The sequence below is a fragment of the Crinia signifera genome, chromosome 2 (assembly GCF_055691185.1).
Source record: "Crinia signifera chromosome 2, ASM5569118v1, whole genome shotgun sequence".
Classification (NCBI taxonomy): Eukaryota; Metazoa; Chordata; class Amphibia; order Anura; family Myobatrachidae; genus Crinia; species Crinia signifera.
This window is the reverse complement of record NC_139218.1, coordinates 324561827-324686920: the sequence shown is the minus strand read 5'-3', so window position 1 is coordinate 324686920 and position 125094 is coordinate 324561827. Positions and strand designations below refer to the sequence as shown.

The following is a 125094-nucleotide window of genomic DNA, read 5'->3' as shown; positions in this document are numbered from 1 at the left end:
AAGCTTGGAGAAGAGATAAACTGGAGATAAAGTGGAGAAAAGGTAAGAGGAGATAAAGCACCAGCCAATCAATTACCAACTGTCTTTTTCAAACACAACTGATTGGCTGGTGCGTTATCTTCTTTTACCTTTTCTCCGCTTTATCTCCAGTTTATCTCTTCTCCAAGCTTAATAAATCTGCCCCAATCAGAATGTTGTACTATGTTTCTGATGATGCGCTCTTCTGCATCAGCAACATCCTCCATCACCTGTACATGCAGGACAATGGAAGATACAGCTTGCGAGAGCCAAGCTGCAGAATTCACCATGGCCCATGCTTCCCCCACCCCCCTTCCCATCGTCGCTTGTTGCAGCCGGCATTGGCAAGTGCACACTTGCTGATGCCAGCACCGTGCCAGGTCTCGTCGTGCAAGACATACTGTGTACCCAAGAGCTACTGTAGATGTTGATGGATAGAGACTGATGTTTTTCAGGGCTTGTTCATGTATGGTGTTTTACAAGAGATTCCATATAAGTGACCATAGGAAACTCATTTAACGTTTTTTTTAAATGAGGATGCTACCATAGGGATCACTGTGCCTTATAACCAATGCAGGTAGATGGCACTGATATTCCCATTTTGATTGAATAGATCTCTGACTTTTTATTTCCTCCAAGAATATGACAACTACATAATAAGGTAACGGGCAATCAGGGAAATTGTTAGACTGTCCAGGAAGTCAGGGAGATTGGTGATATTTCAGGGAGTCTATTTCAGGGAGTCTATCTGACATTCAGGGAGAGTTGGCAAGTACAGTATGGTTCTATTGTATGTGCTGGGCTGGTGCTCCTGTGAAATCCTTTTCCAAATTCCATCTCTACGCAAAAGCTTTCTAAATGGCAAACAGCATTGCTTTAATCACCTGTGATATACATTGCAGGATATATATATATATATATATATATATATATATATATATATATGAATGGTGATTGGGAAGTGAGAACATATTGCAAAGACCCTGGCTACAAAGTCACCTTCTCTTTGTCAGCAGTCCTCTTTTGGCTAAACAACAGAAGCATGCTGTCAGGATCCACCCTTTACAGATCCATCAACTAGTCAGCTGACAAAGGATCAGACACCCAGGAGCAATAACTGAAGTACTGTAACTCGATGATCTGGACTGGAAACTGAATTACTATCAGTGACTCATTGGACTTGGATACTAGACCAGGGTGGAAGGAACTGGATAGTGGGCCATCATTTAATTGGACATGGACTGGACCAGACCGTAACTGGACTTTGATCATACTAGAGTCAGATACTTGAACTGGACTGGACTGGAGTCCGATATGGATGATACTGCGCTGGTATGCACTTGACACTCACTAGCACTGAAGAGTCAGGATTGCAGAATTTAAACAGAACAAGGTGAAACGCTGTACTGTTTATAGGTCAAAGTTCAACCGCACTAAAATGTGTAAGCTGCTCTGGGTTAGTTTGAGATTTGTAGGTAATTAGAGCGCTTTGGTTATGTTTGCAAAGATGGAAACCTAAATTAGAAAAAAGGATAAATAAATACAAATAAAAAATTAAGAAATAAAACATAAAATAACAGGCACTTCATGTCACAGCTCTCTCATTAGATTTTATTGGGGAGCCTGTGCGGGTCCATACAGGATTGAACCTGATCTGTCCCGACCTCTATAGACTATAGTGGAGATTAATGTGTTACCATAGGTAGGTTTTCAGGTGCTATAAGAGGTGCTATAAGAGGTGCTTGTCTTAGTGGAGCTGCTTGGGGAGGGGATTAAGGGCCTGATTCTGGTTCACTCACAAAAGCAAATTCGCTCTCTAATGGACAAAACCATGTGCACTGCAGGTGAGGCAGATGTAACATGCAGAGAGAGTTAGATTTTGGGGGGGCGTGGCCTAATCGTTGTAGGTGGCCATGCCTCCCATGATTAGGTAACTCCCCCAAGATTTTACCAGGGCCCGGCGTACCTCTCGGCGGCCCTGGTTATGGCTTCAGTTATGCTGGTCATGGTTTGATGTAATGTCCTAAACTCTGATCGTAGAAGCCTCAGTGGATCTGGTCAAAGAGGGAAAACCTTGGAATGGGCCCCTAACTCGCTGGTAGGACAGAAAAGTGCAGCTTAGCAGTCAAATAATCAGCACTAAAGAGTCATGAATTTGGGATTGGCTGCAGATTAAGTTCTATGATAAATTAGCTGCTATTTGTTCTATAAAGTTATAGGGACTGTGGCAGATACAGCATATTTCCACATGAAAGTAATGTGGAAGGTCCAGACCAGGTTTTAGATCAGCAGCAGCAGGAAGATTAGATCCAGTCCAGGTTTCCTAATTTATGTGATTTGGGTTGAGCTGATTAAGCAGCATCTGTGTTCTCCTGATATAAGGGTTTCCAGGGCAGAAGGTCATGGCTCTTGATGGTGGAATAGCTGCCCAAGTGATAGGCCGGGGTGTGGGCTATGGTAGGGACCATTGGAGCTTCCTGAAGTATTTGTACTATGCTGTGACCTGGATGCTGCAACCATTCTTGCTGTGCTGATTTACCTGGTATGCTGTTCACCTGCTACAAAAATAAAGACCAAGCCTTCATCTGATCCAGTGTATGTGCTTCCTTGTCACAGGACCTATTTATTAATGGTATTTTCTAGGAACTCTTCTTGATTCGGGTGTTTCCTGAAAAATTTAATATCTGCAGAATATGCTGTAGGAAGGGAGATACAGTGTTCAGCATATGTTTCTCATATTTGCTGGGGTCGGTCAAATTTCATAGGCTATAGGTTCATAAGGGCTTATAAATAATGAAATATGCCAAACTCTGGGAAGCTGTGTCATTGGTCCAGATACCTATTGCCATCTTTCATGTATGGGCTATAGTTATGTAGGTCTTTCAGAAAAAGGATCTGACAAAGGCAAGTTGCTAAGTAACCAGGCTATCTGTAAAATAAAAGATTATCACAGCTAGAGAGTAATGGGGCCTACACATGAAGCAATTAAGGGCTCAATAGTTCGCTTAGAAAATGCCCCTACATTGTTCCGTGTATAGGGGCATTATGATCATAGGCGTGCACAGCACATTTTATTAGGGGGTGCACCACCTTTTGTGCATGTCTAACAACACCCATTGGGTGTGTCTAACACCACCAATCAGGCGTGTCTACCATCATCTATTGGCACTCACTACAATATAAAAGTCTCTCAGCCACAACATAATCTCCTGCCTATTTCAGTCAGTTTTTAATCTGTTACAGTTCATGCAAATAAAGTCAAAAACATATATGGATGACGGAGGTATGTAGTGATATGACAATGGTCTAGTACTAATAACAATGCAAAACACACATAATTGAATGATGGGCTCTTCTTTTAATAGAATACAGTTCTAAAAGGCAAAAGTCTTTGGTAAAAGGTAATGCTGGTTGCTAGCAGCAGGGAGGTGTTTATAAGGGCGGGCACAGCATTAGGGGGTGCCTGTGCACCCCTAACACTCTATGTGCGCACGCCTATGATTATGATAGCCATGAGAACACTTGCCCTGACCCCGGCGATTAACTAGATATATCCAGATGCTGAATATTAATCCCAGGAGGGGTAATAGAGATGCGTGTGGCTGTGCATCGCTATTGATGTTGCCCTACGGCAGGAACGATGTACTGTAGGGGCATTTTCTTGGGAGATCCTTTAGTAAACTCTCACACTAATGGTGCATCACACAAGTCTTAGGGCAAATTTGGGTTCATATAGCTTCTTCATTTCTTTATCATATCATATTCATAGCATGTGTAGCGTTTTGCTGAAAAGTGTTACCAGATTCATGTACACACTATAAACTCTATTTTCTATTAGAAACAGGGGGTAGCATTGCCTAACTTTACATTTGAAGACATTACTACTTCTACTGATCAAACAATAAATACATAGCTTATTGTCCATGAGAAAGAACAGGTAGCCGCATTCCAATAGATACAATACAACATTTGTATATCTAATCTTTGCACCTGCTAGGCTCATGGGTGACTACGCCCAGCGTGTATGGATAGCAATGATGTGCATACACACTGAGCGGCTTTCCCCCTGTCCGGCGCCGACGGAGGGGGGAGGATGGCATTGCATAGCGCATCGCTATGCAAAGCCGTCTTCAAGCAGATGAACGGCTTTCTCGGTGATGATGCGGGAGCGCGCAGCAGCGCTCATTGCTGGGGCATACACACTGAGCGGCTTTGAGCTGAAAGCCGCTCAAACAGGCTTTTTTGAGCGGCTTTCAGCTCAAAGTTGCCCAGTGTGTATGGGCCTTTATATGTGAGAATATGAACCTTAAAGACATGTCTGCATAAATTTGAACAAACCACTTAACTCTATCAAATCCAATGACCGCATGTGCAGTAGTATTCCCTTTTATATAGTTATAGTTAATCCTTAGAATAGCAAAGGTAACTCTGTATTGTTTTTGTAATTATCTGTTTTACTTTTAACAGATAGTATCAGAGAACTTTGAACTAGCACTGGCTTTACAGCTGTTCTCCTGCAAGGTTTCTACACTGACATTGGTTTATTATGAACTGAAGCTGGTGTATTGCCAGTACATTGCCTATGTGTGTATTTCTCTCCTGTTCTTTTTAAGTTATAAAGTCCAGTGCTCATAAACACAGCCAATACCAGATGTCCTTTTGTGTGTAGTATATTCCCTGCTTGCTGGAAGTACTGTATGTACTGTAGCGTCATATCCATTCCTTCCTGTGATTGTCTATTGAGAGGTATAGTAACAATCATCTAATCTTTCTCTGTATTTCTTTCTTAAACTTTTTTCATAGTGTGTGTGTGTGTGTATTGTTTGGTGCATAAACTAAATCTAGATCAGTTGCTGTGCTCTTTGTTTTGTGATGCTTTTAGAACATTATCAGTGACTACAACAGCTACGTATTTAATGCTCTTAGCACATTTTTAGCTTTTAACACTAAAGCTGTGTACACAAGCTTCGTCTTGCTTTAGAATCAATGTAAAGGGGCATAAACACATAGAGATCTGTGCTAAGCAATTTTTCTGGTGTCAAGATCTTCCATGGAGAGCACATACACACGCAGAGATTTGTGCTAAGCAATGTTGCTTAAGCAAAAAAAGGCTGGGTAGTTGTTCAGAATGAGAGATTGTGATCAGTATCTCTCATTCTGTACACACAGACAGATATGCAGTCATTTGCTAAGCAATTTGACTAGATTGTGACTGCATGCACTGACTTAGTTAGCATACACACAGAGAGATCTGTGCTTACTTTCTAAGCAATCTAGTCAGATTGCTTAGAAAATAGCACAAATTTGCTCCGTGTATACACCCCTTTAGATTCGATTTTCTATTAGATATATTATTAGATCTTCCCATTCAATTTAGCATTAGATCTGTACTTTTGCATTAGATATCGATTTCGATATCAAATTCGATTTACATTCATGGTACAGTGTACACATTCGATTTACTGGATCGAATTCGATATTTCCTTGGCTGCACAGTAGATTTTTCGGTACTTGTTTCCTAGCATGGCCACAATCTTTGGGATCGTGTACCTTTAAGTTAAGGTACACGATCCCCACGATGGACCCGATTTCCTTTGAAATCAGGTCCATTTTGCCGGCAAAGGAAAAATCGGGGGCATCGCGTCGGTCGGGACCATTAACATTGGTCCCGACGCGACCGACGCGATGCCCCCGATTTTGCCATAGGCTTCAATGTTAAAATATTTTTAACATTGAAATCGGGAGCATCGCGTCGGTCTTGTGCCATTATAATGGCACAAGATGAGATGGACTTGATTAAGTCCATCTCACATAGGAAAAAAATTGAAAAATGTGAAATGGGCCAATATGACCCATTTCACATATATATATATATATATGGCCCCGCCGTCACCCCACTATAGACGCCAACCTGAAGCGTGGCGAGCGCAGCGAGCCCGCGAGGGGCGGCGGTGCGCGTTCTCCGACCTTTTCATTCCCCTACTATCCACGTCGGCATGGAGTGTAGAATATATAGTGTGGCGAGCGGACGCGTATACCTGTGAAGTTATACGCGTCCCCTCGCGGGGCTCGCTACGCTCGACACGCTTTGGGTTTAGTGGCTCGCTACGCTCGCCACGCTTTGGGCTCAGTGGCTCGCTGCGCTCGCCACACTATATATTCTCAACTCCACGCCGACGTGGATAGTAGGGGAATGAAAAGGTCGGAGGACGCGCCCCGCTGCCCCTCGCGGGCTCGCTGCGCTCGCCACGCTTCGGGTTGGCGTCCATCGTGGGGTGGGGTTCACGGGGTTAAATTTGGGGGTCTAGGGAATATTTTACATTGAATCCAATGTAAAATCGGGTCCCAGGGACCCTATTCACATTTGATTCAATTAAAAAATCGGGTCGGTCGCGTCGATCGCATCGCATTCGACCAAATCGCATGCGATGCGATCGACGCGATTTTTCCGACACGACCACCCCGATGGAAATCGGTGTGGCCGTGCTAGGAAACAAGTACCAATTTTTCTTTTCGATTTTGAGAAAACGGGAGCGCGCATCGAATCGAATGCAGATCGAAAGTGTCCTAAAATCCATTTGATGTGGATTCGATTTTGCATCTATAAGCAAAATCGAAACAAAAACAGGGAAAAATCGAAGCATGTGTACACAGCATTAGGGTGAGATTTAATAGGATGAGAGATTCAGAAAGTGAGAGATTTGGTAAGAAATCTCCAGTTTTTTAAAGCGGCAAGCATTAACACTGCAAAGCCAGTTTGATTTGGAAGTGTAAATGATTGCCGCTTTAAATAAACTGAAGATTTCTCACCAAATCTCTCACTTTCTGAATCTCTCATCCTATTAAATCTCACCCATACTGTATTTGGTCTGAGCCCTTTTACCTTGTTACAAATTAATTTGGAAATTAACTTTTATGTATTTATTTAGTCTTTCAGTAATGTTGTTATATTTTTATGTACCTTTTTTAGTAATCATTTCAACCAGTGGCGTCACTAGGCTGGTGCGGGGGGTGCGGCCCGCACCGGGTGTGACAGTTAGTGAGGTGACACCCAGTGCTGCAGGTTAGGCTGTACGGGGGGTGCCGGTACCCTGTACCGCTATATCAAAGTCCCCCGAATCGTATTGTGCATGCGCGCATACGTAAGCGGTGGGGGGCGTGGCCTGTACAGGTCCGCCGCCCCCAGCCGCAGCAGATTCCCTATGGAGGGGAGGGTACACAATACATTCATGGTACAGACCACGCCCCCTTCTGATAGGCCACACCCCCAATTTTTCGGCTCGCCTCCGACGCGCACAAGCATCCACTCTCCATCTTCCAGAAAGTTGGCGGGGGGGAGGGGTGACACCATGAGTTCCTACACCGGGTGACACCAACCCTAGTGACGCCACTGATTTCAACAACTATTCTTAACAACCATTCCAAACAAGGGGCCTTCATGGACTAACAGAGATTATTTTGTTCAGTGACCCACAAAATATTTAAAACAACTTTTTTACAATTAAATTGTTAAGCCAGCAAAATATTAGAAAATGTAAAAAATAATGAAATTGTGTAAAGCAAAATGATGGTCCGGATATGAGATAGTGACACACATGGGCAGTGTCCATATCTGTTATTTATTGTCCACAATCTCTTTATTATGTTTAGAGAGGTTGCTATAGCTGTCAGTTAGTGTGGTAGCAAGCATATGGGAGAGAATTCATCGGTCGTGTGTGTGTGATATATATATATATATACACACACACACACACAGTGCCAGATTAAGCCTTTGGGGGGCCTGGAGCACTTTAGACAGGGGGCCCCCTTGCACTTGTCATTACTGGCCACAAACTGCATTAGAGAATATTACACTGCCAACACACAGAGTAAAGGCAGTATAAACTGGGTAACTGCAGGGGGGAGATATATACACCACATTAAAATCCTGTGTTTATCCCTGTAGGAGTCCTCACTGGCTCAGTGCTGCCTCTGATTAAAAACCCTCCCATGACTAGACTGCTGCTGTTGTCCTCCATGGGCCTGAGAAGCATGTAATGAGCTCCAGCAATCAGAGCTCAGCACAAACCTCTCAGCCTCTGCCTTCTTGTATAAGGTGTCATGGGACTTAGTCAACTCCCAGTAATGCACTGCACACTTGTACAGTCAGTGTGCCTTGTCACCTGATGCTCAACACAATTAATCATTGCCACATTGGCAGATAGGTGAAGATGCAGCACTACCCCACTCCCATGCACAAAACTTTTAGCTAAAAAAAAAACATGCCAATCACAGGGGGGCCCTAGCTAGAGGGGGGCCCAGGGGTACTGACCCCCCTTTCCCCCCCCCCCCCCTTTAATCCAGCCATGTACACACTGCATAAACTTTAAGTAAAGGTATTTTATTACCTGTGCCAATGAATACAAAGTTTATGTCGGATCTACAAAACAGAGGTACCAGTGCAGGGCACTTGTGTGAGTTCCTGCCATAACGAACTTTGGAGGGTGATCCAATCACACATTTAGGAATTAAAGCTTGCTAGATACAATTTGGCCACCATATGACTTAGTGCTAAATATATTATTTAAATTTTTTCACATTTTTATGGTGCCAATGTCGACATCTGAGAGTGTGGAACACCCAAATTACTGTACTCTGTCACCTCACTTCATGCGCCGTGCTTTGGGTCCTTTTATCATTTCCAATCGGAAATCCACATGGATGTTAAAGTATGAAAAATATCAAAATATAAAAAAAATGTGAAAAACCCATGTCAATCTTCTCACTTGTCAAACATTGCTACTGTATGTTGACATATTGCCTGTGTAGACATTTTGGCCATGTCCACTATATATGTTGGCCTATTGACTGTTGACCTAGACATTGTCTGTCAGCCATCCAGATGGTCCTCATTTATGACGGCCATGGTGTTGCCGCATGGTCATTGCTCCCCCCACCATCGCTCCCTTCCCCGCCGGCGCCGCCAATATCGGTGTCGGTGGGGAGTCGACTAGTGTGTAGCGGGCTTTACTATCAAAGCTCTAGTTCAAAGGTTCCCATCTCATGGTCCTCGAGGTGTTGAGGATGGCCATACTGAGCACAGGTGGCTTAATTACTAAAACCTGGACTATTAATGTGCCTTGAGGACTGACGTTGGGAACATTGCTTTAGTTATCACAAGATATGAATAATATTTGATACTTTAAAAAAAAAATCTTTTTTTCCCGACTTTGCATTACAGGGTACCTGTCATGTGGGTTGTTCTTCTTCTTGTGCTCTTAACAGTGATCTACCTGTTCAGGTGGAACCGAAGCAAACAGATTTTACCAAATCTCATAGAAAAATACGTGCTGATCACAGGATGTGACTCTGGTTTTGGAAAGCTAGCAGCTAAGCAATTGGACAGGCGTGGTTTGCATGTTCTTGCAGCATGTCTGACACAGAGTGGTGCTGAAACCCTGAAGAAGGAGACCTCTAACAGGCTGAAGACTGTGATCCTTGATGTTACGGACAGCCAGAGTGTAAGCTCTGCAGCAAAATGGGTTGATGGTATTGTAGGTGATAAAGGTCAGAGTTGATTTGATTCCATAAGTTGTACACAATAAAAATGTAACTACCGGTAATCTGCATTATCAGAGGCGTACCTAGATATTTGTAGGCCCCATAGTTTGTAAGGGCCCCCTATTTAGCATCTGAGGGTTATATATATATATGTAAAACATATTACTTACACTGGTGAACAAGCCCACACACAGGCGAAACGCGCGTCCAGCAGGGTGGACTGACGGCCACTGAGGAGACCCCTATGCTATATAGCACTGAAAACTCACATTAAGGATGGATAAGTACTTGGGAAGTTGGGATTAAATGTATGGACAATTGTGTCAGTTACCTTTCCGTTGTACTTAAAGGGAACACTGCCCTTCATTTCCCTTATCCATATCCTTGTGCTTACACTGTTGCACGTGAATTACCTAAATGAAATACATTGTTCTGTTACTTTTATTGAGACCCTTAAAATTAGAACTGTATCTATGATAGAGAATTGGAAACAGTTGCCATTTATAAATGCATATGTTTAAAGAGAATTGAGGATTTGCTTATACATGTGTACTTTAGAAAGACTTATATTATTATAGGCTAGTGTATCCTATAACCGAATTGTGGCAACACAGTGTATCGGTGTCTGTTATCTGCAATTGATGAGTCTATGTGCAGTTGTGAGCCCGGATATTGTGACATAATTGTACGTTTGGAATAATATACTTACTACGGCTCATATAATTCTTTGATACCTGTCATTGTCACAGAATTTCTCTATTTTTCCTATTAAGGGACTCTCATTGCGGCCTGCCAGTGAGTGACCTCCTGCGCTGGTTCTCCAACAGGGGTGATCCATAGGTTAGGCCCCAAAAGCAGATCCTGGTATCTTTCTTCAATTGCCCCACCCATTAGTGGCCCCTTAACCTGTACACCGCTTAACCCGTTCACTGCCAATAGGCACACGGGCAAGCAAGGAACAGGTGGGTCCCTAAGGGAGCAAACTATCCCCACTATTTCTCTTCACTATACAGTACTCAATAAATTATGCAGTATATGTAACAGAAACAGGGTTTTCTGTCAGTGGCCTAAACCATCTAATAGTTACATCATCGCCATTGTTTTAATACTTTGTTTTATGAATTTCTTTCACGATAATATATTTTGGTGCACATAGCACATGTATCACTGAGCATATAAAAAAAACAAAAAAATCAGAAAAATTCAGCATGAACTTTCAACTACCCCTGTGGTTCTATGAAACACAGCATATGGATAAACTGACCTATTAACAAGCTGATACAAATATTCATTTTTTCATTTTTCATTTTTCATTATCAGCTTTACTTTATTCAGTTACCTTATTCACACCTCAAATTTACTCACAATTTGATATATTTGAATCTTGTGTATAGAGTGGCAGCATATGGCCTAGGTGATACCCTCCAGATATTCTGGGAGCTATTGAGCCAATTTAGGCCAGCATATTCAGACATATTTCAACTTACCACATGAAAATACATCCTCTAAAAATTACACACACTTGGTTCTCTCTCTTCTACGTTCTATTTCAGTGTCCCCCCATAGACCCATTAGTCCAAGGTTCCACCCCATATATTGCTGTTCGGTCTCTTGTAGTACCCCCCCCCCCCCCCCTCACTCTATCAGTACATGTATAACTAATCTTTTTTGATTAATACTAAAAGCAGTGCCCCCAAAAAAAGAGTTATCTTTTTTTCTTCCCACAAACATATTACTTAGACAGAAATGATGGGCCCCCTGCAGCTCTGGGCCCCATAGCAGCTGCACTCCTTGCATCTATGGTAGTTACGCCCTTGTGCATTATAAATAATTTGCCTTTGGCAGAACAGGGAATTGGATTTCAGCATCAGCTGTGGAGCCACGTGATTTTAGTCCTGTAACAAGATTTGTACCACCGCCTAGGCCACAGGGTCTGAAGGCAGCAAAGTCTCAACCCCAATTTACAGATGGAGCCTCTCTCGTTCAGTGCTGGCACTCACCAGCACCTCCCCTCTGGCGAGCGCTGGCGGAGAGGTACTCCATTAAAACTGGTCCCAGTGTTCGACGGCGGGGCAGCGCCATCCAGCCCATCTCTGCTTCAAGGAGACAGGCAGGGTTAGGGGGGGGGGGGGGTCAGGGCGGCACAGGGGAACGACGGCGGGGACCCAGGGCAAGCTCCATTGCCACGGGGTGCGTGAGCCCCCTGCGGGAGCCGGCGGCTGGTTGGGGCTGGCAAAAATATCGCCAGCCCTTGCAAAGATGAAGCTGGCTTCATCGGTATATATATATATATATAGGTGTTGCGGCCCGGCACTCTCCTTAAAAAATCAACTGCCCCGGTGCCCTTCCTGGAGGGATGCAATACTGGAAAGAAAAGGCTGGTACTCCGAGGACTTTGTGAAAAAAGCTTTAGTGCAAGGTTTAAACAACCAACGTTTCGGGGCTGCGCCTCTTTGTCAAGGTGTAGGTGAGAACGTTCTCACCTAGACTTGACAAAGGGGCGCAGCCCCGAAACGTTGGTTGTTTAAACCTTGCACTAAAGCTTTTTTCACAAAGTCCTCGGAGTGCCAGCCTTTTCTTTCCAGTACATATATATATATATATATATATATATATATAAGTAGACAGTTCCAATGAAGATCATTAGAGAGGGCACTCACCACTAGTTGCAAATAAAATCTGTGTTTAATTGACAGAAGTCAGCATAAGTTTGTCGACGTTTCAACCCCGGAGGGCCGTTTTCAAGACAGAGTCAGCACTGAGATGTGTCATCAAAGAAAGTCAGGCAGTGCCCTCTCTAATGATCTTCATTGGAACTGTCTACTTATATCTGAAATTGCGATTTCTTGGGGAGCACCCCCTGCTGATTTCTTCTGGATGGGAGTGCGGATCCCACAACCAATATATATATATATATATATATATATATATATATATATATATATATACCTACACACACATACAAAACATACAGTATGGGCTCTAATTCAGGTTGGATCGGCAAGCAGCGAACATTGCTGTTTACCGAGCGCCTGAGACACCACCCGGCCAAATACAGCCCCTCCACCGAATCCCCACGGTACCATGCGGGGGGATGTGTACAAGAACACATTCCCTCCCAAGCCTCCGCTAGCAGGGGAAATCATTCAATGGTCACGACCATCGAATGATCTCTCCTGTTTTCGCAAATAAAAGTCAGTCTCAACTGACTTATTTTTGAGTGCTAGGACGAAGACGCGGCAGGACATCAGCGGCCCACCCCTGGCAGGCATCAGCCTGCCCAAGTACCCATGGGAATGCCCAGGGTTTTCTGGGGAATGCCAATAAAACACTGGGCATTCCCATGGGTGGGCCCCGTTTTCACCCTCTGCCCTCTCTCCCCACAGCGAATGGTCCGGCAAGTGTGTAACTCACCAAAAGCGTTCGCTGTTGTGGTTTCCATATGTGAAGAAATGCGCATGTACAAACCCCGACCATGGGGGCTGAGGCCGAATTCGGATCACTACGGGCGATCCTGAATCAGCCCCATGGTAACGATGTATGTATCAATAACGTATGAGTCATTTTATTTCTTGGTTACATACTGTATTGCGTATATAACACGTAGAATGAGAGCTGGTGAAATGTAATACAAGACATGCATTCTGTTTTCATTCCTCTATGTTTGTCTGCAGGTCTGTGGGGTGTGGTGAACAATGCTGGCGTCTCTGTCCCAACTGCCCCTAATGAATGGCTGAACAAGGAGGATTTTTCAAAAATCATAAATGTTAACCTATTGGGCGTTATTGATGTCACCCTTAAGATGTTGCCTCTGATCCAGAGAGCCCGGGGACGTATAGTAAATGTAGCAAGCATTGCTGGCAGAATAACTATCTGTGGTGGAGGATACTGCATTTCCAAATATGGGGTGGAATCGTTCTCTGATAGTCTCCGGTAAGCAATATGTACCTGTCCTATATTCAGACTATACTTTGTGGTCTTCATATCTGTTCATCCTCAAGATGGCCATAAAGTGATTTAGCATATAATAAAAAATAGGGTAGAAATTGTTTTAAGTGTAGATCCCCCCCCTCCCTAGTAGCAAATGACTAGACAGCACATTTGTTCAATCTTCGGCTGTTGCCACATACAGTACTGACGTCAAATGCGGATGAGAATTGGTAATGTTTATTCAGAGTGGAGTTGCACACACACACATGCTGGGGACTAGGGCCCTTATTCAGATTTACACTCCCCCGTCACAACTTTGCTCGGAGACCGTATTTGTGCCTACTGTGCATGTGTACCGTACACATGGTACGCATGTGCAAGGGTTGGCCACCGCGCTCGCACGGGACGCAGCGAACACAAATTCCGCTCTGAGTATGGTCGGCCAGAGTGGGCTTTATGTGGGCGTATTGAAGGGCGTGGTTACAAAAGTGGGCAAAACTGGGCAGCAGCATGGGTGGTGTCCAAAAGTGCTGGACGGTGGCCTCACTCCACTGAGAGAGCGTTCGGACTGCTACGCCTCACAAACATTCGGCAAAAAAAATGGGTATTATGCCTCGCAGCCCAGCCAGCTCTGCATTCGCTCGGATAATCTGCACTCCACCATAGCGAAAATACTTTCACTGTATGCAATACTAACCCATGCAATGCTCAATTTTCTCTCATTAAACAATTAAGCAACTGCAAGCCACACACACCTTAACCCAGGCATGTCCAAACTATGGCCCTCCAGCTCTTGTGAAACTACATATTCCAGCATGCTTTGCAACCATTTTAGCATTCCCTAATAGCAAAACTGTGGCATGGCATGATGGGACTTGTAGTTTCACAACAGCTGGAGGGCCATAGTTTGGACATGCTTGCCTTAACCACACATTTCCTAATCAATTTTACACACTTGTTGGCATTGTTAGCTGTTAATGTTTTAATTGTTTTGGTGTCCAAATACAGCAACATTCATAACTGCTAATGATGTTCCAGTTCTAAATCTACAACCTGTTTGGACGGATGTACGTTCAGACGACCGCCGGTCCGCTCTCTCAGCCAAAGAAACGGATAAGCCCGGTAGCGTACGTGCATTGGCACGTCACTCCCCTTTTTGTGTCGTTCTGAACGCACGCCACCGTTGGCCATGTAGGCGTAGCTTCGCTCCCCATGTGCGATTCGTTCACTTGGATACATGCGAATGTGTATCCGTACGAGTCAACCAGAATAACCCCCTAGGTCAGAGAAGTTTGGTTGTTACTTTGCACAGCTAACCTCTAAATGGATTGGTAGAATTGTTTGAGTGTGTTTATCAACATGCAAAAGACTGGCCTCGACAAAGGTCAACACAAGCAAACAGTCCACCTGAAAAGTTTGACATGAGTTTTATAAATTTGGGGGCTCAATGCTGGCACCTGAGCATGTGAACCCCAATCAGTGTGACCGTGACTAAGATCAACACAAGGAAAAGGTTCGACATATGAAAAGTGTCTCACTGCGAATACAGGCTTCTGCACAGCTTTATCTGCTCCTAGGTAGTGAAATTAATTCTAATTTTAACTTTTTTGGTCTGAGAAAACCTAATTTCCTGTTTTATCACAGTTTACCTTGTGACGTGTGTCTTGTCTGACCACTCAAACTGGTGGATTTCAGCTCGCCATCCCTGAGGTGTGCAAGCTGAAATGCCAGAACTGGCAGCAGCACATGCCCAAATGCTCTGATGTAATGTTTACCTTATATAGGAAATATATATTTTTATAAGTAAGTTGTAGTAATGAGCACATTAACATATATCTTTACTGGATTTTATAGCCGTGAGTTGGCCCGCTTTGGTGTGAAGGTCTGCATCATAGAACCAGGCTTCTTCAAAACGCACGTGACAGACGCCAAACTACTGAAGGAGAGCGCAAGAAATGCCTGGACACGACTCCCAGAGGAAACCCGCAGGAACTATGGACTACAATATTATGAGAAGTGTGAGTGTATTCAAAATCTAGTTCACTTTAGTGTCTGAAATGACGAAGCTTTAGCTATTTTGTTACAGAAAATACAAGTATTCGGATTAATGGCATTTTGAGGTTAAGAACTTTTATGCCATTTTATTTGTCATTATAGAGTCCTTTTTAGTGTGTAAAATACACACACACTCAATTTATTGGTAAAACATAGGTGCTGCAAAAGGGGGGCAAGGGGGTGAATTGCCCTACCCCCAAAAAATTTGAGGCACCAGAAAGGCTGACAAAATGTGGTAAGTGAAGAATGCGTTACCTAATCCAGTAGTCACCATCCCCACTCTGCTGGCCTTGGTTATGGTAAAGTGGATCGACTAGATCCACAATCACATGGTCGACCACTAATGGTCACACAATTTTGTTCTCCCTCTATGTCAATTGGGATTGTAAAGTACGAACAAGTTGTTTAAAGCAAAAAAAATCCTGAAAAACTTGTGTCAACCTTGTCACGGTCAACCAAGTTCCTGTCAATCTTTTGCTTGCGTCAGTCTTACTGTTAATCGAGGCGCTTTCGGCTATGTTTAGGCATCTAAGTAGTCGCGTTCAACCATCTGTGATCAACCAACTGTCACAAACCTGACTTGGTTTACATTTGTTTTCTGATTTCCAATGTTACCAGGCTTGTCTGTGTCCATGATACAGCTGCTCTGCATTCCTCTTTGAGTAATCACCTGTGAGGCTCCCTGTCTTCAGCACTGGTCAAATGATCCAGGAGTATTCAAGTAATCCCACTTCCTGGTTGTGACCTAATTGCTGCACTGGTCAGTAGCCAATCCCCAGCTACCTAGGGGGATATAAGGACTCACTTGAGAACAGCACAGGGTCTTGAACAACTTTGATTTCTTTGTGTATCCAGTCCTCAGCGTTCCAAGGCTCCAGGTTCCTATCCAGAGTCCCTGTGGTTTTCTGTGCAATCTGCTGCTGCTACCTGCTGTTACCAAAGCTCCCTGGCTCTCTCCACCTGCCAGGTTACCTTCCTCGCTGTTACCATCTCCAACTCCCAAGGGAAGAGGATAGAGCACTCCAGCATCTCCCAGCAGAGTTTGCTACTGGTCTTAAAGGGCCATCACCATCTACGACTCCCTAGTCGAGACAGGCGCCAACTCTAAACCTCACTCATCATTCTCCTGAGAATTTCCCTTAAACTGACTCCAAGGCTCTTGAGTACCTGCTACAGGGAACCTCATCCTGTTGGTCCAGGTCGATTCTGCAACCATCCCCAGCTCCCTGGCTGAAGAATACACTATCAGTTCCCTGACTGACAGTGTCCTCCATTGGCTCCCAGGCCAACGTAACCTCCTGGCTCCTAAGCCAGATGGACTCTCCAGCGGCTCTCAGGCCATCAACTGCCTATGTTGGCTCCCAGGCTATCAATTGCCGTGTCGGCGCCCAGGTCAACACCCCTTTGGCTTTCAGGCCGTCTACAGTCCATGTTGACTCCCAGGTCGTCAACACCCCTTTGGCTTCCAGGCCGTCTACAGTCTGTATTGACTCCCAGGTCATCAACACTCCTCCGGCTCCAAGGCCATCAAGACTCCGTGTCATCTCTCCGGCCTCCCAGGCCAATGCAGACCAGGTTCCAAGTTCCTCAGTTCCAAGCTCACTTCCACTAGTCACCATCCATCTCCTGTGGCCAGTTAGCTGTGGGGAACTCAGGTCAGAGGGCCGCGACCTCACCACCGAATGCAGCGGAGTCCAAAACTCCTTGCGGGGGTCCCTGGTGTAAACAGTCGGTGGTGTTAGACTCCGCGCCTCTGACCAGAGTCTCATCAACTCCCCCACCTACCTGTGCTCACAGTGACAGTTATCTTATATGTCCTTGCTTCTAACCCTCAGTTCTCAGTTCCAGTTCCCAGCGTCCACCACTGGCCCACTGCTGCCACAGCCGGGAACACCAGAGACCCGAGTCCTGACACCACGTGTTTGTCGATGTAGACATTGTTGATCCATTGCCTGGATATGCTGGCTTCTTGCTACTTAGCAATTATTTCTGAAGCTAGCTATTAGTCACACTGCTGCCTCCAGACAAGGGTGTGGTGTGGTAAGAGCCACCAGCACTGACTGGGAGTTGGATGAAAAAATGTAAAAATAAAGATCAGACCACTGTGGCTGCCAATAAGAGAGCTGCAGCTGGAGAAAGGGGCCTGTGTCGGTGGCACATTAATGAGACAAAAGAGGACTCCCTTCTCCAATCACATCATCTAACACTGGCTCTTCCCGGTTGCCAATGCCTTGCTTCCTTCACAAGCAGTCCTCCTAATCTTGGTGCTGGGACCCATGAATCTGACATCATCGCAAGAAAGTCTAGGCTTGATGATCCTGACTCATATTACATTTACCCCACCTGCAGTGTACATGGTTTTGTCCATTAGAGATAAAAGTTACTTTGTGATCCAGTCTGAATTAGGCATTAGGAAAGGGAAGATGAAAAGATTTAGGGAAGATTTACTATGGATATGACACACTGTGAAGGAAACACAAACTATTCCCATAAATATACCAATATACTGTAGTTTAGGCTCAATTACATTATGGGCCTACTTCAGACCTGATAGCAGGACAAATTTGTTCTCAAAATGGGCAAAACCATGCTTGACTGCAAGTGGGGCAGATGTACAGATGTAGCGGGATTCATCTTTGCAGGGGATGGCGATGGCGTCGCCATCGCCATCCCCTGCCCCGCCGCCATCTGTATGCCGGAAAGGGACGCGCGTGCACGAGGTGCGTGCGCGTCCCCTTCCGACGGTGCTGCCCTCGGTAGCACCGGGCGACCGCACCCCCCCACAGTGGCCAGAGGTCCCCTCCAGCCCCCTCGAGCGGGAGGCGAACAGTATTGCGTCCGCCTCGCCGCCCCGCCGCCCGGATACTGAGACGCGCGTGCGTGGGGGACGCACGCGCCTCTCAGTCAGATAGAGGCGCCGTGTTGCTGGCGGATTGCTAGCAGCATGCTGCTGGCGGATCACCAGCAACAATAAGGCCCGATACATCTGTATCATGAGCAGAAAGAGTTAGATTTGGGTGGGCTGTGTCCAAATCTCTTTTTTATATTCTTTATTCAATTTTGTTTATAAAAAGACATTACATAGACAACAATACTCAAAACATACATATACATGTACACAATAAACTCACATTTAAACAATATACAGTTACAGGTCCTTATTTTACAATATATATCCTCCTACTGATGTTTGTTCTTATCTCATTTCTTTATTTTCCGCTATTCCCTCGCTACCTAATGTTCCTATTTGCTTTATTGGGCAACAGTCCATACAGCTTTTCACTGATGATTCAGCTTTTGTCATCATACGTGTCGTCTTGTATTACAGTGCTTTTTTCCATAGTGTTTTTTTTTTTTTTATTATTAAATGTATATTCATATGTGCTGCTTGTTATTAGATTATATATATTTAGTGATTTTAGGGTCATTTTTTTTTTTTCCCCCAGTTATACACATTTTCAATTTATGTAATTTGTGCTGGATTCTTTCATAACATTTTTGTGAATTAATGCATTATTTTCTTTTATTTCTTTCTATTTATATAATTTGTGTCTAATAATTTTTTTTTATGCAATTCTTGTGGGTCAGTGCGTTCTTTATTTATTTAATTCTGTCCTCTTCCCTATCCCCCTCCCCCCCCCCCCCCCCCGCTTTTCTTTCTCTAATATTTGTGCTAAATGGACTGTTGCCCTTCGTTCAACCATTCTTCCTCCTCTTCATTTATTTTATATAAGCGAGTATTACACCATCTATCCCATTTTCCGTGAAACTTAACTAGCATATTTTTTGTATAGTACTGTACATATGTTTCTCATGTCTGATCAAATCTTTCACAAGTGCTCTCCATTTAGTTATTTCTGGTTGGTTTGCCGCACACCATGTGCGTGCTATGATCACCTTTGCTAGAGTGATCAGGCTGAGAATATACTGATATAATTGTGTTTCGTTATTTCCCCCCAGATCCAACCCAAATAAGCATGCCCTAGGACCAAACTGTACAATATTAGGGACGGTTAGACTGACATCGTTCCACACCTCCTCCCAGAATGTTTGTACTCAGGGGCATGCCCATACTAGATGCCAGAACCCTGCTCCCTCCTCCATACATTTTGGGCATTTAGTATTGTCCCTTATACCAGCTTTATGCAGTATTAACGGGGTCCGATATACCCTATGAAGGACAAAAAAGTGTACCTGCTGATATCTAATACAGGGCGTTGCATATCTTATTGAACACAATATGTTTCTCCAATTTTCAATTGACAATTGACCAATATCCAATTCCCATTTATTTTTTAACTGATCTAGTAGTTCAGGGTATTGGTTTGTGTTAATATTAGTATATAATTTTGATACTTGCCCCCTTCTATTCATAGTTTGTAGCATTCTTTTGATAGGGGATATAGAGATCTCCAACCTATATCCACCAAATTGTTTATTTATGGCGTGTCTCAGCTGAAAATATCTATATAACTGATTGTTTGGTATATCAAATTCATTACTTATTTGACTGAATGATTTAAATTGGCCCTCCTCCTATAGATGTCGTATCTCCTCTATACTTTTTTTTTGCCATATATTGTCTATTGATAATTTTTCCAGTTCATTATATTTCTTATTGAACCAGATTGGGCATTGAGCATCTATTCCCGTCCAATCCCAGATGTCATGTGCCTGTCTCCAAACTAATGCTAGTTGTCGAAACATTGGGTTAATCCCACTCAAGGAGTATCCTGCTAGCAAAAAAAGTACTGGGGATTCCCATTGGCCCATCTGTTTTTTAAAAAGGGCATGGGTTGTTCGATCTAATTTATTATTAACCCATTCTTGTGCATATGCCAGTTGCGAGGCCATATAGTAGTTCCTAAGGTTCGGGAGAGCTAAGCCTCCTTTTTCTTTTGGTTTATACAAAGTTTTTATTGCCACCCGTGCTTGTTTATCTTTCCAAATAAAGGAAAGTATTGTTTTCTCTATACACGTGAATACTGCTTTGGGAATATATGCAGGTGAATTTTGGCAGACATAGAAAATATTTCGGCTGCACTGCCATCTTAAAAAGATTGATGCGTCCTGTGACGGTAATTGGAAGTTTTTTCCATAAATGTATTTTCCCCTTGAACCAGGTTGTAATTGGTTCCACGTTTAACTCAATAAACTTGTGCATGTTTGGGGTTATCCAGATACCCAGGTATTTGAATTCAAGGGTCCATTTTAATTGATGCCAGCCACATTGCCCCTCGGGTATCTTCCCTGAAATTGGGAGCATACTGGATTTATCCCAATTGATCCGTAATCCTGATATGTTCCCAAAACCATTCACTAGATTTAACATAGTTTGGAGAGGTTTCCCTGAATCTTGCAGAAAAATTAACATGTCATCCGCATAAAGTGCTATAACATCTACCTCTTTACCTATTGGGATTCCTTTAATATCAGGATCTGAACGTATTTTACATGCCAGTGGCTCAATTGCCATGGCAAATAAAGCAGGGGATAATGGACACCCCTGCCGGGTTCCTCTCTCTAGTTCAAGGGGTTCTGAAATATATCTGTTCACTGATACTCTTGCATGTGGTGAGGCATATAATATCTGGATCCATTTAATAAATCGGGGCCCAAAGCCTAGCTTCTGCAGTACAGTCCATAAGTAATCCCAATTCACAGTATCGAAGGCCTTGGCCGCGTCCAGGGACACGACCAGGGCCTCCGATTCCTGGTTCCGATCCGCCTGTAGATGACAAAACAGGCGTCTCAGATTTTGGGTTGTTGTTCTGCCGGGCATAAATCCAGCCTGGTCTGTATGCACTATGGATTCAATTACATTATTCAGTCTTACTGCTATCATTTTGGCCAAGATTTTTACATCCGTGTTCAGTAGAGAAATGGGTCTATATGAATCCGGAGAGAGGGGGTCCTTTTCCTTCTTTAATATCAAGATAATTACTGCTTCCAGCATCGTGGGAGGGAGGGAGCCCAAGTCTAGAAGTGAATTTAATAAGTCTGTTAAATAGGGCACAAAAAAGTCACCATATTTTTTATATACTTCTGTGGGTATTCCATCCCTCCCAGGTGCCTTTGCAGAAGGAAGAGAGGAAATAGCCGCTGCTACTTCTTCTTTGGTGTATGGATTTTCCAGCTTATTTGCATCTTCTATTGTTAAAGACGGCATTGAGATGAGCTTCAGATATTCCTGTAATTCCATTTGCGTACTTTTCTCTCCGAACCCATATAGATTAGCATAATACTGGCAAAATGCCTCTGCTATATCTTTACCTGTATAGCATATCTTGCCCTGTTGGTTTTTAATGCTGGGGATTGTATTAGAGTTGTCTCCATTTTTTGGAAAAAAAGCCAGTTGACTGCCTCCCATTTCAGATTGATAGGACTGACGATGCCTGCTAAATTGTATCTTCCTTTTAGATTTATTAAACAGGTATTCTACCCATTCCTCTCTTGCGTTTGTCATCTCTATCTTAATACTGGGGAACCTGGAAGTGATATATTCTTCTTCTAGCTGATGTAATTTATTTTCTAACTCACTCTCCCTCCTTCTGCTGTTTATTTTAACTTCTGCTACTTTCTTTATAAAGGTTCCTCTTAGTACTGCTTTTAGGGCATTGTGTCGAATTTCCAAGTTTTGATACATCTTGTTGTCCTCTAGGTAATTTTTCCATTCTGACTGCATTTCATTGTCTTTATCTATTATCTCTAACCAATAGGGATTTAATTTCCATACTGTTTTGCCACGGTCCTGATTAAGATCAATGCTTAGGTATATCGGAGAATGGTCCAAAATTCCTTTCGGCAGATGTTCTACGTCGATAATTGCCGAAGCGAGTGAGGGAGATATCAAAAATAGGTCTATTCTGGAGAAAGTATTGTGCGTAGGAGAATAACATGAAAACTCAAGGGTCTCTGGGTTCCTAGCCCTCCAGATGTCCATTAGGACCATTTCTTGTGTCAATTTAGAGAATGCGGTTAATTGGGTTCTATCTGGGAGTTTCATTTGATTCCTATTTGCTTTCCATCTGTCATATTCATTACACATTACGTTATTGTAGTCCCCCATGCATATTACTGGTATTTCTGGGGATCCTGCCATAAAAGTCATTGCCTTCCGCATTACCTCATTATTATATGGGGGGGATGTACATCGCTAATATATATAAGGGTTTATAATTTCTAACACTTTTAAAAAAAACAAATCTTCCATAAGGGTCAACATTGCTAGACTCTATTTGACATTTTATAGACTTTTTTAAATGTTAAATGTAGAGTGGAATACTGAGCCCACCCATGGTTTTTTCAATGTCTTTGTTTTTTCCCCACATAAATGCGTCTCTAAAAGGCAGACGATATCGGCTTTATATTTCCTGAGCTGGGACATCACCAAGGATCTTTTTATTTTATTATTAAGTCCCCGGACATTCCAGCTCAGGAAACCTATCCCTTTCAGCTGATCAGTCATATTCCTCCCTCTGTATGATCCAACCAGAATATTCCATATTCATTACATTGTTCCCTAAATATTATACACATGGCTGAACTTATAGTGATTATATATTACTTTGTTTCATATTGATTGCATTCTGCAATAAACAAGCTATTTCTTTCTGTTGACCTGTTTTACATATACATTGTTCATTGAATATATTATACACATGGCTAGGGATATAACTTTGTTTCATATCGATTACATTCTGCATTGAGTGAACTATTTCTTTCTGTTGACCTGTTTTACATATAGACACACTAACAAACATATATAATACATAAAACACACCCCCCCTCCCTAACCCACCCTGTATAACCTCATCCCTTAAGGTATACCTCGCTCCCATTGTAATGTACATAGCTAAACTATTTTTCCCACCGTGGGTAAAGGAACCTACAAGTTCCCATGGCTATATTAGCCCATGGAGGCTCCCACTTTTTTTTTTCACCTTCTTTATTCACCCCCTTTAACCTGTTTTTCCCCCACTATTTATCATGGAGATCGAAGAAGAGAAAAAAATAATAATAATAATAACAAAAGGGGAAAGAGGGGGAGGGAAAAAGTGGGGGTAGCAGGAATATAGGGAATATCTAACTCCTTATACCTATATTTCATAACTCACAATCTGATCTTATTAATTCACTTAATATTTACTTCCTATATGCCATTAAATCAGAGATATATATATATATATAAAAAAAAAAATATTAAAAAGGGGAGAAATTTCTTCTTTTCTTCCACTTCTCTCTCCCTTTTTCTTTCCTTTTTTCTTCCTAGGGGAAAATACATTTTCTCTTTCCTTTCCCCTTCATTCCCCCTAACAGTTCTTTATTGCAGTATCAGACTCGCTTATTTTTCTCCAACCAGTCTTCGGCTTCTTTAGGGTTTGTAAAGAAGTGAGTGTCATTGTCATATATAACACGTAGACGTGCAGGAAATATCATTGAATATTTTATGTTCAAATCACGTAAGCGTCTTTTGATTTGTATGAAGCTTGCTCTATTTCTTTGCACTTCTGTGGCAAAATCTGGGTAGAATGCCACTTTTTGGTTGTCATACATGATTACTCCTTTTTCCCGGGCCAGTCTCATGATGGTATCTCTGTCTTTATAATGTAGTAGCTTGGCTATTAAAGTTCTTTCTGGGGCTCCCGGGGGTAATGGTCTTGCTGGTATCCTGTGAGCTCTTGCTGAGTAAATGCTTCTTTTGGGAATATTTGCATAAGCCATTTTTCAATGAATTTTTCTGCATCTGCCCCGTCTACCCTTTCTGGCAGTCCAACTACAGTATACGGATGTTATTTCGCCTGGCTCTCCCTTCCATGTCCAGCAGTTTGGACTGGATATTTACAATTTGTTGGGAGAGACTCTCCACTTTTTTTGTTAAAGGGGCAGCCGTATCTTCTAGTTGAGAAATACGGAGTTCTGTTTCTTGCACCCTTTCCCTGATGCTCTGCATATCTTGTCTCAGTAGGGACACATCTGCTTGGACTTGGCCGATTTTTTCTGTTACCCTTTGCTCAGATGCGTTAATTGCCTGCAGAATTTGCTGGGTTGATTGCACTGTCTCAGTAATAGAGGTTTCCATCTCTGTACGGGAGGAGGGGGAGCTAGGTACACTCTGTGATGCCATTTTGGAAGTCTGAGTATTACGTGCGAATTTTTCTAGTTTTGCTGCTGTTGCTGTTGCGGAAGTTTTCCCCATAATTAAGGGAATAATAGGTTGATTTGAATATCCGATGAGGATGAGATAAATTAGGTCAGAAGGGTGCTACCTGGCTTATCTTTTAGCAATCATATACCAGAGGGTGATCCACTCTCCTGAAATGTCCCCGGATCTCCCCTTTTATACCACATGAATTTCACAATCAAGTAAATATATATCTCACCTCCTGCAATCTTGGTTTAAATCATTGACCATAAATATTACTCACAGTGTGAACAGGTGCCAGGATTACCCACTCAGATGGAGAGAGCTTCTCTGTAGTCAGGGCCTTACACACCCGAAATCACCACCACGGCCTGGACTCTTGCCTTGAGTCAGTGGTCATAGAATTTACTCACGATATGTGCAGGTACCAAAATTGCTCACTCAAGTAGAGGGGGCCTCTCCGCAGCCAGGGAAAGCCTCCTTGCTGACCCAAAAGAAAATAAAACTGCAACCACAACCGAGGGCATCAACAGCAGCCAAGACCGGATCCAGGAGGCAGCACTCTATCACCCCCTGAGGCTTTTAACTGGCATCAACAGCATGAGTACAGTTGCTGGGGAAGAGAGGCACTTATATAATATGTGCGAGTCCAACAGAAAGCACTCCTCCCTTCTGTCACCGCTTAGGGCTTCCTCCAGGGTCAACAGCGTAGAAACATATGCACCCGTAGTTTATATCAGGTATCTGAGCTTGCAGGCTCGGGGAGAGGCACAGCCTGTACCCAAAAAGAAGATGTTCTTTGCGCTGTGCGGTTACAGCCTCAATTGGATGTATGGAGAGCAGGTGCTGCTTAATTCAAGGAGCAGTTATCACACCTGGTATTTACGGGACTTAAAGCCTGGGGAGCAGCAGGGCTCAGGAGGGCAGCAGCCACATGCAGTATTCACCGCTCAGCGCTATCCCAGCACTGATCCAATGTATCCTCCTCCAACCCGATCCCCCAGTGTCAGGTTCTGCCGCATGCTGCGTCTCCCTCTCTCACCTTGGCCGTCCAGCAAGTGCAGGGCTGACTCAGCGGTTAGCGCGGTTAGCGCAGTCAGTCTCTAGGTATAGGAGAGACTTCTCCCCTGCTTCTCCGTCTCCTCTGCCTCCCCGCGCGTCCATCTGGCCGGAAATGTAGCCGCCACGTCAGCGGGGGATCGGGTCCATCTCTGAACTTATTCCCCGCACGCCGGGAAAGGATAGTAGGTTCCTGGTCTCGCTCACCGTCCTGGTCACCATCCAATGCAGGCTCAACCACCAGGCGACTGTCTCCACAGGTATCCGTTTTTTTGTTGCTATTTATTAGGGGAAAGGAAGAACTCTTTCTCAGGGAGTCAGGATGGAAGTTTTAGGATATTAAGTGGGAGCTACATGCAACGTGTAGCTGCTACTCCATACTCCTCCAAGCCACGCCCCGCCGGGCTGTGTCCAAATCTAACTCTCTCTTTACACGTTACATCAGCCCCACCTCCAGTGCAACATGGTTTTGTCCATTTGCAGACAAAATTTTTCCTGCAATTAGGCCCTATAACTGCAGATTAATTTGAGGCATCAATTATTCTCAAAGTTTTTGAATGTGAGCTTCTATCATGTCTAAATGTATCAATATAAATACCTTGCTTTTTATAAAATTGTGCAACCTTTTCTCAGTGCCAGATAAAGTGATGTGTCTCACAAAATAATGGATGCAAAGAAGCCTATTGTTGACCACAGCCAAAGAGCGAGGTTATTGATTCATTCGATGTTTCACAATACATTTCTGTGCAACTGCCAAAATAACCATTAGTATTGGAAGAAGTTAATCAGTAAAACTAGAATAAAGGCAGACCTTACTAATAAAAGTAATACGTTTATTCCAGAATTTACCAATTTTGCCACACTGCAAAACATTATAGATGCTCGCTGCAATGCGCACCTAGGACATTGACCTGTTTCTTCAGGTACCATATGTAATCTCTGAGCAGGTGATATATATATATATATATATATATATATATATATATATATATATATTTATATATATATATATATATATATATATATATATATATATATAAATGTCCAAGGTCCGGCACTCCCAGTGACCGCCAAATAACTGTGTCCGGTGCCCTCACAAATAAGCGAAATATGGGAAGGGAAGGTGCGGCACTCCGGATCAATAAGGTCAAATAAAGTCAGACAACAAGGTACTGATTTGACAACGTTTCAGTTGTATTAGCGAACTTTTTTCAAGTCATACATCCGGAGTGCCGCGCCTTCCCTTCCCATATATATAGTCTTTGGAAGTTTTTTAGAGAGCACTCACCAGGCCTTTAGTAGATATAGATAAAAGGTAAACTTTAATCCAACATCAATCACAGAAGATAAGTCGACGTTTCGGGCATCACAGTGCCCTTTGTCAAGACGTAAACAGATACTTGTGGGAGCAGCAGACCTGTTAATTGCTCTTCCCAGTCAGATATTTCAGGCTCTGTCTGATGTAGAGTTTTTCTGAGGGTATATTCCAAAAGCTGGGACTCTGCCCCTTTGATGAACACTAGTAGCTTGTCTCTACTTTTCCCAGAACTAGAGATATCAGCCTTCCAGCAGCTGGTTACTGCTCCAGCTCCATACACCTGGTATGTAGTTTTATATACTCGTTGGCAGATTGCTCAGCCTCCTGAACTCTGATCCCCTAGTCCCCAATACCATTTGGTAGGTGGGATTCTCTAGTTTTTAATTCCATTAAAATCTAAGAAATATTGTATATTTCCGGGAACTGGAGATATCTACAGTCAAGCAAGTTGTCCTCACACCAGAAAATTATGAATAATAAGCACACTCCACTATACACCCCTCCTCTGCATATTAAACATCCTCTACCACCCTGGAAGTTATGTATCAGCAGGGCCAGCGCCACCACTAGGCAAATCTAGGCATTTCCCCCCCCCCTGTGCTGCGGGGGTACCTGTCCTGCGGCTGTGTATATAAAGCTTGCGGCGGCGGCAGCGGGGGGTCCCTGCAGTCAACAAATAACAAGCGCTATCCGCCAGGCTATGCGGAAGCGCTTCTGTTGTGGAAACACTGGCCACAGTGTCACTGGCTTCCGCATAGCCAGGCGGATAGCGCTTGTTATTTCTTGACTATCCCCTACCCCGACTCGCCTGGGGCGCTCCGGTGCCTTGCACCGGCCCTGTGTATCAGGGCCCCTTCATTCAGCCCAATGCCCCCTTCTCCCACCCCATCTCCCACCATCTGTGCAGTAAAGGGGTTATTGGTGGAAATTACTGATCCAGGCCCTACATGCTGAGCGGTTGATATAATACCCCCCACCACCCGCGGGACATCAAAGCTGTTGACACCCTTGTATGTATATATATATATATATATATATATATATATGTATGTATGTATGTATATGTATGTATACTGTATGTGTGTGTATATATATGTATACACATATATATATATATATATATATATATATATATATATTTTTTTTTTTATTATTATTATTTATATACATTTGGTCTATCTATAATACTTTAACTGACCCGGCATATACTGGGTCACCTAAGTGCCCATCTCCATGCTTTGCTCCGCCCCTCTGGAAACCCCCTTCTGAAAATCCTGCGTTTGCCCCTGATATTGGACATCCTTTTCATATGTGAGTGAAGACAAAGCCTTTCCCTCTCAGTCACCAGAAGATCTGCATAAAATATTGTACAGTACAGATGTAGCCAAGCTTATCCATGCTGCAATGTGTGTGACTAGTGTGTCCGTGATGTATACAGTATGTACTTGCACATTCTGAAGCTGTATGAAAGATTGCTGGGTGCGACAATTCACAGCTCGGCGTGCTATGCAGAATAACGCAATGCGTAAGCCCATGTGTACACATCATGGCATGGATGAGACCGTACTTACGGACATGGTCCCAGTAGGCAGGGGGTGCGGCATCTTCCACAGTGGCCTGTGCGGGGGGTGGATGCTTGTTGACCTCTGCCCCCTCCTATGATGATGCAATTCAGCACATATTGCTTTTGTGTCTACTACTGTATGGGGTACATGGGGGAGTGGGGTTCTGTGCAGCAAGATTCTGGAGACTTGGCTAATTTTCAGGCGGGGGGGGGGGGGCAGGGAGGCCATCTCAATAGAGTAGGCATATATAGGTAAGACTGACTAAATCTGTACCTATGCAGAGGACATAGACAGTTGCTATGTCTGAATGTAATGTTGTATATGCAAATGTTAACAGTGTGACAATGGATTGCCCAGTACACACGTTGCGATTTTAGCTATTATCGGCGGGGATATGGTCACTGAGCGACCATATCCCCATGTGTACGGGGCGACTGTTACCAGGAGCACGCTCCCGCTATCAGCCCTGGGATGGTTGCTCGTTGCAGGACCATCAGTCTTGCAAGTAAGGGGGTACGGCGTGGTACGGAGTACCTGTAAGAAATATGTTGCAGGTACGCAGTACCACTTACCCCTGATCCACTGTCATTTCTATTTTCATTTTAAGTCTAAATATAATGCATCCGCAGCCCGCCCATCCAGCGTTATGATTGGTGCTGTATGCAGGTACCGGCTACTGCTGATTTAGCCTGTCACACCAACAGGCATCAGCGGCGCCGACAGCATGAAGAGTAAGCTCCACAATTGTAAGCATAAGCTGCCCGGCTCTCCCCCAAGCAAGAGCCAACCCACCCCCAGTCATTCCCTGTTCCTCATTCCCTGGGTGACATTTAATAAAATGTGATTTTTTCCCGCACATTTACAAAGTGCGAATTATCGCACAAAAAATTAGATATCCGGCCCTTTGCGCACCCTATTAAATGGACAATTTGATGAAAAAATGCGATAACGACATTTTGTTTACTAATTATCGCAAAAAAAAAAATCGGACTCTATTAAATGTCACCCCCGTCTCCTGATGCCATGCCATTATTGTCATTTAGTCACTCCTCTAGCTTTGTGTGACCATGCCCCCTCATGGCACATGGCCACACCCATTTTTGGTGGATGCTATCAGTACCACCAAGAAAAAAATTGTACTTGCAGTACTGAGGAGCAATGCTCCTGTGACCAGCGGCTTCCCCCCAGCAATCAGCTGTTTCCCCCGGCAGTGTCTCCTTTTCTATGGCCGCTGATAAAAAAGGGACACTGAGCAATATATTGCTCAGCAATAAATTACTCTGTGTGTTCGTAGCTTATGAAGGTCTCCTGCGTGCTGGCCATATTGGATTCTGGGCACTGTTTCACCTGGCTGCTGTACTGCTCATTTACTGCTATTTTGAGGAAAGAACCTCTTCATATGGTGATGGGGGTTCCCCTCCCAAAAGCAGCTGCAGATGAGGCGTATAGAGCCATCGGGGCTCACATGAGAGCTGAAACTGGAATTCCCTGAAAACATGCATTTATATAATATGTCACAACCACATTGGCGGAAATGTACTAAGATGGGAGTTCTGTTGAAGATGTGATGTTGCCCATAGCAACCAATCAAATTGTAGTTTTTATTTATTAGCACCTTCTAACTAAAAGATAATAGATAGAATCTGATTGGCTGCTATGGGCAACCTCCCATCTTCAACAGAACTTCCATTTAGTAAATTTACCCCAGAGTGTCTAAAGCTGTGTACACACGGTACAATATGCTGAGCGACCATATTGCCAGTGATTTGTTTGTGCTGCAGCGATAAATCGCCGGGTGCACGCTCCTGTGTTCAGCCTTCTAATGGTCACTGGTCACAGGAGCTTGCTCCTGCGATCAGCTGTTTCCCTCTGTGGCTCCCCCGGCAGAGTCTCCTGTTTATCAGCAACCATCTCTGGTCGCTGGTGAAAACGGGACACTGAGCAATATATTGCACCCTGTGTACACAGCTTAAAAATTAAATAAAATAAAATAAAAGAGCAACATTGTTATCAACTGCTGAAAAGACCCAGAATGAGAGACATTGCAGACAGGTGATGTACTATTGATCTTCATACTGTAAATGAGTGTCATATGATTATCTGTCTTTAGATTATTTGTAGCCTTGAGATAGATGTAGCAGCTGTATTTGTTTAAAGCTGCATTCACCCCACCTACTGATTGTACTCATAGCCCCTGATGGTTATATTTCTACCGGCACCTATCCCACTGGTCCTCCCCGCAGCTGCAATCAAGAGAGGTTTTTTTGTTCACAAACTGTTTCCCCCTCTTCCTTTGCAAAGTGTCAATCATCATTAGTTTGCTGATTATGTATCCCTTTTCCCATGGCCTCCCACTCTAGATCCCCTTTAAGGATATCCATGCTTTAGCAAAGGGAATTAAGCAGGGTTGTCTACCTGACCCTCTCTTTCAGGGAGAAAATGCTCTGTTCCTGGGCTTCCCTGGTAATCTATGATTGATATCACCTGTGGGGAGCTAGGAAATTGATAATCAGAATCAGAATCAACTTTATTGGCCATGTGTGCTTGCGCACACTAGGAATTTTTTGTGGATTACAGTGCAGCATCAAGCAGGGATGAAAAGGGGGGAGACATTACATATATTATATAAAGACATTACAAGCATTTAATTTCTAGCTACGACTATGGTGGTCAGGTCGCCAAGTAGGGACACGTTGTTTGGCTGTTGATATTGGGATTGCATTCGCTTTGATTGGATTGTTCAGGTGATGGATGGCTAACGGAAAGAAGCTTCTTGTGGATCTGGACGTTTTGACGGGGATGGACCTGAACCGTCTTCTGGATGGTAGGATGTCGAACAGGTTGTGACCAGGATGCAGCTTGTCGTTTGCGATCTTCTCAGCACATTTCCTTACCCTGGTTGAGAACAGATCCCTTATCGGGGGGAGGTCGATCCCTATGATCCTTTCCGCAGTCTTCACTACCCTCTGCAGTTTTTGTTTGTCGTTCTCGCTTGCGCCACCGTACCAGGTTGTGATCGAGGAACATAAGACAGACTCCACAATGGCGGTGTAGAATACGCACAGCAGCTCCTGTGGGATGTTGAATTTCCTGAGTTGCCTCAGGAAGAACAGGCGCTGTTGGGCCTTTTTGATGTTTGTGGTTATGTTTAATCCCCATCTTAGGTCACTGGACATGGTTGTCCCTAGGAATTTGAAGGAATCAACCTGCGACACCACTGCGTTGGCTATTGTTAGCGGGGCTAGTGCATTTGGTTTTTTCCTGTAGTCGACCACCATCTTAACTGTTTTGGTGGGGTTTAGATCGAGGTTGTTGCTGCTGCACCACTGTGTCAGCTTCTCCACTGCATGCCTGTACGCGGTCTCGTCACCATCCTTGATTAGGTGTTTCACCACAGGTGATGGTAATCATACATTACCAGGGAAGTCCAGGAACAGAGCATTGTCTCCCTTATGGAGAGGGTCAGGTAGGCAACCCTGGAATTAAGTTATTTGGATTTAACCATCCGTGCTCAGTCATGGATATCCTTTAAACCTTGACTTGAGAAACATATAAACATAGAATATGACAGCAGATAAGAACCATTTGGCCCATCTAGTCTGCCCCTTTGTTATCCTTCAGGTAATCTCAACCCTTTTTGATCCTTATTTCTATGTAGGGATATTCATGTGCCTATCCCAAGCATGTTTAAATTATTCTACTGACTTAACCTCTACCACCTCTGATGGGAGGCTATTCCACTTATCCACTACCCTTTCTGTGAAGTATTTTTTCTAACATTTGCCCTGAACCTACCTCCTCCAGTTTCAGTGCATGTTCTCATGTTCTATTACTTACTTTCCTGTGAAGAGAATGTATCTATGTTAAAACCCTTGATATATTTGAAGATTTCTATCATGTCCCCCCTTTCCCTTCTCTGCTCCAAACTATACATGTTAAGATCTTTTAGTCTTTCCATTTCCAGGTACGTTTTGTGATGTAGGCCATGCACCATTTTAGTTGCCCTTCTTTGTACAGTCTCTAATGTATTTATATCCTTCTAAAGATATGGTCTCCAGAACTGGACACAGTATTCCAGATGAGGCCGTACCAATGACCTATAAAGTGGCATTATTACTTCTTTTTTTCAGCTACTGATTCATCTTGCAATGCAACCAAGCATCTGACTAGCCTTCCTCATTGCTTTGCTACATTGCTTCCCTGCCTTTAAGTCACTTGAAGTAGTGACTCCTAGATCTCTTTCCTCCTCAGCAGTTTCCATTATAGTACCCTTGATAGTATATTGAGCTTTTGGGTTTTTGAGTCCCAAGTGCATAATTTTTTAGCATCAAACTGTAGTTGCTATGCTCTTGACCAATTTTAAAGTTTACCAAGATCATCAGTCATTTGATTTACCCCTCCTGGTGTGTCTACTCTGTTGCATATCTTTGTGTCATCTGCAAAAAGGCATACTTTCCCTTCAATACCATTTGCAATGTCACTAACAAAGATATTAAAGAGCACTGGTCCAAGTACAGATCCCTGGGGTACTCCACTGGTAACATGTCCCTCCATAGAATTCACTCCATTTACTACAACTGTCTGTTTTCTATCCTGCAACCAGTTGCTTATCCATTCATTTGTTTTATAATCCAACCCCACACTTTCAAGTTTATTTAGCACTCTGCGATGTGGGGGGGACAGTGTCAAATACCTTACTAAAGTCTAGATATGCCACATCTACAGCCCCCTTCATCTATTATTTTGGTCACGGAGTCAAAAAAGTTAATAAGATTTGTTTGGCATGATCTCCCTGTAGTAAAACCATGCTGTTTTGGATCCTGTAAGTTGTTTAATTTAAGATATTCCAATATTCTTTATTTTAATAGTGTTTCCATTAATTTCCCTACTACTGATGTAAGACTCACTGGTCTGTAGTTACTTGCTTCTTCTTTGCTTCCACTTTTGTGCAGTGGAACTATATTTGCTCTTTTCCAGTCCTCTAGAACTGTACCTGTATCTAGTGACTGGTTGAATAAATCTGTTAATGGCGCTACCAGCACATCTTTTAGTTCTTTTAGTATCCTTGGATGTATTCCGTCTGGTCCCATTGATTTATCAACTTTCAGTCTTGAGAGTTCTGTTAGGACTTTCTTCTTGGTAAATGTACTTCCATCTACATTATTTTTATGAATGTCCTTGCAACTTAACTGTGGTCCCTTCCCTTCTCCTTCTATAGTAAATACGGAGCACAAATTATTATTTAGATGATCTGCAATTGCCTTGTCTCCCTTCACCAAATTCTCAGTTTCTGTCCGAAGTCTTATTATTCCTCCATTTGATTTTCTCCTTCCCCTTTATACTTAAAAAAAAGTTTTGCTTCCTTTAGCTACTGACTGAGCCATTTTCTCCTCAGCTTGTGCCTTGGCATGCCTGATCACTTTCCTAGCCTCCTTGCGTCTGGCAAGATACACTTCTTTGTCATTATTATTTTGAGTCTGCTTGTATGTCCTAAAGGCCATCTTTTCTGCTTTTACACTAGTTGATACCCTTTAGTAAACCTCACTGGCTTCCTTTTCCTGGTGCTTTTCTTAACCCTTTTGATACAAAGGTCCGTTGCCTTTAGTATTGCACTTTTTAATTTATTCCACCTCTTCTGCACTCCTTTCAAGTTCCTCCAATCCTCTAATGAATCGCTTAAACATCTCCCCATTTTTGCAAAGTCAGCCTTCCTAAAATTCGACACCTTAGTTTTTGTGTGACTGGAGTTGGATCCTGCCTTGATACTAAACCATACTGCTTGATGATCACTGGATCCTAGGTTCCACAGGTTGAGGACTGTGTTTAGAAACCATTGCCTTAACCAACAAAGCCTCAGAAAAAAATAGTTACTGTATATGGAGTTGCTCCCAAGGCTCCAATTACCTGGAGGAGCACATTAGAAAACTATGCAGTGGGCATTAGTGCAGCTCTAAGAGGGAGATAAAATATATAATGACAATAAAATATTATTTTGTTATGTAATAACTAATAGTTTATTGTTTGTATCCTTAGATTGCAGTACTATTGATCTCAGTATGTTGACATCCAGCTCGAAGTTGCACCTGGTGTCAGACTCCATGGAACATGCGCTGACAGCTGTGTACCCCAAGACGCGTTATTCTGCAGGCTGGGATGCCAAACTCCTTTATCTTCCTCTCTCTTACTTACCTACTGCAATTACAGATTTTATTTTTAGTACAGTGTATCCCAAGCCATCACGGAGTGCTTAGGCGCCTCGCTTCACAATAAATATGCCCTTAGCCATTCTACCTGTTTTACTATTAGGGCAACACTGTAATACAAAATAAATATGTGTTTCCATACATTCTACTGGTATACCTTGTTTTTTGCTACCAATGTCAAAACCACTGATCTCCAACTGAAGAGAGAAGCGGTTTTGAGGATGCTTTGTCCTTTGATCAATCCTGAACACCAATACAAGTAAAGAGAAACAAGAATGCAGCGCTAACAAATAATTAAATAATAAAGATCGGATCTCCTTTACAATTTTATTCACTAAAACATGTAATAAATTTACTAAAGGCAAATATTTCCATATGACAAATTTTGCAAATAAAAATGACAATCCACCCTGTAATAACGTTGTTTTCAAAGGAAGTCCGTTCCTATATGCCCCTGGGTAACTCCCTAATAAAAGTTGCAAAATAAGGTCAGTGAGCTGGTATAATTACCTTCCATTCAACATCATTTGTGCGGATAGTGTCCCAGTTCTCTCACCTACAGGTGATGGCTTGGAGGTCCTGGCTGGCAAAAGGACTCAAATGCAGATTGCAGAAGCCAAAGTTCATTCCAAATAGGGGTAGATGAGTGCAAAAATGTTGATTCCTTGGCAGGTAAGGCGGGAGAGGGCGACTTACCGGCACCCCGCTCTGGTCAACGAAATAATGTAAACATGACGACATAGTTTGTGGCAATTAAAATGGTCACAGCTTTATTTCACAAATCCATAATCCTAACCAAACACTTTTGCAGGGCAAGGGATAGAACGGGGAGGGGTCTGCTCTGTTCCTGCTAATGTGGTACCCCTGGGACGTGTCCGTTCCACCGCCGTGGGTACGCGACCACGCCCCCTACCAAATTGGTACCGCCTGGGCCATGCCAGTCACCACCATGTGACTCACGTGAACACGCCCCTTACACGCTATGGGCCGTGCCAGCCGCCGTCATGTGACTCACGTGAACACGCCCCTTACCATTATGGGATCTGCTACCATCCGCACCTCACCCTACCTGGCACACAACCCGTATGGCCCCTGCCGTATTAATGCTGGAACCAGGCGCGCGGCCGCCTAATGGTGAGTATGCGAGACATTCTGTAACTCCCCTACATTTCCTGCCTTGTGCACCTCTCCCTCCCCGCAATACTGTGACAACATTCTTATTCAAGCATCTTATACACCGTAATGACAATGACAACCAAAGCCAACATTACAATTACACTCATAGCCAATATAGCCTTCATATACAACATAATTCTTCAAGTATGCAAATAATATATATATATATATATATATATATATATATATATATATATTTCCTTTTTATTTTTTTTTTTTGATTATTCATAATTTTTTTTAATTATTTTTTTAATTGAATTCATTTTTTTTTTTATTTTATTTTTTTAAACACAACATTTTGACGTGACAACTACAACATTTTTAAACATGTCCAATACAAGATTTACAACCTGACACCTGTGAAGTGCCTTTCCCCGGCTTTTACCCAAACAACTGGGCTTGTCTCTGTCCTAGCTGGGTGATGAGTGAGCTCAGCCCCCCTGCTCTCTGCTTTTAACCCTGCTGCTGCTCACGTCCCCCTCAATTAACCCTGTCTCTTCTCACTGGCCCTCTTCCTGGCTATGTGACAAGAAGGGGACCGGCCACCCTGGCTGCTGCCTCCCCCCGATCCCCCGAACCCAGGTTTCCCGCCGTTGACCTGCAGGGTGCCTAACGCCCCATCCCCTTATCCTGCTCCGGGGGCCATTTTGGCCCCCTGCGCTCCCTTAAGGCGGTAGAGGGCGACTTACCGGCACCCCGCTCTGGTCAACTCAGAAGCTTATGCAGGAATGTGATGGAGAGTGAGCCTGCTGTCTCATGGTTTAGGGCTAGTCTGCTTGTTCATACAGGTACAGATGAAAAATACTGTTACGACCAGTGGCGACTCCTACCTTTTTGGGAAGGTTTCGAAGAACAAGAATAGACTGCATACCTCCCAACTTTGTCAGTTAAGGATTTGTACTGCGATCAGATCTGAATAAGGGCCACTGTCACACTAATCACTGAGCAACTAACATCTTACTCCCAGTGTTAGAAAAAACTTCAAGCTGTCATTTCTTGGCTTTGTCAGTTTGCATATGTGATATGGAGTCCAAGGTACAGTGCATGAGCAGTACTATATCTGCCTAATCCGACCTCCCTTTACCCTGCCCACTGCCTCACACACCTCCACCATCCAGCACAAAACACTGTGGGAAGAATAAAGCAGGAGTAGTCAGTGTGACGGTAAGAGCCCCTTTATATGTACAATATGTATTTGTTTTAACTGGGTTAGATGTATAGATTTAAATGCAGTGTTTGTGTTAGCAAGGAACAAAAAAGGTTACGGGTGGCGCTTAAAGCACAAGCAAGCAACGATGATAAAATTAATATTGAATTTATTTTGAGCAGCATAAAATTTAAAGTTAGCCTAAATAACACCTTCCGGGGGGTAATAGAATAACAATAAAAATATACAGAAATCATTATAAACCATATAAGCAATCACTCACTGCTGAGAAATATATTGTTTTCCGCAATAGACAAACTTCATTACCCAACTTCAGTTGGTTTAGATCCTTAGTTACAACACCTGAGAGTATTTTTGTATATGATGATGGCAAGACTGTCCACAAATAAATTCCTCTGAGCGCTTAGTTGAAGTAGTTGGGAACTCAGTCAGTGTCTCACTCCCATTTTAACTTCACCTGGTTATACCAATGCGCAGGTGCATCTCCTTTCATATTCCTCAATTATAAGAGGGAGCCTGCAGGCAGCTCTACCTGTGTACTAGATGCCAACTGAAATTGTTGGAGGAGTGTGGGCAGGGCCGGCTCTACCACTAGGCAGCTTTAGGCAGCTGCCTAGGGTGCCAGGATCTAGGGGGGCGCCACCAAGTCTGCCCATCAAAAAATAAAGGATGTCTGTGAGGATCCTTGTTGTACTTAATGCAGGCGGTTGCTGTGGAACCTCTACGACCTCACCTCCATACTTTCTCTTGAGGCATACTTCCCTATTTTGCTTCCCTCTCTTCCTGTACTCTGTTGTGGGTGGTAAAGGGGAGGGTGCTGGGGGCCTCCAGAGAAAGCAGTCTTGCCCACCTACCTGGGGGGCTGGGAGGACCACTCAATTTTGGGAGGCTCCCTGCTATTCCAGAATGTTAATCAAGTATGCATTAATGGGTTGGAAAATGGTTATTGGTGGCAGTGGGGGGGGGGGGGGGGGGAGGCAGTAGGCTGGAGTTTTGCCTAGGGTGCTGAGAAGCCTTACACCGGCCCTGAGTGTGGGACAGTGAATAAAAGTAGCCAGCATAAAAGGGTGGACGCTCGGCTCTTGAGGGTATCGGGTAGCCAGCTGGCAGCGGGAGACACACAGCAATGTCCTCACCCATAGGCTGGATGGCAGATGCAGCACAGCAGGGATGGTACTAGGGTGACCAACTCATCCCTTTAATCTGGGACACATATTAATTACACAGGTTCTGTGGCAGTTTAAAACCAGGTGAAATGGAGTCTTGAGGTGTGACAGTTTAAAACCAGGTGAAAGCCAGCCACAGAACCTGTGTAATTAATATGTGTCCCGGATTAAATGGATGAGTTGGTCACCCTAGATGGTACGCACTTCACTCCAATTCCAGTGTGTGTCGGGGAGTGTAGGAGCCAATGCTTGGACGCATAGGCGCCGATTCTGTGGGTGCTTAAGGGCTTGAGCACCCACAGAACTTCAAGAGCACCCACTGGCCGCCCCCTAGTCCCGCTTGCCGCTGCAGGTAGTACTAGTGCTGTGCACTGCCACGGCTGGCTGCAGTGCTGAATCTAAAACAAATCAAACCAGCACCACCTAACCTGCCGCGGCTGCTCTACTTTTGTTCCGCCTGGCCCTGCCTGTGCAGTAGGGTGGCCAATCCGGGATCGGGATCGGCGGGATCCCGGGATTTGGCCCTAAAAAGTCTGGGATTTCAATCCCGGGATTGGAGTATCCAATCCCGGGATTTCGGTATTAGACTGCGCATGCGCAGTCTAATACCGGGCAGCGTCTGAACACTCGCTCAGACGCTGCCCGACTGTTCCAGACCCCTGCGTGCGGCCTCAGCCCACAGCCCCACACTGCTGTCAGTGTCACTCCTCCTGGCCGCCCGCCCCCACCTCTTCTCCTGCGCCGGCCAGCCCGCCCCTTCACCGACGCCGGCCCGCCCGCGCCTTCCTCCCGGCTGCAGTGCTGATATGAGGAGGTGCACGAGCCCGACGGCACCGTGCACCTCAGAACCCACACCACTCCCGGCCGCCCGCCTGCCAATGTAAGTAAATCTGCGGGTCGGCCGGTGTGGGGGTGGGTATAGGGCACATGCCAGCAAACTAAGGATGCCAATCCCAGGATCCCGGGAATCCCGGGATTGAGCATTTTTCAATCCCGGGATTGAAAAAAATGCCCCGGGATTGGCATCCCTACTGTGCAGTCCACACTCCGCACACTCTTTTACGCGACGCGTGTCATGTGTCACACGCTCACTGACGCTATCTCCAACCTCCCGGCTCCCTCTCCTCCGCGCACGAAGACAGCGTGCCCAGCCACCTGCAGACCAGTGAGAGGAGGAGGCAGCAGCAGCAGGCAGCTTACCGGACCCCCAACAGCATCAAAGTGAGTCCACCACTCCTGTGACCTGTCAGTCGTTAAATATGAGCGGAGCAGGGCCGGTGCAAGGTTTCTTGGCGCCCTAGGCAAAATGTCTGTCAACTCCCCCCCCCCCCCGCACCTCACCTACACTAAATAGGTGGCATAGATAATGCAGGGGGGTAGTAAGATGGCATAGAGAGGCACAGGGTGGCAGGGAGGAGATTAAGAAAAAGCAAGGTGGTAGAAAGGGGACAGAGAGAAGTAGGGAGGAGATAGAAAGGCGCAGGCCGGTACAGAGAGGATAGAGTAGGGTGGGGTGATAGTGAGGAAATAGACACTGGGTGGCCGGGAGGGAATAGAGAGATGTGGGAGATAGACACAGTGAGTTAGGGAGGGAATATAATCACAGGTACCCCAGTACATTTGAAGGTGCTATACTGTATATCACAAAATAGCATTTTACCTCAGGCCGGGACAGTGAAGTGAGGTGTTACTGCACACCGCTGCTGACACCTTCTCCTGGTGAGTCCCGCTGCTGACACCTTCTCCCCGCGGCTCCTGTTACTGGCTGGCTCCTTCTCCATGCGGGTCCCACTGCTGGCTGGCTCCTTCTCCTCGCGGGTCCCACTGCTGGCTGGCTCCTTCTCCCCATGGGTCCCGCTGCTGGCTGCTTTTTCCCGGGGCCTGCGCTGCTCCGGGCTGTCATTCGGAGGCAGGAAAGGGGCGGGTCTCAGCCTGTGATTGGCGGCCGGAGACGCCCTGGATCTATGTGAGGACTGAGGAGAGAGACGCCAGCTCTGACCGGACACTCATGGCCTGATCCCCCGGCCCGCAACGTGGGGGCGCTGGCTGCTTCACTGACTGCTCCTGCCTGGGTACACGCCACACGAAGACAACTGGAGGATTACCCCCGGCCTCCAGTGGCTGGCGCCCTAGGCAGCTGCCTAAAGCTGCCTAGTGGTAGCGCCGGCCCTGGAGCGGAGGCTGAGCCTGAGGTGTGTGTGTGTCATATGATTCACCTCACCTGTACTTGCATATGCTCAGCTCCAAAGTAGTGGTGGCTCAGGGATGGACTGGCCGCAGGACTATTGGGGGCTGCAACCTGGGGGAGTTCACAGCCACAGGCACCCTGCTGTCACTGGTTAGTCTGTCAGTATGTTCAAGCAGATTTATTAAATTTTTTGGACTTCATTAATAGAGCTGCTTTTACATAGGAAGCGCATTTGGATGCACTATTCTCCAATTACATTGTAGTTAATGCCTAATAACAAAGGAGTTTTCTGCAGAAAAATTAAATCATCCTATAATCATGGGCACCAGGAGATCACATGTGTCTGATGTGCATCTGTGCTGTAGTGTGTAAAAAGGCGGACTCTGCTGCTGCAATATGTAAAAAGGGGGACTCTGCTGCCGTAATTTGAATATTGGAGACAACTCTGCTGCGTAATATAAATTGGTATTATGTTATGGCCATGCCCCTTCCCCATGAAGCCACTCCCCTATAGTTTTGGCTTGAGCACCCACCAGCAAAACGATAAATCATCACCTATGCTTAGACGCATTTTGCCGCACTCTGGGTGTTTTTTTTCAACAGGAATCAGTGTTTGTATTAGCTCTGCTTTGTGTAAAATACTGAACCTGGTGCACTTTGTTTTATGTCCAACATTTTTACCGTCCAACCAGTAAGGAACAAACTTTCAGCAAAATTTCATAAGAAATACGAGGCTGGATTGAAGGGTAATGCCTCCATTGCTATAAGTTTTTATTTGTTAATGCACTTTTTTTTTGCACATGATAACTCAGTTTATCCTCTATGTCAGTGGTAGCCAACCCTAGCCTACGAGAGCTACCAACAGTTCACATTTTCCAGACAACCTAGCTGCTGCACAGCTGCACTCATTAATCACTGACACATTTTAAAAGATACACAGATGGTGCTAATTAGCTCACTTGTGATTCTGTGAGGAGACCTGCAAAACATGCACTGTTGGTAGCTCTCGAGGACTAGGGTTGGCTACCCCAGCTCTATGTCATACACTTTTCACTTTTCAACAACTTTGCACGCATGTGAACACTTGACAAGTTGGGCAAACCCATCGGAGAAGAAAGCTGGTTCTTGTTGGCGACACCAGGACAGAATGTTGAAGTAAAGTGTTGACCATTAAGGTGCTCTTCATCTTTGGGCAGCGGTGAAAGTCACAGGGTGCAAGGTTGGGGCTGTACGATGGGTGTAGCAGAACCTCTTTGAACTGCAGGCGCTGCAACCCTCGGTACTTGTGTATTATCACCCTGATGGGTCCTTACAATGTTAAATGTCCCCCCCCCCCCCATTGTCAACGATACCCCCAGTATCAACGATAACCCGAAGCGTGGTGAACGCTGCGAGCCCGCGAGGGGCGGCGGTACGCTTCCTCCGACCTTTTCATGCCCCCACAATCCACGTCGGCGTGGAGTTGATTTAAATAGTGTGGCGAGCGGAATACATGTAAAGTAATACGCATCCCCTCGCGGGCTCGCCACACTATCTAGAATCAACTCGACGCCGACATGGATAGTGGGGGTATGAAAAGGTCGGAGGACGCGTACCGCCGCCCCTCGCGGGCTCGCTGCGCTCGCCATGCTTCGGGTTGCCGTTGATACTGGGGGTGCGTTGACAATGGGGGGGCATTTAACATTGTAAGCACCCATCAGGGTGCTTGTACAATTAAAAAACGCATTGCATTGCATGCATCGTATGCCGCTATATGGCATGCAATGCGATGAGATGCCCTACGATGCACATCGTGGGCACCATGATAATACACAAGTACCCAACCCTCTGCCCAAAGATGAAAGATCACCTTAAGGGTCAACGCTTTAACCCTGGCGACGAGGTGAAAGCTGCCGTTCAGTCCTGGTGTTGACAACAACCACCAACTTTTTTCTCATACGGGTTTGCCCGTTGAAAGGGATGGGGACTACGTTGAAAAGTTTATAGTGTATTACTTGAAGGATAAACTGAGTTATCATGTACAAAGAAAAGTGTTCAAATAGGTTTGCAAATAAAAACACTTAGCATGGCTACATCTGTACCCTACATATACGGTAAGTGGTGCTATATAAAGTGTATGAGCAAAATGTAATGCCGTTTGAGGGAAAACCATGACTTGTAAGTGATTGCCCCTTTAAAAAAATGCACAAGTTCAGCAGGCATCCCACACTTCCGCCAAACTCGGGCAGCATTACATTATGCCCATAGTGTCTCAATTACACTGTGCCAGACATTAATAGATAGCTCGGGTGCAGAACCGGAGAAACAGGGCACGGCAGAGCAGTACTTTGTAGAGAATATACAGTAGTTTCCTTTTGCGGGGTATTGCAACCATGTCATCAGGAAGAGAGTACAATTAGATAATGAATAGGGTGACAAAAAAGTAAAAACAGAAAAAAATGGTTGTTTGGTATATCCTGAAACAAAAAGAGACTTATAACACTGCTCATCTTTATCTGATCCCAAGTCATGTTCTTTACAAATTCTGAAATGTTCTTATTGTTTGATTTATTCCAACTTCTTGTATACAGTCGGCTTTTTTATTGTAGTACTAACAAGATGACAGAGATTCATTGTTATCATATATATATATATATATATGTCTAGTGTCCGTCAGTCTCCGAAACACTGCCATCTGCTGGTAGAGAGTGAAACTACATCTCTTTATCACACATACACTACCACAGAAGGTAGAATAATATCATTTGAAGCATTAGCTTCCTGCAGGCTTACTAGTCAGTAATATTTACAATTTGTACAAATAAAAATGTATGTTTAATAAAAAAACCAAAATGAATGGGGTGTAACATATATCTCCACCACGTGTAATTACACGTTGGTTGAGCCAGAGGCAGGTACATGTGACTACTCTGTCCTACAGTCGGTTTTGTGCCAACCTGGGAAGCTCAAACCGCCTCAGCCGAATGCAAAAGCAATTATATAAGCATAGTGCACTGTGTGAATGCTGGCATACACCGTTTCACAGTGCTGGGAATATAAGGTAAGCCACATTCACTCTCTGTAATTTCTTACTCATGATGGGGTAGTAGCCCACAAATGTTGAAGTACAGTAAATACTGTATATTATCTATAGAGTCCTGCAGTGCCGTGGTTCTACAACTGGGGTATATAATAGAGATGTGCAGTTTGGTTCCACTGAAATCTGAATCAACCCAAATGGTGTGTATTCAAATCCTATATATATTCCATATAGATCAAAGTAGAGTGTTAAGGGAGCAGAGAGGCCTGTAAGGAGAAAGTTACAGTAGACAAGATCTTTGGAGAGTAATAAAGTGGAAAGCTCCTAACTGCTGTATTACAGGCTGTGTTAGTGAAAATTACAGTTAGGGGCTGGTTGGTACGTAATTTTTGTCTCTCCACTTTATCACTTTCCCAGGCATTGTAGTACTAAACACCTGCACCCAGAAAGAATCAGTGAGTATTCAATAGATTTGGTGGCATTCTGGTAGAGGAAGAGTCTAATATAAGCAATGTAGGGGAGCTCAGATGACTGTGGGTGGTGAAAACGAGTTACACCCAAGCAGCAAAGTCGGGGAACAGAAAAGATGGTGTATGTGCTGACAGTAGATTGGATTGTAGATAATGAGTTCAGCTTTGGCCATGTTAAGTTTGTTAAAGAATAAGTACATCCAGGAGAAGATGTACCAAGCACTTGCTGTCACCAAATGTATGCCGTCGGCCAACGTGCACGCTCGGCGCCGCATAGCAGATGACGCCAATCTATCAGCGTCCACAGACGGAAGTATCGCAAGATCACATATATTACCACTGCAACATATAAACAATAATAAAAGTAAAATAAACCAAATACCAAATTAACATATAATATATATATATATATATATATATATATATATATACACACATGGACGACACCCGTCTCGCCCAACACACACACCCCCCCCCCCCCCCTTCACACACACACACCACTCCATGCGAATGGCCTGGGGACATTGTAGATCGCAGTGGACCAGCACATGCACACAAAAGACCATGCGAATGTGCAGTCCATCAACCATCGGAACGTCCGAACAAATCAAAATGACCCCCATAGTTTGGAGTATAGAGGGGAAAGGGGGACATGATAGAAATGTCCAAATTTATCAAGGGGATTTTTTAACAAGGTCCAGGAGGCATCACTAGGAATTTTTTGTGGATTTACAGTGCAGCATTAAGCAGGGATGAAGGGGGGGGGGGGAGAAGGCATTACATACATTTCATTAAGACATTACATGTGGGGAACACATGTCCACCGAGTTGCACAGCGCCTAGGCAGCCATCAGCAGCGCCACTGGTCACTGCTACAGCCAGGTAGGTAACATTAAGCAGAGGCAGTACAGTTATCACACAGGGAACACATACCCACCAAGCTGAACAGTGCCTAGGCAGCCATCAGCGGTGCCACTGGTCGCTGAAACAGCCAGGTAGGTAAAAATACAAGCAGACAGTACAGTTATCACACAGGGAATATTTTTGACTGATCTGCACAGCTCCTAGGCAGCCATCAGCGGCGCCATCTTGATCATGCTGCTCAAAGGCAGCAGTAATAATAATATTTGTATTTATGAACCACTTTTCTTCCAAAGCTGACACACCCTGCCAGCTTGTTGCTGGCAGGGTGTGCAATCAGTGAAGGAACAGCATACAGGCTTTGCATACAGTGGGGGTAGAGGTATATGATGAAGATCATGGTAAAGAAACAGTAAAACAAAGAGTAATATATAGCTTTCCTCAGCTCAGAGGCAGAGACAGATAGTAATTTGGGAAAAGCAAAATAAAATGTGGCAGTGTTTTGGTTTATGTCCAAATCCAGTCCAAACTCCAGTTCTAACTCATTGCTTGCTTTAGATGACTTGCTTCAGATGATGATGCCAGACAAGCCTTGGCCAGGCTTCTCCAAATTTCCCATTTTAAAGGAAAGTTAGGTCAGCTGGTACAGGGGGAGGGGTTGGTGTTTGCACACATTGCTCAGCTTATCTGATTAAAGGTGGGGGATGTTGTAGGCTCCCAGTAGCAAAACACATTTCCATTGCAGACTGTTCTTTTAAATGAAAAGCATCAGGTTTTGGAAAATGGCATTCATGTACCTGTACAGAGGAGATGAGAGATGGTTTGAAAACTTCATTCCAGTTCTAACTCATTGCTTGCTTTAGATGACTTGCTTCAGATGATGATGCCAGACAAGCCTGACATATGTGGCAGACCCTGCAACGGCTTGGGGGAGTGGCAACAGCGGGGTCTGTGGTGGGCGCTGCTGGTTGAACTGACAGGTGACCCAGGCACCAGTGAGCACTGAGCTGGTCCCACCCTGTACATATCTAATAAGCGGAGACTCAGTGCAGTGCATATTGAATGAGTGTGTCCCTGCCCCGTGCATATGTAATGAGCGGGTACTGCTCATTACATATGCATGGGGCGGGGACCTGCTTATTGAATATGCACTGCGCTGGGTCCATGCTCATTAGATATGCATGGAGCAGGACCAGCTCAGCGCTCACTGCTGCCTGGGTCACCTGTCAGCTCAGCCAGTGGCGCCCATAGTACATCACCTCTACCCTTTTTTGGGGGGGCCATTTTTTTTGGCAGGGGGGGAGAGGAATTTCTAGCTACGACACTGTGTATAATACAAGTGTGACTACAACTGCGACATTTTCATTCAGCAACAGGCTACTGTCACTGAGGAGGAGCAGATAGTGTAGGCAGAGTCTCCATGCGCAGTCTAGCATCTCCTACAATGCTGACCATGCAACAGCATACTGTAGGTAGCATTCATGGGACTTATGATATCCTAATCAAAAAATGCTCAAACAGGACATATGGGTATCAATGGTGCATGTATTAGCAATTCCAAGAAAGATTGGAAACTAATTTTAATTTATACATTGTTTCCCTTATCTTGTTATATTTTAACAGTTGCAGTGATACATAGTTGTCTTCATCATGTGGCTCCCTGTGCTGGTGGTGTTGGCTCTCATCCTCCTATACAGATGGTACAGGCAGAGTCAGATACTGGAGAACCTCACAGATAAATATGTCTTCATCACCGGCTGTGACACTGGATTTGGGAACCTGCTGGCGAAGCAGCTGGACAAACGTGGAATGAAGGTTCTGGCTGCCTGTCTGACGGAGACAGGAGCTGAGAACCTGAAGAAGGAGACCTCCAGCAGAGTACAGACAGTAATACTGGATGTTTCTGATGGCAAAAGCGTAAGCTCTGCTGCCAAGTGGGTATCTAGTATTGTTGGAGACAGAGGTGAGTTCAATGTCTTGTTTTTTTTATGCATACAAAAATCAAAGATTGAAAATCCAGTAACAAGTTACAACAGTTGTAGTAACAGCTATTCAGTTAATCTCTGAAAGCTTCAACAACAAACTGAAAATCTAGATTTGTCATTTGAATCTAGAGGTAGATTTGTATCTGGAGATAGAGAATGCTACATATACTGTATATTTTAATGGGTTTTTGAATCTCAAGCAATTATTTTATTTCATATCACTGAAATTCCATTAGGAGCTCTCCAATCAATTGTATGTACATTACTCACATGCAATGGTGTAACTATCATGGGTGCAGAGGATGCAGCTGCTATGGGGCATGGGTTGCCTCTAGGGCCCATAGCTCTCCCTGAATCTGTTTACACTCCACTTCTTCTAGAAAAAGGCCCTCACCACAGCCCACCATCCGCCACCATCGCCCACTGTAGGCAGGAGCCCAATGCAAACACTTTCACCCCTGTACCTCGATGCCACCAGAGATCTGACCCACCGTCTACCCCTGCTCAGCAGACCTGACACCCTCTCTCCTCCTGCAACTGCACCATGTGGGAAATAGAGGAGCTAGGCTGCTCCTATTCCCGTGCAGGGATAATTCGTTAGTGCCTCCAACTGGGTGGCGCCATGGGCAAGTTCTGCTCAGTTTGCTTAGTGTTTCACGTGGATTTTCCCGAACACCGTCCTGTCCTTCCCCTGTACCTGAATCCGCAGGCCTCCCTCATGAAACCCTGCAGGCTTCAGCACACCCTACAGATTGGTGAGTGCACGAGGAGCCCTATATCCACCTACCCCAAGTGTGTGACCCCATGGCACATCCTATGTATGTGTAACCCCCTGTACCCAACTACCCCTGTGTTTGTGTGGGTGTGTGGGTGTGTGTGTGTGTGTGTGTGTGTGTGTGTGTGTGTGAAACCTTGCACCCCTACAACCTTCCTCTGTGTAACACCCCTACTGGTGTGTGTGTGTGTGTGTGTGTGTGTGTGTGTGTGTGTGTGTGTGTGTGAAACCTTGCACCCCTACAACCTTCCTCTGTGTAACACCCCTACTGGTGTGTGTGTGTGTGTGTGTGTGTGTGTGTCACCCCCTTCTGATGTTTATGTGACCACTTTACCCCCTTAATCCATGGTATGTGACTCCTTGTTCCACCTATCTCTGTGTGTGCCACCTTTTACCCACATACCCCGTTCCCTTAGAACCCCCTCATCCCCATAGTGTGACCCATGTACCTCCTATCCCAGTGTGTGTGTTTGTGTAAGAAAGAGAGACCTTGTCCCCCCCTACCCCCTTATCGCGTGTGTGTGTGTGTGTGTGTGTGTGTGTGTGTGTGTGTGTGTGTGTGTGTGTGTGTGAAGCACTTTGTCCCATCTCCCATATCCCTGTGTGTGTGTGTGTGTCACCCTGTACATGATTACATCTATACTTCTATGAGTTTGTTTCTAACATCTTGTACCCTCCTAAAGCTCCTCCCATACATGACATTGTGTACACCCCCTTTGTGTGACACCCTGACACCATGTACCTCCCACCCCAGTATGAGTGCCTTTGTCAAGCTTTTTATCCTCACACCACTGATGTGTGTCACTTTGGGCCTTATTCTAATTCACTCTTTCTGACAAAATCCTTCTTAGATGGACAAAACCATGTGCACTAAAGGTGGGGCAGATGTAACTTGTGCAGAGAGAATTAGATTTCCGTGTGGTTTTACTTCAAAGTGAGATCTATATTGCAGTGTAAATAAAGCAGCCAGTATTTACCCTGCACAGAAACAAAATAACTCACCCAAATCTAATTATCTCTGCGCATTTTACATCTGCCCCTCCGCAGTGCACCTGGTTTTTTCCATCTAAGAAGGATTTTGTCAGAAAGAGTGAACTAGAATAAGGCCCTTTGTACCTCACTGCTTTGTAGAAGGAGGGCCCTTTCAAATGTTTCCTATGGGGCCCACAAATGATGGGCATTGTAAAGTTTAGAAATGGATTTATTGGAGTGTGGTATACTAATGCTTTACAATTCAACATTATTGTCAACTGTGTGAATGTTGACAATATGACTGCATCCCAGTTTTATGATATGTAATTGCTGCATCCCCCCCCCCTTTTTTTTTAAATGTTCTTATTTTACATACTGTATATAGATGACTGACCTACTGTATTTCTCAATGGTTTTTTTTTAGGACTCTGGGGTTTGGTTAATAATGCTGGAATTGCCGGTCCAGTTGCTCCGAATGGGTGGCTGATAAAGAATGATTTTATACAGGTGATAAATGTGAATTTGCTGGGGATGATTGATGTGACACTGACACTGCTGCCGCTGGTCAGGAGAGCCCATGGAAGGATCGTTAATGTTGCCAGTATTCTAGGCAGAGTGGCTCTTGTTGCAGGAGGTTACAATATCTCCAAGTATGGCGTGGAAGCCTTCTCTGACACACTCAGGTAACTCCAGTTATGCACAATATATACTAACACATGCATACTTAAAACAGGATGCATATTCTGCACCACTAATGTATATTGACAAGGACTATGTTGAATCTAGAATGACTATGCAATGTTTTGGCACAGTTTAATGCTACTTAAAGCATTGTAACAGTGGGCCTTATTCTAGTTCAATCTTTCTGACAAATTACTTCTTAGATGGAAAAAACCATGTGCACTGCAGGTGGGGCAGATGTTACTTGTGCAGAGAGAATTAAATTTGGGTGGGGTTTTACTTCAAAGTGAGATCTATATTGCAGTGTAAAAATAAAGCAGCGGTATTTACACTGCACAGAAACAAAATTACTCACCGAAATCTAATTCTCTCTGCCCCCGCCTGCAGTGCACATGGTTTTGTCCATCTAAGAAGAATTATTTTGTCAGAAAGAGTGAACTAGAATAAGGCCCAGTGTGAGCATATATATTGCCCACATGCTTAAAGTGATGGAAGTAGCATTACAACCATGGAGGTTATTCTGGTTGGTGCGTAAATTTCCGAATTCTTTCGGAGCGGACCGCACGCCACGCTGTGCGGACATCGTACGAAGAAACGTCGCATTCGGACGGACTCACTCTTTAAGAAGAGGGCGTGTTTTTACGGACGACATCCAAACCTTGCGTGTGTGGTGGACACACACATATTCTGCACGGTCTTACAGCGTCTGCACGGTCTTACAGCGCAGAAGGGATGGGAACCTGCCCGTACGCACCGATGCGGTGTATTTCCGCAAAACATACTACTATCATCGGAACTCATACATCACACACATGACACACTTATGCAATTAGGCTATCTCATTAAAAAGGGATTGTTTTTAATGGTCATCTATTATTTTTCGAATTGATCATTAAACACATTACAGTACTACAACTTTAGATTAACCCTTACATCATGCAACGTTCCAAACATTCTTTCTTGCCCCTTTACGCCCATGTGTTATGTATGCATGTATCATAAATTATTCTTAAAATGCAAACAAACACATACACACCAACACACTATCTACATCTTTACATTACCCTTCACCCAGCCGTGCTTTCAGCATATATTTGTGTGTTTAGTAATGGTCCATTTAGGCTGCAATGGTTCCAATTGAAGCAATGAAAAGAGTGTAATTAATGAGTAATGATTAGAGGAGTGGATTGTATTGTGTTCAGCTGACTGTGGTTCAGGTGCGGCCGTACTAATTGGGCGATCCGAATGCCTAGCGCATGACCGAGTGGTGTCCGCAAAGTGAAACTTGCTTATGAAGACCGCATATTTCCTGGCTGTTGGTTCGTTTGCAGTCGGTGTTCTATCCGAATGCACGCCTACCACAATTAGTGCACTCCCTCGTGTACGCCCATGTTTACGCCCAGTTTAGCCCACTTTGAAACTACGCCCCTGTGTAGTTCCGAATGACGCCCATATTACACCCATATTTCACGAGTGAATGCGGTGCACATTTCTGTACGGTATTAGTGAGAACGAGTACGGAGACCGTGCGTGGCACATGCGCATAGCGTTGCCCACAAATGCGCAGACGGCTAAAAAACGCCATCCAAAAGAATTCGGAAATTTACGCATCGATCAGAATAAGGCCCCATGTTGGGATACTGGTGCTAGTATTCTGTTTTCGACATAGTCACTTTCAAAGTGACTACTGTATGTAGGTTAACATTTTTGAAAAGAATATATGCAAAAGCAATTCACTATGTACTCATCTGGCTCCATTTGAAGTTATGTATGTACTGCATAGCAACCTTTTAGAAAAAAGCTCTCTCCAGTGTGTATAAGAACAGTTTCTGGTGAGCAGGGGTTAAAGTGAGGGGGAACAGGGTGTAACTGAGTTCCCCCACCTCTAATGAGTTCCACCAACTCCACATTGGCCCTTAACAGTAATTCTCACAGTTTGAATGGAGGTGCCAAAAACCCTACCACTGGCCCTGTCTCTGCCTAATGAGAGGAGGGGGGGTAATTAGGTGGCATAGAGAAATGAGTTCCCCCACCTCTGCATGGCCACTTTAAGCCCTGCTGGTGAGTATGTGGCAGAGGTCTGATGAGTAAGTGGTGGAGTCATAGGTGTGCGCAGCACATTTTATTAGGGGGTGCACCGTTAAAGGGGTGGGTCTAGCACCGCCTACTGGGCATGTCTAACACAGCTCCTTTTGGTGTGTCTAATACTGCCAATCAGGTGTGTCTACCATCATCTTTTGGCACTCGCTACAATATAAAATGTCTCCCAGACACACCATAATCTCCTGCCTATTCCAGTTTTAATCTTCCAATTACTCTGTGTAACGGTACATGCAAATAAAGTCAAAAACATATATGGATGACGCAGGTATGTAGTGATATGACAATGGTCTAGTACAATTACCAAAGCAAAACACACATACAGTAATTGATTGATGGGCGCTTCTTTTAATAGAATACAGTTGTAAAAAGCAAGTCTTTGGTAAAAGGTATTACTGGTATTGCTAGCGGCAGGAGGGGTTCATAAGGGTGGGCACAGCATTAGGGGGTGCCTGTACACCCCTAACACTCAATGTGCGCACACCTATGGGTGGAGTTCTGATGAGAATGTGACCAGTATGTGGAGGGATCTGGAGGGTATGTGGCAAGATCTGAGGGCCTATGGGGAGGTTTAAGGAGCTTGCAGTGGCATACCAAGAGGTCTGAATGATATGTGGAGAAGCTTTGGAGTAAATGTGGGACTTCCATTTGACCTGTTCTGTACAAAACATGTCCAATAAGTGGTTAGAATTGAGTCCGCAAAAGACAATTGTCCTAAATTCTTGACTGGGGTATGGGAGGTATTCAGAAATATATTATAATTAAATCAACTAAGAATATTAATGGCTACTGGTGCTGTAAATGATTTCGAGTTGGTCTTGCTTCCTAGAGGTAGATATGAGATTTCATAAATATTGAAGAAAAGAAGACTCTTTCTTAGTGTCCTGTAATTTATGATAAATGTCAGAAAGTTTGGTTTAAAATATCAATCTGGATCTATGGATCGCAAATGTAATAAATATATGTTTTACAACAAATTTTATTTAGTGTGGTCTCCTGTTATATTTATTCAGTTAATAGTTTTACAATTTCGGGTAGGCATCTCACCTAATTTGTGAACACAGTAAATACGTCATTCTGTAGAATGATGTCATCTTCTGTCAATTCTACAGTCACATACCTTATCATAGTTTATGAACGATGGTTGGTTATTGTGTCGCACAGAGCCACAGATCTACCCAAAAATTCAAACAACATCAGATAATTGCACTCACTTTACATTTTCATAAGGCATAACATAAAATGCAGTAGTTTATCCTTGAGTATTTTCAGTATTTTACAACTAACATATTTCTGTTTTAGGCGAGAACTTAACGCTTTTGATGTTAAAGTTTCCATAATTGAGCCAGGTGGTTTCAATACTGCTATTTCCAACTTGCCTTTGTTTACAAAGCACTTGAGAAAAAAATGGGAGTCTGTTCCAGCTGAGACCAAAGAGATATACGGAGAACATTACTTAAACAAATGTAAGATTTTATTCAGATTTATTGTATAGCATTGGAGGAAGACTGAAATCAATTTTTTTTTTTCCACCTGTTAATCACAAATCTTTCTCATTGCTTTTCTCAAAATACCAATTGTATATTTAACATGCTCTAACACAGGGACAGCCAACTCCAGTCCATCAGGTACTGTGCCGGAAAGCCGGGCAGGGGCAGCGGACACAGAGCCAGCGGGCAGAGGACGCCGGTCAACTGGCGAGGGAAACAAGTGAGCTGAGCAGGAGGATCAGGGACTCTGCAAGGAAAAAAAACAATACAAATGAATAGGCACAGTCCCTGCCCAGCTCACTCATGTCCCCCGCCCACTGCCTCTGTGCAGGGCCGACTTTTCATATGGGCTTCATGGGCACTTGCCCAGGGGCCCCAGATGTATAAGGGCCCAATTCTGATAGCTGGGGATCCCCTTTTTCCAGGGATACCAGAATTTTGAAAATCGGCCCTGGGGAACTGGAGATATCCAACTTTAAAGCAGCAGTCCACATCTGACCTGTTAATTGCAATTCCCAGTCATATTTCTCAGGTTTTCTCTGATGTAGAGTTTTCTGAGAGGATATTCCAAAAGCTGGGACTCTCCCCTTTCTGTAGACACTAGTGGCTTGTCTCTATCATGCCCAGAACCATAGATATCAGCCTTCCAGCAGCCGGTCCCTGCTCCAGCTCCAAACGTCTGGTGTACAGTTTTATATTTTTGTCAATGGATTGCTCTCGCTCCTGATCTCTGATCCCCAAGTTCCCAGCACCTCCTGAAAGTTGAGACTCTAGGCTTTTATACTATTGAAGGCTAAGAAATCTATTTCCAGGTAATGGTCATATCTGCAGTCAAACAAGCTGCCCTTCCACCGGAAAATGACGAATATTAAGCCCACTCCATTATCGAACCCTCCACTGCGTATAAAACACCCCCTATCTCCCTGGAAGTCATTTACAAGGGACCCTTCATTCAGCTCAGAGCCCCCTTCCACACGTTAGTGTTCTCCCGCCCACCACCTGTGCAGTAAGGGAGTAATTAGCAGAAGTTACTGCTCCAGGTCCTAAATGTTGAATGGAAGATAGAGCACCCCCTGCCACCCGTGGGACATCAAAGCTGCTGCTGATAGCACCCCCCACACCTAGGAGGGGAGAATGGGTAAGGGCCCTAGTGCATTGCTTTGCCCAGGGGCCCACACTACTGTTAAGATGGCCCTGCCTCTGTGTCCGCTGCCCCTGCCTGGCTTTTCGGCACCCCTCACAAGCTGCCAGAGGCGGATTGGCCCACCGGGAAACCGGTCCATTTCCCGGTGGGCCAGACCAGATGTCACTCCGGCTGGGCCGCCTACCTTGGTTCCAGGGCTGCCGGAACCAAGCGGCCGCAGCCTGGTCACAAACAGCACCATTGCCCAAAACAAATATGGCCGCCACATTTATGAATATATTACATTTACATATGCGGCAGCCATATTTGTTTTGGGCGATGCTGTACTCTGTGTGACCACTGGTCGCAGTCCGATGACGACGACGGCAGTGCCTGGTGAGTAGTGTCATCTCCTCTTGGCTGAATCGCCAGCACAACAAACCCCCCCCCCCCTTGCTGTATCGTCAGCACCACCGCCCCCTCTCCCCCCCGTGCTGCAGCGTCAGCACCCCCCCCCCCCCCCCGGGCTGTATTGTCAGCAACCCCCCCCCTCCCATTCCGCCCCTGCAAGCTGCCTATTTGTCAGCTTACCGTGCCCAGCTCTCCTCCTGCAGCTCCCCAGCGTCCCCTCCCGCTGACCCTGCCCGTATCTGCCCCTCCCCAGCTTTCCGGTGTTCCCCGTTCGCTGCTACTGCCCGCCACTCGCCCTGCCCTTCACTGTCCTCACGGTGTCCCCCGCCAGGATGCTGCAGCGGTCCGACTGCCTGACTCCAATCTGATGCTCACGAGACCGCGCTTTGGGTCAGACAGGATGTCTAAACGTGCGATTTGGGCCGATTTCACGGCCCGATTCATCCGAATCGGGTGAAATCCGGCACAAATCGCACTACTGTATGGGCACCTTCACTCTTCTTTACAATCTTTAACTCCTAATAAAACTGTGATCATATTGTAATAACATACCTTAAATTAAGTTCTAAACATTTTACATTTTAGTCACATTTACAAATGACAAATGTACTAATCTGTGTATATACAGGGCTACAGAGTCTAAAGGATATGACTAAAGCAGGCTCTTCCAAAATCTACAAAGTAACAAACTGTATGGAGCATGCACTGACCGCTCGTCACCCATGGACACGATACTCTGCTGGATGGGATGCTAAACTATATGTCATTCCCCTGTCCTACCTGCCTACATTCATTAGTGACTATGTGGTATCTTGGGCTGCACCAAAACCTGCAAAACAACATTAAAGCACAGAACACAACCAGGTGAGTGGTAAAGCACGCACAAACATTAGCTAAATGAGTCAATAACTTCACATATTAAGAGAAGAAGTGAGGGTAAGAGCAGACAACAACTGTCTTTATGTTTTGTACACATATGGGGTATTTATATTACCAAGCAGCTGCTATCATTTAGGACAGTGGTGGCCAACCTGTGGCTCTTGAGCCTCATGCGGCTCTCCCCCTTGTAAAGTGAGGCTCCTGCTCCCACTGCTGCCCACCGCCCACCGTCCGTCCCAGTCCCCCCTGCTGCCAGTTCCCTGAATCCCTTCTCCTTCTGAGGGGAGGAGAGCACGCATCGCGTTCTCTCCTACCCCTTACTGTGCATCCTTGTGACTGGGCTGTCCGCCAATCAGAGCTCGCGGGCCAGCAGCCAATCAGGAGCCGGCCAGCGAGCTTTGATTGGTGGACAGCCCAGTCACAGGGAAGTGAGGAGGAAGGAGACGCGCGGTGTGCTGTGCTCTCCTCCCATCAGTGACATGACAGGAGGACTGCAGGGGGACACCAGACTGTCCTCTCCCCGCCCGGCAGCAGCAGCAACAACGGTGAGTGCTGCTGCTGGGAAATTTGCACTGTGGGGCATAGCAGTTTGTGGGACTGTGGGAGCATACCAGCTTTCTGGCACCATAGGGGCATACCCGGCACCGTGTGGTGCATACCTGGCACCGTGGGGGGCATATGTGTATCTGGCACTATTGGGGGCATATGTATATATGGCACTGCACTATTGGAGGCATATTTGTATCACACCCACCCAAGGGGTCAAAATAAACTACGCCCCTTTTTTTGGCGCATGCGCCTTCGGGGCGCACATGATGTCGGCTCTTTAGCTTGACTACCAATATTTTTCGGCTCTTTACCTCTGACTGGTTGGCCACCCCTGATTTAGGATATAGGATTTGGGTGTGGTTTAAAAGACAGTATATAGACAGACAGTCATGGACTAAAGTTGTCAGGGTCTAAAGGTTGACAGATTTTTTTATTTGTTACTTTAACCCTAACCCTTGATCTAACCCTCTCCCTAGTGCCTACCATACCTTACCCCTGGTGCCTAACCCTGGCCACCCCTTTTTGCAGCTAACCCTGAGCCAAGTTCCTAACCCTAAACATCTTCTTCCAGCTGCCTGAACCTATCCTCCCAAGTGCCTAACCCTAAACCTCTCCCTAACCTTAAAACTATGAAGAACTTTTCTGTCCCAACCATATGTATCTGAACCTTTTGACATGAGTCCATTTCGACCATTTGACTCTGTTGACCTAACTGTCGACTGTCTATTTACTGTCTATTTTCCATCTGGATAACATGGGATTTACTTAACACAGGTTTATTAATTTTTTTGTATTTGATTCAAAACACTGTCTAAAGTAGTCTTGGCTGTTGTTTTATAAGCCTAGGCAGTGGCGGATTAAGGTCTGTGGGGGCTCTGGACAAAAAAATTGTGGGGGCCCCACAGACAAACCCCCCCCCCCCCCCAGGCGAGGCTGGTACGGTACCTGGTCAGGCGGGTAGAGGGTCTGGGCTGGGCAGTCAGCACTGGGCCATGGTCCTGCAGTGTATGAGAAGTCAGCGTTTGGGTACCTGCAGCAGATGGGAACTAGTAGCGGTATTGGCTACTAGTTTCATCCACCGAAAGGACCCTGTCGCTGACTTCCCATTCGCGGCAGGGACCCCGGCAGGCACTGACTGTCCAGATCGCTGCAAGGACCCCCTGCCCGCCTGCGCTGCCCAAGTATGGGGTGGCAGGAGCCACACACTGGCAGCAGTGCTGGTGTGGGGGCCCCAAATGTGTGGGGGTCCAGGGGCAACCGCCCCTGTCACCCTGTGCTTAATCCACCACTTGTTGCACCCGGACGGACGGCGGATACTGCACGCTGTGACGCGGCTGGGGACGTTGCCCGGCAGCGTCTCAAGCCTCCTTCTGACGAGGAGCGTCGGGACATTGCTAGGCAATGTTCCCGAGCTTCCGCCCGGCGGCAGATGACGCGCGCGCCTGACGTCAGTCAGGGGGCGCGAAAATTCTAATAAATAGCCGGCGTCTGCTGGGCACAGACGCCGGTTATAGCGTTAGCTAAGTCTAGCTGCTAGCTCTCTGCCCTGTTGGCAGATAGCTTGTGCTTCCGGTCCCCGTGGCTTCCTAGCCATTACCCTGCATTCAGTTCCTGGTCCCTTCTTTGCCTCGTTCTTCCAGCCTTCCCTGGTGTGTCCTGTCAGTCACCTGCTTCAGCCAGAAAACCAGCTTCAGCCTGAGCCTGCGTTTGGCCCACTGTCTCCATCATCTCGTGGGTCACGTAAGTGCTCCAGTGGAGCCTCGGTCTTTCTTTCTTTCCCCTGTGGCCCGCCGTGGCCGTACCCCTCCGTGGGTTCAGTATTCCCTTTTCATTCAGCTCCTGTGGTCCGCCGTGGCCGTGCCCTTCGGTGGGTTCATTCTTTATCTTCTTTTTTTTGTATCTTTCTGTCTTTATTAACATCTGTCAGGCAGGGAGTGTCCTCTTGTCCTATCCTGGTTTTGAGGAGTCACTGTCCCTGGAGCGTAGCCTGCTGGAGACTCCTCTTCCCATTCATCTGTGTCTGCGACTTGGTCGCTTCCCGGTTTGGCCTGGTGCCGGCAGTCAGGGGTCAACTCCCAGTTAGGCCCGGTAGTTAGCAGTCCTCTTGGGTGCCCTGTGGCGATCGTTTACCCCTTGTCCATACATAAGACCTGGCTGCATCGGGGTCGGAGCGGGCCTAACTCGCTCCTTCGGACGCGGCGGCCACAGGTGAAGCCTAGCTCTGCAGGGGTTTACCATCTGCCTCAGGGACTCAATAGAGTCAGAGTAGGATCCGCTGTGGCCATCCTAACCGGCGGTCCCGGCTACGGGCTCACGGCTGACCACCTGCTTAAATCCTCCAACCATCTCTCCTTGTGCCACAGTAGGCATCGTAACACCACTGAGCCTAGGCATAGTATTCTCCTCCTGTTTGACATCCTCCTCAGCATTATAAGCAAACTCAGGGGAAGATTCAAGTTGCCCAGGAACCCCCTCCCCGCACCTCAGCCAACAACTAAAATCATGACCACAATAGTAGTAGTAGTAGCAGTGCGCGAAGTGGAAATTTTAAAGTGGGGGTATGGAAAAACAAAGGATCTAGTTATGCGCGCGCCGAAGGCGCGCTCCGAGAAAGTAGGTGTGGCCACTGAAAAGGGGGGCATGTCTTTAAGTGTAGCATACCACACCACATACGCTTTATACACACTAGTAGGGCCCCTTATACTATCTAATACTAGTGCCCCTAACACATTGTGCCACACGGTATGAGCCAAAATTCAAGGACAAAGGGACAGGGAGAGTGACAGCAGAGAGAGAGTGACAGCGGGAACACAGAGAGAGTGACAGCTGGGACACAGAGAGAGCCACATATGTATATTTGGCATCAGGGTACTTCCTCCAATGACTATACAGTTGCTTCCAATTTCAATGCAATTATAATCCCACAAGGGAGATTGTGTGGAACATTGGAGACTACACACCTGAGGTATCCAATAGGTGCAGGTCTATCCTCCTGAAATATAAAGTGCGGACCTTTATGCTTAAACACCAGAGTTGCAGTTTTGATGCATATGTGTTTTTAAAGAGATACACCTCTTTATTATTATTATTTTTTTTTTTTTTTTTTTATATATATATATATATAATTAGTTATATGTAATTTTCTTCATTATATGTTGTGTCTAATATTTTTTAATGGTTAAATATGTTTTTTTTTAAATAAATTGGCTTTATATTTTGAAGCGCTCTCTTCTTATTAAATATTTATATACCCCTGGAATGCTGACAGTCTCCCGTATCCACCCTTTGTGGTGGGTCTGTGGGGACCAAATGATGCATATTGTAATACTGGTATGGCCCGGCAGCGAACATGGCCAAGATGACGTGTTTGCGCAGGCCACTCCCCCAGTATGGGACATTACCATAAGCCCCACCTCCATCACACCCCTCTTACATCCTACCGGAGCTCCCCTCCCGGTTTTCCAAAAAATAGTTTGGTGTAGCTGCACAGATTCTTATAGCCCACAGTACTGCACCAACCTACCATATACTTTATCACAGCTATTTATTCACTCACATTTGTTATATAGATTAAAATAAAAATGTTGAGTAAAAAAAGATTATGTTTCCTACTGTATATAAGGCAAACATTACAGGTCATTATGATGGATAGAAATGTTTGTTTGGCAATTTTACAATTATTTTGACAAATTCACTTGGCACTCAAAGGGTAAACACATGAATATGGGTCAGACCAGTACAGTAGTACAATGGGAAACATTGACATTAGTGGGAAATAACACATCAGACACTGATTGGCTCGTCTTGCTTTTTATTGATGACAACAACAGATTCATATAGAGGCCGCTCAGCGACCAAATTACTCCATAGAAACTGAGAGCAAAATGATGTTTCAAACTTGCTGGATATGGAGAGAGGGAGTTGTGAAGACAGAGATTGGGGGTAGGGGTATTACCTGTCAACGGGACAGGCTTGGGTAGGGGGATTAGCCGTCAACAGGACTGGCTTGGGTAGGGGGAATAGCCGTCAACGGGACTGGCTTGGGTAGGGGGAATAGCCGTCAACGGGACTGGCTTGGGGGAAAAGCCGTCAACGGGACTGGCTTGGGTAGGGGGAATAGCCATCAACGGGACTGGCTTGGGGGAATAGCCGTCAACGGGACTGGCTTTAACAGTTGCACAAACTGTAATGATCAAGTTTGATGCAGTAACTGACACAAGTCAAATCAATTAAACTTTTCAAAACAAGTTCCCAGGTTATGGGATAGGCGATGTTTAGGGCTCAGTGAGTCTGATTTCCAGGTTAAATGTCAACGTCCTCCTCCTCCTGCCACTCCTGCCATAGGTAGCCAACATCAATACGTGTCTTGTAGATGACGGTCCTATAAAAACAAATTTTGATCAGTGACTGTTATTGTAAAGACACAAACGTTTGCCATGTCCAAGTCATCTTATTATTCCCTGGCCTGCTGCTACCTAGCACCTGCACCATGTTAGTGGCCCTTACTGACTACATTTCTCTGTGTGATTCCTCTTTGGACCAATAAGAGCGCTGATACTGTGGGTGTGACATGACAAGGACGGCCCCATACAGGAAGCCCAGTGTAAAGTGATGTGAGATCCCTCTAATGGGGCTACACACCCAGAGATGTGGGCCTATTTTCTAAGTGATCTGACTAGATTGCCTAGAAATGAAGCACACATCGCTGTATGTAGGGCCCATAGCGATAGTGATGTGTGGCCCCGTGCGTCGCTCTCGCTGGGAGATATAGATACTACATGCAGTAATAATCTAGTCATCACCTGTGTTCTCTCTTCTGAGAACGTAAGCAGTGACAGATCGTTCAACGCAGATCGCTGGTGCAGTCCTGAGCGCTGTGTGCTGAGCGCTGTGTGCTGAGCGATCTAGCATCATTCAGATCACTGATAATATCACTACGTATATAATTTACATTACTTCATTTCTCCTGTAGCATTGCTCTTCTTATATTGTTACACTCATTAGTATCATTATATATACATGTATGTCATACAAGTAGAATACCAGCCCATCAGCGCTCTGTGTGGTAGAACTTGTGTAGCAGCCCCAGCTGCAGCAGATATGGAGATAACGTTTCTACATCACAGCATGTTTGTAAGACAAGAGACCTGAAATCCACCCCAGAGACCAGAGCTGGGAGGACGCGAGTATTGTGCCGGCAACCTACCTGCGCGGGGAGTCACTGGTGGTATCTGAGGTATCTGAGGAGGAATCAGAGGATTCAGAGCTGGTGCTGCTGGTGTCTGATGAGGCTGATGACCGGTCCGTCAGGTTATAATAGCCACTGCTGCTGCTATTGGAGATGTCATAAGATGATACGGTGTCATCCGTCATCATGGACACTGGGGACTCCTCACACCTCTTCACCTCACTCTTGCAGGCTAGAAAATGATAGACAGAAGTTGCTATGGGCAATATCAGCTTGTTATTATAGTAAATGTACCCCATGCTGTTTATTGGCTATATCTAATCAGCTGCGAGATCTGTTCGGTGGCGCAATCTCCTCCGTAGATATAAAGCGGAATAATGTATAAGGCAGAATGAGGCTGGTGAGATAACAAGCTCCTGTCCCCTCACAGATCTCGCAGCCTATTACATATATACTAGTTACCAGCCTGTCACATAACTCCCAGCTTATTACATATATACTCGTTACCTGCCTGTCACATAACTCCCTGCCTATTACATATATACTAGTTACCAGCCTGTCACAGAACTCCCAGCTTATTACATATATACTGTATATACTAGTTACCTGCCTGTCACAGATCTTGCAGCCTATTACATATCTACTCGTTACCTGCCTGTCACATAACTCCCTGCCTATTACATATACACTAGTTACCAGCCTGTCACAGAACTCCCAGCCTATTACATATATACTAGTTACCTGCCTGTCACAGATCTCCCAGCCTATTACATATATACTAGTTACCAGCCTGTCATAGAACTCCCAGCCTATTACATATATACTCGTTACCTGCCTGTCACAGAACTCCCAGCCTATTACATATATACTAGTTACCAACCTGTCTCAGATCTCGCAGCCTATTACATATATACTAGTTACCAGCCTGTCACAGAACTCCCAGCCTATTACATATATACTAGTTACCAGCCTGTCACAGACCTCCCAGCCTATTAAATATATACTAGTTACCAGCCTGTAACATAACTCCCAGCCTATTACATATATACTAGTTACCTGCCTGCCACAGAACTCCCAGCCTATCACATATATACTAGTTACCAGCCTGTCACATAACTCCTAGCCTATTAGATATATACTCGTTACCTGCCTGTCACAGAACTCCCAGCCTATTACATATACAGTATACTAGTTACCTGCCTGTCACAGAACTCCCAGCCTATTACATATCTACTAGTTACCTGCCTGTCACAGATCTCCCAGCCTATTGCATATATACTAGTTACCTGCCTGTCACAGAACTCCCAGCCTATTACATATATACTAGTTGCCTGCCTGTCACAGATCTCGCAGCCTATTACATATATACTAGTTACCTGCCTGTCACAGAACTCCGGCTTATTACAAATATACTAGTTACCAGCCTGTCACAGAACTCCCAGCCTATTACATATATGCGCGCAGGGAATTTTGGGGGCGTGGCCTAATTTAGGGGGCGTGACATATACTTGCGGCTCTCCCGTGAGGCCACGCCCCCATTTCGCCACTATGGGGGCATGACCCAGAGGCTCTGTGAGCCTCTAGCCATACCCCCAGCCCCCTGGCTGCGGGAATAGACGCTGTGCGCATGCGCACAGCATTTATTCCCCGCTGCTTAGCAGCCGACAGGGGCGACTCCCAACAGCCCCCCCTCACCGTGGGACACTGCCGCCCGCAGGTGGGACAGCGGGACAGGCCCTAATAATCGGGAATGTCCCGCTAAAATAGGGACTGTTTGGAGGTATGCATATATACTAGTTACCTGCCTGTCACAGATCTCCCAGCCTATTACATATATACTAGTTACCTGCCTGTCACAGACCTCCCAGCCTATAACATACAGTATATACTAGTTACCAGTCTGTCACAGAACTCCCAGCTTTTTTCATATATACTAGTTACCAGCCTGTCACAGAACTCCCAGCTTATTACATATATACTAGTTACCATCCTGTCACAGAACTCCCAGCCTTTTACATCTATACTAGTTACCCGCCTGTCACAGAACTCCCAGCTTATTACATATATACTAGTTACCAGCCTGTCACAGAACTCCCATCTTATTACATATATACTAGTTACCATCCTGTCACAGAACTCCCAGCTTATTACATATATACTAGTTACCTGCCTGTCACAGACCTCCCAGCCTATTACATATATACTACTTACCAGCCTGTCACATAACTCCCAGCCTATTACATATATACTAGTTACCTGAAAAAAAGGGGGGAGGTGATCAGTGCGCTACTATCTGCAGCTGGTACTAGGACTTGTCAGGTCCTCAAAACGTATAGGAAAAAAGGGGTGTGTGTACCAGCGCGGGCTGAAAAGAATATAATGAGCAAAAATTTGCAGAACGGTATCCTTTACAATATAGAATTTATTAAAGATAAAATTTAAAAAGCTGTAATAGCATATGAAATTTTGCAAGTCATAAAAGGGGGTTACAATGTTGTATAAAAATGTAAACCTGTGGACATTAAATTCTCAGCACAATTTATAGTTTAGAGTATAGCATGTAATTTGCATATTACCACACTGACATCTGAAGGTGTAGTCCCATAATAGCAGGTGACCAGGTGGCCAATGGCGATCCCAAAACAGAGTCCAGATGGAGAATTAGGTGTCTCTGATGGGAAAGATGGTAGAACCTGGAGGATATGATGATTTCCGTGTCTGCCTCGGATAATGAGTCCGGATGGGATGGTGCAATGCACAAGTAGATGTCCTGGTTGGTGTGGATAAACTCAGGTTGTAGCGGTGTGCTGGAGGTAGAATGGTCCACTTGATAAAAAGGCTCAACGCGTTTCCCTGGGCCAAAACACCCAGCTTCTTCAGGAGCAGGATATCCTGCTCCTGAAGAAGCTGGGTGTTTTGGCCCAGGGAAACGCGTTGAGCCTTTTTATCAAGTGGACCATTCTACCTCCAGCACACCGCTACAACCTGAGTTTATCCACACCAACCAGGACATCTAATTGTGCATTGCACCATCCCATCCGGACTCATTATCCGAGGCAGACACGGAAATCATCATATCCTCCAGGTTCTACCATCTTTCCCATCAGAGACACCTAATTCTCCATCTGGACTCTGTTTTGGGATCGCCATTGGCCACCTGGTCACCTGCTATTATGGGACTACACCTTCAGATGTCAGTGTGGTAATATGCAAATTACATGCTATACTCTAAACTATAAATTGTGCTGAGAATTTAATGTCCACAGGTTTACATTTTTATACAACATTGTAACCCCCTTTTATGACTTGCAAAATTACATATGCTATTACAGCTTTTTAAATTTTATCTTTAATAAATTCTATATTGTAAAGGATACCGTTCTGCAAATTTTTGCTCATTATATACTAGTTACCTGCCTGTCACAGAACTCCCAGATTATTATATATATACTAGTTACCTGCCTGTCACAGAACTCTCAGCCTATTTCATATATACTAGTTACCTGCCTTTCACAGACCTCCCAGCCTATTATATATATATACTACTTACCAGCCTGTTACATAACTCCCAGCCTATTACATATATACTAGTTACCTGCCTGTCACAGAACTCCCAGATTATTATATATATACTAGTTACCTGCCTGTCAGAGAACTCCCAGCCTATTACATATATACTAGTTACCTGCCTGTCACAGAACTCCCAGATTATTATATATATACTAGTTACCTGCCTGTCAGAGAACTTCCAGGATATTACATATATATTAGTTGCCTGCCTGTCACAGAACTCCCAACTTATTACATATATACTATAACCTATACAGGTTACCAGGCAGCCACAGAACTCCCAGCTAATTACTTATATACTAATTACCAGCCTGTCACAGAACTCCCAGCTAATTACTTATATACTAGTTACCAGCCTGTCACAGAACTCCCAGTTTATTACATATATACTAGTTACCAGCCTGTCAATTACATATATACTTGTTACCTGCCTGTCACAGAACTCCCAACTTATTACTTATATACTAGTTACCAGCCTGTCACAGAACTCCCAGATTATTAAATATATACTAGTTACCTTCCTGTCACAGAACTCTTAGATTATTACATATAGACTAGTTATCAGCCTGTCACATTACTCCCAGCTTATTACATATACTAGTTACCAGCCTGTCACGGAACTCCCACCCTATTACATATATACTAGTTACCAGCCTGTCACAGAACTCCCAGCCTATTACATATATACTAATTACCAGCCTGTCATATAACTCCCAGCCTATTACATATATACTAGTTACCTGCCTGTCACAGATCTCCCAGCCTATTACATATATACTAGTTACCAGCCTATCACAGAACTCCCAGCCTATTACATATATACTAGTTACCAGCCTGTCACATAACTCCCAGCCTTATACATATATACTAGTTACCTGCCTGTCACAGAACTCCCAGCTTATTACAAATATACTACTTACCTGCCTGTCACAGATCTCCTTACCTCCCAACTTTCGAAGTTCTGCAAGCGGGACGATGCTCCTGCGCGCCGGAGGTGCGTTGAAATTTTCGGGGCGTGGCCTAATTTGGGGGCTTGGCCTATACTCGCGGCTCTTCCGCGAGGCCACGCCCCCATTTTGCCGCTATGGGGGGCATGACCCAGAGGCTCTGTGAGCCTCTAGCCATGCCCCCAGTCCCCTGGCTGCGGGAATAGACGCTGTGCGCATGAGCACAGCGTTTATTCCCCGCTGCTTAGCAGCTGACAGGGGGGACTCCCAACAGCCCCCCCACACCGCGGGACACTGCCGCCCGCGGGTGGGACATCGGGACAGGCCCTGACAATCGGGACTGTCCCGATAAAATCGGGACTGTTGGGAGGTATGGATCTCCCAACCTATTACATATATATACTAGTTACCAGTCTGTCACAGAACTCCCAGCCTGTCAATTACATATATACTAGTTACCAGCCTGTCACAGAACTCCCAGCCTATTACATATATACTAGTTACCAGCCTGTCACAGAACTCCCAGCTTATCACTATATACTAGTTACCAGCCTGTCACAGAACTCCCAGCTTATCACTATATACTAGTTACCTGTCTGTCACAGAACTCCCAGCTTATCACATATATACTAGTTATGCCTCTGCACCTGGGGTAAGCTTACCTTCACTGATCAGGTACTCCATGATCTCTGCCACGACTGCTGCCACGTCCTCTGTGACCAGAGTAGTATCCGGCTCAGTGGGGCGTTCACCAGACATATTAGACACGGGGGTCTGCGCGCTGGTGGGGGGCTGCACACTGGTGGGGGGCTGCACACTGGTGGGGTGCTTTGCCGCTCCCTTCTTAAGCCTCGCAGACTTGCTTGGCTGTAAGGAGCAGAGGAAGAGACATCATGAGCTGTGACTACATAACTCTCCACAGTGCAAGCACTTTCTACCATGGAAGCAATAAAACAGATCAGGTCAATGGAGCCAGCTGTAACTGGCATATTTATATAAATAGACACCATTGATATATGCACCATCGATAAAGGGAAGCCATTGGGTTTACCCCATCGATAAAGGGAAACCATCGGGTCTACCCCATCAAAAAATTCTACATCATCCATAAACCATCGATGACTATTAATCGATCGGCATCCCTGCTCTTAATTTATGATTGACAACACCTTTCTTAGCAAGTAACTAGTTCAACACAGGTGACAGCAATCCTAATATCAGAGGGAAGCCCAGGAATGCGACATGTTGGTAGGTATGTATGCATGAGTAATAATATCAGAGGGAAGCCCAGGAATGGGACATGTTGGTAGGTATGTACGTACGTACGTACCTACGTACGTACGTACGAGTAATGATATCAGAGGGAAGCCCAGGAATGGGACACGTTGGTAGGTATGTATGTATATATAGCAATCATAGTATCAGAGGGAAGCCCAGGAATGGGACATGTTGGTAGGTATGTATGCACGAGTAATAATATCAGAGGGAAGCCCAGGACTGGGACATGTTGGTAGGTATGTATGTATGTACAAGTAATAATATCGGTACTTGTTTCCTAGCACGGCCACAATCGCGGGCATCGGGTGTAATTTTTAGTGGTCTGCGACGCGACCAACGCAATGCCCCCGATTTCCCCATTGAAATGCATTGAAAAAAGTCAAAATCGCGTCGGTCGCGTCGTATGCGGCTAAAAAAGGCTTAAATGGTCCAGACGCGATGCCCCCGATTTCCCATAGGAAACAATGATAAATGGCTCAATTTACCCGCGATGCCTCCGATTTCCCATAGGAAACAATGTTAAATGCAAAAACAATATGTAAACGGGCTGACCACAGCGCAGAGATAATATATTCAATAAATCTGTAGGATTTGTAGGGAAACAATTTCTCCAAAATGAAGCCACGTGATTTCCGTTATCTTTAAAAATTGAGTCACTTTATTTTGCAAAAAAATGGATCAAACCATCAGACCAATCCAATAAAAATATATAAAAAATCCACAAAACATCAAACACATGAAAAAAACATCGGAAAAAATTATTTGTAAGGAGAAAATTTTACAGCTCACCGGACCTCTTGGGGGATGTGATTTTTCACCTTTTAAATCCACTGATCTTAAACAGGATTTTCCCACACTGGTACTCTTCCCTTAGGCGCCACACTGCCACTGTGGTTAGCCTTTGGGTTTTCCCTGTGCTAATTTGGTTTTCCTGGTGGTAAGGGAAAACAGAAGAGACCCTGGTGCTAGGTGCACGGATCGCTGATAACAGGTGTGCTCCCTCCTGTCAGAATCTGCCTGCGCTCGCAGTCTGGCAGGGTCGTGGCAAAGATGTTTATATGTCACGATGCTCCACGGTTGGTATGTGGTCTCTCCCCGGCTAATGATTTTACTAAGCCGCCCGAGGTTGCAAACGTCTCCCTCGGCAGGGCCGGATTAACAATGGGCCTGATGGAGCTACAGCACCAGGCCCACTCTCCAAATAGGCCCATTTTGTAGCTCAGGGCCAGGGCTTTCCAACAAGCCCAGCCCCGCGTTGCTAGCCCCCCAGGAACCGGAGATACCACCAGGCAAAGCTGGAAGGGTTTCCCCATAGGATAACATGGAACCCACTATTTCCGACCCCCACCCGGTTCCAACGGCTGCCAGTTCACCCTCCGGCATCACAGAAGCTGAAACCCAAATCACTGGGCCTTCAATCTGATAGCAGACTGGTCCATAAGGGTTCATTGGTTCTAGAGATATTGTGGTAAACCGATTTTTTTCATTTATGAAATGTAATTTCACGGCTGTTTATGTTGTTTGAGGACAGATTTCTCTGGAACCAAACAACCCAGTTTCACGTGTCCAAAATCATTCGAAGCCCACATGTAAATGGTTCAGTTGGTTCCGAAGATATAGCTGGTTGTTTAAGGGGGGGTGGGTGGTTACCTCTCCCCCTCACACCAGAAAATGCAGGGACAAGGCTGGGTTAAAAAGGGGCCAGCCCATCCCTGCATTTTCTGGTGTGAAAGGGGTTATATTATAAGTAGCCGGGACCTGCAGTGCTCTGAATACAGCCGGGCAGCCCCCTGCTCTCTGCCCGGCTGTCAATGGTTGTCATTTCTGCCCAGCAGCGGCTGTCCCCCAGTTACCGCGAGCATGTATTCCCCCTTGGCAACGAGCATGTAATCCCACATGGCAACAAGCATGGAACACCTGGCAATGAGCATGTAGGTAAGCAGCACTTATGTAGCACCATTTTTAATATGCATTATGGTGTTTGGCAAAAAACATAATGGACATTATGGTGTGTGGCTTAAATGTAATGCGCATTATGGTATACATTTTTAATGCACGTCTTTAGCACGCAATGCCCCTGTTTATGAAGCATATTGTGCATTATTGCTCAATCTGTTTGGTATTGTGTGTATTTTTGTTCTATCCATGTGGCAAAATGTGAATTTTTCCTTAATCTGTGTGGTTTAAAGTGAATTTTGACTCAATCTGTGTGCCATAGTGTAAATTTTGGCTCAGTCGGTGTAAATGTGTAAGAGGCAAGTACAGTATAAGGGCGTTACTATTGTGTTGCATGATTTGTATAAGGGGTATATGTTGTGGTAAACTTAGGTGACCACATAACAGGTGCTGATAATGTTGTCTACCAAGTTTCGGCTTTCAGTATTTTTTTTATGACTGGAGTGCTGCCTCACCCCGCAAGTATCTTAGGACATTGGCATCCTGCGGGTGCACCTTTGGAGGACACCCGCCAATATATCTCCCTGCATTTTTCCTATGCCAGTCCCCTGCCTTTTTCAGGCATATATAATTAGTTGAAAGTATTTACACAAATAGAGACACACCCATGAGCAGACCACCCAACCAGAACACTGATCACGCCCCCCACATTATTAGGTGCTGGCCACAACCCCTATTATTGCGCATAATAGGCCCTTGATTATTTTCAGCTCCAGGCCCATTTAGACCTTAATCTGGCTCTGTCCCTCGTCACTCCTCCCCTGTGTCTGGTGGCTGTCTCCTCTCAGAACTCCGGTCTCCAGCTGCTCACCAACGCGTTTCTACCGTAATCGGTCTTTCTCCGAAGCGTGGCGAGCGCAGCGAGCCCCGCGAGGGGACGCGGATACCTTCACAGGTAAACGCGTCCCTTCGCGGGCTTCACAGGTATCCGCGTCCGCTCGCCACGCTTCGGGCTCGGTGGCTCGCTGCGCTCGCCACACTATTCTATTCTCAACTCCACGCCGACGTGGATAGTGGGGGTATGAAAAGGTCGGAGGACGCGTACCGCTGCGCTCGCCACGCTTCGGGTTCGCACTGATCGTGGGGTGGCGTAAACTACTTTTGGGGGGACATTTCACTGTTCAGGGGTGTTTTGGGGGGTTTCTGGAACATTTACCATTGTTCCATATGATGATTTGGGTAAATTGAGCCATTTTACACTGTTTCCTATGGGAAATCGGGGGCATCGCGGGTAAATTGAGGCATTTAACATTGTTCCCTATAGGAAATCGCGGGCATCGCGTCTGGACCATCGCACCCGTCAATAGTGCATCTGGCCATCGATAGTGTTAAACTATGCAATGGATGTCCATCGATATTTTTACCTATTGATGGTCATCCATTGTGTTTCACTGGTTGGCCTGTGCCCCAATCAAAACACAGGGGCGGGCTTTTGCAGATGTCAGGGGCAGAGCTATGCTCCATGTCCTGGGATCTTTCGAAAAAATAAACAAAAGCAAAACATAAGTTTTCCTGTGCCATCGATGGAGAGAAACCATCTGGTTCTCCCTCATCTATAGCAAAAGTATTCAACATCAGCCATAAACCTGGTCGATGGCCATCCCTATAATGTTCTCCACATATTTTATACAGAGCACAGGCCGGGCTACTGTCACAGCAGCTGCTGCAATCTGAGCTCTCAGGTGATTGGCAGATAATTGGCAGCATGCCAAAAGGAGAATAGTTACATTTGCAGAACTGCAGGGAGGGAGCAGTAACTCTTGTACAGTGGGGAATCCACATTACATGCAATGCAGACCTATCTGAGCTCACAGAACACATGGGATAGACATGAGATAATAAGGCAAAGAGGCACAAATCATACTCGTCTACTCTTCCAGATAGGCCAGGAGGCTCCCATAAATTGGCCCCAGGACAGCAGGCCAGTCACCCGCAATGCCTTGCCCCTCCTGCCAGCACTTCCCCACTTAGTCCGCTGAGCCCTCCTTACCCCTGCAAAGTGAGTGGGGCAATGACACGATTCACATTAAACCACTTAATCATAACCCCGCCCACACTTTGCAATGTTGGTAATAGCAGGGGGCAGGGCTATAATGATGCATCGCATTTTCACGCCCCCAGGCCGCCTTCTCCATGCCACCTCCCAGGGGTGCTTTAACAGAGCAGACTGTCGGTGGATCCCCCTTCTCTTCATGGTGAGGTAGACTTTGCTAGGAGGGTCACCACTATGGGCGGTATTCAATGAGAATACCTGCGAGGTGCAGCGAATCCTTTTTAGGATTCGCTGCACATTCGCCACGTTCCGGAGCCGGCGGGCTCCGGTATTCAACGTGTCAGGGGCTCGCTGCCCCTGACTGGCGAATATGAGCTCCTGCGGCGATTGCCGCAGGGAGCCTGAGGACGGGGTCAGGCAGAGAGATGGTAGTCTCTCTGCCTGCCCCAGAACTTTGTGGGGGGTAGGTGGGCTCCCCGGGTGCCAGGCAGCACAGGCTGCCCCCCGGGGGTTCCAGCAGGGGAGCGTATATTCACTACACCCGATCGTAACGATCGGGCGATCGGGTGCAGTGAATATATGAATATGTAATGAGCGGCTTGGCTCCGGCGCCCCCTGCTGGCTGCTGTGTAAAAAAAATATATATATATATATATTTTTTTTTAAATTAAATATATATTCATGTGCTTACAGCACATGAATAAAAATAGCATGCCCCTCCTCAGAATAAAATTCCTGATTTTTTGACACCAAATGTAAAAAACAAAACACTTTATTTTAAAAGTTCACATTCCACTTCTCCATAAAAAGATAGCGATTGCTACTCAGTGAATCATGGCGAAAAAAACCTTCAAATGTATTCGCCATGTGGTCATTGAATAGGGTGATTCACCGTTTTAGTCAAAAAATCGCCAAACAGCACAAATTCGCCATAAAAACATGGCGAATCAGGCTCATTGAATACCGCCCTATGTCGCATGGGCAGTTAGTGGCAGTTACAGTCAGGCAGGAGGAGCATGGGCAGAAGGCAGCTACTGGCAGAGTAACCTACGTTTATGTCAGCAGCAGAAGTGCTGCTGAACTACAAAGCCCAGCGAGAAGGGGAGATGACGCTTCAGTGCTGATAATGTGAGAGCCTGTGAGGCTAATGGTAAAACGTGAGTGTTACTACACAACATGTCCACATTATAATACACTGCTGCCTGGGAATTGTGCAGGGGAGGGTACAGGAGAGGTACATAATATCACCCACCCATGTACCCCTAATGCTACATACAGGGAACATCACCCACCCATGTACCCCTAATGCTACATACAGGGAGCGTCACCCACCCATGTACCTCTAATGCTACATACAGGGAGCATCACACACCCATGTACCCCTAATGCTACATACAGGGAACATCACCTACCCATGTACCCCTAATGCTACATACAGGGAGCGTCACCCAGCCATGTACCTCTAATACTACATACAAGGTGAAACATTCATATTTTACAAGTTACTAGTTATAGTTACCGGTCAATCAAAATGATACCTACCCCCCATATTTAGGCCTACAAAACTGGACAAATCACCTCCCAATCTGCACAGAAATACCCAATATCGGGCGAGCTCCCCCCTATTGCAGCCTGTGATAATCCTCTTTAAGTGTAATGTACAACCCATAAATATAACAGCGCACTTACCTTCCTGCTGGGTGCAGTGACGCACAGTTTGCTGCACAGACAACCCATAATATCTCCAGAGGTACAGGAAAATTAAAATATAAGCGATATAGTAAGAGAGCATAAAATATGCTTCTTCTCCTGACAACTGCAGAGTCTCAGGTGATGGAGTCCCTGTGTCACAGAGCCTCTGTGATGTCATAATGGTGTCATAGTTACAAAATGACCGCTATACTTTTTTTTTTCAATCATCTTTATTGAAATATTACTAATACAAACAAGCATAGAAAGAGTCCGTTATGCACATGTGATCAATATTACACATCACAAGTAGAGACAACAGGCTTCTACTATCACGTGATATACTGGATATACAATTTGGTTAATCAGGTGATAGTACACATATGCATATATATTTAGCAAAGAACTAATTTCTAAATAGAACTGAAGGCAACATAAATATAGACAAAATATAGAAATTACAAAGACAGACAGGGTAAGGAATCATGAGGGGAAGCAATTATCATATAGATAGGTTCTGAAATTTCATTGCAAGTTACATTAAACCAGCAAATTTTCAAAAGTGGAAATTATATGTGTTTTAATATCAACATCGAGAGTATTAATGAACAACGTCCATTTCTGGTAGAATTTACGGTACCCGTCCCGCAAGTCTAATCTCGCACACTTTCTCTCAAGGTAAAGGACCTGTAGCAGTTTTTGTTTAACATTCAGCAGTTGTGGAGCGGATTTTTTCATCAAAAAAAATCAGGATACATTTTTGCGACTGTTATAATTGTTAATAGTAGAGGAATTGCATTCTATGGATCTCATCCATTGGCCATTTTTAAAGTTGAATCCCATCAATGCCGAGGGATGAAAACATAAGTTCATAGAGAACATATCGTTAATATAAATGATGATTTTGCTCCAAATTCTCTTTAATTTGTAACAGTCCCACATACAGTGTGAGAGATCTGCCCTGGTAGTTCCACATTTGTTGCAGTATCCCATTTTTTCCAATACTATGTGTCTCCATTGATAGGGTGTAAAGTAAGCTCTATGCATGGTTGTCAGGTACATCTATTGGATATAAACAGAATTTAACAACTTCATAGTGGTATAGTGCATACATACAATATTGTCCAAGGTTTCAATCAGGGTCATCTTTTCGTATGGGCTTCATGGGCACTTGTCCAGGGGCCCAGGTGTATAAGGACCCTATGCTGATAGCTGGGGATCCCCTTTTTCCATGGATACCAGAATTTTGAAAATCGGCCCTGGGGAACTGGAGATATCCAACTTCAAAGCAGCAGTCCAGGTCCGACCTGTTAATTGCACTTCCCAGTCAGTTTTCTCAGGTTCTCTCTGACATAGTTTTTCTGAGAGTATATTCCAGAAGCTGGGACTCTCCCCTTTCTGTTGATACTAGCAGCTTGTCTCTATCATGCCGAGAACCATAGATATCAGCCTTCCAGCATTCGGTCCCTGCTCCAGCTCCAAACATCTGGTGTACAGTTTAATATTTTTGTCAATGGATTGCTCTGGCTCCTGATCTCTGATCCCCAAGTCCCCAGCACCGCCTGAAAGGGACTCTAGGTTTTTATACTATTGAAGGCTAAGAAATCTATTTCCAGATAATGGCGATATCTGCAGTCAAACAAGCTGCCCTTCCACCAGAAAATGACGAATATTAAGCCAACTCCATTATCCAACTCTCCCCTGCGTATAAAACACCCCCTACCTCCCTGGAAGTCATTTACAAGGGACCCTTCATTCAGCTCAGTGACCCTTCCACACGTTAGTGGTTTCCCTCCCACCACCTGTGCAGGGCTGCCAAGAGAAATCCTGGGCCCCGGTACAACAGCGTCACGGGGCCCCCCCTGGAGTGGCGATCTACAGAAAAGAGGTGCATACCTCCCAACTTTGGCAGCGGACAAAGGAATATATGTGTGTGCCGCAGGCACCCGGCAAAAAATTTTGGGCACTGTTTTGTCGCTGTGAGGGCATGGCCAGTGCTGTGTGAACTGCACTGAAATGCCCTCAGCCTCCCCGCCTTATTAGACGCATGCAGTGTTTAATTCCCGCAGGACCGTCCCCAAAAAATGGGATGTCACACAAAAATCGATACACACTGACTATGCCACACCACGTTGCCCCCCACAGTAAGGCTTTTAATAAATTATAAATTACCTGCTTGTTGCCAAGGGGGTTAATGTCCGTTGCCAAGGGGGTTAATGTCTGTTGCCAAGGTGGCTAATGTCGGTTACCAAGGGGTTAATATGCATTGCCATGGGTTATTGCTTGTTGTCAAGAGGAGTTAATGTCTGTTGCCAAGGGTTCTTGCTCGTTGCCAAGGGGGGGTTAATGTCTGTTGCCAGGGGTTCTTGCTCGTTGCCAAGGGGTTAATATGCGTTGCCAGGGGTTATTGGATGTTGCCAAGGGGTTATTTTTTGCCAGGGGTAAATGCTCGTTGCCAAGGGGGGTTATTTTCCATTGCCAGTGGTTCTAGCTTGTTGCCAAGGGGTTAATCATACTTGCCTACTTTTGAAAACTAATTTCAGGGAGATTTGAGCTGCTAAATGAACGCAATGTGTCACTGAGAGGGTATGTCATGCTCTGCCCAGAGGGCGTGTCTAACTTCACCTATGGGCGCACCTATGGCCACTATGGGGTTTTCCTGCAGTGGCAGAAGAAAACTCTGGAACACTTTGGGCCTGATTCAGTTACGGATGTTGCTTCCTGTAACACTGCACTAAACATGTGAAAGAAAACTTCTGCCTCTTTTGCTGCCTATACATATATAAGTATGCATTACACACATCTACCCCACAACCCTCCCCTCATATTGCAGTCAGTACAAACCACTATATTACATTACACACCTTCCCCCACATTACACCCAGTACATACACGCTATTACATTACACCAGGGCTTGGCAAATGTTTAAAAATGTAGGAGCCAGGATGAAAATGTGGGAACTGCAATGCCTATTATACATGCTACACACCCATTACATATTATACCACTTGCTTGATGCCAGGGGTTGCATACTCTTTGCCAGGGGTAACATGCTATTTGCCATAAGGGATTACCCCTCCTCCTCTTCCATCTCTCTCCCTCCCCACCGCTACAATGCGCGGTAATGACAAACGCTGTGGGGGACAATCCACCTGGCTCCAGCTGTATCAGATCAGGTCCACGGCGTGGCTATTTCAAAACTCAAGGTGGCTTTAGGGCCAATTGGAGCTTGTGGTCTGACAGCCAATCAGGAGCCACCACTGTTGCTCCTGCTTGGCTCCCGAAGTGCGAGCTCCGATTGGTCGCAAGCCATCTCCACACTGCGGACTTGATCTGACACAGCCGGAGCCAGGGGGATTGTCCCCCACTCTGCCCGGCTGTTGCATTGACAGAAACCACCACTCTGCCCAGTGTGATCTGATACCTGGCAAATCTGGTCACCCACAGGTTCTGGTCCCCATGGCGACCTGGCCCCGGGGTTTGTCGAGCCCTGCATTACGCACAGCTCCCCCATACACACCCTGCCACATAACATTAAATTATACACAGTACTCCATATTACAACCAGTACACACACACACACTGCTGTTACATTACACACACACCATTATATTAAATTATACACAGCATGCCATCTTACAGCCAGTACACACACACTGCTGTTACATTACACACACACACACACACCATTATACAGTATTACATTATACACATCCCCCCCCCCCCCCCCCAAAAAAAAAAAAATCATATTAAAGCCATTAAAACCTCTGTTTTAAATTACACCCAGCCAACTCCTCCCACCCCCACCCCACATACGTACACATTTTCTGCAGCCCCCACTGCCCCAGGAGATACAGCTCTCACCTGGCTGTGTTCTCCCTCCTGTGGTGCAGGGACCCGGCAGTGTAGTGGAGCAGGCAGCTAAAGGCAGACATATAGGAGCAGGAAGAGGCAGGAGCAGGGCTTGTCCCTGACACACGGAGCTGGGCTGCTGCTGCTGCTGCTCCGAGTGTGGTGGGCGGGGCCAGCCCCGCAGTGCAGAGCCCTGGCTGTCAGTCTCACTCTCCCCTGCTTCCGCTGATCAGACACTTGAAGTCATTTTTCACTTCCAGCGTCTGACAGGGAGCACAGCCCGGCAGCATTACCAGGAAGTGCAGAGCTGTGCTTCCTGTCAGACGCTAGAGGTGAACTATGACTTCTAGCGTCTGTCTCTCACTCTGCGTGACTGTGCACTATATGCAGGGGAAGGGGAAGGCAGGGGCAGCCGCAGATGACAAACGGGTGGCCGGACACATGGGCGGGTGGTCGGGCGGGCGGACACTAGTCCTCCCGCAGCCCCAACAAATATTTTTTTTAAAGTGTGTGTCTGGACCCGGGCCCCCCTGGCAGGCCCGGGCCCAGGTAAAATGTACCCGCCCCCCCTGCCTCTTGGCGGCTCTGCACCTGTGCAGTAAGGCCGGGATGTATCAACGCTTACCGCAGCGCTGACATCCCATTTCCACATCCAAAGTGCCTACTCTTATGTACTAATAAAGTTTGGCATTTTTTAAAAAAAACTCTATTATTCTGAGCTTCACTGGAAACATCATAGAGTACTGGATGCCTAGCTCTCTATGGGGGGGGGGGGGTGTTCTAACATCTGCACCCCTGCTCTGCCCCCCTTTGCCGCCCATCACATTCATAATTATCGCATATGCACTAACATATGCGATAATTATGGCAAAGGACAGCTCTTGCATTAAGAGCTGTCCTTTGCGGTGGGAGACAGTGGGTCCCATCGGGTCCCGGCGGCTCCCCCCTCCCTCCCTTACCCGGCGCTGCTGCTGCGCCGGGCTCTCCTCCTCCTTGCACCCGGAAGAGGATCATAGTGCAGGGAGGAGGCGGTCACAGGTCCGGGCGGCACAGCTCTGTGCTGCCCGGACACAGGTGAGGGGGGGGGTCGGTGGGGGGCGGCGGGGGTCGGGGCGGGGCTGCGGTGGGTCGCGTTAGAAGCCCATAGGCTTCTATGGGGCATCACCAGATTTTTCTGGCGATGCCCCCCTCGCGATAACCAGGCGGGGGATGCTTAGAACATCCCAAAATGCGGTAAAAACCCAGATAACGGGGGGTTTTATGGCATTTTTAGTTTAGAGAATCGCCCCCAATGTCTCTTTTTTATGTTTACATATTTCAACCGTTCTTTTTGGACCTCTCTGGCATAATCAGGAAAGGTCATTATCTTAGCACTATTGATTTCTAATTGGGTCTTGGTTTGAGCCATCCGTATAACAGCATCCCGATCTCTATAGTTCATTACATGTGCAATAAACATTCTTACTGGTGCACCAGGTGGTTGTGGTCTCCCTGGTACCCAGTGGGCTCTTTCAATGCAGAATTGTGGGGATAATACCTCCCTCCCAAATTGTGCCACTAACCAACTTCCCAGCCAGGTTTCAGGGGAGTCTCCTTCTGTTTTCTCAGGTATCCCTACCAGTCTTATATTGTAGCGATGAAGACGTCCTTCCATTTCAGACACCTGGGATTGTATCCCCTCCATTACCCCTTTTAGCTGTGGGCACTTTCTGATTTTTGTGTGTCTTCCAGCTCTGATACTCTTGTCTCCATTTCCTCAATTCTTGTTTTAACATTTTGTATGTCCTGTCTCAGCAGACCTATTTCATTTTGTGCTTTTTCTGTTTTTTTTCCCCCAAGCCTCTGTTCACATCCATTTATTGCTTCCAATTGTTGAAGCGCGGTCTCTGTTGCTGGTTCAGACGTACTAGAGCTAGATAGCCCTGTTTTTTGGGGGGATAGGGACTGCCGGGACTGCCCAGCTATTGATTTATTCTGAGCATTGTTCCTTGCATATTTTTCTAGCTTTGCGGCAGCTGCCGCCTCCCCGGTCTTCCCCATTTTTCTAGCTTTGCGTCACGCCGCCGTCCACGTGCAGGTCCCTTCTCCCGTCTCCACCGGGTGTCAGTCGGATGCCGCCGGATGCTGCCTGGTCCCTGCTAGAAACCTAGGGGGGATATGGCAGCTAGGTCAGGAAGTATCTGCTTCCAGCCGCAGCATGCATTGCTGGCTTCCCCTCACACCAGAGAGTTCTGAACTTCTGCCCTATGCCTGCTGCTCCATGGTCACCAACCCAAGAGGTTGTTCCAGTGGATGGTATGTTTAAACAAATCTGGACCCTTCTGCAGGATTTGGTTAACCATATAAAAACTTTTATTCACACAATAAATGGATAAAAATACATTAATACAAGGACATACTTAACACATCAGAGTGCAAGTTATTTTTTTATACAAATTTAGAGGACAATGATTCTAATCGTATTATATCTGGATTTTTCAAGGTTATCGGCAACATTTGCATGCAGTCCGGAATTTTAGGAAAAATTATAGATTGAATTACCGCTAATCACCCTAATAACGATATGGAAAGATCCTTCCATGATTCTAATCTAATTTCAATTTGTGAAATAATAGGGGAAAAATTCAAAGAGTATAATTTAGTAAGATCATTATCTAGTACCTTGATCAGGGCCGGATTAAAGCAGGGGCAAAAGGGGTCAGTACCTCTGGGCCCCCCTCTAGCTAGGTGCCCTCTGTGGTTGGCATGTATTATAAAAAAAAAAAAAAATTTTAGCTAAAGGTTTTGTGCATGGGAGTGGGGTAGTGCTGCAGCTTCACCTATCTGCCAATGTGACAATGATTAATGGTGCTGAGCATCGGGAGCCAAGGCACACTGACTGCACAAGTGTGCAGTGCCTTACTGGGAGTTGACTAAGTCCCATGACACTTTGCACAAGAAGGCAGAGGCTGAGAGGTTTATGCTGGCTCTGAATGGTGGAGCTCATTACTTGCTTCTCAGGCCCATGGAGGACAGCAGCAGCCTAGTCATGGGTGGCTTTTAATCAGAGGCAGCTTTGAGGTCTCCTAGAGAGTAAGCAGTTACCCATTGACCAAGGTTATACTGTCTTTACTCTGTGTTTTGACAGTATAATATTCTCTCATGCAGTTTGTGGCCAGTAATGACAAGTGCAAGGGGCCCCCCTGTCTAAAGTGCTCCGGGCCCCCCTGAAGGCTTAAACGGGCACTGGGTGTGTGGCATAGGTATATTGAGCATCACGATGTGTGGCAAATGTATAATGGGCATCACGGTGTGTGGCATACTGTATGTATAATGAGCCCATTATACATATGCCACACACCGTGATGCCAAATATACATATGTCACACACCGTGGTGCCCATTATACATATGCCATACACCATGATACCCATTATACATATGCCACAAACCGTGATGCACATTACACAAATGCCGCACACCGTGATGGCTATTATACATATGTCGCACACCGTGATGCTCCATTATACATATGCCACACACTGTGATGCCCATTATACATATGCCTCATACAGATGATGCCCATTATACATATGCCACACAACGTGATGCTCCATTATACATATGCCACACACTGTGATGCCCATTATACATACAGTATGCCATACACCATGGTACCCATTATAGATATGCCACACACTGCGATGCTCATTACACAAATGCCGCACACCGTGATGCTCCATTATACATATGCCACACACTGTAATGCCCATTATACATATGCCACACACACATGATGCCCATTATACATATGCCACACACCGTGATGCCCATTACATGTTATGCCATGAGTGGACAATTTAAAAAGAAAATAGGGACAAAGTGGACAGTGTGCGCTGAAGGCGCGCACCAAAAATTTGTACCATAATGCCTATTACACGTTACACATCTGTATTATACTACATGCCATAGTGCTTATTACACGTTACACATCTGTATTAGTGTTCCTTCTAGAAATTGTGCCGGGCAGGGCGCTGGGGGGCGGGCCAGGGCAGCCGACGGCACACTTGTGGGCGGTCCCGGACCGTCGACATCACTAAAGTGGGCGGACCGGGCCGCCGACGTTACTAAAGTGGGCGGGCCCGCCCGGCGGCGTCACTAAAGTGGGCGGGCCGGGCCGGCGGCGTCACTAAAGTGGGCGGGCCCGGCCGCGCTGAAGATGCTGGGGGAAGGTGCCTTGATGCCGGGGAAGCGCCGGGCATCGCCTTCTAAGGCGGCGCTGGGCTTCCCCGTGCAAGGAGTCGGGCAGGCACCAGGCTGTTTTAGCGGGGCGCTGCTAGAGGGGCAGTGCGCATTTTGCCCTTTAAAAAACGGGCAGGGCGCAGCGCCCCACTAAAACAGCCTAGCGGGAACACTACATGCCATAGTGCTTATTACACATTACACATCTGTATTATACTACATGCCATAGTGCTTATTACACGTTATGCCCGGGCTCAACAATTTATCTTAAAAAGAAGGATAACAGGGTCTGGCGCGCATCAAAAATTTACACCATAATGACTATTACATGTCACACACCCATATTATACCACATGCTATAATGCCCATTACGAATTATGTAAGGGCGCACCCAAAAACTTACACCGTAATGCCTAGTAAACGTTACACCCATTACATAGTATACTACATGCTATAATGCCGATTACAAGTTATGCCACACAATGTAATGCCCATTACATGTTATACCAAACACCATTTTGCCCATTACACGTTATTCCAAACACCATAATGCCCATTACATATACAGTACCACACACCATAATGGCTATTACATATTGTGCCAGGTACTGCTTACCTACATGTTAATTGCTAGGGGTTTCTTGCTCGATGCCAGGGCCTTCATGCTTGATGCCAGGGCCTTCATGCTTGATGCCAGGGCCTTCATGCTTGATGTCAGGGCAAAAGGAGCAGCAGAGACAGGGCCGGATTAACAATGGGCCTGATGGAGCTACAGCACCAGGCCCACTCTCCAAATAGGCCCATTTTGTAGCTCAGGGCCAGGGCTTTCCAACAAGCCCAGCCCCGCGTTGCTAGCCCCCCAGGAACCGGAGATACCACCAGGCAAAGCTGGAAGGGTTTCCCCATAGGATAACATGGAACCCACTATTTCCGACCCCCACCCGGTTCCAACGGCTGCCAGTTCACCCTCCGGCATCACAGAAGCTGAAACCCAAATCACTGAGCCTTCAATCTGATAGCAGACTGGTCCATAAGGGTTCATTGGTTCTAGAGATATTGTGGTAAACCGATTTTTTTCATTTATGAAATGTAATTTCACGGCTGTTTATGTTGTTTGAGGACAGATTTCTCTGGAACCAAACAACCCAGTTTCACATGTCCAAAATCATTCGAAGCCCACATGTAAATGGTTCAGTTGGTTCCGAAGATATAGCTGGTTGTTTAAGGGGGGGGTGGGTGGTTACCTCTCCCCCTCACACCAGAAAATGCAGGGACAAGGCTGGGTTAAAAAGGGGCCAGCCCATCCCTGCATTTTCTGGTGTGAAAGGGGTTATATTATAAGTAGCCGGGACCTGCAGTGCTCTGAATACAGCCGGGCAGCCCCCTGCTCTCTGCCCGGCTGTCAATGGTTGTCATTTCTGCCCAGCAGCGGCTGTCCCCCAGTTACCGCGAGCATGTATTCCCCCTTGGCAACGAGCATGTAATCCCACATGGCAACAAGCATGGAACACCTGGCAATGAGCATGTAGGTAAGCAGCACTTATGTAGCACCATTTTTAATATGCATTATGGTGTTTGGCAAAAAACATAATGGACATTATGGTGTGTGGTTTAAATGTAATGCGCATTATGGTGTACATTTTTAATGCACGTCTTTAGCACGCAATGCCCCTGTTTATGAAGCATATTGTGCATTATTGCTCAATCTGTTTGGTATTGTGTGTATTTTTGTTCTATCCATGTGGCAAAATGTGAATTTTTCCTTAATCTGTGTGGTTTAAAGTGAATTTTGACTCAATCTGTGTGCCATAGTGTAAATTTTGGCTCAGTCGGTGTAAATGTGTAAGAGGCAAGTACAGTATAAGGGCGTTACTATTGTGTTGCATGATTTGTATAAGGGGTATATGTTGTGGTAAACTTAGGTGACCACATAACAGGTGCTGATAATGTTGTCTACCAAGTTTCGGCTTTCAGTATTTTTTTTATGACTGGAGTGCTGCCTCACCCCGCAAGTATCTTAGGACATTGGCATCCTGCGGGTGCACCTTTGGAGGACACCCGCCAATATATCTCCCTGCATTTTTCCTATGCCAGTCCCCTGCCTTTTTCAGGCATATATAATTAGTTGAAAGTATTTACACAAATAGAGACACACCCATGAGCAGACCACCCAACCAGAACACTGATCACGCCCCCCACATTATTAGGTGCTGGCCACAACCCCTATTATTGCGCATAATAGGCCCTTGATTATTTTCAGCTCCAGGCCCATTTAGACCTTAATCTGGCTCTGAGCAGAGAGGATTCCTGTTGAGGGCAGGAGCAGAGCTTAGGGCCTGCTGGAGCAGGTGGGCAGCCATAGGCGGCCCACACAGTGCTAGAAGCAGCACTGAACTGTAGTTCACAGTGGTGGGGCTGTGGTTGGCAGCGGAGGCTGCCTCAGTAGAGCCATCCTCCCCCCTCCCCCCTGACTGGTCTGCTGTGGATGGAGTTACATTATGCGGTGCACACAGGTGGGGGGGGGGGCAGTTTACTGTTTAAGCTTGACACCCCATCCCACACACACCCCCACCCACCCCCAAAGCCTGACTCCTCCCCAGACTTATGGTCAGAACTACTGCAGCAAAAGAGAAAAAAAAGCCACATAAATCTGCGAGGGAGTAGGACTGAGGGGCGGGGAGTAGAGGAGAAGCCTGGGGAATTGGCAGCAGCAGCTATGGGTAAAGTTTGAGCCAGGGGCGTAACTAGAATAATAGAATAGAATTCCTTTATTCGTCTCACAATGGAGAAATTTCAGTGTTACAGCAAGGTTCAAGAACAGATAAGAGTAATAGCATAATAATAAGAACACACATAATAAGATCCAAACAATATAACTCAAGAATCTAGGAACATGCAGGTCTTCTTCAGAACATGACAGCTGTACATTCTAATTGCATCGGAAAGGAACGACCTGCGATATCGTGGGCCCCATAGAATGATGTGGGCCCCATAGCAAAAACTTTTAAGGGGCCCCCCATTGTCACTACAATGCCCATGGGGGGGGGGGGGGGTGCAGAAGAAAGAGTGAGAGTGTAAAAGACAAAGGGTATTGGGGAAAAAGAAAGGGGTAGAGGGCTTCATAGAAAAATTGGGAGAAAGAGTACGGGAGAGGGAAAGAGAGAGAGAGAGAGAGAGAGAAGAGCAAGAGAGGGGGATCGGAAGAGGGAGTGAGATTGTCAGGGGGAGCAAGGGAGAGAGTGACAATGGGGAGAGAGCGTGTCAGCGAGAGACGGATAGCGAGAGCGTGTCAGCGAGAGACGGATAGCAAGAGCATGTGAGTGAGAGAGACGGATAGCGAGAGCGTGCCAGCGAGAGACGGGTAGCAAGAGCGTGCCAGCGAGAGACAGGTAGCGAGAGCGTGTCAGCTTTCAGCAAGAGACAGGGCGAGAGAGATGTTGTTGGGGAAAGACCCCGCTAGAGAGAGAGGATGTCAGAGAGAGAGCACAGGTAGAGAGAGGGGTGAGAGACGAAGAGAGAGGGGGAAGCATGGGGAAAGAAGTGGGGAGGAGAGATTAAAAGACTAGGGGCAGAGATAGAGGTGAAGTGAGAGATTGGGTTGAGAGAGAGGTGCAGGAGGAAAGAGGGAGCAGGGGAGAAAAGAAAGAGGGGCAGTGGAGAGAGAGCAGGAAACCCCCCCCCCAGTATAGATTTTGCTGTGTGCCTCCTACTTCACCCCCTACAGGTGCACCTTTCAGCGTTTCAATTACCCTTCCTTACAGGTCACAGTGCTGCTATGTACCTTTTAATTTTCCCACTCGCTCCCCCACCCAGAACAGATGACGCTACCTCTGTGTCTCCACTTCATCAAATCTTCACGGGTATGGGTAAAATCCGGAATCGGATAAGACACCGGAATGCCGGACTGGACATCAAACTCTGCATTCCGGAGCTTGTAGTATCCGGTCCGGGGGTGTCCTGTCCGGGGGTGCTCCATCTGATGAGGCTGCTCTCGCACCTGTCACCTGGGAGAGGAGAGGGGGGAGAATACAGCCTCACCGCATGGTCCGGGGGTGTAATAAAAACTGGAACGGTCCAGACCACACGGGGAGGCTGTAATCTCCCCTTCCCCATGTCCCTGGTGTGAGCAATCACAGGCATCCCCCCGGACAAGACACCCCCCGCATGGGACACCCCTCGGACCAGACACTATAAGCTCCGGAATGCAGAGTTTGATGTCTGGTCCGGCGTTCCGGTGTCTTATCCTGGTCCGGTTTTTACTTAGTCCCAATCTTCACTCTGTTGGCCTGGGTCTCCGCACTGCCGGGTCTCCAACACACCACCCGTTCTTATGACCGCCGAGCCGGGTCACTGCACTGCATATAAGTGCCGGAGGTTGCTCCAGCGCTGGGTCTCCTCACTGCCATGCTGGGTCTGCACACCTACTTAAGTTAAGGCTAGATGATGCACACAGCTCAGGCGCATTGTATTTCGCGCTGGGGCTGGTCACTAGAGAGTGACGTTAAGCTCCAGGCGAGAGGGGGAGGAGAGAGTGAGACTGAGCGAGGTAGCTGCGCTGGACCTCCTCCGGCCACTGGTTTGAGCAGTGAGCGGCGCGCTGCTCTCCTTGTGCTGCTCGCTCCCTTTATGTGTCCGTGTCACCCGCTCTCCCGAGGATCTGTCCCAGCGGCACAGCCCGGAGCCCTCAGCCCGCACCATGCCGGCGCTCTGCTGCGCTGTGACCAGCAGCGTGTAGCAGTGCAAACAGAGAGGAGGAGCAGCTGATGTGTGCGGGCTGAGAGCTCCGGCCTGTGCCGCTGGGTGATGAATGCACGGAGCAGCTGCCCCCCCCGGCCTGCTGCGCATCTGCGTCCATCGCTGTCTAGTCCCGTCCGAATGCTCCCACACAGACTGTCGTCGTCGTCGTCCCCCCAACCGAGCCAGCCTGCGGAGCATCTCTCTGTCACTGCTGCCGCTGCCGGCGGACAGTGACACTGCAGCAGCAAGTAAAAAAAAAAAAATCAGTGCTTGAAGGAAGTGCCGGTATGCTATACCATTGCATACCGGCCCACTACAAGCACTGAGTAGTAGTATATAATATGCAGTATAGGGGGTGGGACGGAGCTGCTGTGCACAATCAGTGGCAGCGGCTTCCCCTAAAAAGTCTGCTGTGCATGTTGATCTGAGTGTTTAATCAGTGCAACTGCCAGCAAAAGGGCACACTGGGTATCTTAACATGAGGTACGCTATGTAGGCATATTCATTATGGGATGTTTAACCTTTTTCTGACCACGTATGTTATTTTTATGAAAGTTTTTTTTTTTTTTCAGCCTATATAATAGACCATCTACACAGGGTCATACATAAAAGCCTGCAGTTTGCAGGAGCCGGACAATTCCAGATACATAGTCCTTAATTTAAGTGACCAACCAAGCTGCTTTTGGCTTTCAATTAATTGCCACTTTAAATATAATGACTATGTTGCCAGAATTGTGTTATCTCCTGTTTATCATGTCAAATTCCATTAAGACATTTGGGCAATGGAGTTAATTATTAATACTGTGTCCAATTCTTGTACTAGATTCTATTGCTCCACAAAACTTATTTATTGTTATACTGTATAACAAAAATGTTATAATATTCTTAATATTTTAAGTGATTTATTATACAAAACCAGGAATATAACCTCCAAATCATACATTTGTGCCATTTTATAGATATGACTAGTTTACTATAGTCCTAAATGCATTGCAATTAAACAAAATGCATTGCATAAAGGAGCTAATTCAGAAGTGAAGGGAGTTGTTAAGCATCTAGCAATGGTAGCACTTTATGTAAATGCAGCAGGAGGCCTCTATTACAACTGCGATCCTGTCTTCTTCCTTCCCCCTTAATGGCAGCAACACACACCTGTTTTCACAAATGAAGACCATCACGCCACCTACCCAACCCCAAACCGCATCTGACAGTAAGTCATTAACAGTCTGATGCTGTCCGGTGTTACAGGACTCATTCGTGCATGCACAGAATAGGTCCTGCCCATGCGGAAAGTATCTAATATCGGCACTTTGCGGTATTGAGTTCAGATCCGGACAGACCTCACTGAAGGCAAAAATGCAACCACAATGCAATTCAATAAACAATACAATGCAAATCAGTAGGTTCTCATTTCATAAAATGTTTTTTAGTCTTACATTTGTTTTACAATCATTACATATGATTGTAGGGTGTGTGTCCTGCTGAGCTGTCCAGATGAGCTTCACTAGAGATCTTGTACCAGATTGTCTAATAGAGTTAATTTCTATCTTTTGGGTCAAGCGGTTTCTACCTATGTTCAGAAGGATCAGCTTTCACCGTAGATGGTGGTTGTAGAGCGCCTCGTCCCACTTAAGCTTGTGTGGTTAGTTACCACTTGGGACCATTCATAGAGAAGCAGATGCCTCCAGGAGTGCAGTGTTAATCTTACCAATACATCCATCCCACAGCTGTTCTCTGACTGCCTCAATAATTCCTCTTGTTTGCAAAGCCATGGCACCCGGACACAGCCACTGTACTTGCAATGCACCACTACCTGAGGGAGTCAGTAGAACAGAGAGCCCATCTGTATCTCCCACCATAATTCCTAGAACACTGCTAGACATTCACTCCCTGGTGAGTTCTCCCCCGAATATGAGCAGGATCATAATGGATGTTATTCTAGGTCTTCAAGCCCCTTAGCTGACTTATAAGCACTTGTGACCTGCTTCTATTGGATCGACAAGGCTCCAATTTATATTACTCTGTTGTGCACAGTGGAAGCATTGTCCAGCATATTACAGTGCTTATATATGCTCCAGTGTTTCCCAAGTCTACATCATGCTCTAGGTCTCTATTCTGCAGAGGGCATATTCTGTATACTCAGCCCAAAACTGACTATTGATGACCATGAGTCAGTGAAGAACTATTTTTCCTCAACACCAAGAATAGAGCTCAGCCATACCCATTTCCTGATTAGGCCATTTGCTGCTACCTAAAGGATGACCATTGACAGGTGCAAACCATAGAAGGTTACCTGGCGATGATTTCATATTGTCAATGTCAACACTGTGGGCATTATTGTTGTTGATCAATTCTCAGGTATAAATGACCCTGCACATACATGTCAGCCAGCTGCAACCTTTCTCTTCTATCCTGGGCTGTGGTGAGTCCAGGAGGCTGTTGCCTTTTGAATAGTTCTACTACAATTGTACTTCAAATCAACTCTATTTAGTGGTTTGGCTAAAGCAACTTTCCAAGTAGCTGAAGAGAGACAACCAGCTTCAGCAAGTGAATGGACTTGACAGAGTAGTAACAAGTTACCAGGAGTGGTGAGCAGTGGCGGATTTTACCTGTGGGCTGCGGGACTGCTGCCCCCCAATAAAATCTGCCACTGCGGGAAAGAGCCAGGCCAGGCCTTGACTGCTCTGGCTTCACTGTGACTGGCAGTGACTTCCTATTGGAAGTCCTACCTGTCAGTCACACTCTATAGGCAGTCCCATTGGGTGGTAATTCCTCCCTCCAGGACTGCCAGTCCAGACTGCGAGTTGGCTTCCTATAGGATGTTTATTATATAAAGTGTGGCGAGTGCAACGAACCACTGTGCCCGAAGCATGGTGATCGAAACGAGCCCTGCCAGTTGACGTGGAAAATGAGCCTGAAGCGTGGCAAGTGCAGCAAGCCCCGCGAGGGGATGTGGATCAATTGACGTGTGTTCCGTGTCCCCTTGCGGGGCTTGCTGCGCTTGCCACGCTTCAGTCTCATTTTCAGCATCTGCTCGCCTCGCTGCGCTCGCCACACTTTATAAAATCAACTCCACGCTGACGTGGATAGTGGGGTATGAACAGGTCGGGTGGACGCACACCGCGTCCTCCTGCGGGGCTCACTGCGCTCGCCATGCTTCGGGTTGACATGGATAGTGGGGGGTGCTAAACGTGGAGAGTGGGGGTGTGCTAAATCGCATTGCATCACATGCGGTTTGCATTCGATGCACGGGCAGTGCCACCGTCAAACTACACAAGTACAAGTACATTGCATCGCACGCAAATTGCATGCAATCACATGCGATTTGCGTGCGATGCAATCCCAGTGCCACCGTGAAACTACACAAGTACCGAACAATTTTGTGCATGCGCAGAAGCAGCACCTGCCAGCTTCATTGTGCAGGTGCTGGGACTCGGCCAGTGGCGGTGGCAGCATGGCAGCAGCAGCTCCCCTACTTAACATAGGTAGGAACTGCCAATGGTAGTAAGTCTTGAACTATTTGCACCTTGCACAATTCACAGACATTACTCTTATTGATCTACCTCTAAAGTGTTTCCAATTGCACAGCTTTATAATGTGTGCCATGGATTACCAGACATAATGGGTGTGATTTTATAGGATGAGAGATTCAGAAGGTGAGAGATTTGGAAAGAAATCTCCAGTTGTTTTTTATAGTGGCAATCATTTACACTTCAAAATCAAACTGGCTTTGCATTGTAAATGAGTGCCACTGGAGATTCCTTACCAAATCTCTCTTTCTGAATCTCTCATACTATTAAATCTCGCCCTATATGTTTACTATGTCTCACCTTGTGGCAGAATCCAGTACTAAAAGAACACTTACAAAATCTCTTATCTTACAATTTTTTTGTTTGTTATTTGTCTGTATGTTTGTTTGTCCGGTATGCATTTGGACATTGTTGGACCAATTTGGATGAAACCAATGCATGGTGGCTTGATTGGGTCCAGATTAGGTTCACGGCCACTAAAACCCCCCAATCCTAACCCTGTGGGGAGTCCCGGGGGCCCAAAAAAGTGGTCCTGCCACTACACAAAGTGGGTCAGGGATGCAAGATATGACAAAGTTGTATAACATAGAGCGGGTAGAGGACATGGAGTGGTCAGATCTGGGAGCCAACTACAGAGAGGTGTATGCCAGGCACAACATGGGCATGGGGAGCATGTTCAGGACCTTCCGCTGGATGGACTTGGATGAGAACTTCAGAGAGGGATGCTTCACAGAGGGATGGCAAATGGTCTGGGATGCCTATTGGATCCCAAGACCTCTGTCCAATGTCAAGTTGGTGTACGCCAATTTTGATGGAAATGTCATAGACCAACTTTCAAAAACACAATAAAAAATTCACAAAATGCTTCAGATGTATAAAAAAAGACATGGCCCCTCATACAACATTGGAAAAAAAAGATTGCTGCTCAGAGAAAGTTGGGATTATGCTAGAAGCGAAACCTCTTCAACAAAAATGACACTAGGCAGCCACCTCCTGGATCTGGGATACAGTCGGTAGGCCGACCTAAAGATGGTCGACAGTCATTAGGTCGACACCACTAGGTTGACATGCTGCAAGGTCGACAGGGGTCTTGGTAGCGAGGCACCATTCCCTAAGCATGGTGAGTGCAGCAAACCATGCAAGGGGAGACGGTGCACTTTAAGCTGTGTCCATGTCGACTTATGCAGGTAATTGAGCTGTATAAAACAGGAAAGGGATATAAAAATATATCCAAGCAATTGAGAATGCCAATCAGCAGTGTTCAAACTCTAATTAAGAAGTGGAAATTGAGGGATTCTGTGGAAACCAAATCACGGTCAGGTAGACCAACAAAAGTTTCAGCCACAACTGCCAGGAAAAATGTTCGGGATGCAGAGTAAAATCCACAAATAATTTCAGCTGAAATACAGGACTCTCTGAAAAAAAGTGGTGTGGTTGTTTCAAGATGCACAATAAGGAGGCATTTGAAGAAAAATGGGTTACATGGTCGATTCGCCAGAAGTTAGCCATTACTACGCAAATGCCACAAAGCATACAGCTTACAATACTCCAAACAGCACAGAGACAAGCCTCAAAACTTCTAGAACAAAGTCCTTTGGAGTGATGAGACCAAAATTTAACCATAAATGTTACATTTGGAGAGGAGTCAACAAGCCCTATGTGAAATACGGAGGTGGATCGCTGATGTTTTGGGGATGTGTGAGCTACAAAGGCACTGGAAACGTGGTCAAAATTGATGGCAAGATGAATGCAGCATGTTATCAGAATCAGTTTTATTGGCCAGGTATACTTGCATATACTAAGAATTTGTGTTCGGTTTGCTGTACAGCAGCCAGGTGGGTAACAGCATACAGTAAACAGCATACAGTATAAACAATAAACAATATAAACAGGTGGGGGAACATGTACAGTCATGCAGAAAGTTATTATGTGCAAAGGGTTATGGCGCGACTAGACAGTGTTCAGGAGTTCATGTGTCAACAGGTGAACCGCTTGAGGGAAGAAATTTTTTAGGCTTCTGTTGGACCTGGTGGGAATAAGCCCTGTAGCGTGGCAGCAGGTTAAACAAGTCATGGCCAGGATGTAGTTGGCCCTTGACTATCTTTGTTGCCTGCTTTTTTGCTCTGGACAGGTACAGGTCCTGGACAGAGGGAAGGTCTGTCCTGATGATCTTCTCCGCAGTATCAGAAAATACTGGAGGAAAATTTGCACTCATCAGCCCGGAAGCTGTGCATGAGACGTACTTTGACATTCCAACATGACAATGATCCAAAACACAAGGTCAAGTCGACCTGTCATTGGCTACAGCAGAATAAAGTGGTTCTCGAGTGGCCATCTCCGACTTCTGACCTCAATATTATTGAGCCACTTTGGGGAGATCTCAAACACGCAGTTCATGCAAGACAGCCAAAGAATTTACAGTAACTGGATACTTTTTGCCAAGAAGAATGGGCAGCTTTACCAGGGGCGTAACTAACTATTCAGCGCCCCCCGCCGCACGTTTATTCGGCGCCACCCACCTAACCTGCCCCCCCTTCTTACCCGCGGTCTGCGTCGTCTCGCCCGGCTCTCTGTCGGGACCTTCCTGACGTCACGGTCCCGGCCGGCTCCTGCTGCTACAATGAAAACGGACTCTTAGAAAATGGCTGCCCCCATACTGCAGACAGAAAACTGTCTGCAGTATGGGGGCAGACATTTTCTAATTGTCAGTTTTCATTGCAGCAGGAGCCGGCCGGGACCGTGACGTCAGGAAGGTCCCGACAGAGAGCCAGGCGAGACGCAGACAGCGGGTAACTATAGCCCCGCAGCCCCCCCCCGGCGGCGCCCCCAATTTCTCTGCGCCCCCCCCTCCACCGCGGGGACTGCGGTGCTATAGTTACGCCACTGAGCTTTACCATCTGAGAAAGTAAAGAGCCTCATCCACAACTACCACAAAATACTTTAAGCTGTCATTGATGTTAAAGGGGGCAATACACGGTATTAAGAACAGGGGTAGATAAAACTTTTGATCAGGGTCATTTTGGTAGTTTCTGTTGTCATTTGATTTAAAAAGAGAACACAGTTGTTTGACAATAAATGGCTTCACCCAACCACTAACCATGAGTGAAAGAAAAGTTTGTGAGTTATCATTCATATTCTCTGACAAATGGCCAGAAAATCACAAATGATGCTAGGGTATTTGTAACTGAATAAAAGGGGGGTGTCTGCAAGAAGCAGACCAAAAGACAAATGTGCCTTTTTGGGCGCACTCTTTATTGTTCAATATTCGATATGATTAATACATTAAAACATAACCTTTAATAGGCTTCTTACACTAAAATACTGGGAGCAATAATTAATTTACAATCAGTCATTCGATACATATTCAATTGACTGTCCATCAGAAATCTGAATTCACATATAACATTGAGACAAGACATAGACCGACATACATTAAGAGACAAGCTATACCAATCGCTTGTCTTGTTGTGCAACACAATCTCCAGTCGCACTCTGAGATTTGATAACCTCAACAAGATATCGATTTATCTATAGTACCAGATTACTTCAAATATCAATTGCCTCAGCAAAATATCAACTGATGGCTCAGCCGCTTCAGCTCTGACCATCTCTCATGCTCTTCAATTGTAATGCAGAGCCAGTTACTACCCCTTATGATCAGGTGGAGAGGAGAAAAACCCTGTATAGTATTTAAAGAATGAAAAAGAATAACCCCGTGAGTAGTTCTCCTACAACCGGTGGCTCCTGAACATCTACTGTAGATTAACCCGTCTGAGTTACCAACCAGTCAGTTCGCCAAGAGTCTCCTCTCTGGCTGGTGAACTGGCCCCCTCCAGACTCTGCTGGATTCTGGCCTCTAGGGGGGGGTTTAGGTAACCTAATGGACTGAGTGTCAAGTAAAAAATGCCAGGTTGGTTGTTATAAGGGAGTTAGGATATAGTGCACTTCTGCTTTCCAATTCAGCTTCGTGAGTCACCCTGGTGCTTTGCAGTATTGCAGGGAGACACTACGGGCTGGATGGATGAGAGAGTGTTTTTGAAAAAAGTGAATCCCAGTAGTAAGTTGCCAGTTGACCAATCAATTGGGCTTCTGCTTTCAGAGATCTGCAAGCATCGAATCACTGATGAGAGAGTCCCAACTGAATGGCTGCCTAACCAACATTGGAAAAAAGATTTATATAAGAGAAAAGTAGGAGTGTAACAAAGGGGGGAAAAAAATGTATAAGAATTAGATTAGACAGTAGTAATCTCCTCCAGGTACTCTATACTTTTTTACACTGGGTGGGTGACATCCAGCACAGCTCTGGATGTCCCAGTGTGTACCGGATCACAACCAATCAATTGGTATTTCCTTAATTGAATAAATTACCACCTGGTGGGGTTTGCAGAAAGTTCAATGGTTTGTGTATGAGACAGTCAGTTCCTAGGATGTTAAATCGCTACTATGTTGTCTAAAATGGATACAGTATAAATTGTGTGCATGTACTCAGACAAAAGTAACATTTGCACTGGGGAATGTTACATAAATGCATTTAATGACACTCTATATATTGTTTTATTAAACTATCCGTTTAGTGAGAGGTCAGATAAGTGCACAATGACATATCAGCTGGAGATAGCACATACATATATCTAGCATCAAAAGTTACACTGTAACCACACAAATATAAGCGTAGGACAGGTATATGCTGTTGTCAAATGAATATATCGAGAAGCTGCTGTGACTATTCAAATAAATATATCAAGGAGCTGCTGTGACTATTAACACAGTTAAAGAATAAACCAAAAGAACAGACCATTACGCCGTGTCTGCTACGTTAGATGAGAGGTTATGCTACCGACAGAAAACCAGAAGCTGCAAACAAATAACTGTATGAGTTAGCCTGAATTCAATCCATAAAGGATAATGGACCAATCTATAAAGGTTCGCTATAATAGCCTGGTTCTGTTCTGAGCAGGTGCAGGCTTATTACCGGTGTTTTGGCTATGTGAGTTTAATAAACGGCCAAAGCACTAGTGAATATAATCAATCCAATAACTAACACATATCCCGTCTGCATAAGCACATTGCCATTATTAATCCACATAGATACATTGAGCATGTAAGTGAAAAAAAGTCATGCTCCTCATTACAATAAATCACATTGCATCAGGTACCTCAATAAAGCAGTGTGTTCCACTTGGTGTAAACCTACAATCTCTGACGCTCGCAAGCTCAGCTGAGCTGCGGCGTGAGTTACCTCCTGTGTACGCTTGTATTCCCCAGCCGGGGACAGCGTTTCCTGGATGCGGCAGCTGGAGGGTAACTTCTCTGCTACTCTGACGGTGTGCAAAGCAGAGGATGGTCCGTGCATGTACGGCTGGCAGTGGCGGGGACGCGTTTCGCCTGTGGCTTCCTCAGTCCGCCATGAGAATGCCAATCAGCAGTGTTCAAACTCTAATTAAGAAGTGGAAATTGAGGGATTCTGTGGAAACCAAATCACGGTCAGGTAGACCAACAAAAGTTTCAGCCACAACTGCCAGGAAAAATGTTCGGGATGCAGAGTAAAATCCACAAATAATTTCAGCTGAAATACAGGACTCTCTGAAAAAAAGTGGTGTGGTTGTTTCAAGATGCACAATAAGGAGGCATTTGAAGAAAAATGGGTTACATGGTCGATTCGCCAGAAGTTAGCCATTACTACGCAAATGCCACAAAGCATACAGCTTACAATACTCCAAACAGCACAGAGACAAGCCTCAAAACTTCTAGAACAAAGTCCTTTGGAGTGATGAGACCAAAATTTAACCATAAATGTTACATTTGGAGAGGAGTCAACAAGCCCTATGTGAAATACGGAGGTGGATCGCTGATGTTTTGGGGATGTGTGAAACTGGAAACGTGGTCAAAATTGATGGCAAGATGAATGCAGCATGTTATCAGAATCAGTTTTATTGGCCAGGTATACTTGCATATACTAAGAATTTGTGTTCGGTTTGCTGTACAGCAGCCAGGTGGGTAACAGCATACAGTAAACAGCATACAGTATAAACAATAAACAATATAAACAGGTGGGGGAACATGTACAGTCATGCAGAAAGTTATTATGTGCAAAGGGTTATGGCGCGAATAGACAGTGTTCAGGAGTTCATGTGTCAACAGGTGAACCGCTTGAGGGAAGAAACTTTTTAGGCTTCTGTTGGACCTGGTGGGAATAAGCCCTGTAGCATGGCAGCAGGTTAAACAAGTCATGGCCAGGATGTAGTTGGCCCTTGACTATCTTTGTTGCCTGCTTTTTTGCTCTGGACAGGTACAGGTCCTGGACAGAGGGAAGGTCTGTCCTGATGATCTTCTCCGCAGTATCAGAAAATACTGGAGGAAAATTTTCACTCATCAGCCCGGAAGCTGTTCATGAGACGTACTTTGACATTCCAACATGACAATGATCCAAAACACAAGGTCAAGTCGACCTGTCATTGGCTACAGCAGAATAAAGTGGTTCTCGAGTGGCCATCTCCGACTTCTGACCTCAATATTATTGAGCCACTTTGGGGAGATCTCAAACACGCAGTTCATGCAAGACAGCCAAAGAATTTACAGTAACTGGATACTTTTTGCCAAGAAGAATGGGCAGCTTTACCAGGGGCGTAACTAACTATTCAGCGCCCCCCCCCCCCGCCGCACGTTTATTCGGCGCCCCCCACCTAACCTGCCCCCCCTTCTTACCCGCGGTCTGCGTCATCTCGCCCGGCTCTCTGTCGGGACCTTCCTGACGTCACGGTCCCGGCCGGCTCCTGCTGCTACAATGAAAACGGACTCTTAGAAAATGGCTGTTTTCATTGCAGCAGGAGCCGGCCGGGACCATGACGTCAGGGAGGTCCTGACAGAGAGCCGGGCGAGACGCAGACCGCGGGTAACTATAGCCCCGCAGCCCCCCCGGCGGCGACCCCAATTTCTCTGCGCCCCCCCGCCACCGCGGGGGCTGCGGAGCTATAGTTACACCACTGAGCTTTACATCTGAGAAAGTAAAGAGCCTCATCCACAACTACCACAAAATACTTCAAGCTGTCATTGATGTTAAAGGGGGCAATACACGGTATTAAGAACAGGGGTAGATAAAACTTTTGATCAGGGTCATTTTGGTAGTTTCTGTTGTCATTTGATTTAAAAAGAGAACACAGTTGTTTGACAATAAATAGCTTCACCCAACCACTAACCATGAGTGAAAGAAAAGTTTGTGAGTTATCATTCATATTCTCTGACAAATGGCCAGAAAATCACAAATTCTGCTAGGGTATGTAAACTTATGAACACAACTGTATCACCTAAAATACTTAAATTATACTAAATACTTGGGAATTTGTAATCTTTTATGATTATTATTATTATTATTATTATTAGGCTCCAATGTAAAGACAAACAAAAGTTACAATGGGTGTTTGAGTTTTTTTTTTTTTTTATGTTAAGTTTAACTGTTAAGATTTAAGTATACTATTTCAATTAATATATAGATAATGTGGAAGTTACTGTGATTTATAGGCAGACGCAATATGGCTAGTACGTGTTTAAAGTAAATATTGAGAAATATATATATGTCGACCTTATATGCCACTGTTTTTATTTTGTTGTATTACCAGTGTATGGTTCTGTTACTTTATACTATATTAGCGTGACAATGTGCACAATAAATATAATTATTGCTATTTAAATGTCTTTTCAGTGCTGGGTTTTGAGGGGGTTCTCTGTCCCTTTGCTGTGGTACGAGGACCCTGAAAGAGAAACGGCACAAATCCTTCGAGCAGCACAGCAGAAAGCTTGATCCAAACAAAAGCTGATATGATCCACTCACTGGTATCTACCAACGTCAGTGTGTCACGTCTTTAGATGCACCACTGGCCTCCGGCGGATTTAGATTTGATCGCTTTCATCGACACGGCAACTTCTGCTTATCCACCCTCCTGTTGTATCCCAGATTCACCCACCACAAATCACAGAACATGACTCTGAATCTGCCTTTCGTCTCCAAGCAGTAAAAATCTGGACGAGTGCTATACAAATTGGAGACATGCTCAGATTTACAGCATTGCCAATGCCTCCACCTGTGCATCTGTCCCTGTCGGTCTGTCTGTCTATAAATGCCCTTATTACTGGTTTGTTCCTGATTCTAAAGTTCAACAGAACATGCTGGTGTTCTAGAAATACATGTTAATAGCAATAAGTAGAAGGACTGCGACATACAGTAATAATGCAATGTTTAGTGCAATGTGGACTGTGGAGGTCAGAAGGGAAAGAAGCAATTGCAAACCACCTACCCAATTAAAGTTATTTAGTCTTATTCCAGATTGTTTTATAACAATTTTCCCTAGCAAACACTTTAGGTTATCTAGTCTAATGATTCCTTCTACATGTTATAATTTCATTGATATCTATTATGTCTTATGTCTATTGTGTAACAGCCAATGTGGTAACTCCTCATTCCCCATCCTTCACTTAGATTTCAAATCTGTCACAACTGTCACAGAAACTGACGTAAAAAACTGCACTTCATCACAAAAATAATGGGTACTTGTGTGTTATCACGGCGCCAAGTTTCCTACGTACGTCACCGTAGGGAAATCGCATCACATTGCATGGGCCATTGTAACGGCCGTGTGATGCGATGCGATCCGATTTTCCTATGTAATTTATTCACTGCTCTCTTAGCCCCAGGGGATCGCATCGCATCAGATCGCATCGCACCTCCCGCATATATAGTGTGTATTAAGCCTTAACAAGAGATAAATTAGAGGCTGTTAAAGAGAGATAAATGTACAAGCCAATCAGCTACTAACTGCCAAGATACAGGCTAGGTTTAAGATATGACAGTTAGGAGATGATTGGCTGGTCCTTTATCACCTTCCACTTTATCTCTTGTTAAGGCTTAATACATTTGAACCAGTGTCAGCCGTCTCATGGGTGGAGAGGGTGCCAGGCAACAGATCCGGCAACTGCTGTGGATTGTGTCTCCTGGTGCGGTCCTGCTCTTTATAGTTGACCGCCGTGGCCAGAACAGAAGGGAAGGGCCGACCCCACAGATGCAGCACAATGACTTGCATAGCCCAGGTGATGGAGGTCGGGGGTTAAGTCTTCCTTAACTGTGAGCAGGGTTTCAGCAAATTTGAGATTTCTTTGTCTAACTGAGTGATGACGGATATGTGCCGAGCACACTCAGTATGTATGGACCTTATTCTGGTTGCGGCGGCCAAACGTACGTACGTTCCATATCAGCGTACGTTCCCCGTACGCGGCCGGTGAGCGAAAGTCCACCCACAAAACAGCCGCATACGGACGGTCACAAACACCGACAAAGGGGAGTGGCGTACAATTGAGCGTACGCCAACGTACACGGACAGATCACCGTTTAGACTCCGACAACTGGCGTACAACAGAGCGTACGCCACCGTTTACGGACGTCTCTCGTCCGTCTTCCCACCGACTTCTTGCTGCTATCTGAGCGTACGCCACCATGCACGGACGGGTCTCTATTGTTTTCAATGGAAAACTCAGCGTATGTCACCGCTCGTGAGAGTGAGCGTACGTCCATGCACGCTGGCATACCCTTCACATATATGGCCCTGCTAATCTAGCCTTTCAACTATGATTAAGACAATTAAAAGAACTATTCTATTTGTTAATCAATTATTGTTTTCTATTACCTCAATTGTCTACCTTAATGAACAGCCTAAAAATAATACATTTTAACCCTCCTTACATGTATATATTTTATGTTCTAATGTTGCATTTTAATCACTATCTATGTGTCCCCACATTGCAATTTACTTTTAAATAAAGTTATGTTGGTGTTTGTGTGTATGTACTAAATTATGTTCATAATTAGTGTGATCCGAATTTTTAACATGTATACCTACCCTGATGTTATGTGTGATGTTGTAATCTTACCACATTAAACATTCATGCATTTTGACTATGTGTTATTTAACTCAAAAACACACACATTCACACAGCAATCGTTACCCCTCACCTGAAATTACAAATATAAGTTACCTTACAGATCTGTATGTACCTGCCCTTACAAACCCTATAACATATTTCTGATTTAAAACACATGCAACTTCTAACTGAACATAACCTTTTATTTTTTGTAAACATAGTAATTTAAAAAAAAAATTAAAGGAGGGCCTCCAGTCGGCCAAACAGGAGATTTAAATACAAAAGGGTGAGGAAAATTTCACATAAAATCTGGGCCACATCTTCCTGGTGCTGTTCAGTGTCTGTAGTGAAGGGGGAAAAATATATTGATTATATAATATACACAAATGTTTGTTGTATTTGTACATAATAAGAAGTTGTGAGTTATGTGTGAAGGCCACATACATTTTTCAACTACATTGAAGAAGGGTATGCTGTAAACACAGTACTAAAAACTAATATGTTAACACACACATACTGTTCATATTATATAACATTAAATAAATTCCTCCTTCTTGGATGAATGTATGCTGTATCCCAATTGGTAGTTTTTTTGGGGGGGACTCACCTCTAACCTCACAATTAGGCTGTGCTATTTAAGGGTAATGACATTGATGGGGCTTAAGCACTCCTTACTAATTAAAATTTAGGACATTGCTGTATAAATTATAGGCCTAAAGCTATGTATGTAAAGCATGCATCCGCATGGCCTCACATACTATTAACAAAACAATCTATAAATGAATGTTGCACATCATGCTGGGAAGTGGAGTTACACAACACCTGGATCCACATAACTACAACACCACTAATGTCGGATATGTCATTGGATGTACTGTTATGTCAATTATTCATGGGGTGAGGCATGGCCACACTCAAAAAAAACACCAAGGGGACCCTTGTTCCTGGAGAAGGACAGGCCACACCTCATGGTCGACCTGCAGTGATATGTTGCAACTAATGATGATGTTGGATACACATATGTGGTTGTTGTGATTGTTTATGTGTAGAAATGTGTAGGTAAACATTAGGCACATTATTTATTTACGGCTAATTGAGCCATCCTGCTCACCGCTGTTTGGGTGTCCGGTGGTTTGGGGGGTCAGGAGCAAGGGGGATGGGATTGGAGTTGGGATAGAGGTAGTGGGTTGGAGTGGGGATTGGAAAGGTTTGGGGGTGGGTGGTGGGGAGGTGTAGGGGGGTTGGAAATGGGGTGGGGAGGGGGTGGAGGTAGGGGTGTGGGTGGGGTGGGGGTGTGGGTGGGGGAAGGGGAGGTAGATATGGGGTGGGCTCCAGCAGGCCCCAATGTCTCCTCCTCCTCCTCTTCCTCCTCCCGGCCTTCCTCCTCCTCCTCTTCCTCCTCCCGGCCTTCCTCCGCCTCCTCTTCCTCCCGGCCTTCCTCCTCTTCCTCCTCCCGGCCTTCCTCCTCCTCCTCTTCCTTCTCCCGGCCTTCCTCATCCTCCTCTACCTCCTCCCGGGTTGCCTCCTCCCGGGCTGCCTCCTCCCGGGCGTCCATGCGTGCCCTGGCGCGTGCTGAAATGTTCATGTTGATGGCATAGAAATCGAAGGTTGGGTTTCATAAAAATGGGGGAAAGAAAAATTCACATTAGTCATGCTCATAACATTACAAATTATCTATTTAATTGAATACATTTATCATGCCAACTAATTGATATACCCCAAAACAGAGGGATTACATATACCCCCCATATACCCCCCATACACCCCCCATATACACCCCATATACCCCCCATATACACCCCATATACTCATGCACATGTTTTAAAACTACAGAACTCATGGCTACAAAACGCATACATATTTGAAAATTATATACTTACATCGGGCAATATGGCGCCGAATGGAACATAGCAGCTGTGGCTGCCTCCGCTGCAGGTCAGACCAGCGCCGCTGAACCTGCCCCAGGCTTCTGCGGACGCCGGTCCGGCAGTAGATTAAGAGGCAGGCAGCATTATACGCCCGCCGCTTATCTTGATTAGAAACATATGGGCCCCTGGGCCCCAGGCGCTGGTCCATTACTTGGACCAACGCCAGCAGCTCCTCATTTGTGAAGGGGTTACCCCTTGAGGAAAACATATTGGCAATGGCGCAGTTATTAATTGCAGGTACATATATAACTTTTGGTGGTTGCTGATTGGTCTAAAACCGAGTTTTTTTTTATTATTAACTTTATTAATCCATCTTACATTAACGATATGTATGCGAATAAAAACTTTTGCGGACCATTCCGATATGCACACCATAACATACAGTATGCTTTCAATGTAGAGAGAGACATACTGTATATACAGTGTGCGAAAAATTATACACGCAACCATCTACTAATACATACGCTGATAACAAGGCACATACAACATGTTGGTGTAAGACTGTAGAAGCCAGCTTGTCTGGCTGAAAACAGCATAAACTCACCTGGCTATTGGCAGGAATCCTTAGCTCACACACTGGATCTGGGCCCGGGGGTTCGGCTTATCTTGATTGACGGGTTGGCTGATTAGAATGACGGTTCAGGATAGGCTGCTTGAGGTCAGAGGTGGAGATTGATGGGGTGATGTTCTTGCTTCCAGAAGATTCTGCCTCTTGCTTCAGGAAACGTTGGACTGTTGAGTACAGACAATTATTAGCCTGTATAGAGATATAATATTTCTTATATTCTCTCTACCTATCTCTTTTCTCTCTCACCCCATTTACCTATACTTTTACTGCTAAACTATCATCACCACTTTAAAATCTTTCCCTCTTTCTATACTAGCCTAAAACTAAACTATCATCACCACTTTAAAATCTTTCCCTCTTTCTATACTAGCCTAAAACTGATTTCTGGTTTTGCTATGTCAGCCAGGCCTAAGCGCACTGCGGGGGCTCCCGCTAGATATGCTGCGCTAGGCGAGGCTGGGGAGTCTACCAGGGCCAGAGCTAGGCCTCCCTGCAGAGGCGATGAGCGGGGGCTATCCCCCTCTCCTCGCCGGAGGGCTGCCGGAGTGCAGGCGGGACCGCCCGCTCCGGCGGTTGACAAGGGTCTGCACAGCAGGTCAGGGCGGCGTGGCGGTGCTGCCGGAGGCTCAGGAATCCCTCCGGCAACCCGCTCACGCCAGTCACGCGCGAGGGGGCGAGCGGCTAGCGCGTCTAAGCCGGCACCCGTCCCCGCTGTATCAAGCAGCGTCACGCGGCGGAGCTCAGGCGCTAGGCCTGAAGCCTCCGCCGCATCAGGAAAGAGGGATGCGGGTGCCAGGAGTCACTCCGGACCCGCATCCGAGCTACAAGCAGCAAAAGTAGTGAAGTTGCGGCGCGACGGTCGAGGGACCGGAGCGCGAAATAAAAACAAAAAGGGGGGTGCAGTGCCTATGAGCACTGAGGGTGTAATGGCCGCCAGGGGAAGAACTGGCCGCAGGGGTGAAGCCACAGACGGTGCAGAGGGTGTTGCAGGCACTTCTATGCCTGGAGCGCCCTCTGCTGTAAGAAGGGGTAATGGCAGGAGGTCCCAAGGTAAAGGGATGAATAGGAATGAGGGAGCAGCGCCATCTGGTGGCATTAGTTATGATAGCAACCCCAGGGGAAAATTTATTGAGGACATGAGGCATAAGCTAACTGAAGCCGAATTTGCAATGTTTAAATCGGCCGTAGCTACGTGGCAGGCTAATAGCGAGGATTCGGCTGAATCCGGATCCTCAAGCAGTGACTCAGGTGAAGTGGGTTCGCAGAGCAGCGAATCCGGTCCGCGAGAGCAAGGCCCCTTTGCTGGTTCAAACGAAGAAGGTGGGGGTAGTGACGGGGACCAACAAAGTGATTCAGAAATGAATCCGGTAGAGGGGGTTAGAAATTCTAACGCCAGATCTAGACGGGCAGCGAGGAGAAGGTTGGTCGCGGAGAAGGCTAAGGAGATCAATAGGGTGCCACAAGGGGCCAGGAGGCAACCGGGTCGCTCATATGCGGACGCGGTTGCAGGGAGGAACACGGAGGGTAACACTGTGTCATTAGACACATCGGCGCTTACATCTATATGCGCAGCAGTGGTGTCGGCAGTGGCTCCTCTGTTAACCACCGGGCCAGGTGGGCAGGGGGACACTGCCCCTTCGGCAACTCTGGAGTCAGTATCTGACCTCATAGCCAAAGCGATAGCTCCGACTATTACTGCGGCGCGAGGGGGAAATGCCATTTCCTCAGCGGAAAGGGTATCGACGAATGTCCCAACTGTGATGGGGGTTGTTAACGAACCTCTATTGACAGGTCAAGATCCCGCGGAGCAAGCCATGGAAGGACCATCGTCAAGTCAAGGAAGGGGTGTACGTGGAAGAAGGAGGGCAGCATCATCTGATACTGGTGAGTCCACGAATGATCCTGACTGGACAAATGATGATAATGCTGGGGCTAGCAGTGGTGGGTCTGAGGATTCATCCGTAGAGAAGAAAGCTAGGCGAAAAAGATCTGCAAAGTCTCGGAAGAGACGGCGCAGAAATGAAACCTCGGATTCCTCGTTGGCATCGACGTCTTCCGAAGATAAGTCATCTTCGGACGGCGTCATGAGGAGACGGAGGCGGAAGAGGCGTAGAGAATATAGGTCCCATAGCTCCGGATCCTCTAATGTATCGGTCGAGTCCGATGCAGTGCAGTGCGCGAACACCGCTGTTAAGCGGGGTTTGCGTCCTAGGGCTAGGGATAGGATCAGAAAAGGGCGCTATGTAGATATCTTTGCTTTAACAAGCAAAGATAGGCGGGCCCTCCTAGCCGCAAGGAAGAGCGTACGCCACCGTTTACGGACGTCTCTCGTCCGTCTTCCCACCGACTTCTTGCGGCTATCTGAGCGTACGCCACCGTGCACGGATGGGTCTCTATTGTTTTCAATGGAAAACTCAGCGTATGTCACCGCTCGTGAGAGTGAGCGTACGTCCGTGCACGCTGGCATACCCTTCACATATATGGCCCTGCTAATCTAGCCTTTCAACTATGATTAAGACAATTAAAATAATTATTCTATTTGTTAATCAATTATTGTTTTCTATTACCTCAATTGTCTACCTTAATGAACAGCCTAAAAATAATACATTTTAACCCTCCTTACATGTATATATTTTATGGTCTAATGTTGCATTTTAATCACTATCTATGTGTCTCCACATTGCAATTTACTTTTAAATAAAGTTATGTTGGTGTTTGTACTAAATTATGTTCATAATTAGTGTGATCCGAATTTTTAACATGTATACCTACCCTGATGTTATGTGTGATGTTGTAATCTTACCACATTAAACATTCATGCATTTTGACTATGTGTTATTTAACTCAAAAACACACACATTCACACAGCAATCGTTACCCCTCACCTGAAATTACAAATATAAGTTACCTTACAGATCTGTATGTACCTGCCCTTATAAACCCTATAACACATTTCTGATTTAAAACACATGCAACTTCTAACTGAACATAACCTTTTATTTTTTGTAAACATAATAATAATAAAAAAAAAAAAATTAAAGGAGGGCCTCTAGTCGGCCAAACAGGAGATTTAAATACAAAAGGGTGAGGAAAATTTCACATAAAATCTGGGCCACATCTTCCTGGTGCTGTTCAGTGTCTGTAGTGAAGGGGAAAAAAATATATTGAATATATAATATACACAAATGTTTGTTGTATTTGTACATAATAAGAAGTTGTGAGTTATGTGTGAAGGCCACATACATTTTTCAACTACATTGAAGAAGGGTATGCTGTAAACACAGTACTAAAAACTAATATGTTAACACACACATACTGTTCATATTATATAACATAAAATAAATTCCTCCTTCTTGGATGAATGTATGCTGTGGGTGGGGGAAGGGGAGGTAGATATGGGGTGGGCTCCAGCAGGCCCCAATGTCTCCTCCTCCTCCTCTTCCTCCTCCCGGCCTTCCTCCTCCTCCTCTTCCTCCTCCCGGCCTTCCTCCGCCTCCTCTTCCTCCCGGCCTCCCGGCCTTCCTCCTCTTCCTCCTCCCGGCCTTCCTCCTCCTCCTCTTCCTTCTCCCGGCCTTCCTCATCCTCCTCTACCTCCTCCCGGGTTGCCTCCTCCCGGGCTGCCTCCTCCCGGGCGTCCATGCGTGCCCTGGCGCGTGCTGAAATGTTCATGTTGATGGCATAGAAATCGAAGGTTGGGTTTCATAAAAATGGGGGAAAGAAAAATTCACATTAGTCATGCTCATAACATTACAAATTATCTATTTAATTTAATACATTTATCATGCCAACTAATTGATATACCCCAAAACAGAGGGATTACATATACCCCCCATATACACCCCATACACCCCCCCATATACACCCCATATACTCATGCACATGTTTTAAAACTACAGAACTCATGGCTACAAAACGCATACATATTTGAAAATTATATACTTACATCGGGCAATATGGCGCCGAATGGAACATAGCAGCTGTGGCTGCCTCCGCTGCAGGTCAGACCAGCGCCACTGAACCTGCCCCAGGCTTCTGCGGACGCCGGTCCGGCAGTAGATTAAGAGGCAGGCAGCGTTATACGCCCGCCGTTTATCTTGATTAGAAACATATGGGCCCCTGGGCCCCAGGCGCTGGTCCATTACTTGGACCAACGCCAGCAGCTCCTCATTTGTGAAGGGGTTACCCCTTGAGGAAAACATATTGGCATATTTCTTATATTCTCTCTACCTATATCTTTTCTCTCTCACCACATTTACCTATACTTTTACTGCTAAACTATCATCACCACTTTAAAATCTTTCCCTCTTTCTATACTAGCCTAAAACTAAACTATCATCACCACTTTAAAATCTTTCCCTCTTTCTATACTAGCCTAAAACTGATTTCTGGTTTTGCTATGTCAGCCAGGCCTAAGCGCACTGCGGGGGCTCCCGCTAGATATGCTGCGCTAGGCGAGGCTGGGGAGTCGACCAGGGCCAGAGCTAGGCCTCCCTGCAGAGGCGATGAGCGGGGGCTATCCCCCTCTCCTCGCCGGAGGGCTGCCGGAGTGCAGGCGGGACCTCACGCCAGTCACGCGCGAGGGGGCGAGCGGCTAGCGCGTCTAAGCCGACACCCGTCCCCGCTGTATCAAGCAGCGTCACGCGGCGGAGCTCAGGCGCTAGGCCTGAAGCCTCCGCCGCATCAGGAAAGAGGGATGCGGGTGCCAGGAGTCACTCCGGACCCGCATCCGAGCTACAAGCAGCAAAAGTAGTGAAGTCGCGGCGCGACGGTCGAGGGACCGGAGCGCGAAATAAAAACAAAAAAGGGGGGTGCAGTGCCTATGAGCACTGAGGGTGTAATGGCCGCCAGGGGAAGAACTGGCCGCAGGGGTGAAGCCACAGACAGTGCAGAGGGTGTTGCAGGCACTTCTATGCCTGGAGCGCCCTCTGCTGTAAGAAGGGGTAATGGCAGGAGGTCCCAAGGTAAAGGGATGAATAGGAATGAGGGAGCAGCGCCATCTGGTGGCATTAGTTATGATAGCAACCCCAGGGGAAAATTTATTGAGGACATGAGGCATAAGCTAACTGAAGCCGAATTTGCAATGTTTAAATCGGCCGTAGCTACGTGGCAGGCTAATAGCGAGGATTCGGCTGAATCCGGATCCTCAAGCAGTGACTCAGGTGAAGTGGGTTCGCAGAGCAGCGAATCCGGTCCGCGAGAGCAAGGCCCCTTTGCTGGTTCAAACGAAGAAGGTGGGGGTAGTGACGGGGACCAACAAAGTGATTCAGAAATGAATCCGGTAGAGGGGGTTAGAAATTCTAACGCCAGATCTAGACGGGCAGCGAGGAGAAGGTTGGTCGCGGAGAAGGCTAAGGAGATCAATAGGGTGCCACAAGGGGCCAGGAGGCAACCGGGTCGCTCATATGCGGACGCGGTTGCAGGGAGGAACACGGAGGGTAACACTGTGTCATTAGACACATCGGCGCTTACATCTATATGCGCAGCAGTGGTGTCGGCAGTGGCTCCTCTGTTAACCACCGGGCCAGGTGGGCAGGGGGACACTGCCCCTTCGGCAACTCTGGAGTCAGTATCTGACCTCATAGCCAAAGCGATAGCTCCGACTATTACTGCGGCGCGAGGGGGAAATGCCATTTCCTCAGCGGAAAGGGTATCGACGAATGTCCCAACTGTGATGGGGGTTGTTAACGAACCTCTATTGACAGGTCAAGATCCCGCGGAGCAAGCCATGGAAGGACCATCGTCAAGTCAAGGAAGGGGTGTACGTGGAAGAAGGAGGGCAGCATCATCTGATACTGGTGAGTCCACAAATGATCCTGACTGGACAAATGATGATAATGCTGGGGCTAGCAGTGGTGGGTCTGAGGATTCATCCGTAGAGAAGAAAGCTAGGCGAAAAAGATCTGCAAAGTCTCGGAAGAGACGGCGCAGAAATGAAACCTCGGATTCCTCGTTGGCATCGACGTCTTCCGAAGATAAGTCATCTTCGGACGGCGTCGTGAGGAGACGGAGGCGGAAGAGGCGTAGAGAATATAGGTCCCATAGCTCCGGATCCTCTAATGTATCGGTCGAGTCCGATGCAGTGCAGTGACGAACACCGCAGTTAAGCGGGGTTTGCGTCCTAGGGCTAGGGATAGGATCAGAAAAGGGCACTATGTAGATATCTTTGCTTTAACAAGCAAAGATAGGCGGGCCCTCCTAGCCGCAAGGAAGAAAGGACCCGCTAGCGAGGATGCCTTTCGCACTTATAATAACTGGGTTAGAGGCATACTTATTTTTGCGGCCTGTTATTTAGAGACACATCCAGATGAATATGTGAACCTGGTGAGATACCAGTTTCTTATTCATAAACTCTACACCTCTTACGTCGGTCCCGGCTGGCGGATCTATGACGAAGAGTTTAGGAGGAAGCAGCACGGCCGAGAGGTGTATGATTTTGGTAAAAAAGACGTAGAGTTGTATGTCGAAGTTACCGAATCAGCTACACCTCTTAGGGCTGCTGAGAATAAGGGGTGGGTAAGACAGTATGGGAGTAGGCCTTACAATAACATTAATAAGGGAGGTAATACTAAGCCTGGCCATGGTAAGTGCTACTCATTTAATAATGGGCAGTGCAGCCTGGGAAACCGGTGTCGTTTTCGGCACCTTTGTCTCAGATGCGGAGGACCACACGCAATCAAGGATTGCACAAAACCTCCAACTGGAGGGGGAGGTGGGGCTCAGTCCACGACAAAACAAAGTCGCGGTCCAGCGGCACCTGTCGTTGGATAGAGCCCCAACTCCAATAGTATTGGTCAGGATGTTACCATGGCTGGAACGGTATCCGGACAGAGATGGAGCAAGATTTTTGGAGTCCGGATTTTCAAACGGTTTTCAATTACCTGTTTCCGCTCCAATTAATACGGGAACTAGGGGAAACTTACGCTCCGCCATGGAATATCCTGACATAATATCCCAAAAAGTTGAGGCCGAGGTAAAACTAGGTCGCATGGCAGGCCCGTTTTCAACACCACCAGTTGAGGGACTAATTTTGTCCCCTATTGGGGTGGTTCCCAAAAAAGTTAAAGGGAAGTTCAGGCTGATTCAACATCTTTCTTGTCCTAGAGGGTCGTCTGTCAATGACGCCATCAATGACGATTTGTGCACAGTTAATTATTTTTTATTTGAGGATGCTATAGACATCATTCGAAAAATGGGTCCTGGGGCCCTCATGTGCAAATTGGATGTTGAGTCAGCTTTTAGACTATTACCTTTAAATAAGAACGCATTTCAATACATGGGATTTAAATTGAATGGGGGTTTTTACATAGATAAATGTTTGCCCATGGGTTGCTCCATTTCATGTGCTTATTTTGAGCGCTTTAGCACATTTTTGCAGTGGTGCCTACAGGAAGCGACGGGAGCTGACAGCATTACTCATTATTTGGATGACTTTCTTTTAGTGGGTCCTCCAAGTTCTGACCTGTGTTTTAAGTTACTAGAAACAGCGCTTGATTTATTTAGGGAATTCGGGGTTCCCGTGGCAGGAGAAAAAACCGAGGGACCTACTACGAATTTGGTGTACCTTGGAATTGAAATTGATTCCGAGCTAGGTCTGTGTAAACTTCCTCTGGATAAGGTACGCCGTCTACATGACGAAATACTTTATGCCATCGTGGCTGCTAAGTTAACACTTAGGCCCAATCTCTATTGGGCCTGTTTAATTTCGCATGTAGAATTATACCCATGGGCAAAATATTTTGTAGAAAACTTCAGCGAGCGACCGTCGGGATCCGCAAACCCCACCATTTTCTACGTCTATCTTCAGAAATGAGGAGGGATCTGAAAGTGTGGGAAATGTTTCTGGATAATTTTAACGGCATATGCATATGGCAAGCTCCAGCCGTTGCAAATGCGGAGTTGGAATTATATACAGATGCTGCGGGATCTTCCGGATTCGGTGCATTCTATGCGGGACGTTGGTGCGCAGACGCCTGGCCCGAATCTTGGGCACGAGACGGCATGACCAGGAATATGCTATTATTGGAAATATTTCCAATAATGGTCGCCTTAGAGCTCTGGGGTGCAGAATTGGGAAACAGGGAGGTTGTCTTTTGGTGTGATAATCTAGGGGTGGTTCAATCCATTGCGCAACTAAAGTCAACCTCTCTCCCAGTTTTGCGTATTTTAGCAAGAATAGTGATGATGTGCTTGGCAAACAACATTACGTTGCGAGCCAAGCACGTCCCAGGCGTACTTAACGAAGTAGCGGATGCATTGTCCCGTTTCGAATGGGTGAGATTCAGGCAACTTGTGCCTTTAGCCCAGAAGTATGGTGAACAATGTCCATCTTTTTTGTGGCAGGTGCCTCTGGAGGGGTAGAGGAGCTGGCCCTGCGGTCGCTAGCGCCGGCTACCTTCAGAGCTTATCTGGCCTCATGGGAGCGCTGGAGCGATTTCATGCTTGAACAGGGTGGCACAGGTAAGAGCTCTAGGCGTCTTATTATTGCCTATGTATGGAACCTGTACACGGAGGGTAAGTCCAGAAGTTTTGTTGGACGCTCTCTGGCAGGCATATCGTTCTTTTTGCGTCTTGGGGGGAGGAGAGACATCACCAAGTTTTTCATCCTTTCCAGGATGCTAAAAGGATGGGCCAGAACCAGGCCGGTTTTGCCCGACAGGCGACGGCCGATTGATGCCGGCCTGTTGCGTCGAATCTCGAGGTCCCTAAGAGTAATTTGCTCAAACGATTACGAGGTTCGACTTTTCAGGCTGGCCTTTGCCATGGCTTTCCATGGGGCGTTCAGAGTAGGCGAACTGGTGTCTGCAACCAGGGCATCTTCCTCGCCTATGCTGTTCGGCCATGTCGACGTGCACCACGACGGTTTGTGGTGCAAGATACAGCGCTCAAAGACCGATGTAGTGGGCAGGGGTCAGTGGGTCCATTTGGGTCGGAGTGGCGACCGCCGGATCTGTCCGGTGGCGGCGGCTCTGGCTTACGTGGAGTTGCGGCCCCAATTGCCCGGGGCCTGGCTGATGCACATCGACGGGTCCCCCCTTACTAACTTCCAGTTTAGGTCGGTTTTCAGGCGCTGTATATTGCATCAGGGTCTTTCTCCAGCCGACTTTGGGACACACTCTTTCCGTATCGGCGCCGCTTCGGCAGCCGCTGCGGCGGGTTGGTCTCAGGTCGACATACGAGCACTCGGAAGATGGCGGTCTGGTGCATTTAAGCGATACATCAGGCCGACATAGTCCAGTGGGCCCATTTGAGGAGTAGCCGCTCGCCCAAACACGCTTTAGTGTTTGGGGGGCCTTGAGGAATTTTTTGTGTTATCACCAGTCTTAAATTAGGCTCTAGCCAACTGGTGGAAGATTTGTGTTTTTTGCCTCAAGTCAAATCGGGTGACCCCCCCCACTCCACAAGAAACAGAAAGTAGGGATTATACATAATTCAAGTGGGGCAAATAATCAATTAGTCTTAAATAGATCACCCAAATCACAGTCCTATTAGTTATCAACAATTTAATATAGAACTCCAAAATCACCTTTAAGGGAATCTCCCGGGCCCGTTAAAATTTTCCTAGATGTTTGCCTTTATTTCAATCTTGCTAACAGTATCTATCATTTCGAATTACAGGTCAACGCTTGGACACCAATATGATTTGGATGGTGGGGCATTCATTTATTTATTGGTTGTCCTTGTCCCAGGTAACCACGGATACGGAACGTTTCCCCGAGACGCGATTTATCCGTTGGCTGGGGCGTAGAGGTATGAGGTGGTCCGCGTTGAGGGGTCTTTTGGATGAGTCGGTTAGGTCATTTGGTTACCCACTTTTTGTCATCATTCACTTGGGGGGCAACGACCTAACGCATAATTCCGGTCTCAATATACGATTTGAGATTAGGAATTTATTGCTGGATCTGATCAGAGAATGGCGATTTTGCCGTTTCTTTTGGTCAGAGATTATACCTAGGAGGGTTTGGAGAGATGCACTCAATCCGGGTGCCATCGATTTGGTACGGAGGCGGATCAATTCTGTAGTCGGCAGGGCTATAGTAACGGAGGGCGGAGTGGTCGTCAGGCACGAGGCCATATCCTTTAGAAACGAGACCCTGTACAGGCCGGATGGGGTGCATCTCTCTATAGTCGGTATGGATTTGTTTTAACAGAATCTGATAGACGCATTGAGAAGTTTAGAGGTTTAGTTGAGGGAGTTTTGTCATTAGGTTGGTGGCGGGTCAGTTCAAGTTTGAACTGATATTGGCGGAAAGAACGGTAGTTTAAATTAGAGCTGTATTTACACTTAGCTGGTGGTTGATGTCGAGATGTGGGCATCACCGATCCAGGTGGGCCCACATCTGGACCTTAACGATCATCTACTTCGGATAGGGTAAATTGTTGCGGACATTTGTAGTTTAGGGCAGGTGGCCCAATTTTTTGCTGACTCGGGCAGAGTGGTGAGCTCTGCCTTAGTGATATTGCGAGGTCAGGGGCAGAAGCAGAAGGTCAACCCCCTGACCTTAAGGGCAAGTGGCCCCTTTTGAAAAGTCTGCTTCGAAATTGTGCCGTTGTCTTGGACGCTGGCAGGTGGCCGGTCCTTGGCAATTAAGGGCAGGAGGCCCTTAGATCCGGAGTTTGTTATTTTTATTACTTTGTTATTTTCCAGCAATGTTATTTATCTTGCATGCCGTTCTTTGCCCGCCACCTTAGTTAGAGCAGGGACATAAATGTTAGTTAGATTCAAATAGGCCGCCCCTGCTCAAAATAAATAAGCTGTCCCCTTTAAGCCCATTCAGTTGTACGCGTCTTTATTTCTTAGATAAGTAGTGTGAATGTGGATGAATGCCTATGTCTGTGTGGAGTTTAAGACTGTAGAAGCCAGCTTGTCTGGCTGAAAACAGCATAAACTCACCTGGCTATTGGCAGGAATCCTTAGCTCACACACTGGATCTGGGCCCGGGGGTTCGGCTTATCTTGATTGACGGGTTGGCTGATTTGAATGACGGTTCAGGATAGGCTGCTTGAGGTCAGAGGTGGAGATTGATGGGGTGATGTTCTTGCTTCCAGAAGATTCTGCCTCTTGCTTCAGGAAACGTTGCCCTCCCTCCCGCCCCAATTGTTAGTCAGAATTCGTTTTGAGAAGTCGTTCGCATTTATTCGTTTAGTTGTTGTCGGCTTATTTTGTCTTGGCGGAAAGAACGGTAGTTTAAATTAGAGCTGTATTTACACTTAGCTGGTGGTTGATGTCGAGATGTGGGCATCACCGATCCAGGTGGGCCCACATCTGGACCTTAACGATCATCTACTTCGGATAGGGTAAATTGTTGCGGACATTTGTAGTTTAGGGCAGGTGACCCAATTTTTTGCTGACTCGGGCAGAGTGGTGAGCTCTGCCTTAGTGATATTGCGAGGTCAGGGGCAGAAGCAGAAGGTCAACCCCCTGACCTTAAGGGCAAGTGGCCCCTTTTGAAAAGTCTGCTTCGAAATTGTGCCGTTGTCTTGGACGCTGGCAGGTGGCCGGTCCTTGGCAATTAAGGGCAGGAGGCCCTTAGATCCGGAGTTTGTTATTTTTATTACTTTGTTATTTTCCAGCAATGTTATTTATCTTGCATGCCGTTCTTTGCCCGCCACCTTAGTTAGAGCAGGGACATAAATTTTAGTTAGATTCAAATAGGCCGCCCCTGCTCAAAATAAATAAGCCGTCCCCTTTAAGCCCATTCAGTTGTACGCGTCTTTATTTCTTAGATAAGTAGTGTGAGTATGGATGAATGCCTATGTCTGTGTGGAGTTTATGACAAATTTATCCTCATAACAAATGTAAGGAAAGCATTGTAATGTTGGTATGTTGATACATTTGTTTAAGAAAGCATACATGTACTGCCAACAGAGACCACCTAAAAACACTCATCATTGGAATAACATGTGCACACATTTCACCATGTAGCACACAATGGTCAACAACCTGTGTATGTGCATGTACAGGTGAATGCTCAGGTGCGTTGAGACCTGCGTAATTTCCGCGGTAATTAACGGCGATAGGCGGGAAATATTGGTGAAAATTATCTACTACATTGCGGTAAAAAATATACACCCCCTTGTTCAAGGCGGGAGATTACCATATAAATATCCAGTCAGATGCTGACCATGTCTAGCTCAGATGATTCCGCAGCTGAGGACGCCCTACAAAGAGCACAAGCAGAATCCCTGCTTGAAAGTTTGAGGCAGAGGGAGCAGGAGCGGAGAAGGAGGGCCCAAGAGCATGGGGGTCCCTCACTAACAACGCCAGCAGCTCCACAAGGGCCAAGCAACCAGCCAGAACAAGAGGTTGCAGCTTTCCAAACATGTGTGACCCAGCAACTGCATGGTGAGAGAACTGGGGCCACCAGAAATCGACCTGCACCATCTAGGCCGAGTACTGAGCAGGATACCACCACCAAAAAAAGAAACCCGGCATTTCTAGAGGCAGAATTGCGTATTTTAGTTCCCAGGGCACGAGAATGGTTAGAATTACCTACCAGGAAGCCGGGTGCCAGTGCAAGGAGAAACCTTTGGGAGAAGATCACAGAGGAAGTGAACCAGGTGTCAACAGTGGTCAGAGATTTGACATCAGTGAAGAAAAGGCAAGTGTGTTTCTCCCCCTAATAATGTCATATGTGTGTACATATATGCAAAAAGGCATTGGATTTATAACAAGCGCTTTTAAAGTTGCAGCTGGTATCTTTCCCCAGAGACCATCCACACTCTGGAATATAGACACTTCAAAAAACACAAAATGAAAGTAACCAGCGCTGGGTGTAGACTTTGCTTGTAGTCTTGGAGAACAGGTGGTTTAATTAACCAGGAAGCAATTAGAACCACACTTACTTTTTAGTTCTTCCACGAGTACACAAAAGCACTTTCTTTAAAGCCTCTAATATGGCACCTCACAGGGGATATTATGATCGCCAGACACTTACTTAAACATTCGTTCACGAGTACATCAAAAGGTATCTTTCACTATCCTTTTTAGGTAAACGATATTCAGCCAACACAGTAATGAGTAAAAAGTGACTTACTTTATTGTTCTATCTCGCATGCATGTAAAGGTATCTTGCATCACACGTCCGTAAAACAAGCCAGGTTTTATTAAAAAGATCCACATACAAAACGAAAAAACAGGAGCCGCTCACTTAAACAACCAAGCCGGATGGAAAACAGTCTCTTTCCCCGTATGTCGCGCTGCAGCACGAGAGGATAAGCCGGATGGCTGGGTGCTTCGGCGGGCGGCAGTACACAGGCAATAACAGGTAATTCTGACTCTGATCCGTCAGAGTGATGTCGGGCAGCAGCAATCGATTGCTGCTGCCCGACATCACTCTGACGGATCAGAGTCAGAGAGCTTGGAATATACCCCCCTGGAGCAGGAGGCCTTGGATGTCATTGATGTGGCCGAGGTCAGGGGGATATCCAATATGGATAGTGAGCTCCCGGTGGAGGTATTTGCTGGTGCTTTTGATGGTAAGTCACAGTAATGCATTGTATTTGGTAAGAAAGATTTTTTGTGTATGTGATGGTGACATTGTTTTCAATTTTTATCCTAGAAGAAGCAGAAGCACAGGATGAACCGGCAGCATCTTCCTCTTCAGAGCCACAGGTGGAGCAAGTGGTCCAGCCTCCACCAATATGGCCAAGCCATTCACTGGCCTCATATGATGTGAGGTTGTTGGAGATGCTGGAGAAGATAGAGCAGCATGGGATGGAGGCTAGAGAACGTCAGAATCTGTTTTTTTATTTCATGGGGATTTGGAAGGAGAGCAACACCCAGCAGTTTGAGGCCTTGCAAAGCCAGAATGACATTCTGGCGGCTGGCATGCAAATCATTGCCCAACAACTCAGCCGCCAGAATGACATTCTGACGGAGCTGCTCACCACCGTCAGGTCCCTAAGGGACAATCCCCCATCTGCTGCCCCACCCCAAGCTGCTCCACAAGCTACCACCTCTGCTGACCCTCCTCTGTCCACTGGGCCAAGACGGCGCAAGCCTTCAATGCCAAAGGCCTCTGTCCCCAAGCCCCAATCCAAAAAGGGGAAAAAAGGGCCAAAATAATGTCACCTGGGTCACTTCCTCTGTGTTTGGACCCCAAATTTTTAAATTGCACTGGACATCCACTTTCTGAGTTGGCCATCTATCCATTTTCGTGCAAAGGGAACTAAAGTGCTTATTTTGACCTCTAGAAATGCAGGTTTTATTTTTGGGAGTGTGTATCATGCTTAGTATTCTCCCTGGTTGTTGCAGGTCGTATTCTGGTGTCCACATTTCTTTCACCATTGCATTTGCAGGGTAACACATGTTTGGAAATATGCAACCTCTTGTTATTGCTGTTGGTTATTTTTGTCAATATTTTATATTTTATTTTAATTTATGATATTAAATTGTCTACTAAGCTGTGATGCTGAACAGCAAATAAATTTATTTTCACAATTAACACACAATTCTTGTGTCAAGCAAATAATACATTTATGTGTAGTTACTGACCAGGGTATTTATGTGCATTTATTGATGTGTTGTAGAAGTTTCCCATGTGTAACCCTCTCCATGGCCATTCACATGTTCATATCCAACTTTTCCCAGCTAATTAGTTTGTGTCAGCACATGTGCAGAGCAACTTAATAGCTGAGAAAGCAGTTTCTGTGCAGGTGAGGTAACTCCTACATTAGTAGGTAAAAGCAGGCCCAGAACAATGAGTTTGTCATGGAGTGGGTGAGGTAGGCAAACAAGGGTCAAAAGGGGCATTTGTGTAGGATTGCATATGTGTCCTTCCTAAAAAAACAAGTCATGTGTTGGTACAAGTATGTTACAGATGTGTGAGTCGACCAAACATGATAAAATTGCTTGTGAACAAACATGTTTAAATATTTTAATATACAGTATATGATTTTTTCTGTGTCATAAGCAGATGTAGAATCCTTTGCTATAGAGATGTGATTGCAATAATGTGAATGGTGGCATTTTACATCCAGAGTGTAGTAAAAGCCCATTCATAGCAGATCAGAAAGTGTTACAGTTATGTATTTTGGGTACTATACAAAGATTTTGTGCTAAATAGTGGCCATGGCCTTAGAACATCACTGGCACATCCTTGTAGCTCTTAGATGTGGTTTATATAAGTTTAGCTAAATTAAAAAATTAAAATGTTTGTATTAGAGTGAAAACGTTGACACATGTCGACTTGTATAGATTGAGTGTGCTGCTGTTTAAAGTATATGAAAACACTTATTGAATGTGTATAAATGTTGAAAAAATACCTACCTTAGCATATATAAGCAGGTCTTTAAATGATTCTTACCTTAAATTAAACCAACCTTTACATGTAGAGAAGTGTAGAAAGATATGATTCCAATGTGTTTGAGTGCTGTGTGTGGCTTGCAGGTAGTGAAATAATGGTTTGGACTTAATAGACTGCAGCATTGCTTATTACATTCAGGTGTATGTGTTTGAGTAGTAATCAGCGTTAATTAGCAGACCCAGCCGTCCGCTCTCATGCGGTATTTGTAGGGGTGGTCTGAGGTGGCGGTTGGCGGCCACCTGTTTTGTGTCCGAAATGAACGGTGCTTTCGCCGATCGAGCGGTAGTAGCACCGTACATTTATTGTACACACCCCCGTGTATGCCCATGTTTACGCCCAGTTTCCCTCATTATTTCAGCCACTCCCCTCAACATGCCCCTATGCCGCCCACAATGACCGTACGGTACATGTGAGTTATCCGGGCTGCCGATTTTGTCCTTAAGTTTGGTTAACTTAAGGACACCCGACCGACGCGATGCCCACGATTTAGCTCCAAATCGGGGGCATCGCGTCGGTCGTGGCCGTTATAAGGGGCCGCGACGCGATGCCCCCGATTTCCCATAGACAGTAATGTTAAAAGACACGATATCGGGGGCATCGCGTCGGTCGTGGCCGTTATAAGGGGCCGCGACGCGATGCCCACGATTTCCCATAGACAGTAATGTTAAAAGACACGATGGACCCGATTTCCCATAGACAGTAATGTTAAAAGACGCGATGGACCCGATTTCCCATAGACAGCAATGTTAAAATAAAATTACAATGTGAAATTGGGCAATATGTTTTTAAAAAAAATGTTTCATGGCCCCCCACCACCGTTAACGCCACCCCGCTATTGACGCCAACCCGAAGCGTGGCGAGCGCAGCGAGCCCACGAGGGGCGGCGGTACGCGTCCTTCGACCTTTTCATGCCCTACTATCCACTAGGGCGTGGAGTGAGAATAGAATAGTGTGGCGAGCGCAGCGAGCCACCGAGCCCGAAGCGTGGCGAGCGCAGCGAGCCCCGCGAGGGGACGCGGACACCTTCACAGGTATCCGCGTGCCCTTGCGGGCTTCACAGGTGTCCGCGTCCCCTCGCGGGGCTCGCTGCGCTCGCCACGCTTCGGGCTCGCCACACTATTCTATTCTCACTCCACGCCCTAGTGGATAGTAGGGCATGAAAAGGTCGGAGGACGCGTACCGACGCCCCTCGCGGGCTCGCTGCGCTCGCCACGCTTCGGGTTGGCGTCAATAGCGGGGTGGCGTTAACGGTGGTGGGGGGCCATGAAACATTTTTTTTAAAAACATATCCAATGTGAAATGCCCATATTGGCCAATTTCACATTGTAATTTTATTTTAACATTGCTGTCTATGGGAAATCGGGTCCATCGCGTCTTTTAACATTACTGTCTATGGGAAATCGTGTCGGAAATCGGGTCCATCGTGTCTTTTAACATTACTGTCTATGGGAAATCGTGGGCATCGCGTCGCGGCTCCTTATAACGGCCACGACCGACGCGATGCCCACGATTTCGGGCGCGATGAAAAAATCGGCAGCCCGGATAACTCACAAGTACCGACCGTACTCTTGCGGACAGGTTTTTTCGCACAGAAAGTCGTCACGCCTGCGCATTGCGGAAGGTACGCATGCGCAGATAAAAAAAAAAAACAGGAATGTATGCTTACGGCCCAGCCGCCTGAACCAGAATAAACCCCTATATTATTTGTAAGTAATGCTGCCCTGTTTTATGTTTCTCTGGACCACGGGGCCCCTCTGATTCTTGGGGCCCAGGACAGGTGTACCCTTTGCACCCCCTCTCGCCAGGCCTGCACAAGGGCCTGAACCTGAAATGTCTGCGTGTTGTTGCAGGTGGTGTGACAGAATGCGGTTACCAGTATACTGATGCCGGCATCCCGGCTGCCCTCACAACAGCGGCACAGAAACTCTGAATATATCAGGATTCCAATGCTGGGAAACTGACAGCAGGAATCCCAATCGGTAAGTACGCAGGGCTAGATAGCATGTGTCTGGGGAAAGTTGGTTTAGGCACTAGTGGGGGGACTCAGGAAAGACTGAGGGGAGGGGAAGGTTACACATGACTGCAGCAAAAGAGGTTCTGCATCATCTCAGGGCTATAGTTCTGTCCCATTTAGCCATTACCCCTGATTGTACCCTGCTGTATGTGGGTGTGTGTGGCACTATGGCATCTATCCTCTGAGTAGATAACCATACATAACCCAGTGAGGAGACAAAGGAGTCCATTCATCATTTCATATTTGTGTCTAATTCCCCAACTATACCCGGCACTCCTCCTGCTAGACAGCTGCTAGTGTAAAATGGCCCTGACAAAATGTCCACCCCCTTACAGCAGACCATTTTTGAGGATGCTAGAGTAGGCAGCCTCCTCTAGCATCCTTAAAAATGGTCTGCTGTAAGGGGGCAGCTATTTGTATGGGGCATTTTTCATTAGCAGTAGCCTAGCAGGAGGAGTGCCGGGACCTCAGACAAGCAGATCTGCAGGTCCCGACCACAGACCCTGCGGCGGCAAGCGGAGGCATGTGATGGTTGGGCGGTCTTCACTTTACTGTGGGGGGCACTGATTAAATATTATGGCCAATATGGTGGCACATATCTTGTAGATACGCCACTGACTGTATGTGATCCTGGGCGGTGTGAACCCACCCAGATCTTTTTATATATGCGATCCTTAGTAAATGGGCCCCCAAGTGTTGAAGCATCAGTCACCTCTGGGGCTCAACGTAGCTGCACAGATCCTCATAACCTACCATATTCTTTTATTACACATTACATTCCGACAGCTATTTAACACATGAGAATAGGTCAGACCAATACAGTAGTACAATGGGGAAAATTCAAAGTAGTACGTGGGAAATAACACATCAGACACTGATTGACTTGTGTTACTTTTTATTGTTGAAATAACAGATTCATATAGAGGCCGCTCAGCGACCAAATTACTCCCTAGAAAGTGAAAGCAAAATGATATGCTTCAAACTTGCTGGATATGGAGAGAGGGAGTTGTGAAGACAGAGATTGGGGGTAGGGGTAGGGGGATTACCCATCAACAGGACAGGTTTTTTTAGGGGTAAGGGGAATAGCCGTCAACAGGACTGGCTTTTAACTGTTGCATAAACGTTAATGATTTAGTTTAATGCATATATAGTAAACTGACACAAGTCAAAAACATTAAATATAAATGACTCCATGAGTCCGAGGTCCATGTCTAGGTCTGGATTAACAATCGACCCTTGGCATGCCGTCCTCCTCCTGCCAGATGAGGCCAACAGAGATGCTGTACTTATATTATAGGTGTCCTTCCTATGAAAACAAACTTTGATCAGTGACTGTTATTGTAAAGACACAAACATTTGCCATGTACAAGTCCTCTCATTATTCCCGGGCCTGCTGCTATCTAGCACATGCACCATGTTAGTGGCCCTTACTCAGAGGCGTAACTAGAACTTTGTGGGCCCCATAGCAAAATTTATAACGGGGCCCCCCTAACTAAGTTCTCTACCAGTGCGCATCGTGTGTGGCCACCATTAGTGGGAACAGTAAAAATGTGCCCCTCCAATAGACATTTTAAAAATAAAAAATGCACACATTATAAAAGGTGTGTGGCCTCCCTTCAAATGCCCCTCACACATTATGCAACACAACGCAAAGCCCATTACACGTTATGCGACACACCGCAAAGCCCATTACACGTTATGCGACACACCGCAAAGCCCATTACACGTTATGCGACACACCGCAATGCCCATTACACATTATGTGACACACTACAATGCCCTTTACACATTATGTGACACACCGCAAAGCCCATTACACATTATGCGACACACTGCAATGCCCATTACACATTATGCGACACACCGCAAAGCCCATTACACATTATGTGACACACTGCAATGCTCATTACACATTATGTGACACACTACAAAGCCCATTACACATTATGTGACACACCGCAATGCCCATTACACATTATGTGACACACCGCAATGCACATTACACTTTATGCGACACACCGCAATGCCCATTACATATTATGTGACACACCGTTATGCACATTACACATTATGTGACACACCGTTATGCACATTACACATTATGTGACACACCGCTAAGCCCATTACACGTTATGCGACACACCGCAATGCCCATTACACATTATGCAACAACGCAATGCCCATCACATGTTATGCGACACACCGCAATGCCCATTACACATTATGTGACACACCACAATGCCCTTTACACATTATGTGACACACCGCAAAGCCCATTACACATTATGCGACACACTGCAATGCCCATTACACATTATGCGACACACCGCAAAGCCCATTACACATTATGCGACACACCGCAAAGCCCATTACACATTATGTGACACACTGCAATGCTCATTACACATTATGTGACACACTACAAAGCCCATTACACATTATGTGACACACCGCAATGCCCATTACACATTATGTGACACACCGCAATGCACATTACACTTTATGCGACACACCGCTAAGCCCATTACACGTTATGCGACACACCGCAATGCCCATTACACATTATGCAACAACGCAATGCCCATCACATGTTATGCGACACACCGCAATGCCCATTACACATTATGTGACAACGCAATGCCCATTACACGTTATGTGACACACCGCAAAGCCCATTACACGTTATGTGACACCGCAAAGCCCATTACACGTTATGCGACACACCGCAATGCCCATTACACATTATGTGACACACCACAATGCCCATTACACATTATGTGACACACCACAATGCCCATTACACATTATGTGACACACCGCAAAGCCCATTACACATTATGCGACACCCTGCAATGCCCATTACACATTATGCGACACACCGCAAAGCCCATTACACATTATGTGACACACTGCAATGCTCATTACACATTATGTGACACACTGCAAAGCCCATTACACATTATGTGACACACCGCAATGCCCATTACACATTATGTGACACACCGCAATGCCCATTACACATTATGCGACACACCGCTAAGCCCATTACACGTTATGCGACACACCGCAATGCCCATTACACATTATGCGACAACACAATGCCCATTACACGTTATGCGACACACCGCAATGCCCATTACACATTATGCGACAACGCAATGCCCATTACACATTATGCGACACACCGCAAAGCCCATTACACGTTATGTGACACACCGCAAAGCCCATTACATGTTATGCGACACTGCAATGCCCATTACACATTATGGGACACACCGCAAAGTCCATTACACATTATGCGACACCGCAATGCCTATTACACGTTATGTGACACATGGCAAAGCTCATCATACATGTTGTTACGGTCCCAGTTAATTTATATTTTGTGTGGTATTTTTGTTTTATTTCTTTCAAAGGGATGGGATTATTGAGGTGTGCTCTTTCTAGATTTTTCTGGTCTTTTTTAAGGGTAAGAACTTTTTACAATATGAATCTGCTCTGGGTTAACTGCAGGTGTATCTTAAATATAAAAAGTACATACTGTATCCTCGGATCAGTTTTCTCCATAAGTTTTCAAAAATGCAGTTTTCTAGTGGGGACCAGGGTGAGCACGAGTAGCCGAACTGGGGTGGTTTCCGGGGACTGCAGTGGGTGTAGGCGGCGGGGAGATGGCTGCTGTGGTGAGCGGCTGTGCCTCTCTGGACACAGCCACCACCATACATCACTGCCAAGATTCCGGCCGACCCTCGCCGTTCCACTGCTGTCACCGTGCCATAGCCAGGCTGCACTGCTGCAGACTCCCACACTCTTTCTTCCGGACTCGCGCCCCGCCCCCCGCTGGCTCCGGCGAGCAGAGCATAATACACAGACGGCTGCAGCAGCGGCTCCCGAGTCCCTTAAAAAAAAAAAAAAAAAAAACCTGTACAGGGGTCAGGGAGTGCTTGCTGTCCATCGGGCCCCCCGAGCCGCCGGGCCCCATAGCAGCTGCACCCCCTGCACCCTGGGTAGTTCCGCCACTGCCCTTACTGACTACATTTATCTGTGTGATTCCTTTTTGGACCAATCACAGCGCTGATGCTGTGGGTGTGACATGACAAGGACGGCCCCATACAGAAAGCCCAGTGTACAGTGATGTGAGATTCCTCAATCTGGCACTGTGGGGGCATGTGTGTTATCTGGCACCGTGGAGGCAAATGTGTTATCTTATGGGGGCATATGTGTTATCTGGCACTGTGGGGGCATATGTGTTATCTGGCACTGTGGGGGCATATGTGTTGTCTGGCACTGTGGGGGCATATGTGTTATCTGGCACTGTGGGGGCATGTGTGTTATCTGGCACTGTGGGGGAAAATGTGTTATTTTATGGGGGCATATGTGTTATCTGGCACTGTGGGGGCATGTGTGTTATCTGGCACTGTGGGGGCATGTGTGTTATCTGGCACTGTGGGGGCATGTGTGTTATCTGGCACTATGGGGGCATATATGTTATCTGGCACTGTGGGGGCATATATGTTATCTGGCACTGTGGGGGCATGTGTGTTATCTGGCACTGTGGGGGCATATATGTTATCTGGCACTGTGGGGGCATGTGTGTTATCTGGCACTGTGGGGGCAAATGTGTTGTCTTATGGGGGCATATGTGTTATCTGACACTGTGGGGGCATATGTGTTATGTGTGTTATCTGGCACTGTGGGGGCATATATGTTATCTGGCACTGTGGGGGCATATATGTTATCTGGCACTGTGGGGGCATATATGTTATCTGGCACTGTGGGGGCATGTGTGTTATCTGGCACTGTGGGGGCATGTGTGTTATCTGGCACTGTGGGGGCATATATGTTATCTGGCACTGTGGGGGCATGTGTGTTATCTGGCACTGTGGGGGCATATATGTTATCTGGCACTGTGGGGGCATGTGTGTTATCTGGCACTGTGGGGGCATGTGTGTTATCTGGCACTGTGGGGGCATGTGTGTTATCTGGCACTGTGGGGGCATATGTGTTGTCTGGCACTGTGGGGGCATATGTGTTATCTGGCACTGTGGGGGCATGTGTGTTATCTGGCACTGTGGGGGCAAATGTGTTATCTTATGGGGGCATATGTGTTATCTGACACTGTGGGGGCATATGTGTTATGTGTGTTATCTGGCACTGTGGGGGCATATATGTTATCTGGCACTGTGGGGGCATATATGTTATCTGGCACTGTGGGGGCATATATGTTATCTGGCACTGTGGGGGCATATATGTTATCTGGCACTGTGGGGGCATGTGTGTTATCTGGCACTGTGGGGGCATGTGTGTTATCTGGCACTGTGGGGGCATATATGTTATCTGGCACTGTGGGGGCATGTGTGTTATCTGGCACTGTGGGGGCATATATGTTATCTGGCACTGTGGGGGCATGTGTGTTATCTGGCACTGTGGGGGCATATATGTTATCTGGCACTGTGGGGGCATATATGTTATCTGGCACTGTGGGGGCATATATGTTATCTGGCACTGTGGGGGCATGTGTGTTATCTGGCACTGTGGGGGCATGTGTGTTATCTGGCACCGTGGGGGAAAATGTGTTATTTTATGGGGGCATATGTGTTATCTGGCACTGTGGGGGCATGTGTGTTATCTGGCACTGTGGGGGCATGTGTGTTATCTGGCACTGTGGGGGCATATATGTTATCTGGCACTGTGGGGGCATGTGTGTTATCTGGCACTGTGGGGGCATATATGTTATCTGGCACTGTGGGGGCATGTGTGTTATCTGGCACTGTGGGGGCATATATGTTATCTGGCACTGTGGGGGCATATGTGTTATCTGGCACTGTGAGGGCATGTGTGTTATCTGGCACTGTGGGGGCATGTGTGTTATCTGGCACTGTGGGGGCATGTGTGTTATCTGGCACTGTGGGGGCATATGTGTTGTCTGGCACTGTGGGGGCATATGTGTTATCTGGCACTGTGGGGGCATGTGTGTTATCTGGCACTGTGGGGGCAAATGTGTTATCTTATGGGGGCATATGTGTTATCTGACACTGTGGGGGCATATGTGTTATGTGTGTTATCTGGCACTGTGGGGGCATATATGTTATCTGGCACTGTGGGGGCATATATGTTATCTGGCACTGTGGGGGCATATATGTTATCTGGCACTGTGGGGGCATGTGTGTTATCTGGCACTGTGGGGGCATGTGTGTTATCTGGCACTGTGGGGGCATATATGTTATCTGGCACTGTGGGGGCATGTGTGTTATCTGGCACTGTGGGGGCATATATGTTATCTGGCACTGTGGGGGCATGTGTGTTATCTGGCACTGTGGGGGCATATATGTTATCTGGCACTGTGGGGGCATGTGTGTTATCTGGCACTGTGGGGGCATATATGTTATCTGGCACTGTGGGGGCATGTGTGTTATCTGGCACTGTGGGGGCATATATGTTATCTGGCACTGTGGGGGCATATATGTTATCTGGCACTGTGGGGGCATATATGTTATCTAGCACTGTGGGGGCATGTGTGTTATCTGGCACTGTGGGGGCATGTGTGTTTTCTGGCACCGTGGGGG

At 46.0% G+C, this 125094-nt stretch overlaps 2 protein-coding genes across 2 annotated transcripts; both read left to right on the top strand.

The window, feature by feature from the left end:
• The first annotated feature begins 4612 nt into the window (after positions 1–4612).
• On the top strand, positions 4613–34976 carry LOC146057715 (retinol dehydrogenase 16-like). Its single transcript, XM_083169308.1, has 5 exons — positions 4613–4764; positions 9239–9564; positions 13233–13491; positions 15343–15506; positions 34664–34976. Exons 2-5 carry the CDS (start codon positions 9249–9251, stop codon positions 34879–34881), a joined length of 957 nt encoding a protein of 318 aa, XP_083025434.1. The 5' UTR covers positions 4613–4764; positions 9239–9248; the 3' UTR covers positions 34882–34976.
• Positions 34977–37067: 2091 nt separating this feature from the next.
• On the top strand, positions 37068–98750 carry LOC146057714 (retinol dehydrogenase 7-like). Its single transcript, XM_083169307.1, has 6 exons — positions 37068–37173; positions 46505–46844; positions 49038–49296; positions 52697–52860; positions 55047–55282; positions 96507–98750. Exons 2-5 carry the CDS (start codon positions 46532–46534, stop codon positions 55262–55264), a joined length of 954 nt encoding a protein of 317 aa, XP_083025433.1. The 5' UTR covers positions 37068–37173; positions 46505–46531; the 3' UTR covers positions 55265–55282; positions 96507–98750.
• The last annotated feature ends 26344 nt before the right edge of the window (positions 98751–125094 follow it).

Excerpts from the sequence above, each read along its gene's own strand:
- LOC146057715 (XM_083169308.1), top strand. The coding sequence starts at position 9,249 with ATGTGGGTTGTTCTTCTTCTTGTGCTCTTAACAGTGATCTACCTGTTC. Across the intron at positions 13,492-15,342 it reads TCGTTCTCTGATAGTCTCCG|CCGTGAGTTGGCCCGCTTTG; the intron begins GTAAGCAATATG and ends TGGATTTTATAG. Across the intron at positions 15,507-34,663 it reads ACTACAATATTATGAGAAGT|ATTGCAGTACTATTGATCTC; the intron begins GTGAGTGTATTC and ends TTGTATCCTTAG.
- LOC146057714 (XM_083169307.1), top strand. The coding sequence starts at position 46,532 with ATGTGGCTCCCTGTGCTGGTGGTGTTGGCTCTCATCCTCCTATACAGA. Across the intron at positions 46,845-49,037 it reads TAGTATTGTTGGAGACAGAG|GACTCTGGGGTTTGGTTAAT; the intron begins GTGAGTTCAATG and ends GTTTTTTTTTAG. Across the intron at positions 52,861-55,046 it reads AGAACATTACTTAAACAAAT|GGCTACAGAGTCTAAAGGAT; the intron begins GTAAGATTTTAT and ends GTGTATATACAG.